This window comes from Micropterus salmoides, unplaced genomic scaffold, assembly GCF_014851395.1.
Source record: "Micropterus salmoides isolate LMB-PRFRI ecotype aquatic unplaced genomic scaffold, ASM1485139v1 Ms_hic_scaffold_5, whole genome shotgun sequence".
NCBI lineage: Eukaryota > Metazoa > Chordata > Actinopteri > Centrarchiformes > Centrarchidae > Micropterus > Micropterus salmoides.
The window spans coordinates 11,627,084-11,764,872 of NW_024044237.1; the positions used below are offsets into that span (position 1 = coordinate 11,627,084).

At 40.7% G+C, this 137,789-nt stretch overlaps 1 protein-coding gene across 1 annotated transcript; it reads right to left on the reverse strand.

Annotated features, from left to right (window-relative positions):
* Positions 1 to 19,523: 19,523 nt before the first annotated feature.
* Positions 19,524 to 91,958, reverse strand: LOC119889342 (teneurin-2). The gene is made up of 4 exons (XM_038700271.1): positions 91,533 to 91,958; positions 40,818 to 41,167; positions 19,736 to 20,029; positions 19,524 to 19,585 (listed from the first exon to the last, which is right to left on the reverse strand). The coding sequence occupies exons 2-4, from the start codon at positions 41,041 to 41,043 to the stop codon at positions 19,524 to 19,526; spliced, it is 582 nt and encodes a 193-aa protein (XP_038556199.1). The 5' UTR covers positions 41,044 to 41,167; positions 91,533 to 91,958.
* Positions 91,959 to 137,789: the final 45,831 nt, after the last annotated feature.

Genomic DNA, 137,789 nt, shown 5'->3' on the forward strand with positions numbered 1-137,789 from the left:
AATTAATTGCATGTGACAACGCACGGGAGACCACGAAACTTGTGAGAGGAGAATCAGCCATGAAGGGGGGAGCAGTGTAAATGGTGTGTGTGTGTGTGTGTGTGTGTGTGTGTGAGAGAGAGAGAGAGAGAGAGAGAGAGAGAGCTCATTGTCTGAGTGAACTGTGCATGCTTCAAACAGTCATTGTTAGTCAATAAGCAATTTCTATGTGAGAGACTTGCAGAATGTACAGCCTATTAATTCATTTGCAGTTTCTAAATTCAAAAAAAGAAATCTAGTAGAGAGGTACATCATCTGCACCAGAGAGGTAGACAAAAGAGGAGGAGAGGAGGAAAAGGGGAAAACAAGTGGGTTTGGGGGTTTCTGTCATTATGATGGATAGATCGAGAGAATAGGAGCTCCCAGAAGGAGAAGTGTAAAAATAGGAGAGCACCTCTCCCTTGACACCTCTCCACCCTGCCCATTTATCCAATCACGAGCCTCCTCTCCCTCTCGTTCCCTCCTCCCGCGCTCTCCTTTCACCTATGCTCTTCCTCTCCCCTTCTTGGCGCTGTTGTTCTCCGCTGTTTTCTAAAAAATCATCTCCCAGCATCCTTCCTCCCTCCTCTTCCTCCTCTGTGTCCATTTACTCATCCGCCTACACCTACACCCAACACAGACAAAAGACAAAAACCTCTCCATCCCACTGGGTTTCCTCTTCATCACACTCCAGCTGTAGAGGCTTTAACATTTTTCACTGCGCCGATCCCAGATGACACACTTATACAGTAAACTTTGACTTTTTATAGAAAAGCTATATTTTCACCCAGGGATTGCTTACAGAGCCCCATGTCCTTTTATCTCAGCTGCCTCGCCCTGCTTTGCATTCATGCTGCTACACAGATTCAACACATTCAAACTAGTGGTCTATGAGGGATACTAATGGAAGCCATTCAGAGCACCACTTATTGTCCTGTGTGTCTCCAATGCTCAACAAGCCAAACAGCACTGAGACCACTACAACGGGAATAGAAACAGTCCTCCACCACTTCGCCCAGGTTTTTGCCCAAGTCTCACTCCCATTCTTCTTCTGTCCTCTCCGATATCTATCACTTTCTCACTCATTAACCAACCCGCCCCGCCCCACCCCAACCCCCTCGCCATCCCTCTATTGCTCGTCCTCTCTCCGGAGAGGAAAAACAAACAGCTGTCAGGGTCAGGTTTGCAGATGAATTCCAAATGCCTTTGAAGGGCAGAGGGGCCGACCAACTTTCTCCAGAGGAGAGGCTGGTTACAACCATGCGTGCATGTGCATGAAAACAAGCACACAAACACTATCAAATAAATATGGCTGACTCCTCGACCCCCCCACACACAAACGCACAAACACACACACACACACATACACAAACAAACGTGGGGTGCAGCTACTATTTGAATCAATACTGCATCTTAAGTCAGCCTACTGTCAAGGTGAAGGCGGTTTATGTGTGTTAAGTGGATCTCTAGGCCGTTACACACACATCACGCACACATGGAAGTGCGTGAGTGAGTGTGTGTGTGTGGGTGTGCATGTAGATGTGGCTAAAGCTTGCTCCCGTGTGATGACACAAAGCTCAATATATAGAAATGGATCTTTGCACAGGTTTGCTCGTCTCCTCTGGTTCAGATTTACTTCACCAGACTCAAGTCCTCCTCTAAACTTTCTAAAGACACAAGAAGTCAATTTCACCTTTGCCAGCTCGCCACCCATGGTGTGGTCGATAAATCATTTTTCATCGTATCAATCATATCTATGTGATATCTCTCCATCTTGTCTGTTGCCTGAGTCCACTCTCTATCACTGTCTGTTACCATTCATTCATCATGAGGAGACCTTTACATTATTCAGTGGAGCTAAGCAAAGGTTTAATCAAGATGTTTGCATCGCTCTTAATTCATTTGTGCTGTTTTCTTTCTAATGGAGTCGATACCAAAGTCTAATTTGATTAACCAGTAAAACTTTGGATTTATAAACTAGTCAATCTTGACTGAAATAGCGATACAGAGGAACTGAATGTACAGATGGGTGCAAAAAGTAAAGAAAACACAAAGTTAATGCTTTTTAGCTCAAAGCTTTTACAGTTCTTGTCCATTACACTGACTTATTACAAACACACCAACAGGAGTAAACGTGGTTCTATGGACTGGCAGGTAACTCATTTATTGGACAGTTGTGGCAACTGTCATCCTGCATCACGCATCAACATTATGTGGACCCTGAAGTCAAATTCCGGTTGTACAGATTTACTGCACTTTTGTGTGTTTATTTATCTTCTTTGGTGTCACAAATAGAGCATGAAGAAATAGCTGATTATGGGCATTATTAGTCACGACTGCAGCTGGATCTCATGTCTTCACTGATGATGGACATGTAGATAAGGGATGGAAACAAGTTGTCCTGTAATATTTCTAGGGGATAGCTATTGTGGCTGCAATATTTCACTAGCTTAAATGGATTGCTTAAACAAAATTGCTTCCTTGACAGTACACGTGATATGTAAATTAATTCAATAGTAGCAGATGAAATGCACCAATTTCAGTCTAATTAGAACAGCACCAATTTGGATTTGTTTAGATCAAGTTCCACTGACAGCTTTCATGCAAGCCTAAAAGAACTGAAGCAAACGGGCAAATACAAAAGTTTGTGTGAACTGTACCAGACAGGTTAGGTGTGAACACACCCTTAGTAAGGTGTTTGGATTATACAAACCAAGAGAAGAGCTTCAGTGTTCCATAGATTGAAGTAGATTTTTCAAGTCTCTGGATCTCTACTGGAGGGATGAACACCGTTCTTATAAAGCATACTCCCCCATTTGATGTTTTTAATGACAGTGATGGAGAGTGGCAATAAAAAATAAAAGTGTTTGAGATCTAGAGACTATGAGGGACACAGCATCTGATTACTTCAATACTCCCTCGTGCCCTGTATAATCACATCTGTATTGGTTATGTTGCCCTGCTCATTTATTGATGTTTTTACTTTAATTTCACCCATCTGTCTATATAAGAAGAGCTCCTTTGATTTATGCGATGTATGTGTTTTTAACACAGTGTATGTTTCCTGCACGTTTGTGTGCCTGTGACTGTAGATGAGATCATGATGCTTGACTGGATTCAGTCTTAAGGATTTAAGGGAAAATATATAAATATTCTGAATTCATTTTCAAGCCACACCTGAAACTTGCACTCATGTCTCAGACTAGGTTTCAACAAAGGCTGACGAAATTTAATTCACTTTTTAGAGCCTGGGTATATGTCGTTGTGTATGTGCCTGCACGTCTATGTGTGTGTTAGTCCTTCTAAGTCTTTGAGTTTTGGCAGCAAGATCAGAGGAAATGTGCGTTGTTGTGTTTGTGTGTGTGCATGTGTATGTGACAGAGAGAGAGAGAGAGAGGGCATGAAAGTGAGATTCTGCTCTGAGACGTTTGATGTCGAAGAACAGCGTCTGCTGTCTGTCTGCCAACTGCCAACCCTCTATCACCATCCCAACACATGGCCTCCGCAAAGTGTGTGCATGTGTGTTTGCGTGCGCATATGTGTGTGTGTGTAAGTGGCCTGATTAGGCAGGGACTTGGCTATGTGACACCGCTACAGAGCTAGTTAGACTCATAACATGCACCTCACTGTGTCACAGTGTAAACGTGTGGGCCTAAGAACGCAAAATAGGATTTTGTTTTTAATCACATGACAGAAACAGGGCAAGAGACGAGGGAAAGAGGTGTGTGTGTGCACGAGCGTGTGCGCGTGGGCATATTGGAATGGGTGAGTAATCTCTCACTTTTTATACCTCTCATCCCACACCAGCAATCTTTGGATGGGTCCTTAGCATACAGAGTCAAGCATACTTAGGGCTAATTGTTAACTGATGCATGTGTGGTTCTGTGCACACATATGTGAATAGTTCTGTGTGTGTTTGTTCATGTATAGGTTGTTTGAAATGCTGTGTGTGCCAGAACACACACACACACACACACACACACACACACACACACACACACACACACACACACACACACACACATGCTACTCCTGTTTTCATGTGCAACTGCAACTTTGTGAAATAAATAAGTACGGTATACTGTACCTAAAAAAAATAAAAGGAATAATGAACTAAAAAAGCAAATGAAAGACACTGCTTTCTATATTTGGCCTCAGAGGGCCATGAGATGCTTTCATGAGGAATTTTTGTTAGGTTAAAAAACTGAAAAGATCCAGCAGACGTGTGAAGAACTGAAAGACAGGGGGAACAAAAGCAATGAAAGAGCGAATGGAGAAGAAACGGTGAAACGAAATCTGTTCAAAACTCAAATACTTGTCTTTGACTCACACTCGCAGACACGCACACCTATGCAAACCTGGGCACGAACAAACAAAACAAAAACAGTGATTGAGGTAGTAGCATCCACACGCAAAAAAAACATACTGAGATATTGGCAGAGCAAAAGGCTGAAAGATCAGGTGAATCTACAGAGCAAAGACACACAGATCTTTCTTTTGCACGCTTCTTGACATTTTCACTCTGATAGGGCCAGATATAGCTTTTCTGCCTCCTCACAGCTCACAAGAACACACGCGAACACACAAACTGTGAGAATGAATAGTTGAAGACCGAGGGGGGAAGGAGTTATTTTAGAGGAAAGAACAGAATGGAATATGGTAAGAAAGCAAACAGTCGCCAGGCGCTGGAAATGTCCTGTGGCAGCAGACAAATAAGTGCTGCTACTGGAGTGATCTCAGCACCTCGGGTCAGCTACATGCTGTTCAACCCTGAAAGGCTTAAGAGATGGAAGAAGTAAAAGAAGAAAGAGAGGAGGCCTGGATTCAAAATTAAGTAAAATCAATATATAGACTTGTGACAAGATACAAAAAGGACTTGAGAATGAAAATTAGATTACACTGAATAGATAAAGACATGCTGTGAGAATTTCATAGTGTTTCTTTTTGCAAATTTCCCAGTGATTTTGGCCTACAGTGTGCCTCTGTCTTTGAAAAGAAATAGAGAGGCTATAGCTGTCTACTGATCTGCGATTGGTCAATTCATTTTTAATAGGTTCAGAGGGCTGGGCTGCATTAATTATCCCCAGAGGTGACTGGAGCATACTAATATTGATCTGGGTGGATGGTTCTTATTTAGTCCATTGCTGAGGTGTGCAGTGAAAAATGACTTGATGACTGTGGCAGAAAGACAGAAAGTGTCAATATCATCAAAACTGACCAGTGCAATTAGACAGATATGTTAGCTGCATAGTGGCCACTTCAGTGTTCAGCTTATTTCAATACTTATTTATTTTTATAGCAGCATATTTTGCTCCATAGTCATATACTTGTAATTGTCTGCATAAAGGTACAGGTTACAATGTTTCAGTCATGGTGCTTTATTGCCTGGTGGTGTGGCATGCCTTGCCTGATCTCAGAGATCAGCGTGGGACTTATGTACTGTATACACTGTTATTGATTACAATAACTTGCTGCTGTCTGCCCTAAAATAAACAGTTATGACTTTGCAAAGGGACCACTGGGGACAGAGGCTGTGTAGGCTGACCCATTGATTAGGTATAAAGGTGACCGGGGTGTCCTATTGATTGTAACTGGTGGGACAGTTATGCTTTTGCATAAAGTGGACTCTTTCAGTGCGACAACATGGGAAGGGAGGGTAGTGGGGACAGACTGAACCATTTCTCATGTGCCTATTTGCAAAGTCAAGACAGTAGACAAATGGCAAAACTAAAACAGCCGATCCAAAAAGTCGTATTCCTCTGTTTCCTGGGCTTGAGCTTCATTGTCTTTACAACTGATACTTGGCTTGGCCTTTGAAATGGTTCAGAAAGATTTGAGACCAACTGAGATGCCAGGCTGTCTCCATGCTCGGTTATGGAGATGGAAGATGAAGTCAGATACTTGTCTGATGATTAGCCAGCTCCGGGTATTAAGTGTCAAAACAAGAGGACTTGCACAATCAGAGGTTAGAGACTCTAATATAGATTTATTCATCTGTTCTCTTTCCTCCCATTTGACTCCTTGCAAAACAAAGCCAACCTATTAAAGCAAGTATTGAGCGGAGAAGAAACGGTTTTAACAGAAATATTGACATCAGTGCTGCCGCTTTTTCCTGCTGAACAGTGTGGTTTTAATCAGGTTCTGTGTCTTTGCTTGTTATATATATATATATATATATATATATATATATATATATATATATATATATATATATATACATACATATATATGTACAGTGACTGAGCAAAGGGGTTAGGTTCATGAATACACACAACTGCAATGCAATAAATACATAACATGAGGTTCTGTATGTCACAAGCTAAGGGGTTTGATAGATATATGCTGGTAGGAAGTTGATGATTGAGAATTATATACAGTAATACTTTACAGTTTCATTTGTCCTCTAAGATACAAAATAAAGGCAAACTCCACCAATATTACTTATTAAGGCCAATTTACCTGACATGAGGAGTACTATTCAGCATTTGAAAATAGTTCTATAAATAGTTTCTGTGGATCTGGAAGGAGCTCTCCAAAGTTTGAGAAAAGAAGCCTGATTTGGGCTTGGTGACTATACTTCTTTTTAAATAGAATGCCCATATTATGAACTGGGGGCATGGGGTCTGAAAGACATGGACATACCAGGTAAAGAGGGTCTAACCAAAGATGCTACTGAATTGCACTAATGGAAGCAATTTTGAAGCTTGACCTACCGCTGCACCATTTTGACGGTTGTTAGACAGAACGTGTCCAGCTAATAACACGTTTTCATTCCTTCAGGAAACACAAGTTTAGCTTTTTCCTCCTCCAACTTCGCTTTGTATAAGCACTTCAAACTAAATGTGGGCACGGTAGTTTCTTGCGATCAACGAACAGTGTGTGCTAAAACATTGAGAAATTAATATATGTTGTTGATCACCTGTGTAGCATTAAGGTGAGAAAATAACTACCCAATCAGAACTAATTATGTACATTTTCCACTTAATGCTTTCCACACCTGCCAGCTTCAGGCTCATGTGAGGCACGAGAGAGAGCATGCTTTTCTATGTGTGAACATGCCATTAATAGCAGGAGTACCCCTTTAATCACTAACAATGACGTTTCCATAGGTATGAGCACATGTGCTGCATGTGCTTATGTAGACCTGACCATTAGTGAAAATGTGGCACTTTGCTATTAGACTGTGCCTACTCTCTCTCTCTCTTTCTCTTTCACACATAAACAAACACTGGCCAACAGACACTTGCAAGGTAATGCCATGCCATGCCTTACCACGCTGTGTGGTACCCTGCAGCACTGCACTCCATTCGATGAGGCAGCATGAAGCACAAATCAATATGGATTAAAACTCTGTAAGGAGCTATCAGCTGACTCCTCCTCACTGCATAGGCAAGGAAAATGTGTGCACTTATTATGCTGGATTGCAGATGTTTCCCCCTTTCAATCATAGAGGAAAAGGAAAGAGTGGAAGATAAACTAGCTCTAGGCTATGGGCCATCATGACACTGAAGAAAATCGTCTGTGCCATGCCTGCCTCTTGCCACGCCTGCCTCTTGCCACCCGTGGGGCACATCCATCAAGCTGCTTGGAGGGTTGCATGTGGTGAGCTGGAATCTGCAATCTGCACCTCATACCACCTGCTACACCTAGACTGAGAGTCACATATGAGCGCATACACACATGCACACACGCTCATACACACAGAACACACACACACACACACACACACACACACACACACACTGATAGGCCTGGTGGTAGGCCTCAACCCCTCATGGCAGTGGTGGGCTTCCCACAGTGCTCTGCAGGACACCAGAGATTATCCCGGTGCTCTCAGACAGTCACAGAATGTTAATCCCTAGCCATCTCTTCTACTGTACTGTTAATTCTCCTCCTCCTTAACTCCCCTCTTTATCCATCACTCTCCATCCTCTCTTGGACCCCCCACCCCCACATTCCTAGCCCCATCCTCTTTCTATCATCTGCTTTTAACTCCATCCTTTCCTCCCCTAAAATCTCTTGATCCCCGTTTCCTACTCGAAAGCGACAAGGCCTCATCCGAATTCGTTCTTATCCTTTATCTCCGCTCCTGGCCCAGCCCTCGCTGTCAGCCCCGCATTGATGTTCTCATCCCCAAGAAAACAAAACACCAATCAGCCTGTCATAATCACTCCGCTGGAGGAGGAATCGCTGAACACCAAGCACAGCTGCTACATGTTGATGTAGAGACAGTGGAAAAGCTAACAGGGCAGCAAAGGGTAGTGTTTTTTTTTTTTCCGATGACTGCGTGCTGGATGTGGTCTATTTTTAAAATATGTTTAAAAAAAAAAGAGGGTATGAAAGTTTATTAACTACACTGATGATTCCATTCTGTTAATGATGATACTGATTTTAAATTTTTTTATTTGTATGCTGGAACAATAAAGTGACAGCTGCTGGAGTCGTTCCTTCTAAAAATGACAAAAAACAACCTCTGAATGATATCTGGTCTCCCACAGCTTCCCTCTTCTATTCACTCTGATTTACTCTCATAAAAATTGCCCTCTACTGCTCATACTTTTTTTTACTACTTGTCCCACAGGATTTTATACTTCGGGACACTATGGCTGCTAACTTCCAAACAATAAATGCAGTTTGTGATCTGTCAGCAGTCTCCAGACTGTCACCCCTGTCATACAGTGCTTTGTTGTCATGCAAAACACATGGATTGCAAACTTTACCTCAGCATCTTTCCACCACAGGCGATCTGGCAGATCCAATAAATCTCCAGCTGAAATGTTTACTGTGGTGCATTTAGGCCTTACATTAACCACTTGAACTGTAAGTTTTCCGCTTAAATAGCTTGAAAGTTAGATAAATCACTTTTCAAATTTAGAGAAATACTCAACTCCAAGATGCCAGTATTTGCGCTGCTTCATCACATCAATTGGAAACTTTTTGGACTAGACAGCAATGATGGACATGCCAAAAATCTGCAGGGACGAAAAGGTTCAGACTCATTAATTACTATGAATTTATTTAACTGACTCACACTGCAGTAAAATTCTCCTCCCTTACTGGTTTTTACACACTATTAAACACCAAATATAAGCTAGACACTATAAAAAGAAGAAAAAAAAGCCAAACAGCATTATAAAACTCAGATCATCTTCTCCAGAAAATATTTATAAAGATCAATGAGGTTATCCATTACAGCTCAAGGTGCCTTTTATCATCAATATGTAATGATTTATGTGAAATTTTCAGAATATGTCTGAAAAATCAGTTCTATAAAGTGTATGTATTGCTGGTGCTTTATTATCCTCGCAAGGCTCTTTATGTATTATGAAACTACAAACAAAACTGTTACGTGATACCGTGATGTCTCAGAGCAGAAACATTCTTTTGTGAATGATTACAATATCTTGAATACTATGATGTGGTTTGAGCTGTCAGCTTTCTCTGTCCCTGGAATTACCACTCTGAAACCATTTAGTACATGCCAAGCATGTGGTCGTGACTTGACTGAATTGTCTGGTGTGTGCGTTCTTACAATTAAAATATACAATCAGTTAAGTTGTAATGTTTGTGTTATACCACATTTTTAAATTGCTATTCTAGTCTACCAACCACTCAAAGCGCTTTTACACTATGTCACATTCACCAATCCACACACATTTATACAGTGAGTCTAACTAGCCAATTTACTGAGCCTAGGTCAGAACAGAAACTACCGTTCATGCAACGACAGAACAACAATTTTAAGACAACGACTGACAGATAACACGGAAAATGTAAGCCTAAAACTGCATTCTCTCTAACGGCCAGCAGGGGGCGAGTTTGCTGGTTTCAAATTACAAATAATGGTGAAATGTTGCTACTTCTCAGCTGAATTATTAGGTTGCTACCATGGCGACCTGTCAATCAGGATAGAGGCGACTTGTATCCACTGCTCTGTGTAGAGTTTTTTATGAAATGACTGTCAGCGGGAGAGAGAGCACGTCATGTTTGAGTCTGTTGGTAGGCTATATTTTGTTTTAAAAGTAAATTGTTTTGTTAACCTTTTTATTTTTTATAATTTTAATTGTGATATTTAAATTATTATTTTTTTATATCTAGGATGTATTTAATAACCAATTAAACATGTTAACAGTATAATATAACTAACAAGTCTTTGGTTTTGTTGTAACACTGATAAATAACTTTTGGAAGGGCCAGTAAAAATTGTCTTCGGCCACTAAGTTTTAAACCAAATGGCCCCAGTCATGACAGCAACAGTTACTCATATAATCACTTCCTCTTTAGTGATTTTGCCTACAAAATAAAAGCGCAAGAAGCTTGTTTACTGTAATGTTGTATTGGGAGTTAAACTGAGCTTTTACTTCAACATTATCAACATCATCATACAACATCAAAAAAGTCTGTAGCCTGCTTGACACACCTCTGAAAGAGGACGTGATTCCTCTAAATGTCTTCTGCCTGGAGATACTAGGGAATTCAAAAAGCATCTGAAACACAAACAATGCAGCACATGCCATGATCTGAAAAACATTCGCTGCAGAATCCATTTGTTAAAGAGAGAAAAAAAAAGCTCTCCCGAGGTGGGATCAAACACTCGGGTTGTGAGTCCTGCGCTTACCTGACTGAGTGAACCTAAGAACATGTCAATGAAAGTCAATTTTATGTCTTATATTCTAATCCACCATCAAAATATTGCTCTGATGCTAAACTTATTTGCCAATCCCTGCTGTATATTATTACTACTTCTTCTTCTTTGAATGTACGTATTCAACATAGTGGTGAGTGTCTACACTGCCTGAATTCTACCAGTAGTAGAACAAGAAGAACGTACTGTAGAAACATGACGACGCAAAGTGGCGACGTCCATGGAAGGGAGTACCCGCAGTTATGTAGATATAAATGGTAAGAAAAATATAACAGTTTATTATATAAGGTCTTTATACACCACTGAAAAGATAGTAAGGGATATTATATTAAATTTCTGTGAATAGATCCTCAGAAATATTACACAATGGACCTTTAAACCCCTTAATGAGTCTTTCAAACAATCTTGTTTTTTATGCTTAAATTGTGCAGGCAAACCTGATGCAATGTGTAAGAATAGTGGGATAGGCTTCACTTAGTCAGAAACATAATGGTCAGTACATGTACCAGTAATGGCGGTTGTTTGCACCTTTGTATATCGAACACTATTGCCTATCTGCCACTTCAGAAGATTGATGATGGTGTAGCCTGGGTGGGTTGTATATCATTCTTTGGAAAGACATGTGACTTGGACTTCTTCATTAGGTTAGTTTGTTTGTTAGTTGGTAAGAAGAATGTATTTGTCCCTAATATTGAATTCATTTAGATAAGAAAGCTACATGACAATAACAATCCTTTGTGTATGCTGGACCTTACTTTTTGCAAGATCTTTGCATTCCTTATTTAAATTTTGGGATAAAACTTAGAAATAAATTTAGAAATCCTATGGTGTCAGCCAGGGTAGGTCTTGTTGGGAATTGAATGCTGCTGAAGAGCTAAAAACTTAAAATGTAGCAAAATGAAATACTGCTTTAATAATTGCAGAAGTGGTGGTAAGAGTATGGGAGTTTTTGATTTGTACAGTCATGAGGATTTGGCTTTTGATAGCTGTGTCTTTTATATCAGTCTCAGTAATGAACTGTCAGTTCCGTTGTCATGACTCATCTTATGTAAAATCATTTTTCTGGATAGAGAAAAAAAGATCTAACATGACTTTATATTGACTCTTAAAGGAATGTAGTATGTAGCGTCTAGTATGGCGTCAAGATGTTTCCCTTCCCAGTCACTGTATACTGTTAAATATATTTCGTGACTTCCATTTCCAAGGCAGTCGAGAATATTTACTCACGAGAAACCAAGGAGACTGCACAGCAGTATAAAGTATATTTTTGACGCGTTTCCACAGACAGAAAGTAATAAAATAAGGCATAGAGGGAAATTAACCTCAGTAAATATCAGCTGTGATAACTTTCTCTCATATAAGTATTCTAACTAAATAACCAGAAGAGAAACACCTGCAAACTGCAATTTCACTCAAAAGTGTCAGTGTCATTAAGCTGCATTATTCATACAATGCACATGTGTTGTTCAGAACAAATTAAGCCGTTTTTAAGCTACATATTTATCTGTAACACTATGATCTGCTGAATGTATGTATATACTGTGTGTGTGTGTGTGTGTGTAAGTTCACCTATTCTAAATGCATGACCCTGCGATTGTGTGCTGTAATACGTGAATTCCCCTCTTTCTATCAGTTCAAAGGCGCTTCATCAAGATGAAGCTTTACATGATCCCAGGCAGACAGCCAGTGCTTCATTACAGTGTCTCCTCAGCTTTTTGTTGCCATGTGCATGAATGTCTTACTTCCTTTGCTATGCGCTTAAAGGTTGTGATCTTAAGCACAAAGTCTAACATGAACGTAATGTGTACAAAAAATATCACTTTTTCTACTTCACACTCTACTCCAACCCACTCCTACCTCTCTGGTCCTACTAATGAAAACAGATGAAAACACCACAGCCCAATAACACAAACATTAACACTAATTCACGCTCATAGTGACAAACTATCTCAGAGACACGGGTAAATACGGCTGGCTTTCCGAAGGAAAAAATAAGCACCCTCTGGGAAATTTTCTCTGATCAAGTGCAAAGAGATTAACCAGTTGGACGTGTGCTAATGAACAGGAGATCATAATGAAAGGAGCTCGTAAATGTAGATGAGGCATGTGAAAAAGAACAATGGCCTTGCCTTGTATCAGATGAAACACAAGAGTAAAGAAGCCAATTTATTTTACTGTCCCTTTTTCCACTTAACGCCAACATCCTGACAACTTTTAACAATGGACTGAAGAAGATTTAATGATTTGATTGTAACAATTAATAATACAACAATTATAGTAATATGTACAATCTTACTTTCAAAAAAGAGGGATAGTGTTCTCTCTCCCAGCTCAGAAACTATTGCATTGTGTGCAACAGCCTCTTTCATAAAAAACATCAGCATCAGACAAAACAGTAAATCACGCACTGACAAATACAGCAAATGGCACAAGAGTACATCAAAACACAATCACATACAAGCATATAGGCCTAAGGTGGGCCAGGTAATCTAAGAAAGGCTACAGTCAGACATGACTTACTGATTACATAGTCCCCAAATGGATCCTCATCCTCCTCATCATCTAGGTAAGCTGGAGGAGAAGGAATTTAGGAAAGAAAGAACAAGCAGGAGAAAAGAAACAAAAAACAGATTATGACAAATCAAGAAAGACAGCATGAGTTTGAGAGTAAAAACAAGCCAAAAACAAAACTGAACAAGGACAAGGAAGCACAGCAATGCTTTAACAAAAGTAAAACTAATACAAAGTGGATAAAAGATACGGTTGAAAAATAAAAAGTGAATGCGGCCTTCCGCCCTCTCATCATCTACCTTTTTTTCCCCCTCATTCTGATACCCCCAGCCTTCATTAGGAAGCAAAGCTCTGACCATTAATGTGTGAAAAGTAGTTTCAGCACCATGCAGAGGAAAATATGATCACTCATAATTGGCTGGAGAATTCTCAATTTGCTCTCAGTGCTCCTACTCTCCCTCCCTCACTCTCTTTCCTTTCTCTTTCTCTGGCAGGTCTGAAGATGGCATGAGAAGCCATTACGGCTAACTAAATTCCCTATTAGGGCAGCAGCATAGTCATCAGCAAGCTACAAGTCCGACGGCAATGATTTCTTACTGTTTCGGTGACTTCAGTGTTTCTCCCTTTTTTGTTATTGGGTTCATCTTCTTGGACAGTCGTCGTTTCCATGTGTGTTCTACCTCTGCCTGGCTTATTGGACTTTCAGATTATTTTCCTTTGCCTTTTGGATTTATTTGCCTTTGTACTGTGCTTTCCTGGCTGTCACTCCTAAGAATGTATGTGTTCTGCCAAGTATCCAGAGTTTGTTTCCTATCCCTAGTTTTCCTGGGTCTACACTTGGTCAAACAGTATGACAGTATGAGTAAGCCCTAACTGTACATGCACCACACCAAGAACACACAATAACAAATACGTTAAATGCCTTCATTGACAACTCCATGTGAAAATCCCTCCCTGATCTCTCTCTTACCATTTATTCATCATTTATGTTTTCCCTCTTCTTCTCTTCTCTCTATCACTCCGGGCTCCCTCCCTTTAATGTGAGTTAGCATCCATCCACTGTGATCAATATCCCAGGGCTTTTATTAAACACTGCTCTTATGCATCCGTGTGTGTATGCACGCTACTGCCATCCTGTGTGTGTCTGTCTTTGTGTGTATTATTGACCTTCACTTCAATATCAACTCTGGTCTAACAATGTCTTTATTCAGTCATTGTGAATGTTTATTTTTTTAATTTATCACTGTGCGAGTGTGTGAGCATGTACGAGCACTGTGTTCAGTATGCTGAATAGTCCAATCTTTATTGATTCTGACTGCAGGGCATTTTTCAAACCCTATGCTTAACCCAAAGACAGACATGTACCAATACACGCTATGTCTGTGTGCGTGTGTGTGTGCCCACTACTTTGCTCACTCCAGCATGCGTAGCTTGCGCTGCATGGACAAAAAGTCCTTGAACCAGTGGGTGAAGAATGGAGGCGTACATTTACGCACACACACATGCACGCACTCACAGTCGTGTGTGTTTGTGAAAGCGAGCTGTCAGTGCTGCTCTCACACACCATTCATCACAAGCTACTAATTCTGTTAGACCATTGTCGAGCCTTTCGCACCCCACGTTGCTCTCTGAAAACTCAATCAGAGGCTAATGCCCCCAACCCTCCAAACACACATACACACACACAAGCTCTCACTTTCAGTTTCTTACTTGCTCACACACTCACAGCGACCCTGAGGGGACAGAAGTGGTCTTGGGGGACCCCACCAGTCCAACTCTATAAGCGTTGCTTGAATGTGATAGACAGGAGTTGCATGGACCAAGTTTGTGGTGTTAAGAGTGGCTGCGGTGGGGGAAAAACAGGATCTCCCAATCACTGTGTGACATATAATTATAATCTGTATTCCAAAGTATAGAGCACTTTTTATTCAAAATCAAAATGATGATAATTTAACATTATCTTAATTTACATTGATTACAAGACAATTCTTTCAGCGCTCCACTTCCAAATATTCTCTAAAGTAACAACACATAATCTGACTTGAACGTGATTGATTTGGTTTGAGTTGTGGTAGAATTTGTGCGGTACAAAAGAATAAAGAGGATAGCGCGGGTGCAGGCACTTTGCCACCTGTGATAGTAAATTTGATTAGTTAATCAGGAATCACTTTGCCCAATGTGGCTTTTGTACAGCATAATTGCAGCTCCAGCTATCGCTCCCAAAAAACAAAAAACTTTTGACTGCAGATATTTTAAGGGGCATTTTGAAAGTTATTCTGCTTTGTTTAATGAGAATTAACATAAAGTTTAAGCAACATAAACATAATACCACAGACCAGCAAAGGGTAAACCCCCACCCCTCGAATAACGAAGGAGCCAGTGAGGGAAACCAGGCAACTGAGCATGCCCAGACGTGGGGCAGGGTTCGGCAGAAAGGCCAGACTAAATTTAGCGCCACCTTTTCATTCTCTAATTATGAGATTAATACATCCTGTCACATATGTCACAATACTACCCTATGATTTATTATCCAGTCGACCAGATGGAGAGATTGGGCAAGAGAAGGACGGAGGAGAGGGAGATTGTCTGAAAGCAGTTAATCAGCATGCATGTCTGAGTGGGCCTCTACTGTGGGGTATGCGGCCAGTGTGTTTCTGTGTTCATAAAGAGGGCTGTATGAGTAAACCCAAGATTTATTGATGGAAAAAAATGTTGAAGTTGAATTAGATTCTGCCTGTGTCCTCAACAGGCCGCTATTTAACGAGAAGGAAATACAGAGGCATATGGACCCCCCCCTACACACAAGCATGTGTAGAGCACAGGACTATGGATTGTGGCCATAAGGTCTGCCCAGGGCTTCAGGTTTAAATCAATGTCAAAGCCTGATCTTATTTCATCTAATGCATGTTTTAATCATTCTCTCCCCTGATCAATGCAGTTTGGATGCGGCCATCAGGCACTGCTGTGGGAATTTACAAGAGCTCCTATTCTCCTGCCTGTGTTTCCAGACGGATGTTTTACGAGGCAGTGCACAGTGTGACAGTAAATCTCTTCCTCCACTTTGCCAAAATGAAATCTCTCAATGCTGCTCTCTATGCCCATATTTGTTTGTCTCACTGTATTGCTTGTGCAAACGAAACTTGTATTGGCTCTGCCAAGTCAACATTCAAGTCTCTTTATTTTAATAGTGTCTGGAAGGGGCAATAAAAGCGAAGTGTCTTTATTCAATACTCGACAATAAAGCTGGATGTAGGGAAACTTTGAAATCCCTGAGTTGCATTTAAGAAACTAATTTAAAAGGCTTTACATACTTGTCGGTAATTGGAATTTAGCAGTAAATTAAAAAAACAAACAGAAAAATAATTTGAGAGAGTTTTTGTCTAGAAACTGATTTAAAAGGTGCCAGAGGTCTGCAGAGGAAACTACAACACAAGTGAACCACATTCCTGAAAACACCGCTGCGTTGTTAAGCAGTTGAAAGTTGTTTTCTGGGTGTTTTGTTCAATGCTTTTACTGGCTCTGTATGTCAGTCTGTGTGTTTGCACGCATGTCTATGTGCATATCAGGACAGGATAATAATTATAAATAAAAGAGTTATTTTTTTAATCAACTTTCAGTGGAATGATATTGTTATTATGATTTCAATAAACTCAGTTGTCTAAATGAATAATTCAAACCAGCTTGTAAAAAGCAGCATGTAAAAGAAACTGAAAATAACTGCTAAAGATAATATTTATATATATATATATATATATATATATATATATATATATATATATAATTATTATTTTTTTTACATTGATTTCAGCCATGTTACCCAGCCCCAGTGCATATGTGTTTGTTAAAATGTAAAAATGTACAATTTTTGATTTTATTGCAAAATGCTTTGGCAGTAAACATACTGTACACGCCAATAAAGCACATTGAACTGAACTGAAATAAAAAGCCTAATCCAACAGAAGAAATGTATATTCCTCAGTGTGTTTGTTGTTTCTCTTTCCAACACATGCACACTTATTCACAGATACACACTTACATATACTGTATGTGCCTGGCCTTTGTGTGTGTGTGTGTGTGTGTGTGTGTGTGTGTGTAGGAGTTTTACTTACAAAGTTCTCTATACCAGTTATGTGAGTGTTAGTTGTTTACATTAGCCGCATACTGTATGTGGTGCTCATTGTGTTAAGACCAGCAAAGGCACCAGGCACTGTGACTGACGACTGACATCTATCCAAAGGGTCACACTCTTTAATTTATCGACTCTTTCTTTTTGTTTGTTTGTTTTTCAGTGATGGGAAGTTTGTCTTCCTAAGTCATTACCATTAACAAACATTGAGTAATGAAGATAAAATATATGAGGCAAAAAAAAAGTTGTGTATGTATCCATCAATATTTCTGCAGCCAGTTGCCCTGCTGGCACAAAAACTAGCACACACTCTCACACAAACACAAATTTCCCAGAGGTTTATGATATCTGTCAACATTTCTCAAGGCTTTCTATTTTCGTAGTGGAATCTGCAATAGGGCACACGTGCACATTCATCCACATGTACGCTCCTGCCCTGAAGGGGAACCCTAGACCCTTAAACTGACACCTGTCAGTCACACTGGCAAGCTGTACTGACGGGAGCAGAACGAGGGATGGTGAGAGGTGCAGCATGAGCGAAGAGAAAACAGAAGATGAAGCTTGAAAGATGAAGAAGAAAGGTGGGAGAGGAGGGAGATGAAGAGGAGGAGGAGAAGCAAGTGGAGGTGAGACTTCTGAAGCTTGTTAGAGACGCAGCGAGATGAGAGTGGTGCAGCGTGCTGTTTGGTGTTTTAGCACGTCACCGTCTTTTTGATTTGTTAGCATGTGTTTATGATGTTGTTTCTCTGTCTGCCTCTGTCAATCTCTATTATTAGACCCTCAGATCCTCCTCCTGCTGTTTTGACACTCCCGTTGCTCCTGTTTCACACTTCTATACACACACGCAGGGTTTGGGCTCATGCACGTTCTCACGCCCGTAGACAGACAAAATAGCATATAGAACGACAATGACAGACACAGTAACATACACATACACACTTGCAAATTCAGCACCCACACTGCTCGGGGCACACGTGTCGGCTAGGTCTGATGGGAGTGAAATTTTTCCTCTGGGTGCTTTGAGGTGTGACGTGCATTCAGTATCAGATGTTCCGTTTGGAGGGAGATGCAGGAGTGAAGGGTGAGATTTCCTCATTCAGAGCAACTAAGTAACTAACGAATTGACTTGAGCAGACACACGCACACACCTGGTCCTTTTATCAGGCTGCCGCACTGCCTCTGATCTCTTCATGCTGGCAGACACAGCAATGCAGACGCCTGATCTCAATCTCTGGTCTGTGAATCCATGAGACGAGCCTAAAGGCATGAGCCGGTAGTTCCCCTGAATGCTTCTATAGAAGCCAAACTTTTGAAGTCTTGCATTTAATTGAACTGACTTTGATTTGACATGCTCTGCATAATCATCAACATGAATTTCTCCAACAAACAAGTGAATGTTTAGACCCTGTAGGAGCACAAAAATGCCCAAGAAAAACAAGTTTCTTTTTGGAAACTGAAAAAAAAAAAAAAAACTTTTCATCTTCTCAACAATCAACACTCAGTGACATCACACTGCAGGCAAATGATTATCACAATATAGTGCTGGATTAAGAAGCTAATTTTACAGGGTCTGGAAATGCCAGCGAGAGAGTGCTCAATAGCATTCTGGCCCTGAGACAGAGTGAGAGCAGCGTCTGCGGCTGATATCTGCGGCTGCAAGATTAGCTTGGTAATTAACCACAAAGCAATTACCGGGTGACGGGATGAGAGGCACATCTCAAGGAAGGTGTTTCTTGATGTGTTTAATAGGTGTTGAGTAGTTTGATCAGTCAACAGAAGTTGTCGGTGATTCTGAGGCCCGCAGTCTAACAGAGGTTGATCCACAGCTGATACTTGCGACTACCGAGAATTCAATTAATTAGACTGTTGCTTTTCCTTCCATCCACTTTTCATTAACCTCCATTGACACCTCAGCAAAGCTTATGCACAGGTTTACGACTGCGTCAGGATTAACAAGGAAATGGGAAGTCGGCAATAAACAAAGTTGCCAAAGGATGTAGATTCCCTCTGGGAACATCACACTCTCACACTCGTGTGGAGATGCAAAGGATGGAATTGGAAAAAAAAGTAAAGAAAAGCTTCTCTCTGACTTCTCTCTGACTTTAAAATGTTCCAGTGTTGCCGTTTACAAAAAATCTGATGATCTTTTTTGAAAGACTGACAGACCAGTAGTGAAATCTCAGCAGATAAGTGGTATAAGAGGGTAGAGTTAGAAGGCTTTGGCTAAGTGCTATTGATGAGAATAAGGATGGCTCTCTGGGGGGTGGGGGGTTCCAACCACTGTTCTTCAGATCAGAAACAGACTCAATCAATAAATCGAACTCACAAGCAATTCATATGATGGCTGTCTGTTTGAGAGGTTATTTTAACAATATCGACAAAAAGATATACTTTCTCACTCATGATACCATATTGACCATGGTCCGTGGTCCTACCTGACTCGTCGTCAGACTTGTTCTCATTCTCTGAGTCGGTGAGGGTGAGGGCCGAGTTCTCGTGACTGGACACACCTGAGCTGCGGCGAGACTTCACCCTTCCTCGTCCGGCCCACAACTGGATGGCTCGCTCTGGAGACAGCGGCCCCTCGGGGTCTGAGTCGGCATCAGAGCCAGCGCTGAGGGAGTACCCCCTCTGGAGGAGGCCCAGGTCGGGACAGTAGGGAACGGCAGCAGGGTGCGGAGGGGAAGTTGGCTCACAAACTCCCAGCTCGGCCAGGGTGAAGTTACCCCCTGCGAGAGAGAGGGTGGAGTTACCAAGTTGGGGTCTAGTACAAAGAGAAGCAGTAAATGGAGACACTCAGTTAAACAAATGCTCGCACAAGCAAACGCACACGCATATCTAGCAAACAAACCCACAATCACACGCAGAGAAGCACGCTAATTATGAAACTATGGAGGCGGAGGCTGAAAATTGGGTTTTGTTGTGGCAGGCAGGAGGGGGAGAGATGACGCAGCATGAATCAGGCACAAACTACAAACTAGCTGCTGGAAGGAATAAGTACTGGCCTGCAGGCCTGTTAAGGCTGGCTTAGAAGGCCTGCCTCCCTCGCTTTACTGCTGCGCATTGGCATTCATGAGGTGTTGATGTGAGATCAAAGAGCTGTTCACTTGAGGCCTCTCAGACTGTAGTGGAGCTCCTTTGCTGCCTTCTGGGTTTGATCACCTCCCCACCTAGTTGTCATCACACGCTGGACCCCAGGCTCACTGAACATACTGCAGTCTGCTGCAGTACCGGCCCTGCTGCCTAACCCTCTCCCCCTCAAGACAAACCGACTCGTCACGTCCAAAATAAATATATAAAATTATCCAAATTAAAGCACATCAAAGGAGATCAATAAACAGTGCTGCAGCCCAATTAAATCCAAGCTGAGGAAAAAGCAATTAAGGAAAAAGGCATGCTCAACCAATTTATTCTCTATACTAATTAAAAGAGTATTGTGGATGCAATCGCTCACCATCAGCTGTTGGGGTAAAGGGATCGGGGGAAAAACAGTTGTGATTCACTTCATTAGCAGTTTGTGAGGGAAGGGAAAGGAAGAGGCGAATGAGGAGAGGTTTGCATTGTGGTGGCACACTGTATGAATCAGCGCGCTGGGAATCACACAGCTGTGTGACTGGGTTAACTGTGACTCATCAGGCGTACAGACGCAATCAGAGAGAGATAGGAATTAAACAGATGAAAATCGTCTGCTGGATCTTTACAGCTCCTCTTCACAGCCTCGCCAAAACTCGAGAGTTGCGCTGAAAATAATAAAGGGAGGAAGGGCCTGAAAAAAAACTTAGCCAGGGAAGTGGTGAAAGGCTCTTTACTTCTACTCAGACAAACAGATGGACTGGACTACAGAGCAGAGGAAAGCGAATAACTCCACAGGTGGTATCAGCTTCTAGGCTACAGCTTGCCAAGCATCCAACCAACTACAAAGGCACCCAATCATTGCAAGACATCAGGGAATATTACCACTCCTTGTCTTCTTGTCTTCTCTGTCTTTTCCACCCACTTATCATAAAGGATGACAAAAGAAACCGTATTTGTGACACTAGGGACTTACAATCTATTGGTAATTTACACTATAGTGCTACTGTATATGCACAGGGATCTAACTCTAGTCGCTGAACCCATACCTGAGATGAAGTATCGTAGGAGGACGGGAGAGAACTCCAGGAGGCCTGGGAGAGTAGAGCACATGGGTTCTTAAACATCAGTCAGCAAATCATCCTGAACTGAACTGCTCGCTAGAAAGTGTCTATTCCACAATCACAGTTAGGATTAGTCTTTATGCAAATCATCCCATCCAACTACAATGACAATAATTGGGCCACAAACACATCTTCTAGTCTAAACAAACGCTACGTGGAAGCAGTTTCACAACATGAAAGTCACTGTGTGTGTATCTGTGTGTGCATGTATGCGTGTGTGCTTGCCACACAAATCTAATGTCACATCCCAGAGGCCACCATTCTGTACAATTAACATCCCATAACCAGTGATTACACATGCAAAATCCAATCACTCCTCATCACCATCAGCGGTGGACACAGCCCAATGCCGTAGCAATCTACATGTCCTCAAAGAAAGATGGATTGGTGCGACGGGTTGAAGCAGACATGAAAATCCATCACATTTATCCCACAAATAGAAAACCAATCGCATGTTTGTTACATGGTATTATGACAGATGTGGGGGAAAATGTGGTGCTGCATTCTAATCAGATCAATGCATTTCTCTTGTCACTGTCACTGTTGCACTTACAATGCACATTACAGTGTTCTTTGAGCCTTGAGCAGCTTCGGCAGCTGCCTTGGGTTGCGAGACATCTGCGTCTGCTCATTGTTTATATGCCGGCATGTACACTTGTCTGTCTGCTGATCTGTGCATTTAACATGAATGTGTTGAATATCAGAATTAGACTGCTATAGGGCAAAAGCAGCATGACCTACAATGCTATCCTGAATGGTTTTCACTAAAAGAGGGGAAAAGAGTGAAGAGCAGTGTGGAGGGAAGGGAGAGAAACACATTGATTTGAAAAGAAACCCATGCGATTATGTGTCTGTATGTGAGAAAGCAAAAGATAAAAAGAGAATCCAGGGTTATTAAGTTCAGTGCGTGGAAATAGAATATAAGATGTAGAAGAAGGGCCTAACTCAATATATGCTGAATCAAATTCAAATGAAAATACATTAAGATTAATAGGAATAAATAGAAACACAAAAACAGGCACACCATGACCTAGCATTAACTGAAAAAGAGGTTAACAATGTGTATGTATGTGTGCGCTGACATCTGCATTAGGCTTTTCATTAATAAAGCAAAGGGCAAAACGGAAGGAAGGGAGAGACACAAAGACTGTAAAACAGTGTGAAATGTGTGCAAGTATGTGTGAAAAACAAAGAGAGAATAGGGGGTTACTGAGTCACTAGGTGACACAGTCTATATGATAGAATGCAAGCCTGTTTTCAGGGTGCATTAAAAAGGAATATGAGACGGTACAAGATAGGACTCAATCAGTATCAATCAAACTGAAATTGAAATCAAATGGAAATTGAACTATATTAAGTGAAACAGGAATAACAAGAAAAAGCAGGACTCACAACTTGTTTCTTTGCTTAGGAGGGACTTAACTTTCCTGCACCTGAGACACATCACCATTTGGGGTATTCATGCACTGCACATTGTGCCTCCCAAAAAAATAAATGACACAGGGGGAAAAGAAGCATCTTGTTGGATCTCAAATACAATAGTGTGAGTGGGAATGGCATTTGCAGTGATCCATTAAACCGCGTGTACTACCCTTGATAAAACTCCTTATGGATGTGTGTGGGAGCGAATGTGTGCAATGTGCGGTGTGTGTGTGTGTGTATGAGTGTTTGTGAGTAGACAGCTTAGTGGGATAGAGGGGCCTATCATTAAAAAATCATTTGTGCTTGTTAGCAGTTTGACAGGCAAAGTATAGGCAGCAGGACTCTGCATTATGCTGGTTGACTTTCCCTCACCCCACCGTGTAATTCTGGAAAGGATGTAAAACAGTGGGCTTCAGTGCCTGCAATTATGTTGCTTTTCCCAGATCCAATAGTTTGCAGTGCAGGCCACCCTCGGACAAGCCATTTTGAGCTTTGGAGGGAGCGCCAGTTCAGAACAAGTTCTGATTTGCCCTAAAGTGCTGAACTAGTGAACTGATTTGCTCCTGGGTGGAGGATGCGTCAAAATCAGGAAGCAAATGCAACTGTGCACGGTAGGTTCCCCAACAATCCCCTGGAATAGCTGAAAGTACTGTTAATAACAGTAAAAGCCTTATTTTCTTTGTCACAGCTAAGAAAATGCTAGAATTTGTGGCTAATAACAGCCAAAATGTGTCATTGCCTAATATTTTCCATTTTCATTTGCATCCAATTCAAAATTCATCTGCACAGCACTTTAGTATCCTGAAAAAAGGATGTTCTCCTTTGTGTTTTCTTTTCTGTGAATTTTGAAGCAATAAAATATATATATCTTCTTTAATAACAGAGAGCTTAAGTGAAGAAATGTTTCAATAGAAACAGCAGGAAGAATGAGAGGCAAGGAAATGACAAAGTAGAGACAATACAGTAGTTAGGACCCAACTATCAGGGGTCACATATTTCTGCTCTCCTGGATCAAATCCCACCTGAAGCTGCTCTCCTGTGTCTCCCATATTCTGTCACGCTGTCCCTCCTGCTAGTCGCTCACAACAAGACAAAATGCATTTTAAAAAATCATTGAGCTGCTCAGTGTGCTATTAAAAAGTAAAGGACAGCTACAGAGAGCTGGATTGTGAAACCAAAGATGGGGAATATCACAGTTCTTTTAATTAGTTACACACATTTATCTGTGTTGACTTCACTATTTCTAAAAACATTCTACGGTCTGTTATTTCTGAAAAACAGGCCATTGCTATGGATGCAATTAGACATATAGAAATATGATGTAGACTCTGGAGTCTAATCATAGCAGAAACAAATAAAAATCAGAATTAGTTTGGAGTAATGGAAAGCTTTTTTTTTGCCACAGATATGATACTTCTGGTAATGCTACTCGTTATTAGTGTTATTAATATTATTATGCATCTCTCTCAATTGTCTATTTACACTATTAGATTTTTATGTATTTCATTCAAATTTGTTGTCTTACCTTACGTTGCTGTGCTGCTGTAACATATGAATTTAATTTAATGCATTACTAGTAAAATTTCGGTAGTTTCGATCCTGTTACAATGTCAGTAACACATTACAACACACTTTAACCTGAAAATAAGTCTTTTTTTAAATAATTCACTGACACTGCAACACGTTTCGGCAACAGAAAAAAAATCTGGATCAATCTGGATCATGGATCATGCGAAAATAGAATTCTATATGTGTTTTCTTTGATGATTTACTTTCATGATTAGAGAGGCTGCTGTCAATGCATCCTGACCGGTCCTGCCGGAGTGTCGGGAGATTCAAATACTCAATGAAGTTATGCTGCTGTACTTTGTGCGTAAAAGCACACAGTGTCTTTCTTAATGGGGAGACGATTCATCCTATTTCACCCATCCACAACAGACCCGCTATTAATCACAAATGTTCATTTTTATGACAAATACCCACCTAATCCGCCGATATAACTGCGATCTGCGCTTCACTAGAACCCACCTATCTTACTGTCTGAATAATGCGCTCATTAAATAGCAGTGAAAGTAACTCAAAAGTAATGCAAAAGTAGTCTAAAGCATTACAATTCAGAGACAGAAATATTGTAATATAACTAATTACTCTCAAATGACAGTAACTAGTAATCTATAATGTATTACATTTTGGAAGTAACTTGGCCAACACTGTTGGAGAATATAGTACAGATAGTCTTTCTATCTGTCGTCTCATCTCCCACCACACACACATACATCCTCTCATTCGCACGGCTATGGTTCATCCTCTATCAGACACTTATCTATCTCTGCCCATGTTTATGTAGATCAGCTCCTCCAAAGAGTTCCCCTCTTTGTATAGATAGTAATGAACTTAGCAAAAGAAAATGAGTATGTAAACATATGCAAAATGGGCTGTAGATACAGACAAGAGACAATTGCTGGAGTTTGAGGGAGAGGATTCATGAATTCATGAATTTTAAAAGATGTGGCCATTGAATTTGTTTAGTTCACACAGGCGGCCGCTGTGCTATATAGTGGGAAGAGGGGAAAAATGTACTTCCTCTAAAGTTGATAGGAGGAAAAAGTGAGGCGTGCTGATGACAATAAAGGGGATCATAAGATGAGGTAGTGAAGGATGATGAAATTCTTGGTCATGGTGAACAGTTTCTGCAGACAGAGACAGACAGAGGGCAGACAGAAAGAGGAGTGCTATGTTTGCCTGAATTAAAGGCCAACATAGTGGATTTAATGAAAGCACCTAAGCAGAGAGATGGAGAGGGAGAAAGAGTTCTCCGGCTTTGACTTCTGCACACATTACACAAAGGTCAAGGTTCAAGGTCACTGTTGTTTATGTGAGTGAGGATGGAGTTTGTGGGATTGTTATGATTGTCGCCCATATTATTACTCTCACACACGCACTTGGCACACAAACACATGGCGCAGCAGTAGAGAATAATAATAAACATCTTCACAAATAAGTGTTTCCATGGTGATGAGGTGAAGTAGTGGATAAAAGTGAATGTTGCATACGTACACACATCAGAGGTGAGGATGCTAATGAACAAAACCTCTCCAGATGTTGTTAAAGAGATTACACACAAAATGCTTATTTCTCATCTATAAGAAAAACTCTTCAATTACACATGGAAAATGCCCTATCTTTATTTTCATATTGGATCATTCTGAGCTCATGATTTACATCAAATACTACTAGTTTGTGTTAAGTGCAGGAACGTGTTCTTTATAGCAAGACAGAAATGAAGCGTGTGGAGATCAGGGTGGTGGATATGTAGCACATCTGACTTTGTTGTGGGAGATGGGAGATAGGAATTTGTGTCATCTCACAGGACTGCAATTAATTTTCTCTTTTCTTCTTCGTATTCCCCAACAACAGCACTCCCCTCAGCTCTGTGGAGCTATTTAATGTCTTTCAGCTCACTGTTTTGATTTTACCACCCACAACTTTACTGTTTTAGTTTACTCTCACCACCCTCATCAACCTTATTTGTAGACGCAGCAGGCTGCTGTTTTCAACGATAAACCTCTAATAAACCCACTGTATGCTACCCACTCAGCACCAAACAGCACACAGTCAAAGTTATTGACTAGCTGGTGAAAATACTGGAACATTTAGCAGCTAAAGAGCCAGAACTTTCCCTCAGGAGCTGGTGACGACCAAAACGGAGCTGAAGATGACCTGACGGCTTAAAACAACAACAAAAAAATAAATAAATACAGATTTAACTTTGTTTTGTAGTTGCTTAAGCTTAACCATACTAATTATACATAACTTGCTATAACCATTTTTCAAGTTGATTAATCTAACAGTTATTTTTTCGATTAATCGTTTTAACTAATTTTGTGTATTCTAAAGAAAAAAAAGTTGCCTATTACTCGATTAACATAACAATTTATCCAAAATTAAACAAAATGTCTATCAGTACTATTTTATTCAATCATCCTGATGAAGCACATTAGAATAATGACAATAGCAGCACATCCTAAAATGAATCAATTTTCCACATCACTGATGTGTTGTGATGATAACAATAACAGACATTAATTGAGCTACTTTACTTAAAACTTGTTTCTGACATGGATTTATTTCAATATTGAGTAATGCAGTATAATAAAATGTATTTCTGCATCAGTGTGGGACAAAGAAAACAACTAAACCATTCACAGACTGTACAGACAGTCACAGATTGTCTGTAATCTTAGATTCAGCTGTTCTCTTTCATGTGTGACCGTTAAATAAACAGAAAATATAAATGGACGGACATTAGATGACAAAGGGTGTAACGTTACAATACCATGACAGCAGTGGGGCAGAAATAGTAGAAAATACATTTTAACAGACCAAGTGTCCTCGTGCTGATAATGTGCCATGCTTGTGTGGAGACAGAAAGTAAACAGGATTTGCGGGGTTGCCATCAGTGCTCCGGGATACTTTCGCTTCACGTGTTCATGCTGCTTCACATATTCGTGGACAGCAGTTGTGCTGCAGTGCAATTCACAGAGCTCACAAAGTAGCGATGCTTCGACGCACGTAATGCAAGTCGATGTATTTACATAATCGATTACGTCGACTACATCGCCCAGCCTTATCTTAGTTATTAACTAAACAACACCAACAATAACAACAACCTTAATAAAAATATGAAGATATGAAGAGAAGATATCTGACCCCCTCATCTGCTCTCTATTCAATCTCAAAGCCCTTATCTGGAGTTTTGTACTGTAGTCTTTGCTCTTAGGCTAAATATCTTATCTCGGTCATCACCCTCATGACCATCAGATAAAATGTGTCATCCCTCAAGAAGGAGATTATTCTTTGACTCTTATTTGCGGGGATTAAAAACAAAGCAGTTTGAGGCAGATGATAGTGTCAAGATCTTGACATCTGGAAACTAAACGTTTTCATTTTCCTCTAATAAGTAAACAAAACATTAGCACACATGCTATTACTTCAAAGATTGGCACATTTATTCATCTTGATTGTCAGGAAGAAAGGTAATGTTTCATGTTGCTTTGGGAAACAATGAAACAGAAATTATTCTTTTATCAAAGTTGAATGTAGATGTAAATATATTTATTGTTTCATTAAATGCCTCAATGTCTACCTTTTCAAATTTTGTTGCCTCCCAAAGTGCTCCTTGCTGCTCATAGTGAGTGAGTGGCAGCAGCTGAGATGTGTTACAACATTACCTTCCCTGTGTGACTGACATGTCGTGACAGGATGACAGGACATACTGACAGTCAACCTCGTAGGGTTTGGTGTTAATTATCAAAAGTTCATTTCACACACACACGTTTTCAAACACACATACATATCCCATAGCATGTGGCATGTCATTGACGCCACCATTAGCAGCGCAGTAACAACTTAACAGATATGCCCAAATAGGAGTGTCATGGTCAAACACTTCCCACACCTCCCAGATGACATCCGTTCTTTTGGCTCCTGCCTGAGCCACAGGGGCCCTTGCACCTCCTAATGAGGAGACCAAAATAGGTGTGACAAATGTCATCTGTCCCTGGGCTAGTTCCACTCCTGCCCAGAGGACAGCAGTCTGGGTTGGACAGGACATGACAGGACATGACACAACACCATGCACTCTGGAGGAGTTCTTGTCACTGAGAGGTGTAGTGCTAAGCAGTGAAACATCTCTCATCCATGAATAAGAGGCCAAAGTTGCCTAGACATGAAAGGCATGCCTCACTGTTGCTTATAACACTGGAATACTTAAGTTACATCTACTAAGAAATCAGTTTTAAAAAGAAAGAATTCTCAGGAATGTTGAAAACTTGATGTGACATGCATTACCCCAGACACACTTTAAAAAAGGGATGTTTTTAATAAGTCTGGAGAATTGAACAGGGAATGGTAAAGACCTCAACCTATGAATAAATACAGAGACGGTAGTATAGCCAATTGACTAAAATAAGTATGCTAGTATGCACTGCTAAGCTAAACATATATGGATCTTTTGCAGTATTTGTTTAGGAATACTGATTTAATACATATATGAACAAGGATTTACTGGGGCTGAAAACCAGCCCGGAACTTTGAGATGGAGAGGCCTTTTATGCGAGCAGAAAGAAACATTTTTCAGAATCAGAATCACAATCAGCTTTATTTGCCAGGTATGTGTACACATCTGAGGAATTTGATTCAGGATTGTACAATGCTTACGATGTGCTTACTTACAATACAATAATACAATAAATTCACACACAGGGTACAGTGTAGTGAACACATACCTGTATCTACACACTATAAACAAAAACAATATAGACAGATTGAGACAATAGTGCAATGAGCAGAGTGCAAATGATGCAGGTGAAAAATTATTATCGTTATTTTGTTATGTATATGAGGTAGGTGGATTTGATACAGTATATACAATATGACAATATGAACATCTCTGAAATAGAGAATGATGAAGTAGTAAGTGATAACCAGTAAACAGGTGGCTGATTAGAGACAGAGTTACTGGGTTATTGCACAGGAATTGTTCCTGACTGTGAGTCAGAAGTCAGCTGTTCATCAGAGTGATGGCTTGCGGGAAGAAACTGTTCCTGAGTCTGTTGGTTTTGGCGTACAGTGCTCTGTAGCGCCTACCAGAGGGGAGAAGCTGGAACAGGTTGTGTCCAGGGTGAGATGGATCTGCAGTTATGTTTCCTGCCCGTTTCCTGACTCTGGAAATGTATAAGTCCTGAATGGAGGGCAGGTTGGCACCGATGATCTTTTCTGCCATCCCGACTGTCCGTTGTAGTCTGCTGCTGTCCTTTTTGGTGGCAGATCCAAACCAGAAAGTGATGGACGTGCAGAGGACAGATGGTTGATGGCTGTGTAGAAGTGGATCAGCAGCTCCTTAGGCAGGTTGAGCTTCCTTAGCTGGCGCAGGTATAGTCGATCCCAGAAACCTGAAGGATTCCACAGCAGACACAGGGCTGTTGAGTTTGACAGATGGATCTCCTGAGGTACTGAGGATGATGATGTCGAACGACGAGTTGAGGTCCACGAACAGGATCCTTGCATATGTCCCTGTCCCTGTTTGCAGTTATTTTAATACTAATAGTGTTTTTGTGGTGTGAAGAGAACCGGATTATGCTGAACACATTCAAGAACCTTTACGATGACACCTGCCTCCTCAGTTTAAGCAAGCCACCACTGCACTGAGAAGGCCCGGTCCGGTATGCCTGAGATGGAACACTTAAGTCACAGTATACTGCTAACTACCAACATGTCATATGTACAGTCAGTCAGAGTGCGTAAAATAGTTAAAAATACTCACACATACATACACACTCACATACTGAATGTTTTTAAAAATATAATGAAAAACCAGAGGTGGGGGATTCGAGTCACATGACTTGACTAGAGTCGCAAATTTGAAGACTTGAGACTTGACTTAGACTTGATTTTCAAGTCATCTGTCTCAATGACTTGATTTTTCAAATAAATACTTGCATTCGCTCATTCCAACATTTGCAGATAATCCTGCAACCATGTGTGCTTTGCATAATGTTAATAGTCCCGATCTCAGTAACAGCGGCGTAGAAAAAGACCATCACGTGTAGTACAATACAGACATTCAAGGATTATGTTGTCAATGATGGTAGGAAGAAATAAACAGCGGTGTGCAAGGTCTGCAGCTCAAAAATCAGTGACACGACACTAGGGTGACCAGCCGTCCCGAAAAACCCGATACAGTCCTGAATTATGACCATGTCCCGACCCCTATCCAGTTTGTCCCGAAAATTAGACCTAACATGCGTTTTGATTATAGCCCAATTAAACATTAAATACTCATCGTTGTATAGTTATCTTGATCCAGCAGGGGCTGCAGGTTATCTGTACACTGTGTCAACAGCGTTGTTATAGCCTCAAAGTAACACTTGTGGACGTTACAGTCGCGACGACAGGGAAAGTGCACGGCAGAGAGATGTGACACGCGCGTTGCGCAAACAGATGTGACACTACACTGATGACATGAATAAAATAAATATAAAAATTAAGTAAAAGACACGCCCCCCCCCCCCCCCCCCCGGTCCCGAATTTAACCCTTTCTCATCTGGTCACCCTACATGACACCCACAACATCCAACTTCATCCGTCAATATAGACGCTATAAAGAAAGGTACGTTACGTTACGTAACTGTGGCTTTTTGGCTAATTTATAGGCTGGACGAACGCATAAGCTAGCGTTAAATTTAAGCTACACCGAGTTATTGGGCTGCAATTTGGTGCTGTTGTAACATTAACTTTATATGAAAACCTCTAAACATTCCTGGTGGTAATTTCAAGATATCAATACAGCGGGTACAATCAGCACCTCTGCCAGACCAAGCAGTACAATCAAAATTGAGGTGACTCACCTTAGAAGCCTCATAGTAACTTAATCCATCGATTGATTATATTCCACCTAAAATGGTCTTGTTGTCAAAGGTCCAGACGGTCCAATCCAGTAAAAAGATTTAGTCCAAAACACATTATTTCATCAAGAAATCCCCAGAGACTGCTGCTGCATCATTTCATATTTACCGGCAAAGGTGGTTAATATGTCATTATAACTGTAATAACTCCGATTTGGATGTAAACCACAGACTGTATATAAAAAATTTAAACATAGATGTAAACAAATGCAATATCTTGTATTCAAATTAGCTGCTAAACTCTGACCTTTCGACTGATAGCTATTTTGACCCAATAGTAGCTCACATGTCCCTTTCACAGCCTACAACAGCCAACGAGAGCTTGCGCTGTAAGAAAGGGCCAGCCCCTATTATTTCATGGTTAGGCCGAGCCAATTGTAACCAATTGTGCCGATGACTGGCACTTCGTGTAGCCAATAAAATTCTGAAAATAACGATATCCAGCTTTAAGTAGCAAGTTCATGATCTACAAGCAAAAAAACACATCTGTGTCAAGCTACAGCGTGATGCAGTAGCAGCCCCTTGCTGTTTTTGAAAAAAAATATATGCTAAGACATATTCTTCTATATTCTTATTTTTTCATGGTATTGATATAAAATTTAACATTGGACTATGTAAGGCTTTATGCTGCCCTACAGTGTTTTCCAGCTAGTAATCCCAGCTGTAGTTGTCTTCATGGAAAAGAAAAATATATTACTTTTAGTGTGTTTAAACTTGTATTAATCAATTCCAGTAGCACTTACAGTGATTCTGACTTTTGACACTTCAGAGTTTTATTTTTAAGAGAAGCCCCAAAACCATGCATTTACTCCAAATGGTTCAAGAACTGCATTCAATTAACTTTGGATATACCTTGAATAAGAGCTTTCCGTTACTGACACATGTTTCTATTACTCTATTTTTCTGTCCCATTTTAGTAGACTAAATAATAGAAACACCTATAGTTCAATATAGTTATAACAGAAACCCTCACTACATTTTCCAAAATGATGATACAGTTGAATTGCCACCTCTGTTAAAACTGTTTAAACAAACTGAATTCCTAAGAATTTCATATGACTTGACTTGTGACTTGCTTGACCCAAGCAATGACTCGAATTGACTTTCATCACAGTAACTTGGGACTCGCTTGAGACTTGAAGGTTAAAACTTGAGACTTGCTTGTGACTTAGACATGTGTGACTTACTCCCACCTCTGTCAAAAGCTACACATGCATGAGAAGAATATCAGTAATAAATATGACTAACTTATTCTATTCATGCATAATATGATTTTGGATGGAAAGCAAACTCATTGGGGCCATTGAGCCAATCAGATTTCAGCAAAAATGAGAATCACTCCATGTTGGGAGTGGCCGCTCGTACCCTCACCCATTAAAACCCACTTTATAACTGGGAGATTTCTGACTTTGGCAACTCCTAGTGATTTTATCCAAAAAGACACTGACAGACGGCAATGCATGCTGCTACACTCCTCCACCCATAGATCTGACCGGGGAACACTGAAACATCATTCTGGGATGATGGGAAGATAAAAGATATTTCTGAGATTGTGAAAATTCCTTTGAAGACGCAACCTGCTGCTGGTTTAAAAAAGCCTTAAGATTTGCATAGGAAATAATACGTGACCAAATCATGGAATAATGTATGGTCTGTTATTTCTGTACATCAGTACACCATCACCTATTACGACTTACATATATAGAATATTCCACCTTCTCATGTCTACCATTTCTGAACCACTTTTCCCTGAATCTATAGCATCATCTGTTATGTGTCTTCATCTGCATGGTGATTGAAGTTTATCTGGAAATGCAGAAACATCATTGAGAAAGCAAGTCATTTGGATTGACATCAGTTTTGTCATGAAAGCAACAGAACTGGCATCAAAACAGACGTACCAAGTAAATAAGAAACGTGGCATATATCCGCACACGCAAACACATACACACAGATTTAAATTGTGTGGCTGGGGAACATGTTTAATCACAGCCTGGGAAGCAAGTGACTCGGTGGAGAATGGAAAAAAAACACTTGATAACACTGACATTTACAATCTGCCTCATTTATCAAAAGCTGCCAAAGCAGAGTCAAATAGGGTCATTACATAGTAAGCATAGATTAACTCAATTCTCACAAAGCCGACACAACATTGTCTAATAAATGATTTTTAGTTTAAGAAAATTACAGATGTCAGCATGTATTTCACCAGACTCTGTCAATGACTTGTCTTATTTGTTACCCAATATTTGTGTGTGTGAAGAGCCAGCATCGGTGCTAAATAGCTGGCACATTCAGCATGCATTTCCCTGGCCTCATCCTATTATTTGTCTCATTTTTTACCCAGTGTTTGCATGTGTGTCTGTGTGTGCATGCACCTGTGCCAACATCAGTGCTAATAGCTAGCACTTTTACTTATATCACTGACAGGATTTGACAGTCTAGGCTGAGGTGTAACTTGGTTTTGTGTGGATAATGTTATAGAGTGAATCTCAAGGGCACATCAGGTTCTCATACTTAGTACCAGTCATTCTATTTAGTCCCAAAACAACAAATCACTCTCACTCATTCACAAACGCACACCGTTTTTACAGGCACATCCAAGATGCAGGGAAAAGAGCTAATGTGAGTCTGTAAACAGGGTGCTTTTGACATATACAGTAGCCTGAGTGTGTGCATACGAACACCAAATGCTGGACCAGATGTTATCTTGAGTTAAGTTCCCCCTTTGCTCGTGTTGGGGCCACACATACAAACTCACACGAGCAATTTCCAGTCTATAAAAGAGTGAATATGGGTATGGGCTGAGTGGGTTGTGGTTTGGAGTAGTGGAGTAGAGTCAGCCCCAGGATATTCTTCAGCGACTCGTCTGCTTTGCTGCTGCAACTATGGGATGCTTTTGAGTGTCAGCAGCTGGCAGAGGCGCAGAATGCCAGGGAGAAGACAAAGATAAAGCGGGATCGGAGGAAGAGGAGAGGGATTGCATTTAATTGCACCACCATTTATTTTTAATAGCATGCAGCTGCTTTGTTCTCTCTTTGATCATAAGCAGGCCAGGTTGACTGTAACGCAACGGAATGCATGGACACATACAGGCACATGGGCATGCATAGATATTGGTTGAATATATGATTTTTGCTATCCTTTGCTCACATTTTTTGAATGTCCAAATCCCTATGCACCGCTGTCCTTGTCACTGTCTGTGGAGGGCTGCAGACAGACATATGCTACTTCTGTGACACATGGTGTCATCAGGCGCTGCAAGAGATAGGCTTCACCAGGAGGCGTAACACGTGGTAGGCACACACTAGCCCCCCAATTCAACCCACCAATGTGCAGAAACCCTGACTAAGCAGAAGACAATGCTAGTGATGTGACAAGGACAAGAACCCTCACCGGCTTCCCTCCGGCGAACACAGCAGTTGTGCTCATTGGAAGCCATCCAAATGCACCACTACCAGGAATCAAACCCTGGTTCTCTGCTGTGATGGGAGAGAACTTTACTCCTGTACCACCTGTGTACCAACGCAAGTCTGTCGCAAAGGAATGAAGTCTGCAAAGGTAGCTTGTATCCAATCTGCTGTTCATGCAGATACTTGGAAGAACGGAGAGGACCAGATGAAGCAGAGGATGCCTCTCTAGGCTAAAGCCTCCTCCCACATTTTCCTTGCCATACAGTCTTGAATACAGGCAGTTGAGGTAATCATGCCAGGATGCGAGTGGCAGAGTTTGGCAGAGTTTTTGGACAAAACAATCCTTGGCTACTGTAATCATTTCTCACATCAAAGTTGATGGGGAAAAGGGAATGCAGAATGAGTAAGCATGGCCATTATATAGTATCTGTATTGCTGGCCCTTATAGCTGTGAATGGGCACATTCTGATTATATTTGCACATATGCATATTTCAGTGCATCTATGAAGATGAGAAGTCAAACCGATAAAACTCAGATAGCAGGCAAAGCCTTGTGTGAATCAAACAAAGACACACGCGCGCACACACACATACACACACACACACACACACAGCATGCTCATTCTCAAAGAAAGGGCCTCAACAAAAAAATTGTGATTTGATCACTAAAGCAACAATATAGAAAGAGCAAGGTTGAGAGGAGGGGAGGTCAGACAGAGAAAGCATGAAAGATGTGACTGAAGAGCAAAAGAGGACATAAAAGAAAGTGAGAATAAAAGTCAAAGATGGAAAGACAGACCCTCAGAGAGAGACAGAGACAGAATGATTAGGGATAGTAGATGATGTTGAGTCCAGGCAGTAAGGCAGGCAGGTGGGTGGGTGGTGGATTCTCTGTGTGGTTTCCATCCCTGGGGGCAAAGCAGCAGAGGAGAATGTAGAGGGGCTCATTTAGATCCTTCTACAGGGAAAGGCCAAAGCTTCTGGAGACTGCAGTGGCTGTGATAATGCCTGCTGTCTAGAGGTGGACGACACACCCCTGGGATGTGCTGAATAGGAGCTACAGAGAAGGACTGGGCGAGAGACAAGGAGACGTACAGCATGAGGTGAAGGACCAGAAAGACAGAGAGGTGAGAGACTGCAGACAAACAAAGAGAGACTGCATTGGGAGAGTAGAGGTGTAGTGTGCTTCTGTTCAGCAGTGATCCATTCATATTCAACCCAAACTAACCTGCTGAAAAAATGACTGGAACTTAGACTAGATCAACTTTTATATGTATGATAGGGCAAACATGTAAGCAAAGTGCTCTATGTGAACAAGGCTTGTATTATTGGAATCACTGATGGTTTCGAAAATGTTGTTTTGTGGTGTTAAATAGTGAACACTTGTAATGAGCTTTCCAGGCTGCTGCATGTTATGGGGAAAGTGTGTTATTTGGCTGCGCTTATTCAAGCAGAGTAGGTAATAAGTGTGTAATGGGGAAACAGTGGAGTTGAGATCCAATGAAAGCGGGGGGTCTGTTGGAATACACAACCAAGCCTGCTTTATCAAAATCGGCAAGGAGCCGTTTGGGGCTGCTAGTGTTCAAACACAGATAATAAACTGAAAAGAAAAAAAAATTATTCAAAATGGTCAGAAATAAGAAATGCAGTCTGGTTAGTTTTAGTATTGTTGTATCATTTCAAATAGGGATTTCAACATTATACAACAATATAATGTACAACAGCACTTTCTTATCAACTTTTATCAGTGGTAGCTGGATAATCCGACCAAATTGCTATTCATTAATTCAGCCTGACATTAGATTAAAGTAGGGCTGACCCTCAATAGTCGAAGAATCGATGCTTCGATGGGCGGAGCATGTGTAGGCGCAGCGTGTGTGCGTGTGTGTGGTGGCGGAAGAGGAACACTTGCTGAAGAGACTGTGCCCCGGCTTCACACAGTCGACTATAGGCAGGACTTCATGATTCTGATTCGACTATGTAAATTGGGGACAGCCCTACATTAAAGTATGACTTGTAATATGTAATTTAATGATTACTTATCGTAAGGAAGGGATCATTTTCTTTTGTTTTTCCCAGACCAATCAGTAGCCAGTGATGTATCAGTTATGTTGATGTCATTTTCAGTTGACAGGGAAGCTGAGGTAGCGGTTGCTAGGAGCACTTAACTTAAGGGTTTTTACATCAGACATGATCATTAACAGATCTCATCTATGTTTGCCACAATTTCCTGTTGTTATTTTTAATGAACGTGGATAGGTAGCTTGTTAGCTACATGGGCAGATGATGGCCCTTTCATAATCCCACCTACTAAGCTCTGATTGGTCGACTGTCTCTCCAATGGGGGAGACAGCTGTCAATGGACACAACACTAGACTTATTTGAATAGGTGAAGAAATGTGAGACGTGGCTGGTGATTCAGGGGTGCAGAACATGGCTAACTAACTAAAATGTTGATGTGAATAACATTTGAGAACTTCAACCCTAAGGTGTACATGCATAAATCGGAGACAAAGTTTGTAGTGTTATGTCTGTTGTCAGTCTTTCATGCAGATGTACAGTCAGCAAAATACTAAAAATTTAGAAAGTTAAGCACATAAGACATTTAAAACGTGTAAGCAAGCACAAACTTTATTGGAGCAGGAAGAATGTTGGATGTAGGAGGAATACATTATGAGCATGTAGACCTGGGGCGGGCCTAAATAAAGGTCATTGACATCAGCTCCTCTAACCACCTTTTAAAGCAGCAAACAGTTTCCTAATGGGCTGGGAGGTAAGTCCACAGTAAATATTTCTTGCCCGGGAGGCACAGAGGAGCAAAACACAAACATATACACCATCCCAAAAAGACTCCAAACACACTCTAAATGTGGTTCCGAAGGGAGACGATGTTCCTTTTTAAGTTGAATTTATGCTTCAGGAAACACTGAAATTCCAGTCAAGCTTTTTATGCATAATGATGTGCACTAAGTAAGTTGTTTTAGAAGGCAACGATATCAACGGAGTAAGACTAAAACTACAGTAAGCTGTAGCAGAACTATTGTTCACATCTAGAAATATATGAGAAAAACAACAATTTCTTTAAGCTGTGTAGATGATAGCAAAAATGGAAATATGCTTATCATAAACGGAGTTGTACAACAGAAAAGATTATTTTGATTATAGAAGAAACCTGCTAGTGTTGCTTCAAGAATCACATCTTAAGATCTTAAGATTTGATTTGGCTCAGGACACATCCGGAGGACATCTGCTATACTCCTAAAACTTTGCACAGCATAACTTAATGCAAATGATCTTTTAGAATTACCGAAGCCACCCACAAAGATTAACCCGTGCATTGCGCCTGCATTTGAGCCTAAGTGGCATTTGCATGGGCATGATAATTAAGCCAAGACACAAAAACAGTGATCATCCCATCAAGTTGTCAGTGCAGTATGAACTGGTCTCCGACTACAGGTGAGTCAATAAGCTACTCAATATGGAATTCAGCAACAGTGAGTGCGTGCACACGCTCACTGAGTGCTCCAGCCCCACCTGTGCATGACTCACACCTTTTTTGTCTCACACATGAATCTAATGACAGCTGTAAGGGCAAGTCAATATGCATTAACACACCATAGAACTGTAAATTGGTTGTGCTACACATAAGCATTAAAGGAAAATTGCAGTCTGAGAATAGCTTCAGATGACCTCAAAACAAGAAGATGAAACGCCACGATGGCTCGCCCAACCAAAAGAAAAACATCATTATAATTTAATCAAAGTTAATCATATTTTCTAGTGTGGCTCCATCAGCGCATAAATTACTAATGTTGCAGGTCAGTTCAGATATCAAACCTCCCTTTCAAACCATTTGTTGGATATTCAATAAAACAACAAGGACATTATCTGAATTCAGTCTCCCTATTTCCAATTTAAGTAGTTACTGTTGTAGAAAATAAAGTTTTTGTTTACTCTTACCATCTTGGCACTAAACTACAAGCTGTTCAAAAGAACACATTGTTTCAATCCCTCACTCTGTCATGTAGTAGTTACAAAATTATAAAAATATTTGCTTGAAAGATGAAGAAATCTCTATCAGCCGCTTCTCTCGCTCTGTCTTTCTCACTCTAACTCCCTTTCTTTCTCCCTCCTTCCAGCACTACTCCTCGTCCCGTGGTGTCACAGTCCATATGGTGCTGCAACACTGTTGGTCTCCCGTGGCCACACTTCCCACGATGCATCTGTGGGTCTGGGCTTTCAAGGGAGCTGATAGGCTGAGAGGACTGTGGTATCGACCAGCTATCGCCTAGTGTGAGGTCAGCTCTGTGCAGCAGTGGAGTGTGTCCGAACAGCACACACCACTGACTTCCAGTCTTTTATCCATCCCGCCAATCAATCTTCCATTTTCTATCGTTACCTTTGCCTCCACAGAACGAAGTATGCTCTTCAGTTGTATTCTTTTTCTTTTCTGTGTGTGTGCCATTAAACATTTTCTTCTTAAACTACAATCAGATAGATCAAATTATCTTATTTCTTGAAACCACGCACAGTCAGACATGAAACCTTGACAGTATGTCAACCTTTTCAAGCGATAATGTAGATGTTCCATTAGGAAAATACCATCAAGGACTCTTCAACAAACATTTATTTACTTTTAAAGGGGATTTTACTCTGTTTTGAATTGTTGTGCTGTCTTGCTCTGAGCTCTCTTCCTCTCCTGTCTGTGTCCACGCAGAGAAAACAGAGCTTAGTACAGATCAATCCCATTGAGTCTGACTCCTTTCACAAGCCAGGGATCAATACTGCCTGTTTCATGTCCCTCTGCAATATACACATGTGCACACACAGCTACACACAACACACACACACACACACACACACACACACATACAGACATGCCTATGAGAGCAGGCCCACCCCTTTAGAGATGACCTATCGGCCTATCGGCTAACTTGCTCACCAGGGGATACAGAAGTTCATTATGACAGGCTTGCCAGTGCTAAAGGTCTGCTTTGGTCCTCTGTTGCAAAATGCAGCATTTACACCATATGATTACATTAACAGCTTGTCGCAGAGGCCTCGTAAGAAACACACAGTGGCTAAAAGTAGTATACAGCAAGAAAACCTTTATATGGGCAACAATGTGACTGTTAAATGTGTGATAGCAGGTGTTTAAGCAATGTAAGAATCACATAACAGGACTGGACGGGCTCTAAAAGGGTTTAGCTATGGTTGGCTCAACCATACGCGCTGGACAGGAAAATGACTTGCTTACTGAAGCTACACTGAGAGCAGAAAATGCTCAAATTTGACAGGAAATTGCTACTTCCTTGAGTTTCTAGTTTTGCATTTTTTTCTGTTATAACTAGAAAGAGATATAACCCTGGAACCATATTACATCTCAAGAACTCCTTTTTTGATGGAGCCTGCAAAAACATCACTTTGATGCTTAATAACAGTATGCCTAACCGTTTATGCAAATTAACTTTTTGGGAACTAAGTTTATTTGCTTTCTTGCTGAAAGTGAGATGAAAAGATCTATAAGGTAAATATGAAGCTAGTGACAGCAGCCTGTTAGCTTAGCTTAGCACAAAGATGGAAAGCATGGCAAAACAGCTAGCCTAGCTCAGTCCGAAGTAAAAAAAAAAATGCACCCATATTGCTCTTTAATTAACACTACATTTGTTTAAATCAAAAAAGGTGTTAAAAGGCACATGGTTCCATATAGAACAACCCTTAAAACCACAACATGTCATTTTTAAATGTTGGCTTTCATTTGGACATTGCAAGGCTTGCTCCAGCCCCCTATTTTCAGTCTTTATGCTAACCTAAGCAAACCAGCAACTGGCTGTAGCTACATAGTTACTTACAGACATAAGAGTGCTAACAACATTCAAGAAAAAAAAGTGTATTTCTCAAGATGTTTAACTATACCTTCAGTCACTGTCTTGATTTTCCATCTAATGTCTCCAGTCCAGCACTGTATGGATGAAGCCCAAAACTGTACAGTTTAATAAATGCTTTTCTCCAAAAACCCACCTTGCCTGGAGTACTCATCAGCCTCGTGGTGAACCAGGTCAGTCACACACCCACCATAGTGCAGTCTCTGCTCATGGTCGAAGGCCTTGAGTGTCTCACTGGAGCTGTAGGACTTCTGAGTTGGTACACGGCACTCATCTGCATCCAGGGAGGAGGTGTTGTACTGGGAGTCTTTGGAGCAGCGACCCCTCGTCAGGGAGCGGTGCCTACGATCCTTCAGATCCATGCTGAGGTTGGGTGGGGGAGGGATGCAGGGGAAGAGATGGAAGTAGAGGAGAAGGAGATGGGGATGAGGGGCGATGGAGGGGCCTCCTAGCGGGCCTCCTTATGTCAATCTCCACTTCAGTCACCTGGAAAACAGAGATAGGGAGAGGGAGAGAGTGGAAAAGACAGCAAAAGGTTGGTATAAAATTAATGGATGCACTGCTGTGACTCACTCTTGCTTTGCACTCTCCGGAGAATCTACAGGGAAAGTTAGGTAAGAGGGAGTGCGGCGAATGGACATTCGAGCAACCAAGCACATATACAACACATTGGAGTATTGATGTGGGATAAGTAAGGCTCTTGTGGGGAGAAACAGAGCTGCCAGCACTGTGGTCCACAGAGATAGTCAACCATCGACCGCGCTGATGAAAAATGGTCAGCCAGCATTTAAATCTACGACATAAAAACAGAGATTGACTCAAACATGGTCCAGTCATCCTAAACTGATGTCAGCAACCCATGAACACAGACACGCAAAGGGAATACAATGATGACAAGAAGGGGGCAGAGAATAAAGAAACCAAAAGATGGGTGGAAAGCCGAGAGGAAAGACAGACAAAATGATGGGACAAGGGACACAAATTATTCACACTGGAAAAAGGTAAAGGGCGAGAAAGAAAGTAAAGCAGCCGGATGCAACAGGAAGCAAGCAAGACGAGGAGAAATGAGTTGAGGGCATTGCTAGTCTCTCCCTCATTATCAGAGTGACAATGAATCCCGCTCCCTTAGAGGCTGTAAGGGATAATCACACACACACACACACACACACACACTACAGCACAAACACCCAGAAACAAACACCATCAAATGCACATATACAGTATGGAGGTACCTATGCAGAGAGAGAGACTGTATTACCTGGCTCTGACAAAGCTTGTAACACAACTTAACATGTACATCAAGACATCACCTTCTCTGTGTTAGAGGCCGATCTGTCTAGTGATATCACATCACAACTGGTCCACTTTTAATCTATTACAATCTTATACTTGTGGATGCAGATTATACATGATTATGATGCTAATACAGCATGATACTAGTTCAGCGGCCTTGAGCAATGCATTACATTAGCAGCTAAAGATCAAAGTACAACAATACGACAACCAGCAGTAATTGACAGGAACGCTTCCAGCAGCTGCCTGTATGGGATATTTATGGTAATAAATAGGTCATCCATGTTTCTATTGCTTCAGGCCAAGGAAATTCTGGTCCACCCACTGACTTACAGCGTAGCTTTGCATTTTCATCAAAATATCTCTCAGTTTGGGCAGAATGTATTGATATCAGAGCGGGCAAGGCCATTTCTAAAGAGCAGGCATCATTTGATTCAGAATATGTGATGTAACTAATTGTATGCTGGGGCGGAGGATGAATGAGAAGGAAGAAAGAGAGAGAGAAAGATACAGAATGTGAGTCAATCTATTCAATGAGGGCTCATTTTAAAATGCTTAGAAGGTAGTATTGAAAAGTGCCCTGCTATGTCCATTGATTAACAGTAGGTATTAAGTCTCATAAAGAGCTCATTATGCTCCAGCATCCATCACACAGGCTATTAGGAGTTCAACCTTAATGTGTCGGTACCTTGAATGGAGAGTAGGGAAACAGAGAGGGATATTGGCTCAGGAAATGTGGGGACATTCTGATTGGCATTATGCAAACGATGGGCAAACAAGCCTTTGTAAGTGTACGCGGTTGTGTGTATGTCTGTTGAATAGTGGTCAGAGCTATGATTAAGAGATTATGATATTGGATATTTTAGGAAATGCACTTATTTGCTTACTTTTTAAAAGTTAGATGCAGAGTTTGACACCACTCATTGTATACATGTTAAACACAGAGCTCAAGGCTCAAGGCTATTTGCCTAGATTAGCATAAAGAGAGGAGGCAAGGTGAAACAGCTAGCCTGACTCCTCCAAAGTTAAAAAAAACATATGCCTACCAGCCAGGGGCGTAGGTATAAACAGTGTAGACATTACACTAGGGCCCACACAGTCAGTGACGGGAGCATCAATTGTCAATTATATGGTAAAATGCATCTAAATTCATAATGTAACATTAGATTACATTAGATGCTCTCCTCCTACCATTGAACTACCATTGTAATCACGTGGTATATACCCCTTTACCGTGGTGTCAGTCAGTAGTTTTACCCACAAAAGTGTGTAGCAAGCAGTAAAACAAACAACCGAATAAATATTATTTACTTATTTTCTTTGGTATTCGTGTCACATAGCTACACATGCAATGATGATTGCTGGGTGTGACGGAAAGGTAAGAGCAGTCACCCCACCTGGATTCAAACCTGGTTCTACAGGGTACCAAACATGCAACTTGACCGCAACGCCAAAGAGCCAGTCTCGTTGGTATGGCAGTCACAGTGCATACTCAACCGTAGTGATGGTGGTCTGTCACACTGGGTAATACTTGTACGGCTGTCCAGTCTTAAGTTTCTATTTGATCATTTGACAAGACGACAAGACTTTAGCAAGGTGAAACTGGGTGAAACGCAAAATTGAACAAGTACAATAGCAGAGCACATGTGCAAGCTAGCAGTCATGCTATTTAAACATAAAAGTTGTTTCAAGAAGAGACAGGAGAGAAAAGAACAGGAGGAGAGGGTCGCCAAGCTCCCAAATAAGACTGTTTTGTCGTTGTTGTGATTTTGCTCAATGCAGGGCTCGTCAGACGCCTTTCAAATAGGTGAGTAAACATTACAAGTGCTTTTTCAAGGGATTTGGTGGGGCTGCTGTGCTCCTGTTTGAAAGGCTGTTATCATTTCAGGGTCAGGTCGCCGCTGTGCACCAGTTTGTGTGGATGTGAATGTGCTTGTGGGTATTAAACCATGTGTGCGCCATAGCTGGCCTGTGTTCAGGACATGGTGTTGTTTTTACGTAGGCAGCTTTTCTTGCTCATTAACATGATCTCTCTGTTGAAAAGGAATGGTGGTTGTCGTGCACTCAGCTGTTTATAGTGACATTTCAGGATTTTGACAATGACAGCACTGGCAATTTGTTAATATGAAAAGAAATTGATTTAAGAAGGTTATGTATTTACTGCATATAATCTTATCAGTTGTTAAACTGTACACAATGAGGAAACAAGGCACACAAATTTGCAATATAGGGTTCTGTTCTAGACATGAACAGAGTGTGTGTGCGTGTGCTTTGTAACTGAGGAGCCCAAGGGCCCATTATAACCGCCTGCACTGGGGCCCGTTGTTACTACCTTACACTACTGCTACCAGTATCTTTAAAGTCCACAAAAAAATATGTTGTATCATGTTTAATCTCTATACAAACTAAAAGGGAAAACAAACAACAACCTGGGGTTTTCAGGTAAGGTAAGTTCTGTAAGTTTTTCTTGACAAACATCACTTTATCCCTCCACATAGTGCTGTAGTACAGCTCCTACGCCAACATGTATGTAACAACAAGAATCCAGGAACAACAAGAATCCAGGAAGTCTCACGGCCTGGCTGTTAGGCTATCGAGATGTCAGATCACACTGACATTTATAATGACAGAATGCTGTGCCGGTCCCCACCATATGTCTAGGTAAGGACAGTGTAGTGGTTTATTTAAAGTTTCTGTTTTTAGCGACCTTCAAAGAACAACATTTCAAAACAAGGAGAGCATAGAGGAGATGCCATTTTTACAACATGTAGACATTTTAGACAGCAGTGACAGTGGATTTTATGGATATCATGGAAATCAAGTTACAATAATGTAAGTACCCGCACTGCTGTGCTTGTATGGTACCTGTAGTTTTGTATGCTAACAATTTTAATTATGCTAGAAAAATATGCTAACACACAATTTGTAATGAACATTTCTAACTTTCTAATCTAAAAGTGCTGTAGTAGATGCTCATTAACTTCAGAATATGGATAGTAAACCCCAGGAACAATTTGTACTTTTTAAGATGCAAGAATTGCTGAATAAGAGATTGCATTGAGTTACAGAAGCTAGTGGAAAAGCAACTAGCTTGGAGGTGACATCAGGACTTTGGCTCTTTATTTGATACAAAGTAGTAACAGCACTTAACCCTAAAACCTTAAACCAACCGCTTCCAGTATTTATATTAAGCTAGGCTAATCACCTCTTGGCTCTAGCTCTGTCTTCTCCTCTAAATCTTGTAAAGAAAGTAAATGAGCTGAATTCAAAAATGTTGAACTATTCCTTTTAAAGCTGTGACATATTTTGCAAGGCAGTGCATATAGCTGGGTTTACAGATATAGTAACAAATAAATTAACTTAATATCCCCCATTGTACAGTTAAAATTTGTGTGTAGCGATCACACTTGAAGAACTTGGTAGTAGTTTGTAGGTGTAATGGTAGTTGAGGAGGAGGAGAAAGAAGGCAAAATGAGAGATAGATGGATAAAGTGAAGAAAGCCCAGGGGTCCAATCACAAGATCTGGAATGCATATCAATCACAATCCCCCCACGCAGGTCTATTGCTCAAGGTCGCTAAAGCACACACCTTTGCACGCACGCACACACACACACACACACACACACACACACACACACACACACACACACACACACACACACACACAGCAAACTTTTTCTTGTTAATTACTCTGGTGACAGCAGTCCAACCTTCGCTGATGATTACACTGAGGCGTATTATATCATTTATTAGAAGTATAATGACTTATTGTCATTTGAACCATGAAATTGTGGTATGCAACCAGTCAGACACACAGATACATGCATATTCATATACAAAGACCCAGAAAGACAGACACACAAATGCAACACTGTGCAAGTAGCTGTGTTTCCTTGACAGGCAAGAAAGGGTGGTTAGATGAAAGAGAAAGAGACATGCGTACGACCGCGAAGTGACCATGAAATCCAGGCAGAATGAGAAAAGTAATTGGAAGACGACAGGGAGGGTGGATAATTCATTTTCGAAATTACAGAGGTGAAGTTTGGTACATATAATGGCCTTTTCTCTGAAAATAGGAGCTTGGGAAGAAAAATATGGAAAATGACACAATGTAAATCAACTGTAACTAGAAATCACACCCAGTTAATAGGAAGCTAATGACATCAATGGATTAGTCAGCATCAAAGAAGATAGTTTCCAATTCAACCTGAACAACCTCTGAAAGTCTCCACATATCAAAGAAAAGAAGGCAGCAACATAAACTGTGTTAAAAGAGACAAGGCCTTAATCACAGATGCAGCTATTTAAAGAAACTGTTTTTTTTTACCCTCCTAAATGTGTCTTATGTGTTATCACATTATTCAACAGTGTTTCTCCTACATGGAAAATGAGAATGTAGTTTTCTTAACCTGTCAAAATCTAATTATACCCGACGCATTCTTTCACAATAAGTTTTATACAGATTAATATTGTAAACATTTCAAATTCTTGTGGAGGTGGCTAATTCAGGCATTGTAAATGTATATGTAAAAGTAAAAAAATCAGTAAGGCAATGTTTCAGCAGTTGGTGCATTAGTGCATTTATGGTTTGAAATTGCCTCAGGTATTGTTGCATCATGCCTCATATCTGCCTGAAGAAAGTGCTGCAGAGACAACCAGCTCTGAGAACACGCTGATCACAATCGACCCTGCTCGGCTGTGCATATTATTTCACTGCATTTGTAATGGTTACATGTACATTGGCTGGATACCCAAAGACAATTAGCTGCAAAGATTCCATCCAGCTCCCATTTATCAAACAAATGAGCACCGCGGCGGTGTGTGAGTGCTGGTATAGATGCTGCTGAGGGCCATCAGGCTGTGGGAGGCTTCCTGTCCAGATGACTCCTACTGCAGCTATCTAGAAGAAAGCTCAAGAAGGGCATGTTCACTTTCAGTATAAGCTACAAACTATTGTGGCAATTAGTGAGTTAGTATATTCTTTTAGTATAGACAAAACTACACAATGCCAGTTTACAGATTTTTGTAAATTTCAGTATGTATATATGTGAAATACAGTATATATATTTAGGGTTGCAATTAACATCATTGTCCATTAATCTGTAGATTATTTTCTTAAAGAATCCATTAATCCTCTGTTCTATAAAACATCAATTGTGAAAAATATATGAGCTGTTTAAAGCCTAAGGTGCCATCTTCAAATGTCTTGTTTTGTCCAACTAACGGTCCAAACCAACTACCGTTTATGATCACATAAGACAAAGAGAAGCAGCACATCCTCACAATTAACAAGCTTGAGAATGTCTATCATTTTTGTTAATTTTTTTCTCTTTACATACATATACTTTATACATTTGCACATAGATACAGGTAATTATTTGTAATTTTATCATTTTTATTGCTTAGTTTTTCATACACAAAGAAAATGTCATTACAGTTTTTTGACCACTCTCTCCAAAATTCATGAACTCTTTTCTCATTACTACTTCAATACCTGCAAAACACTATATATCTGCAGCACATTTTTCAGATGCTAACACACGTTGTCCAATACTATTAAAAACACATTCAAAACAAAATGATTGCAAATATCCTGCATTTTTGCAGTAGCTGGACAGATATACCCCCAAACATCAGTAAGTGACATCACCAACGACGTCCACAGTGCAGGGATGAAGGTATCACAATCCACTGTTCGAAGAAGACTCAGAGAGCAGAAATATAGAGGCCACAGCACAAGATGCAAACCACTCATCAGCAGTAAGAATCTGAAGGCCAGATTGAAATTTGCAAAGAAGTACAAAGCTGAGACGCAAAAGTTCTGGGGTTTATTTTGAGGCTTTTTTGAAGTGTTTTGGTGGTTTGACTGACTTTTGGAGGTGAGATTAACTGTTGTGTGAAGAGTTCTGAAAAAGTGGCTTCAGTTTTGACCATTGCATCTTAGCAATTGAAAAAAACTGTATTAAATTTCTACCAGTTTTTACTCCCACATCTACTATGGTTTTTGCATAAACCTATAATGCTGTGATATATCGTTTTTTATTTCATGAACATGAAATAAAAATATGATTTTTTTTCATATCATGAAACATTAAAATGTTTTTTTCTTTCATTTTATCTGTTCATTTTCTTAACAGTATTTAAGAAAAAAAGTATACTCTTCTGTATCCCTTATCTTATCTTTTTTTTTTTTTTATCTTAGAGTTAGATTAGAAGAGCCTGTAAAGCAGTCATTATCTGGCTCATTGAATTCAATTGTAACCAAACCAAAAGCAACAATCAGCCAACAAGACTGGTGGCTAAAAGCCTGATAAAACACAGCATGGAGTAGTCTTTCCATCAGAAAATTCATCCAGTCTTCCAGCACTCTTTGTCAACAGGAGATGAAGTTGATCATTTGGTGTCTTTTTCTTTCTCTCTCTCTCTCTCTCTCTCTTTTAATTTGAAAGGCATTTAAATAGCAAAAGAAGGCCTATTGAAAACACGAGGCCTGTTATCACAAACGACAAAATTGTGACTATAAAGCATTTTGCTTCAGTTTCTGCTGTTTTTGTGCTGCTGCTCAAATTAAGTTGTTTACACAGCTTGTTCACAAAGACAAAGAGAGGAAGACACCCAGTGACTTGAGAGAAACAAAAGAGGAGACGGGCAGAGCGTGGAGTACAGAGAGGTTGCATGAGAATAAAGTGGAAAAACAAATTTTATGTGACTTGTACTCAATTACACATCACCAAAAAAACTGCAGTTGATTTTAGGAGGAGCATCCTCCTCCGTCCAAAAAGTACTACACACACAGTTCATCAAAGCCATGTTTAGATTTCCCTTATGAGCTCCTTATACTTGACATCATATCTTTAAGTGTAAATCCTTATTATCCTTGTGATTAATTTGTTCTTTTCACAAGTAAAATCTTTTCTGAGGGTGCATACTGGAATGTAATTAGTTTGAACAGTGTACAGTAATTAATAGCTTTTTCAGCAAATATCTCATTATATACAATATACTTCTAATTTCACTGCATGCATAACAAATTTAAGCTGTATAAATGTGTAAAAAATGTGTGTGTGTGTGTGTGTGTGTGTGTGTGTGTGTGTGTGTGTGTGTGTGTGTGTGAGTGTGTGTCTACAGAGAAGGCCCATGCAAGCTTCACTGTCATGGCAAGGCCTGGGCATCCTGATTACATCCTGGACTGAGATAGAAGTATGTGTATATAGAGTCATATTCACAACGTATTAACAAATTTAAATATTCCTGTATGTATCCACATCTTTAAACACATGACCTCTATTATTATCACACACACACACACACACACACACACCTGCCTTGTATGAGCTTTGGACTGGGTTCTAACTGGGAGGCTCCTCGCCATCACCGTCGTCATTAATCATGTCTTCGATCTTGGGTGGCATTGAAAGTGCACGCAAAGACACACGCACGCACACACCCGAATATATGTACCTATTTACACACACATATAGACACGCAAGGCAAAGGGATGGCTGGGGCTGGTTGCATGGCTCCAGTTCAACTGGAAACCGTAGCCCATTTTGGATCCAAGAGGATCTGTGAGCCAACAGCTGAGGGGCGTGCAGGACAGGAAACATTTCATCACTCTCTCTCCCACACACCTCGCCCCATTACCTCCAACACCTCTTTTAGCCAAATGCAAAAAAAAAATCACTTGCTTATTAAGTGTGACCAGTCGTGGTATTCAGTAGCTGTGCCAATATTTGTATAAGATGATTTTTTGCCACTGACGTTGTTGTGATATTGATCCACTAAAGCCATGTTTATACAATGCACTTTCATAATAGCACAATGTAACAAGAATACAGAAGACAGAAAAGAAAAGACACTTTTTGTGAGGTCAGTGTTTGTGATTGTTGTGCATCTTCTGTCTTTAAATGTCCTACAACTTAGCTTCTGAATGCATTGACGTTGTTGTGCATACGCTCATATCTCAGGTTTTGGAGCCCCTCATTGGCAAGTAAGTGCACAAGAAGTCAGCTGTAGACTTTACAAATCAGGCCACCTTTCATCTGCATCTCCCACACAACAGTAAGGTCGCTTACAAAAATAAAACAAGACATATTGTCTGTAATTGAAACTAGTTCTCTTAGGTTTCAAGGATCTGCCAGTTGATTTTTATATTGTGCTGAAATAGAATGGAAACAAACAACTCATTTAGCCATCTACAATGTTACTGTATGCATTAGAAAAGATTGTGCAGCAATGTAGCATTCTTTTAATAATGAATACTTGTTCTGTGCATTATTTGAGTATTGTATTTGAAGGTGGGAAAATCCCCTGTGATCAGTCAGGCTGAATGCAGCAATTATGAAGTATTGTTGAGGTCATATAAGAGTATGACATAAGAGTTACATATCCCGAGGTCTGCATATGTGACTCAGAGCTGTGGTCCCTGCAGGGAAGGAGAGGGATAGAAGTTGCCACACTGATCAGGAACTGTGAAGAGACCTCATCCATTCTTCCATTTTCTCCTCTACATCTCTTCTCCTCTCATCCTGTCATTTGTCAAGATAGAAATGAAGGGGGGAAACAACCCACCCCTCTCTCTTCCTAGCTCTCGGAGCCTGCGTAATCTCCACACTGGGCTGCAGAGTGCCACAGAGCCTCTGTTTATTAGACTAATCCTTAAATCCACATTCTGCAGGCCTCGCAAACGCCTCGCAAAGCTCTAATCTGACTCAAAACAAAGGGATTAGAGACGACAAGGTCCCTCTCTCTGTCTCTCCATGTCTGCCAGAGTGGGCTCGGGTTGACGCACACATGTGCCGAGAAACAGACTAGCACTGTTGCATACTCTTGCCTGTCACACCCATATTTGCTAAAGACTGATTGGTGCATGCAAACCCTCGCATGTGCACACACACACACGCTTCGTGTGAACACAAGCTGGCTGTGACAAGACAGGCAGTTAGAGCCAAGGCGCCAACAAACTGGGTAATTACACACAGCTCAAAAACTCATGGGAGAAATGACGGACAAGATGAGAATTAGCTGTGGGAATGAGACACTGCGACAGCGAGGAGGATATAACTGGAATAACTAAACAAACCTGGCTTATATTGTAGACTCACGCTGTTGCAAAAACAACAGAGGAGAAGAGTTTTTTACACAGTAGCAGTGGATGCCAGGAGTCCACTTTGGGGGCTACAGGCCTGTTACAGTATACACACAAAATAAAGCACAAACAAATCGATATTTGTCCAGTATTTATCTGCATTAAAGGGCCTTCACATCCACAACAGACACTGAAACAACATGAAAATATGCTCCAAATTCACAGAGACTCACCAGAACACCCGCGGCCATTTTAGACAGATGCCACAGCTGTGACAGGCATACTAGAAACTTCTTTTCATTCCCTCTGTGTTTGTCACACAATTTGAATCAAAGTTTCATTCCCGTTTTCCTCAATATGGCAAATGAATTATGCAAAAATGCAACTTGCGTCCACTCAGTTGTTAATGCTAATTTTACACTGCAATCTTTAAGTAACAGTGAGTCTGTTTAGCAAATGTAGCGTGCAATAATGTTGACAAGTGGGCTCAGTTTATTTTCTGGCTACTTTTGCACACTTACCAGATTTACTGGGTTGTCTCTTCACAGGAAACTTACAACCAAATAGAAGTAGAGCCACATAGTTCTGGAGTAGGCATTTTAACATTGCTTGTCCTGAATGACATCTACATATAACCTAAAACACAGTTTAATATGTAGACCATACAGAAATTTTACTTCCTCTTATGCACCTTTGTGTAAATCTTCTGCAACATGGATTGTTGCCACAGCTTCTGCCACACAATCTGCTATTGTTTGATCATCAGCTAATAAGGATCCAACTAAGCACCTGCCAGCAGAACTTCATTTAAGCAGGTTTCCCTGCCCTTGTTGCTACGAGTATGCAGCATGCCAACAAGGCCAAATAAATCATAGACCATTTTTTCTTCACCAGAATACAAATGTCAAGTCTGCCTGCTCAGTAGCCTGTCTCAAGGTGAAATGCAATCCAGACACTACGGTTTGTCAGTTAGCATGTGGATATACTTTTACAGAGGCAAACATTGTGCAGGCCAGACAACAACATCTAAGTCTGGATGTTCACAATGCAATGAATCCACTGTCCAGTATGCCAGAGTGAGCGAGAAGGATTTGACCATAAAGTGACACTGTGCTATCATATTGTAAGGTTACGGACCATGCTGTGCTGTGCATCTGACAAGAGGGTCATGTGTGATATAGAAACACATGGCAGTCTGCAGATGGATAATGTCAGTAGATGGGTCACAGAGGCCTGCAACCTGATCTTTTATTCAGTGGGGGAATCCCTGCTCATCCTCATTCAGCAAAATAGTGCCCATGCAGGTATGTTAGTTGTGCTGTCAGGTGCAAGGGCGTGCGTGTGGGTGCTTTCACCTATGCCCTAGGAACTAGCTGCAGCACAGAGAGTCAGGGCAAACTTTGCTGCAGTACTGCCAGTGAGTTATTAAAACAATCGAGTGCTGACAAGCCCTGCATTCTGTCGCCAAGGGAGAGGACTAGGGCTTAATAACTCAGTGTCACGCCTTGACATTCTTACCATCTGTCTGGGTAAAATATTCAAATGTGCAATAAATGTCACTGGGGACAGACGGTGACACTGTCTAATTAACACTATGACAGAGGTGACACACTGAGGGCTTTGGCTGGCTTTTACTGTACAACATCTCCAGTGTGTGTTTATGTATGTACGTGTGTGTGCATGTGTACATGCCATAACTCTATGCAAAGGTGAAATGCTAAAGGGGCACTGTAGCCATTTTTACTGCCATTCTGTCTCTTTGGAGGAAAGTCAGCTATTGTTTAAGTAAACAGAAAAGTGTAACACTACCATGCACAAAAATCGAGTAAATGACAACAGCTATATGGCTCTTCAACCCCGGAGCAGTGAATAAATGCCAGAGAAGAGTCATTTCCTCAGGCTGAAATGTCAAATGGGGGAGAGCGTGTAGGAGACCAGATTGCCATTTATGGGTGTCTTACTTCAACCCAGGTAAATACATGTAGTTCAAAAGTAACCTCCAGTGTATTATTATTACTTAACTTCAGTATAACTGGTGCGGGGTGCCTCATCTGTGCATGTGGGGGTAACAATCTCCAAAGATGGGGAATGTGAAATTGTTCATGATCACATATTAGGCAGGAAAGAAAGCTGAGCGGATTTTAAGTAAGCAGACTTGAAACATATTAGGCCGAATGAATAACAAAACATGTCCTCCATTTTACGTTTTCAGTTTTTTGCAAATCACCGAACCAGACCTTAAACATGGATTTTAACCATGAAGCCTGAATGGAATTTAATGTGAGCAGTTTTGACAAAATATAAAAATAGCAGGCCAAAAGCACTTAAAGGTTTGTGTAATAAAAGGATAAATACAGGTATTTAAACACCATGGCAACGTGTGGACAGCAGGGATGTCTCCAGGATGCAGTGCTTTTGTGTCTATGTGTCCTATATATATCCTGTCAAGTATGTGAAATAAGTCCAAGGCAAGGACATGCAAATAAAAAGCACAGACAACAAGACATGCTTTAGATTTCTGTAAGTGCGTGGCCGTAGCTAAATGGGTAAACTTTCTAGAGAATAATTCATAGGGGAGGGATAATTCCCTTTTTTACATGTATATGTGTAACATCTTGTAAAAAACATAACTGGTTGGGGATAATAGCCATTTGGAAAGATTGTCTGAAGCTACGTAAGACTTTAAGAGCTTAAGTATTTACTATGGAAAAGTCATTTGTATAAGAAAATTTGATCAAAAAGAGTGTACAGCCATGCATCATCCTGAGGGGGACATAAATGTGTGTACTAAAAGCCATGCCAATCCACCCTGTAAATATAACTGAATTGAGACATTCCACTATAAACCAAAAATGTCAAACCACTGGTGGTAGAGTAAAGCTTTAATGTCCCCTACAGTGTCCACTGACAGCAGTCATTGATAACAAGTATACACAAGTACACTGTTTACCACCAGCGTCACTGTTGTCATTGTCACTTTTCGACAAAACCATCCATCAAAAGCAAAGATTGCTGACGCGAGATGAATCCTTCGAGTCGATGTCAAGCTACAGTGTTTCGCTGAATAGGTGAAAATTTGACTGGCCGGAGGTGCTACAGGAGAAGTCAACATGTCACCCAAGCCTGTAAGCTTGTGCCGGGGAGCATTTGTTACAACAAAATTTTACATGACATTGCCATTCCAAGAGTCACGCCACAAGCATGGTTAAAAATGAATGTTTGACACTTTTTATCACTATCAGTGATTCTGGTATATCTGCATTCACTGAAGTCAAAATAACATCAATATATGTGTGTCTTGTTTGTCTGACCTTGCTCATATTCACTATAACACACCCTCTCGTGTGACATCATTTAAAAACATGCGGGATGGCTGTTGCTGTGCAAGGTAGTAGTGGCACTGGTTCATTTTCAGCTAGAGACTATGAGCATAGCAGTGATAGAACGTATTTATACTGTAATCCTCTACAAATGGCACAGACACTTCACAAGTTCAAAATTGTATATTTTCAAATAACTAAATAATCAAAAAAGTGTTACTGCTGTATGTTTTAATATCTAAAATAGCATAAAAATACATCTGGATGTAAAACATACACTTTCATCCGCCAGAATGTGTTTGAGAACTTTGAGCACTTCACAAATACATGGCTCTCCTACTCTCTGTGTTTCTCTCTCAGTCTGTGCGGCTCTCACTTCCCTCTCTCTGTATTCTGTAAGAGGCTGTTGTATGAAGCACCTTTAATGGGTTTGTGAGGGATATATTGGACTTCAGTAGGAGATTTGACACAGTGTGTGTGTGTGTGTGTATGTGTATGTGTGTACCTATAAGTGTGTGTGCTTTTTGGATTGTCATGTAGGGTCCTGTATTACGGTGCTTTTCCACTTGTGTTATTGTGTGCACTCACACTCCAAAGCCATTAGATTCTATATGAAATCCTGAAGCTGAGAACTTTGAAGCTGAGAGTGGCTGCAATTGACAGGCTGGTATCCTGCAGAGGACGTCTCTCCACTCTTGATCTTTGGTACAGTACCGATCACGACAGCAGCTACAGTTGCACTTTCACATGCACATTTGGACTCTGTTACTTTATCTGTTCTCTCCAGCCCACACAGGGGTGCCTCTGTCTTTGGATGCACGCATGGCACCAACATTTCAGAGGGTTTGGTCTACATTGTTTGTGCCTGCTGTACTGTGAATGCTTCTACTGCCACAGACTCATCGTCTTGGAGTGGTGTCTGTGCCTTCAGGGCCAATAAAAGACAGCTATGGCCTCTCCAGCACCAATGACATAGCTGACTGGTCCCATTTAGCATGCTAGATTTAGCTTCATTAGAGATGATGTGGCTGGGAAGGCACACAGAAGAAGTGAAATGAGGGGTAAGAGGGGGAGACGGGAGAACAACAGCTAGGCTTTAGCGGGGGCCACTTTGCAGTAGAGCTGGACAAAAAGCCAAAGCAGTCTCATAAAAAATACTTTATAAATCAGCCATATCCATAATGGCTACCCAAAAGAGAGAGATGGATCAATGCAGCATTTGGAGTTAAATTTAAAGCACACCACACTGGCTGTAGAATATGGCACACATGGCCATCAGCAAGAAGCTTTATACAGGTCGCCATGCTGCTGGAGTACAGAACATAACGATGCAAAATAAAGTATGTGAAAATACATTGTACAATAAAGAAGAAATTATGAAAACTAAGACTTAAAATACTATTCATCCAAAAATAATTACCTCTAATTTTGAATTCAGTCTCCCAGAAAATGTATTCGTCACAAATAAGTACAATCAACTCAATTGGGGGAGATATGTTTACACATATTACATAATCCCTCATGCAACAAGTGTCCTGATGGGTGATCCTTTAAAACCGTGTCTTAATTCAAGAAATGTCCCACTTTGGCAAGACAGAAACAAATGAGCTATCACATCCAATTGGCAGAATTGTTTCACTTCAGTCAGTAAAATTGAAACTAAGAATAAATGGTTTGTCAAGATGGATTCTGTTTGCGGTGATGAGACAGGGTTGTGGTAATTAGAGAGGTTATCAAGGATTGGTGGCAGCAGCGGGACTGTAGCTGGGTTAATATCTGGAGATCTGAGCTGCACAAAGAGGGACGGCTGGGACAGACCACCCCAAGGTCATACATCAGGAAAGGCACACGTTACGCTTTAACCATGTCCCTGATGTCTCAAGGGAAGTACACACAAAAAAAGCTGCAGATAATGTTTGTATGTGTTTGTGTGCTCATGCCTGTGTGTGGTCTCATGGAGCACATATACTCCAGAAACAGAAGCACGCTACGTAGGTCATTGAAAGGCACCCTGCAGCAAATGGTGTGAGGCCATCACCACACCCTGACTTTTGCTCTGGGTCAATACCTGCCGATGATTAGGGGGATTTCAGCAAATCAGAGAGGAGAAAGGTGTCCTCTTGGTGTGCATGTCTCGCAGCACCCAGACCCCTGGTGATTTATCCCTCATAGCCCCTGTACCACACTAACGCATTAGGACACAGTAATAAGAGATAAACAGTCTAGGACAGAGTTGGCGGGGGATATAGGAGAGAACACAGCTTGCTCAGTACCATGTGAAATCCCATATATAGTGGTCATGCTGGGAGCTGATTTTTTTTTCTCAGAATGGCTTGACTACGATGTCCAACATTATAATTTTGAGCTGTTAAGCTGCCAGTGCAACTACACTAGCAATCACTGATTTTGTGGTGGCCATTGTGATTGCAATAGACATCATGATATGTAAAGGCAAACAGTGTAAAAAGGTGCCTTTTTTGGTCGTACGCCTACACCGGCACTTTAGAAACCCTGTTTATGAGAAATGTTCTGTAGGCTGCCACTAAAGCAAGGCCAAAACGCTGCTATAAAATACAACCCTGTAGGAGTGGATGAAATGTTTGAAATCAACAGTATCCGAGGACATTTTTAAGATCCATCCAAGACCTGAAGACATTTTTAAGAACCACCTATGTACCTTGCTCTGATTAGCTGGAGAGATTGATTACAGCTCCGTAGGGATCTCCTGTAACCAAAGAACCCTTGCAGAATAGTCCCCCTTTTCTGTGTAGTAAAAGAAGCAGCAGCGGTAGCAACAGAGGAAGTAGTATCAGATGTGGCATGGAGTGGTCAAAATAATAGTGGTCGTATTTTGGTGGAAGCAGCCGCACCAGTCTTGTATAGTGCTATATTGATTGGATTGGAGTGTTCTCCCTCCTCCTCACATAGAGGCCTATATTGGATTTCACGCTTGCTGCCCATTCACCAGACACTGCAGTGCATTCCTAACCAAGGGCCTGAAGGAAATACAGAGGCTTTATTTGTTTATAATGTTTAGGCTTCCCGCAAATGGCTTGCGCTGCAGTCCAGATAACTATGCATAGTTACATTTAGGCAATCGACTGGGCTCGTTTCGACATGAGCGCCACAGCTCAATTCATTTGGAATGGACTAAAAATCCAATAGAGTTGTCTTAGAGGGAGGAGGGAGAGGGGATGGATATAGGGAAATGGAGAAAGAAGGAGCAAAGTGAGGGTGAGTGGGGTGTTGCTGATGCTGTAATTTAAATGGGATAACATGCCCTGATATACCTCTGTAAAGACAGCAGTTCACTGAAAGATACAAAGAGGGCAGGATGCCTCTCCCATCTTTCCCCTGACTCAAATATGAATAGTAGATAAAATAAGCATGTCCTTCCACTGCTCTCACTAAACACCCCCACTCCCCAACATACACACATGTGTACATGTGCACAGACCCCCGAAAGTAACTGTGTGTATCCCTAAAAAAAAATCTGTAAAGAGTCATTGGACAACTTTCGCATCTTCAGTTGCTTTAAGAGATATGATTAAGTCAAAGTCAAATTCCCTGGAAACACTTGCCGGAGCGAAACTCTAATTTACTGAACTGATGACAGACGATGACACTCGAGTGACAACGCAGGAGAAATTAAGTTAGCGGTGGTACAGTAGGTTGTCTCGGAGATGACACGCAAATGACAGCGTCTGGTAAGTGAACTGGTGTGAGTCATGTCACCGAATGTGTGCACCACTAGCCTGAGTCATTGTTGCTTGTGTGTGTGTGTGTGTGTGTGTGTGTGTGTGTGCACGTGGGCTTGTGAATCTCCCATCTTCTTCACTAGCCTACTCCTTGTCCTCCGCCAGCTGCTCAGCTTCGCACTCCATTTGCTCCAGACTTCATACACATCTGCCCACAAAATCCATCCATCTCGTTCACTCACACACACACACAAACATACACACACAGACGCTATCTCTGCAGTCATAATACGACACATAAGCCATTGCAAAGCAGAGCGTTCCCTGAGGTGCATCACGTAGCTCCCAAACACTTATTGCTGGCTTGTGACATCAACAAACTTAACAACAGTGGCCTGCACTAACCAAGGTTAGCTGGGGAAAAAATCTACCTTTTCTCCCTAATTACTTTTGCCTTTTCTCCAACACGCTCTTTCTGCGTGTGAAATGGAATGTCCTTGCAAACTTTAGACGATGTCTAAGAAATCCCTTTTCTACGTGGTTGTAGCAAATAAAAAATCTGAAGCCTCCCAAAGGCTCCTGTGAGGTGAAGGATGAAAGCCAGTGAGCGGGAGAGTGGGTAGAAAGCGGGAGTGAGGGGTTTGATGCAGTTCTCCTGAGTGTGGGGAAGGGAGGGAGAGAGGGAGAGAGAGAGAGGGAGAGAGAGAAAATGTAAGGGGAAAAAGTGTCCTCTGAAAAAAAAAATAGCTTATTGATGCAACCATTTCCTCTTAACCTCAAATGGGAAGCTTCAGAGCTAAGATGTGCGGAAAGCAGGGAGTTTTCTTGAAAAAGAAAAAGGAGAAAAAGGCATTTGTCCTCTGCCTTTCCTCTTCCTCCACCCTTCTTCCTCCCCCTTTCTTTAGGCTCTTTGAGCAGGAGCATCTCTCAGAGAAATGACAGTTCTTATACAGGAATTTGGTTCTGTAATTAACCTGCTCATTTGCTAATTTGACTGTAATCAAGCCTCTCATCTTTCCCAGCGGGGTGCCAGAGCTCTTTGAGCAGACAAGGCAGGAGACAGTAGCAGTGCAGCTCAGTGATGAGTTGCATCAAGAGCCTCCTCTCCTTTACTTCACCTTCTGAAAAAACTGTGCGCTCACAGGAATGAGCAAACAAGCTCAGGTAAAATGCATAGTGGAGGCTGACACATATGGTGCGCTGTTAAAAAAAATTGGGCAGTGAAGGACGAGGCTTTCCTCGGGGCTGCTCATGTCTGCTGTAGCTCTGCTGTGTGTCTCAGCCCCCGTAGCCTCTGTTAAGCACACACACAATTTAAGAAAAAAGGGAGACACAGGCATAGGTTCCATTCAAACCTAGCTTTCCAGCTGACATTTACATCTGTCAGGACCCACCATGTCCTTTTTCTTCTCTCTGAATGATCAGAATCCACTATATCTCTTTTGATTCCCTCTTCATAATGCTCTTTTATTCTCTGAGTCTACCTCCTCCCTCGCTCACGCTCAAACACGGCGACAGACTCTCTACACAGAGCAGGACTCCATCGGTTGCCATTGGCAACAGAAACGCCGGGTAATGGCATCAGAGGGTCTATTAGTTTTGATGTGAACTTCATAGTTAACAATTACAAGAGCATGAGAGAGACTGGGCCACTGGGGCAACATTTACATGCTGCCCGTTAATCCATTAATGGGACTGATTGAGCCGCACTCCAAACGCAACACTTGAGCTGGAGTAACCTGCTCAGCCTCAAGTCGAGCTCTGATTGGGTGGTAGCTCGGCTGCCTTAGCCCACGGAAAATCTGTTCATTGGATGAATTTTAGTGTAATAGCTCCAAGGAAGTATCGATTGCATCAGACAGCTCAGATGCAATAATTTCATCTATAAAAAAGATTCTCTGTTATAAAAAGAACAATACACATAGGCACTGCATTTTCAAAGGCCTGTTTGTATCATAATTAAAGATCCAGAGTGAGATTTTAATTTGTGATTGTATTTTATGATGAAAATCATCCTCTGATAATGCAGGTGGTTGTACTACCCATATGATACTTCTTAATCTCCCATTTAGTGTGTCAGACCGATTGTGATAAAAAGCTGTTTAATCCAATTAGGTGATCTTGTGCTACACAGGCTTTAAGAACCAACATGTATACTTGTTTAAATATAACACTTTGATCAAATTTTTCTTTGGCAGTCTGCGTTTAATTGGCAGAAGCATAGTCAGAGGGAGAGAAACGGAGGGAGGCAGACAGAGATGAGGAAGAAGATATTTAAGAACAGAGGGGATCTGACTGAGAAACTGGCTGCCTAACAGTCGGAAAAAACTGCAACAGAAAAAAATCTTTGACGCACCGAGTGTGACTGAAGAAGTTCTGCTCATCCCAGCCTTTCCTCTGTCATTCTCTTTATGGTGAATAATTTTTATATATATCATTCATAACCCTTCTGCTACCCCAACTCTGTCTTAGTTGCTTCTTTTCTCTTTCCCCTCTCTTTCTTTTCTCAGCACTGATCTGTGGCGATTCCTGCTCTGCAGATGACACCACAGCAGGTGTTGTGATTGGAGGGGTCAGCTTGTCTCAGTCCAATCAGATGCACGGAGAGGTGTCCAGGAAGAGGAACAATCCCTTAATGAGACTAGCACACTGACATACTTGTAGCACACACACGCACACACACATACACACGCACGCACACACACACGCGCACGCACACACACACACACACATGTCAGATAGCGCATGTGCCACTAACACGTTTACCAAGACTCAGCAACCTACATTAGACGGGTGCCAAGCTACTGTAACAAAGAAACAGTGTTTGCCAAAGGATACAAAAGAATCCCCCCAAAAGGGACTCAAGGTAAGGATGCAGCCTGTGGACTAATGACGGGTGCTTTTTGCTGTGTTGTGTGAGGCATCTCCATGCAGTTGCCATCTCTACACAAAATGGGAACGGCACAAAAGGAAAGTGGTCGGTTGGCATGACGACAGTGCCGAGTCAAAGTCTAAAAAGCTACTGGGCCCAATTATGAATGTTTGGTCAAATGTGCATGTAAGCACACAGTCACACACACACACACACACACACACACTCTGATCTGACATGCACATGGGTGACATTCCCAGCAGATGCACAAGTCATAAAGGTGAGCAAAAGAGGTGTCTCTCCAAAAAGATCTCTTTTTTAGAAATCTAACAGGTACGCCCTCAGCATCCTCCACAGTCCCACAATGCAGCTCACCTGACGACCACCATCTGGTGTTCCAGTCTGAAAATGACCCCTAGACCCCTCCCCTTACCTGGCACTGAGCTCAAAAAAAGTGTGTTTATGCAAGTTTTTCCTCTAATAACTGCAAACAGCTATCTCAGTGAAATTAAGGTTGCTGTCTCCAACAAAAAAGGGGGTAAAAAAATGATTAAACTAAAACTTGTGCTACTTTTAGTTTCACTTAAATCTTTAGTAGTTTCCAGCAGAAGCTGCTTGTGGGCCCCTGGATTTACTGTTCTCTTTCTGCTTCACTATACAGAGACATAACTCGCCTACTCTTCAAAAGGCTGAGCTGCATCAGGGCCGCATAAAAAATTCCCTGATGAAGCAAGATCCAAATGAGCAGCGTGTTGCAGTGGAGAAGAAGTCAATAAAAGTGGATGGATCTTCAACCAGGGAACAATTATGTGTTTTTGTGGTGGGCTGATGTTTACCTCAGTACTTTGTGCAGTTGTGTACAGTTGTATATGTGTATCTTTTTGAATATGTACCTGTGTGTATCAACATGTTTCCTCTTATTTTCATCGAGAAAGGTCTAACTCTCCAATCAGCAACAACAAGGTACGTCTATACATAGTGAGCCTACTATGGTCCTGAATGCTTATGTGTGTGTATACATGCAGGTGAAACACTTTCTTGAACCGTTCAGCGTCTGCCCAGCAGCCCTCAACCTCCAACCCCTTCAGGCGTGGCCAGAGGGTAGAGAGGATGGAAGACAGAACACAAACTCCTGTGGGATTAGGACTATTTTTAGATAAGCACCCCCTGGCCGTGCTGGAGTGCAGACATGTACCTGTGACTAATCCATAACACAAGCATGCAAACAAGCACCACACACCCACAAACTATGCGTGAATGCATGCGCACAGGTTTGCCCATGCATGGAAATGAAAAGGGTAACACTCGATGCATGTGTTTTCACATGGCACGTGTCACGACATTCCACATTTAAAGTGCAGAAAAGTGAGGCCATCGCAGAAAAAATAATTTAAATGGAGTATTTCTCATTTAAAAACACATTTGACACACACACACACGGCCTGTGACCCCCTCACCCCGAGACAAACCACAGTTGCCACAGCAGCAGTGTTACCACCTAACCCTTCCCCTCCACTCTCACCTCTACAGATAGAGAGGTCCCATCTAAATTTCAAACCCTGTAAAATATTCATCAGCACCAAAAAAAGAAAACTTTTAATACACATGTAATAAGAACCTGCTGCCTTTGTTGTTGCTCCCTCTCTATTCTCCCTTCCTCCCTCTCGCCTGGTCCCTCTCTGTGGTTCTCATGAATAATGAAGGCCTATAGAATCTAGTGGCTCAGATTGTCCCTGCAGTCGGATACAGCTCTCCTGTATTGATCAAATAAGGCTCCTTAAATAATTAACCAAGCCTTTGTCATGCAAATGAGTGGCCGCAGCAGTGAGTGGGTGTCTGTGCGCGCGTGTGGCTGCGAGTTCACAACATTAGAAGTTGGTGAAGGTTCATGTTGGGGCCTGCAAACAAGTTGCACCTTACTAACAAACTTGTGTAACCACATTCTGGGGTAAACATGCATATGCAGCCACACACATGCATGCTCAGATCAAGCAAACAAACAATCATAACATCTGCTCACACCCAATAAACCATTACTTCCCTTCACTGTACCTCACCCTTTTTTCATAAACCTCCTCTCTCTCCATAACTCTCTCACTTTCTGGTAATGGAGATGATAAACGTTGGCACTGATGAAGCTGGAGATAAAGCAACAAGGGCAGACAGAACAGAAAGACAAAAAACCTAATTTATACCGGCATCTATGCTGAGCCTCCAGTTTACAGAGAGTTTACAAACAGTGAGAGGAAGGAGATGAGATAACTTTCACTCATTGTGTTTCTCATTTATCCCCACTCTTCAACAGTTCTGGCAACATGCAGGTGCTTGCAAAGAGAACCTGCCATACGACTTTGTCTCTTTCTTCCAAGGACAGGCTCTTTTGTGATGCAACAGTACTTTGCGACAAACAGCTCATTTTCAGTCAACATCCATTTTTTTCCATTCTGTTTGATTTGTCGTTTTCTTTAGTCTGTGACCTTTAGATTTTAGTGCAAAAGCGGCAAAGTTGCTTCCATCATATATGGCATTTGATAGTCTATACTGTTACGGGCCTGCATGCGTCGTGATATATCGTTGGGAGTTTGGGAGTTCGGTGCATCTCAATGCACATGTTCTCTAAGTCTCAGCAAAAACAGAAGTATGCCAACTTTCATCACACCCATGCAGAGAGAATTATTTGATTCTATAATTGAGCTAATTTGGAGATGCTGTGACAGAAGAAGTAGGTACTAGGTAGTTCCAGGTCCTTCATCTGCAAGCAAGTGCCACCTTTAATGTATTTGATGATTTGTTTTAGATATTTACTGATAAAAAAACAAGATCTCTGAATATTGAATTTTTGTGCAGAATTGGCTCAGAACCACTTGAACTAAATACATTGCCTTTCTGAGGTGTACAATCTGTGTTTCCACAGGGACCCGACAAGGGGTCACAGGTCTAATCTAAGGGGCAACAAGATGATTGCAGGGACAGCAAAACAAAAGATTTCCCATCAACCTCAGCTTTACTTTACAAACATGGTCAACATCAAACCTGTTAAACATAAACATATTGCACATTGTCACTGTGAGCACGTTAGCATCCTAACTTAAGCATTTAACTGAAAGTAAACTCAAAGTACAGCCTCACAGAGCCACTAGTGTGGCTGTAGTTTTACGCCATGTCGGCATTTCAGCCGGATGTGGCGGAACAAATATGCTTGTACTTTAATCAATCCAGTTGTCCACATAGGCCAGGTTTTACTTGCGCTATACATGGGTGAATACAACCCGAAGCGTATTTTTGCATTTCAAGTTTATGTACTTCCGTTTTATATGCATAACTACAGGAATTGTGTGTTGGTCTCTGGAAGCTGTCAAAAACGCAGGTGACCTACAACTCAAATCTGTGCCTTAGTATTACTATCTTAGAACTTGTAACAGTAAGATAATGGAAAATCACTCTTCTATTGAACTGCCCACACCTCAGAGCCATGCACCCTGTGATGTGGGATTGCAAGTACACATTGCATTGTATTAAGAGATCACATGCAAGAAAGGTTAGAAACCAATGGCATAGAAGAATTTCCTTCACTTGTCTTCCCTAAACCTTAGACATGGCTAAATGACAATCAGTGACCCAACTTTGACTGCTCTCTCTTCAACTTATTTTTCATTTCCATGGCAACTGGCAGTATGTACTCTGTTCTCTTTTAATCCTTTCTTTTCCTCATTATGCTAATTAAGACCAACTCCGAAGGATCACACCAATAAGTGCTCTTTTCTCTATTTTCTTCTCTCAAGCTCATCTTCCCCTCTGTGCTTTACTCTACTCATTTAATCACGATGGCTCAGAGAGTTAGGAGCATAAAAACACAGTTTTAACCCTGCTGCCATTGATGTACTGTTCACATTGAATGGTGTTAAAAGCTGATTTCATAGCAAATTAAATGTTAATTTTACCCTGCAAAGCTGAGCACTAATTTGCTTTTTTGTGAATGGGGCTGAATGTGTGTGTATGGTACCTGTGTGTGTGTGTATGTGTGTGAGTGAGTGAGTGTGCATGCCTGTGTTCTAATGTCAATGTTTGTTTCAGGGGATATTAAGCAAACTCCCCATGAACTCTTCCAAATTCTCGCAGAGCAACTTTGGAGCAACAAAAGTGTTGCTTCAGCACTAAGCTTTGTTCAGTAGATGGTAGACATTGTTTTATCGCTCCATCACCTTTTGTCATGTGTTGTTGGGGATGTTGCCAACTTAAGATGGTTCTTAATCTCCACAAGCACCTCAACTTAAAGTAGTTTTGGTCATGCAAATCTGTAATCAAAAATCACTGAGTCTGTCTCTAGGCCTAGCAAGCCTCCTGTGGCTATTTCTCTTTCTCTTTTTCTCTCTCCCCAAAAGAGGGAGGAGAAAACAGAAATTGCCACTTTAAAGCAACATTATGTGTGGTTTGTTTTGCGACTTGGCATCCCAAATTACAGCAAAATTACTTATTAGTCCAACTGTGTACACAGAAAGAATGTCTGCTCGGCATCTGCCTATCACCAATGTAGGTAGGTCACTCTCGCCTTCTCTTCTTCCACTGTCCTCTTCTGTCTTTTAACCTCTGCAATTAGCTAACGTTATGTCCATCGAGGCTGCTGAGCCTGGTTACGCTGTACACTAGCAGCACAATGTTGCTTGAAACTTGGGTGGCAAGCTAGCCAACACAGCAACTGACGCAAGGGCACTTACAGTAAAGTTACCGATGTCTGAGTGTGTTATCTAGAAAGTTTTCAACAACTTGGAGATTTATAGCTAACGGCTAAACCTCTGTGGCTGATTTTGCTAACTTTGCTAACATAGCCACTCATAAAGAAGGCGCAACAACACAAGACACAACGAGCCAGCTAATAAGTTACTAGTCCAACAGAAAGAAGGCCAGCTCGGCATCTGTCCTGCATCCTTTCAGCTCTTATAGATCACACCACCGACTAAAAGCCAGTCCAATATTTACTCGTCTGGTCATAACTCTCTTTTTCTCTTCCTCGCTTCCTCCAAAACTTCTGCGGTCTCTTTGCAGCCTCTGCCATTATATTCATACTGAGAATATGGAGCTAGTGTCTTCCAAAGAACTTACATTGTACATTATATGCCCTTTGCTGCAAAGCATTATGCCGTTGTCACAAAAGCGCAGTTTCCAGCCTGGAGTGGCAATGGCAGTGACTCCATTCACCCTATTACAAGTCAGTGTAGCATCAAAATAATTTTAAAGTTGTTATTTTAAAAATACTACATAATGTTGCTTTAAAGGAGTGATGGCAGACAGGAAGGTGTCCTCACTTTTCTTTATCCCTTTTATGCCAAAATGCCTGTGTTTCTCAGTGACTCTTTATTTAGCTTTTAGCTTGACAATATTGGTAAATTACATAAAATTTGAAGGGAAAGGGGCAGTTGACATTTGCGTACATTTTTGTCAGTAAGCATTGTCACCCTTGGACGCCCCATGTTTAATAGCAGCAGACCTTGATTGAATTACTACTGTTGATCAACATCTACCCACTGTCACTCACACACCGTAATACAAATGCCGAAGAGGCATGGAAAGCACGGTGGTGGGGGAGGGTTGAAAATGCCATCTTTCATGTCTTTTTCAGAATTACAGAACACCAGACCAAATTGTGAAATACAACATTTTTCATGAAAAGGTAACATGATGACATGAGATTGCAAAAACTCAACTATGAAAAACTACGCAAAATAAATAATTATGCAAAATTCACCAGGAACCTAATAATTAAAAATGTCAATGAATTGCCAACCTCAAATGCCAGGTTATTCCGCCCCTGTTGCTTTTTTATTAAAGTGTTTGCTTTCATACAGTTCATATTAACACCGGGTACTAATAATACCTTGTTTTTTCATTTTCATTTTCTATTTGCTAGGGCTCTGGTTACAGTTCTCTAATTTCTATATTTAACATTGAAGTCCTCAATCAGTACTCACTGAATCAGCTCTGCTCTCCTCTCTGTTTGCAACTCACGCATGCCTACAGGGACCAAAAGCATTCATTCCCCCACAGCTATTCTTAACATGCTCACTTGCTGGCTTTAGTACACAAACACACACACACACACACAGAGGAAAACTTTCCCCCAGCGCTGTGACATCACCCCAGGACAGAAAAGTAAATGAACAAGAATGATTTGTGTGTAAGTGTGGAACCGAACACACAATGTATTTTGCTGTAAAGCTTTTCTGTCAGGTCTGAAGGCTCTGAGTGCACATGGCCCATACAAATAGGCTGCCCCAGGGCCTGCTTCCTCTAATACCCCACAACTATCAGCAACAGATGACAGAGTGGGGAGGGGGGGTGACACGGAGAACGAAGCAAAAGCTAGATCACCTCAAACAGAAGGAGACGGCTGGCTGGGGGTAGAGAGAGAATGACACAAGGAGGACCAGCAGACAGACACACAGAGAAAACGTGTGATGCAGAGATGAAAAAAGGACGTGAGAAATGTATTAAATAAGTTAAAGACACTGCAAATGTACGTACAAATGAGGAGGTGAAAAGCAGCACTGCATGTTTACTGTGATAGGTCACATGTAATGAGTCTGTGCATTATAGGTTGCTGAGAAGAGCAGCGTGGGTGTTTTTAATAATGAAGCTGTATGTTATGAGAGCGACATAGAAGGGAGAAAGACAGAAAGGCAGAGATGGAGCCACTAAGAGAGAAACTGAGGCAAAAGAGATGCAAACAAAATGATTGACAGCGCGAGACAGAGATAGATAAAGAAAAGAAGAGATGGGGGGTGGGAATTGCTGGAGACTTTGCTATGACAACCTTTACAGAACTCAGCATGCTCCCAAATGTACAGCTGAAATGTCACCAACAGTAAGCGAGAGAATGCTCTGCACACCCACACACACACACACACACACACCAACATATCCACACCACACAGGTGATACAGCTGACAAAACCAAATTGTCTTTACACCAGAATGACAACAATGTGGTCAGTTCTGTGGCCAAATAACATCCATATCTCGACAATGTAAAAGACATCTCATCCTCTGTTTTGACAAAGCAAATGTCTTGCTTTATTCAATTTGTCCTTTTCTTTTCAGCCTCTTCTATTTGATACATTCTCTTTCAGGACAGCTGCTGAGTAATGAGCAACATTAAGTCTTATTTAACACTGATAGTGTGTCATTTCTATCCAGGATCTCTATCAAAAGTCTCTGAAACACTCTAAAAGCGCCTAATGAAATAAACACCATGAATCTAATTTCACAGGAAATGAAAAATATTCTAAAACGAGCCTTGTATGACTCATGAAGGGCTTGTTTCAACTCTGTGTGTGTGTGTGTGTGTGTGTGTGTTTTGTGCTGCTTGTGACGAAGGTAAGAAGTGCCCCACCTGCTTGAGCACCTTTTAATGATTATTGATGAAGTTGCTCAGTTAAAGAGAAAAACAATTAGGACTCTGCCAGTATGGAGTCCACACTGCTAATGGGCGGGAGCGTGCCTGGGCCTGCTCGCCGTACTGCTGACTAGTGTGTAAAACCTAACGGTAGCGACACTTGTTTTAATCGCACCTGAATCCTAAAGGCTCGAGGTAGCTGTCACTGTCAATGTCTTTACAGGACTTTAGCTTGTGGGGCTAAAGCAACAGCAGATGGGCGAGGGTTTCAGGAGCAGCAACACATGACGAGTCCTTGTGCAGCTCGCTGGAGGCCGGGGTGTGCAGCCGGCTTTTCACATCTGCTGTTTACACATGGGCAACCTGACCCTTCCCCTCTCCCGCAGGCCCCTAAAGAACCCAATAAAACCATCAGCCTCTGCTCGAGATGACTGCCTTTGCCTCCTTCTCTTTTCTGTGCTGCCTTCTTCCCTGTCATCTCCTCTCAGCTCTCGTTTCCACTCTGACTAGTCTCCTGTCCTTAACACCTTTTCTTCCTTCCTTATGCTGTCTCCTTTCTCAACACCTCTTGGTCCCCTTGTTCCTTATTCCACCACGAGCTGAATCTAAGCATCCAACAGTAGTTTTATAATTTATAGCAGGACCACTGGCTGGGTGACCTTTTCGACCTCCAGCTGTTTCCTTCTCCCTCTGACTTCTCTCCTCTCATCTTCCTTCTCTAGCATGCAGTCCATCTACCTCCAGAAAATAGGACCAGACAGTGTCATTGTATTGCACCATGTGTGTGTATTTGCCAAAAAAAAGAGGAGTATGTGAAATAGAGCTACAGTAGAGGGACAAGCAAGAGAGAACAAATAATATCGTCCTCCAAAGAGCTGCATCAAGAGCAAGAAACATTAGCTCTGTGTATGTGTGGGTAAGTATGTGTCACAGACAGCACCAGGCCTGACTGGAGGATTAACAGGGCCCATATGTGGGATTCACCATCCCCACAAACACACACAGACACAAGCAAAATCCTCAGCTGGATTTGTGTGCATCATTCTGTCTTTCTTACTGTCCCTCGTTCTGAACCCCAATCTCATCTAGGAGAGGATTTATGAGGGGGCGCACCTCATCCTTCCACCGCAACACAATCTCAATTGGACTGAGTGCAGCCTTATTCCAAACCAGACATCCATTAAACCAAGGTATTACTGTAATACAACTATCGGACAACTCTATCTCTTTCTATCTCCCTCTGTCGCTCTCATTCACGCTGAGCATCAGCGAGAGAGGAGTGATGTTATTAATATAGATTCCGCTATAGTGTACAGATATTTCATTTCTATGTACATCAGATTAAAATGCCTTACAGCAAAGACCTTATATATTTAAATAGAAAAAGCTCTTTTTGCCACAAGAGGATCTAGGTTAGTGGTTGGATGATGATTAGGTTTGGGTCTTGTTTAGACTCTGTGTTGAATTCTATCAACTAAATCCGTGTGTAACATAGTCCATAGATAGCTCCTCTTGGCTGATAGGCTCAGGAGACAGGGATTTTAGCAATCTAGAGTCCTCACCCCCCCCCCCCCCATCAAGTGTCTATTCTCCTCCCCAAAGACTCTCCGATCCAATTACCAGCCTGGCACTGCTCGGCTCAGCACCGACTCTGCCAACCTGGGTGAACCATGTCTCTTCTACTCTGTCTCTCCCTTACATTTCCTTCACTCAGTCACTCTACCTTTATCTTTGGTTCGCTCTTCGTTTACCCCGCTATGTGACGCCGTCACACTCTGTCAGCCTGCAGCGGGCTTTTTTTTCTCCTTTTTCTTTTTTTTGCATTGTAACGTTGTGTGTCTGTGTATGTGTGTTTGTCAGCTGTGCGCTGAGAGGGAGTTTCAGGCTGATTAAAGAGATGATTTATAGGAGCATGATGTTGGGAGGAATTCCCTGATCGCTCTTCAAATCGCGTCTTCTCAAATGAGCTCTATCCACTCGACCACAGTCAACCGCAGAAGAAAACCGGCATACACATACATGTATACACGCACACATAAATGTATTTTCACACATATCACCCTACATCCATGCAGCTGAGAAGCCGCTCAGCTTTCGCCTATGAATCAATGCTCTTATTTTTCTGAGTAACTGAGTGGAAATGTCAATTCCACACAAAACTTCTGACACAAAACTTTGATATTTTTGGACTTGGCCCACATATTCTATTCACTTTACATGTACCTCTAAAATCTTTAGTTCTACACTGACTTCTGAAGTTTGAATCTGAAATAAAATTACCCTTCACATAATGTCTTTCACAAATCAGAGACCCAAGATCTAACCAATATGCTAAAGGCCCTGAAAATCTATTTCCTCAACCAGCTTCAGATTATCAGTAATCTGGTTCTACGTGAACACAACATTTTCGGCCAGTTTGAACAGCTTTTCTCACTATTTTGAAGTGGCCAGGGCTCAACTGGAAGAATGTGATGTCACTTGTTTCTGTGAACCAATCAGAATACAACAAAATTTTAATCCAAACCCGGTGACAGTTGTGTGGTTTGTCACTGTCAGTCAAGCAGGAATCACACCTAGCCTGATGAAGCAAAATGAAATTAGCTGTTAAACTATTAATAAATAATACCTAAAAATTCTTCTTTTTTACTTTGTGGTTCATTAAGTTGTCAATATTTAATGTTATAGAGAAATTCCTCACATTTTCAGTTATACTCCACTGAGGGGAACGTAACCTGTGAATGTGAAATCATTTCTAAGTAATAAATATTTGCAATTTCATCATCATCCAAATGTATGGGTGAGCAAGGAGCAGGCCCACCACCGAAGTTCATAATTGGAAAGACTGAAAGCCGTTGGTCCCAGATTGATTATCTACAGTATGTTGAATTTATTTATTGTACTCTATGTTGGAGTTCTTCAAGAAAACACAGCAAATATGACTTTTTGCACCACAATTGTGACATAAACACCATAATACATAATGCATTTTAATAGACATGGTATTTGACTAATATGGGTCATTACATATTTGTCTGTACTTGTCTCAATGCTTACTGGTATTTCTTTACTTCTTACATCACAATAATGTTGGAATTTGGTTCAGAATTATTATTTGCTGAGCAAAAACAATTCAGCTTCGTCTTCATTACAGCATGACAAAACAATGCCCTTAATTGGGGTAGCAGAATAAGCTGAACTCAACACTGCAATACCGTTAAGTGAGGGCACCAGAGCAGTAAACAAGTAAATGAAACAGACAGAATTACTAAAAAGGACAAATTAAATAAATGATATTCCTCAGCTACTTTTATCATTCTGTGATGTTCAGCATTCAACAAGTTATTTTGTGATTAAATGTGGCAATTTGCCACAAAAATTCTCAATCGGCTTTTGCGTCAGTTAGTGATTTCCTATATTTCCCAGAAAGCCTTTCGACATACTCACGAAAACGTGCTTGGGTTGGTCATATTCAACTGGATTATATGTGAAGCCAGAGAAAGCAACGCCAAAAGCAGTATTGATAACATTAAGTTTGTATGAGCAAGAAAGACAATTTTCAGTCATGAAAAACAAATCTGCCTTCATTCAAAATGCATCATCTCATTGCACCATAGCTGCATTATAATAGGCACTATGCATTATATTCAATATTACTGACATAAAATTTTGATTACAGAAACAAATGGTTCTTATAATTCTGAGGATGTGATATTGATAATAAACCTTCCTGTATTTTTTCTAATTAAATATAAAGCTTGTTGCAGCACTGTCAATATATCTACTTCCCAATAAATGTGTTATCCAAGAGGAATACAAACCACACACACCAGCAAACAAATAAATCCAAACTACTACTGTGTCTGTTTCCCTTTTATAATGATGCACATGCCAGAAACCTTAATTCAGTCTACCCTCACAGGAGAACACAGGGAGACTGTTTAACAGTCCACTGCAGGCCTTACATAGACAGACCATAGAGACAGACAAACATGTTTCAATCCAAATCTAAGGGGAGTTCACCTAATTGGCATGTCTTTGGAATACAGAAGAAAAATAATGGACAGTAAGGAAACCTACCCCACCAATACAGCATGTAAACTCTATAGTCTTTCCTTGTCATTCATCGCCAAATATCAGTCTAAAATCCATTGAGCTTTGCTGTAGGGCTAATTTTCTAGTTATATGCGATCAATAGCCACTGTCTTGTTATGTTGTATAACCACTACAAGAAAATGATGTGTATGATGGGAAATAGATGGGGTGTGTGTGTTTCTTAAACATCCCAAGTCGCTTCAGGTAATTTTTGTTCTATCGGGAGAGCAGTTCGATTTCTGACACATTGGGAGTGTTTATTTTTTTCTGTTTTCTTTTCCAGCCTGTTTCTCTGGCCTGCAGACAGGGGATGAGGCCTTGAATAGTGATGAGTATGTTCTGTAATGCAACTTCTGTTCAGCTGAGAGATTCATTAACAAAGTCTGATTTCTTTTCGCTACACCACTCTCAGCACGGGAAGGGGGGGGGCTGATGTTAAAAAATGTTATCCTCTCTCAAGGTTACACTTTCTCTCATTTCCCCTGATTCCTCTGTTTCTTCTTGAAAGTAATTGTTCCACGCTATGGCTGTATTCAGGCTATGTGAGTTATTAGCGGAATCCTCCGGCAGGAGTGTGGGCTAAATGGAACGGTGTCAAGAGGCTGGCTGCTCTGCTGCTGTGCGTGTGTGGGAGGATGACTGGAAGTTAAGTAACAATGGACACAAGTGAACGCAGTGCGATTTTTAGTGTGTGTGCGTCTGTATATGTGTCTATCACAGGTACTTTCAAATGCAGCATCTCCCAAGCCCAACAGTTCAACCAGTATGTCAAATTCTCATATACTGCATAACTGTGTGTGCCGCTACACAAATCGCAATGTATTTTTGTGAAAGCATGCTGTTTTGAGATAAATGTCTCTGTATGTATGTGTGTGGGATGGCAGGGGTATGATCTGCAGTGACAGCAGGAATACCTGGAGGGAAGAAGAGGGAAAAACGAGAGGTGTATATTTGAAGTATTTCGCCTGAGACGAAGGAACATAAGCACACTGTAGGGACGACCACAAACACACACGAACGGATGTAAATAAAGAACATGAACACATGCTGTCGATAACTTATATTTCTTGACATTATACTAATAACCCAGTCCCAACCCAGAGACAAACATGTAACGAATCATATGGCGAACCTGTAGGAACGGACAGCCCCTTAATCACACCATATGCTGTTACTTTGGTATTTGAAGTTAGTAGTTAGATGGGAGAGACAAGCACTCGCTTAGAGGATAACTTTTTTTCTGTCTACACAGAAAGCGAGAGCAGTTCAAAAACAACCTTACTTGTAAAAAAGACGTCTGTGGTGTGGAAATACTTTGGCTACTTAAAGCCTGTTTAGTTACGCAGTGTATGAGACAGTCCCAAATGGGGCTAGGCTAATATTACTTATAGTCAGAGATTAGACAGACAGGTCATACTGCCAACAAATAACACAAACTAAGTTAACCACTTGAACCATCACCATAATTTACAGAGTGCTTGCACTCTCACCCATAATTAGACCCATCCCCACTAACACTCTACACACGCTTGTGCTGATTGGAAGTGCTGAAAATTTGTGATATTAACTGCTGAGCATAACTGACCCTAGATATGTTCCCAAACTTTAAACTTTTCAACATAATTATAAGGACTGACAGGACTGAAGATTTATGTTTTTTTTGTATACTTAATAAATATTACTAAACTATAACAATATATAAATATTGTGACTGTAGCTCACACTATTACTGGACATTTTCAGGTTCTGAATCATATACTGGGAAATTTTAAGCCCAAAAGAGTACTATAGCACTTTAGCGCTTCTATAACACTGCTATTCATCAGACAGGTTTTAAAAAGCGTCAATGCAGCATAAACGAGAGATATTGTCATTCATGCATTCTTCTTTGTCATCAAAACCTGGCTCCTATATTACCCACAATGCTTGACCACCAACTTTATTACAGTTGGAGATTCAAAAGTGTTATAGCAGGTAATGTAGCCTTGAGCCTCTAGCCTTAAGGAGAAATGAGCTGCGGGCTACAGAGGTTTGGTAAGTTTACTTCTTTCTAACTCCATACTCCCAGATTTTTTTTCATTTTCAAGTTTTAAGTGACATCACTTGAGGCAATTGATCAGACTCATTTGCAGTACTCCCCAAGACCTGTGAATAGACTTTGATGGGTAAAATCTGAGCAGTTCCCCTTTAGGGCAATGTTGTGCTCGACAGAAATAGTGACTTTATATTTTGATAAATATTGATATTGACTGATTATATATATATATATATATATACACACACACACACACACACACACACACACACACACACACACACACACCTATACATATAGTGGTAAAATGTGTTGCCAGGCTATACAACCAGCACCAGGTTTCTGTGATCTTTGAAGCCCCTTACTTCTACTGTCGTGCGACCTGCTGGTGATTCCCTTCAAGTCACAAAAAAACACAAAGTCCCATTGATGCACTCTACACTCCTCCTCTTCTCTTTCTTCTCTCTCTGATTCACTCACACACACACACGTACACACACACACTGACGAGCTGCCCTATTAAAAGCTGCAGGAAAAAAAGCAGGCTGCCTTTGTCCTATTACTGTGGAGTGGAGCTGATGTTAGTGAAGTTGGCAGCCATGGATGACTGGGAGCCACTAAGGCCTTGGTCAGCTGACATTATCCTGCCCCTCAAATGCTACCCAGCCCGCAGCGGTGTCTGACTGTGTGTGTGCCTGTTGTACTATTTGTCCTTGTCCAAATGTAACTTCTGGATGGAGTAGCCATTCATTGCTTGGTGGACAGGAAAGAAAAAGAGAGAGAGAGAGAGGGAGAGAGAGAGAGAGTGACAAATAAGGTGGTAATCTGAGTGGATCTGAGTGCTGATCCTCTTTGGCTCTCGCAATGTGTGTAGGAGGTCACATCAAGCTTGAGCTCCGGGATAAGATGGGCAGAAAAACAGAGGAGATACGATATTTGGACAGGAGGTAAAGTCACCAACAACAGATTGAAAAGGATCAGCGTTATAGCAGCATAGAGAAATATGGAAAAATGATTTGAGTTATCCGTCTGTTTTCTATATCTGTCTGTGTGTTGATATGACTGAGCTGAGAACCACATCTGCCAGAGGATTACAGTCACATACACATCGAGTCCCGCAAAATCTTCAGAGGTATAATGGGTCAATGGCCATTTAAATTTTGTGACAGCTGTATTGGCAAAGGTCTGAATTGAGCAAAGGCAGTGGATATGAGCTTCCAGAGCTCCAACTGTAGTCCAGGGATGAGGCTGAAACCCGGCAAACAGTCCAGATGGGTCAGCAGCACAGAGCCAAAGCCCTCCTTAACCTGCTGGATCAGGGAATCAGCCGCACTTCACAGCTACGGCAGGGACCTCACACAATCTCCCTCACATACAAACACACATGCAGACCTTACCTGCACACACCCACATTCAGACCAGGTGTAGCCAGTCGGATCAGTTTAAAAGGTCTGTCCACAATGCTGAAATGTAAGGCAATAAAACTTGGCTCACTAGTTTGTTTATGGTAACTGCTGTAAAATAGCTACCGCCTTGCTTTATAGACTGAATGTCATAAAAAGATCAATTTGTTTCTTTGGGAATAAACAATAATACAGTGCATTTAATATTCCTTTTTACAGACTTGTTTATTTTCATGTAGACTGGAGCATTAGAGATGCCATTATAAAGCCGGATAAATTGGTCCACTGTGGCTTGGCCAAGCCCATAAGAAGCACTGCGATTCTAAAACATTTATGCAACATCACCCAACATTACTGCTTTTAGTATTTGTAATGGAGACTTGTTTGGTCCCTAGAGATGATCAAGAATTGTAATTGCGCGGAGCAGTTGTATGCCAGTTACTTTTTCCTTCTCGTCATGGGGAACTGCATGAAGAAAACCCATTTTGCACTCCACGAAAACAGCCATTAACTTGTTTTGCCTTGTCATAGTTTATCACTAATTAGCGGGCTGATTGTCCTGAAAACTTCCAAAATTGTTCCGAGTTGTCAGGAAGACATTTTGAAAATAGCTCTCTCTCACCCATCTCTAAACATGCGATTATGTCTATCAGCTGCCGAAGACGAGCCAGAGCGGCGGTAAAGGGAAGGGAATGTGTGCTCGAACATTGTTAGCAATTACTTCTCCTCAGAATAATCGTCAGGCAACTGTGGGGCACGCTGAATAAATAAGAACGTAAGTCGGGTTTAGGGCACATTGTTATCACAGCTGTGCCAGTGCTGTGACTGTGAAATGGAGAATATGGTTTTGCTACTCTCAAAAATCACTCTCACCCACTGGGCTAGTGTTCCTCAAGTTCAGCTTACCCGGTGTGATATCCACTTGCCAGTGGTGAGTGCAGGGTCCTGAAATTCCATCCTACACTGCATTTCAGTCATTACCATATACATTCTACTGTGTCTTGGCTTGAGCTGGGTAACACCAGCAGAGCACATGCCAGAGTTTTTTTAGCACTACCACTCCAAACAAGCTTCTGTTCTGGAGTAAAACAAAACTGAGACAAAAGTGATGAATATAGGAAGGAGGGAAAGATAAATTCCCAATCCTATCTCTTTTTGGGGGAGAAACATAAAATAACCAATCCATTATCCAAACACCACCCCTGCTGTGTTCCCCTGATTCCCTCTAGCTATTAGCAGCTTAGGACACAAATAGATCACACAAGATATTAAAAAGCAGCGGGAATCTAACAGTTTAAAAGCCCTGCCGTAATCCTTGCAGTGGAACAAAAACATGTCTTGAATGCAGTCAAATAATTTTTCCACTGATTCTTCTTTTTTACGGTTATTGTTTAGTATTCATATTTTATAGTGCATGTTTTGATTAGAGATGAAATTAACAGATGAGACAGAAAGGAGAGGCAAGGCAACACAGGTCATAAGCCAGAGTTAAACTCATCAGCAACAACATCGCACAAGAAGACTGACACTGCCTTATCCTCTTTGTTCACATATTTTTGATTAATTTTATTTTTCTTCCTTCCCCACATACATTTGACTCAGATGAATTGATAAAACTGTTTCGCTCTGGCAGGCTGCTTTGGTGACAAAAATATTGATTTGGTTATAGCAGTATAGAAGCAGATTCAATATTGAAAACTCAGGAGACAAATGTAATGTTGTTCATAACGATGAAAATGTACAGGCATATCACTATACTGGATTTACCCTCAAAACAGATGTGTGCATGACAGTAAATAAAACATTTTGTCTGATAAAAAAATCAAGTAGTGAGTGATATTAACAGTTTTTGACATCATCTATCTGACAGCACGTGGGTGTGCTACAGAAATCATAGAATGTGTGCATACTGTCCACAGTGTGATATTGGTACACACTGACAGAAACATTTTTAGGAATTGATGTTCAGCACGATCAAGGCGCTTGTTTCAATTATGTAGATAAAAATGTGATTTTTGCAATACAAATATTGATGCTTTCTTATGTGACATTTTCAGATTCCCCTTAATAATATTCATTACAGCCACAGACAAACATCCAAAATGCCACTTGAGAAGATTATTATATTATGTACTTTTGGAGATACATTGATAGAAAGAGGAGAATGTTGGGAACAGACTGATGTGACTTCAGGTATCTAGAAAGGAGAGCTCTTTGATGGATGTTATTATCTTCTTTGTCCAGTGAATCCACATGATCCCACCATCCATGCTACTCCTGATTTAATGTCTATTCCAATTCTGCTTCAAACTCTCTCTGGATTTAGCTTTTTTTTTTGGGTTATAAAATCCATGTTGAGGAAAATGAAATACCGGCAGACATAATAAACATGAAGGCAGTTTAAGTGATTATGTCGTTGCACCTTCCCAAACTAAATCCATGAAAATAGCACAGGATGTGAATGTTTGCTCTAAGATGTAGTCTGAGTAGTTAGAGGCAAAGGCCTGATTTTTATACCAAAATTGCACTTAAGCCTTTTCACATATCTTATGCTCACCTTACACCAGATGATATTTGAAGTGACTTCAGTTTTAGGCAAATTTCTAATTTCCAATTTAGTAAATCATCTAGCTGTGGTCTGCTGTCAAAGCAGTTGAGTGGTAGGACTCAGTCAGAACTAACGTAATGCAGTCTATTTCTCATTTTGAACGTTGATATTAAAATAATATATAATGCAATAATATATAATAATGTTTTTTCTCAAAATATGCCAATAGGTGTGCTTGTATTGGCTAAATTCAGCAGACTTGTACTAAAAAAGAAGCTGTTGTAAGCATGGTAAGGTTAAGGGGTGGTTACACTGGTATAAACCTATGGAATTTCATTTTTCACACCATATTAGTTGGAATCTAAAAATTTAAACCAATCATTTCTGGTTTCAAACCAATTTTGCTCTTATTATTACAAAGCTTTTAAATTGAGTTAGCTGTGACATGTGACTTCATGCATCCAAACCTGTTTGGATTTACAATAAAAATAACATTGAGGATTTGATTATATGAGAGGGCTAACATTACCATGTTTATGTTTCCGGATTCTAAATTAGTTGAGAAAAGGAATAGGTTTCCACTGCTGTCTTGCAGGTAACAGCAGGACTTATAATTGTTTATTAAGCATCTGATTTGGCTGCAACATAGCTGGTTTCAAGTCAATTGACATAATCAATTGATACTGCAAAAAGTTAACAACATCATTATTCCAACTGCTGTGACAGATTGCCCAATCAGTCACTTTTTGAACATATGAATTACATTTGTTTATATATGTTGATGATATTTAAATAAAACTATGGGATATGCAAACTATCCTGCATCACTTTAAAAGGAGTATAGCAGTAAATCAGTTTGTTTCATGTTTTATTCCAATTGGTGTCCTTAAGGATGCTAATTCAATCCTTGATCAGTATCTTTAGGGTCATCTGAAACACATATTAATTAAATCAGCGTGGTGTCTTAAGTCAAAGTCAAACAAGCTATAAAAATGTCTATGAATAAATCTTTAATCAAACAAAAGGTAAATCCTCAATGTGAATATGAAATGCATCATGCTTCAAAATGAACAATTCAAACATGAACGATCCCGATAACTTCACAGTATGAATCAAATATATAGTTCCCCAAACCGTCCTCAGTCCTTATCAGACCTCCCTCCTCAATTACAGACACATTCTTAAATCAATGTGGAGTGATAGCAGTGCAAAGAAGATAGTGGAGTGGACTAGAAGACATCTAGTGTCTGGACCACTCTGGCTAGATAAACACACACATCCACACACACACACACACACACACACACACACAGTGATGTGACATGGCCTTATTTTCCACGACGTCACATCACACTAGGGGCCCTTCCCCAGGGGTCCACTTGCACAAACAGAAAGAAATCTTAAGGCGGGACTACACCTGGTCACAATTAGAAGCTGAGGAATTAACCTTAAGTAGGGATGTTCTGACTAGACGTTGTAAATATAACTCGAGTAAATTCGCACACACAACAACACAAATTAACACACACACACACACACACACACACACACACACACACATCTCAGAGGGCATGTTCAAGCACAATCACATTGCGACATCCGCTCATGTTATTATTATTCACCATCTCTTTGTAAACATCAAATATGAATGGAGTAAACAAGTCACTTTCTGTGTGTGCTTTTGTGTATGTGTCTACATGTGTGTATAATGTGTGTGCATGTGTGTGTGTGTGTGTGTGCGCGTGTGTGTGTGATGAGATTAGAATCGTCCAGGACATTCATCTATTCTGTAGCTAGTGAGGAGATTGAGTGGGGTTGGGTGATATGATGGCACTTTCACAAAGGATTACATTACTCTCTCTCCCATTCTCTCTCCCCCATACAGTATTCTTTTTCTCTCCCCAATCCTCACATTTGATAATGGACATTGCCTATGTTATGAATTGGCAGATAAAGAATTCGCACCCAAAGAGATGGAGCTACATGCACACAAGCATGTGTATGTTTAAGTTAGATATGACTTACTGAGCTTTCCTTTTCTTTCGCCAACTGGTATTCATCATCCACTGCTATCTCTTTGTCATGAGCTATGTGAGAGAGAAGTATAGTACTTAAAAGCCAATTATTCCGTTTAGTCAGACAATTAATTATCTAATATATCTAAACAGGAAGTAATATAATATTTTCTCATATTAAAGCAAAAGTCCCCTGTGGGAATTGTAGGAATAGAGGCAGGGCGTAACGTAGGGCTGGGCGATGTGGCCAAAAATTTTATCATGATGGAAACATTTCATATCATTCGATATCAATAATTATCACAATAAATGTCAAATCATTAAACTTTCCTTTATTAAAATTATATTGTGATAATTATTATTATTGTTTTATTGCCCAGCCCTAGTGTAACGTGTACTTTTTGTGTCATTATAGTAGAGATGATTAAATGTATGTTTAAATGCTTGGTATTTTAAACATATGGATAAGGATAACCATTAGTTAATGAAATCGGTTGCAATCTAGTGGCAGCTGGTGGCCATTCAATTGCAGTATGCAACAGTAGGGATAGATGCATGTACACTTCGTTCTGTTCCTGTAAATATTGTGTGTGGTTTTAAGTGTATTAATGACTTCATGTGATTTTCCCATCAGGGACTGATTGTGAATACGTTCCTGAAACGAATTTAGATTATTTTTTGTTATAATCCTTAAGATTTGTGTTTGGCATTTTTTCAGCAATAATTGAATGTATTTCATTCTGTAATAATTAGTTGTTTTGCGTAGTGGTGGCGGGGTCCGCCATTTCCGGATTTGATTCAGATCACCTTTCCATGCACAAGAGATTCACAGAAAATGATGCATGAATGTAATCCAACATTACAGTTTGTTTTTTATCTCGATAATATCAGCTCAGCTGTTCACCGTTCCACACCCTTATCAGAGCTGTATTAAGTTACTGCTAATACAAACCCAACATTTCCTACTGGTGCTATGTCAAATTAAAAACATCCAATTGTGGTGGCTTTGATTGCAGCCACAGGAAACACAACGTATTTGTGACTGAAGTTAGTGCTGACAGCAATCTTTTGTAAAAATATGTAATCAAAATGTCTGCATTTTCTGACCACAGATCTGTTTAAAATATTGCAGGAAGGAATGGACTTTAACTGATTTCTTTATTAAAATGTGTTTGTTTGGCTGCACTGTAAAGAGACACACCTGTTGCTCTCTCTTTGTATTGCTGTCAAAGTGACTGCTCAAGCAGTGTATAAACATAAACATTCTAAATGAGGTGTTCATGGTGATGTAGCCTAGGCTGCAAATGTTATCATAAGCATGTATCTCAAACAAAGTTGACTGACTCATAAAATTACATATTTAAAAACAAACTTACTTACTGTTTTTAAAGGTATTATACCTGGTTATAATGTATGTCATCTATCATGTTATCTTTTGTGGTTACTAGATATTTCTTTCTTTTTTCTCTCACTGATGAATCATACTTTATATGACAGAGGATATGAGAAAAAAACATTTAATTGCACCATGTTACCATAATAACACCATGTTTATAAAAAAGTTGCAATCACTGCAATTCCTATTCCTATAACAAAAATCCTACTCTCAAGAGAGAGAAGGTCACTGTGTCCACAGGCTACAGCTGGTCACTAGAGATGGAGAGAAATGCTAAGAAAGAGAGAGCGGAGGCGCAGTAAAGAGACAGGGGAAGTGGTAATGACAAAAGAGTAGGATTCTAAGCTACAGTTGACTGTAAATGCTCTCCATTACAATAAATGACTTCATTACAATAAAGATGAGTTCAACCACCCCCTGTGTTTCAATGACTACAACTGTGGAATGATTCGTTGAAGTGCGCTCAAGTAATAGAGATTCAGATGCAGCCTGTGGTATTTACACTTATCCTCTCAATGTGCTGGCCCAGTACTGCCAAAGAGTAGACCTGTGGAGAGCACCTGAATATGCACACTTATGAGCACACACAGAGACACACAGCTGTCTCACACTGATATGGCCAGTCCCTGTCTTTCTCTGTGCTTATTAAGACATTGAAGCTTTTAGCACCTAGCAGCACTAATCCTATAGCCTTATGCTCACTGGTACTGGAGCCAAATGGCCTTATACAGAGGCTCTCTCACTCTTTCTCTCCCTCCCTTTCTCAGTGTGTGAGTGTGGGCATCTGTGACTGTTTGTGATGAATGTATGAGGCGTAAGAGGAGAGGGGTGAATGTGAGAGACTGCACCACTGAGGTCAGTGAGGAGAGCGAAAAGAGAGAGAATGAACAAAAGAGGCAGAGACGAAAAGAGGGGATGGATCTATGTTGGGGTGGGGTTGTGCAAGTGTGGGTGTGTTTGGGGGATGGGGGGGTAGTTGCACATGAATTGCATACAAAAGCACCTAGATGCACTCTGCCCCTGCGTTTATGTCCTGCTTGTCAGGCATGCAGAGTGCGCGTGTGCTTACGAGTGTGTGTGTTTGTGTTTTTGTGTTCGCCCTGGCGTGTGCGTGCATGCGTGTGCAAGGCCGAGGTAGGTTAAACTTGTACTCGTGAAGTGTTCCCAGAAGAGATTAATCATCCTGTGCTGGAATGCAGCATCGCGGTCATAAATCATCACCTGACCTCTCTCTCTCTCTCTCTCTCTCTCTCTCTCTCTTTCTCTCTCTGCCACACTTACTGGTGGAGTCAGGGTAAAAGAAGTGTCATTGCATATCTGCAGTAAACAAACAGCCAACAGCCTTGACAGAAGCATGAAAGGTAGGAAACAGAGCTAATTATGAAATACCAGAGTCCAGTCGAATTAAATGTATGGAAGCCTGTTAATGACAAAACCACTGACAGAATTAAATAAAAGACAAATACTTTGACAGAAAAAAAAACAATTAATGGGGATTATTCTGTAAATCAAGATTTGAGAGGAAACCAGGACAAAACTGTAGGTGTAATGGATGTTTTGAGCTCATAAGTATAATTCTGCCACTAGATTAGAGCAAGAAGTGATTGCTAGGCATTGTACAAATTGCTTGGTCACACTGTCCTAAAAGTTTGTATCCCTGGCATGTAAACTGAATATTGTAAAATTCAACAATTTTAACAGACATGACATTGACATTGGATGATTTTGCAAAACTCAGGTTAAGTACAGTTAAGGTTAGATCACTAATTATTGGTCTATTACAGGACACCAGTCTCTTGTATAAAGGCAGGTGCTCTACATGTCTCACACACCCTTACATTCCAACTTGCAAATTAAAGGACAAAGTAAATTGGCATTTAATGTTGGCACTGTATGTAAATTTCATGTTGTAAAATTGTCCAACATGAAGATTTTATCCATTTGATTTGGCCTAAACATATTGGAGGATGAAATTCAATATTACTGTTTATTGAGAATCATGATATGTTCCTCTCGTCAGAATATGGTGGTACAAATTTATGTTTTCGGTAAATAAAACCTAAATAAAGCATATCAATGGAACACACACTGCTTAGAAAAGCAATGATTTGATTGTTATATACATTTTAATTATTGTGACAAATACTGATATAATCAAAAATCCTTATCAATCGTAATAACTGTAATGGATATTTCTTAGGTGGCTTAATTGATGTAACAGGGAAAGGTAAGACAGGTTTTGCTTGGAGTCATTAGTTGACCCCACAAGTGTGTGTTCACTGACCTTCCAGCTCTAGCTGTGTCCCTCATGCATAGACTGATAAGGTAGGGCCAGTAGCTCAGGCATCAGGCTAGCAGATATCGGTGTTTTCTGGTTGAGTCTGACAAGAATGTTTACAACTTACAATAGTAAGTTGGACTTGGATAGTAATAGGATGGATAGTAATAGATTCCAATATGATGTAGCATTGGAATCTAAACATTAGATAGATTTGTAGTTTTAGGCTAAGGCTAGCTAAAGATGACCTAATAGGAAAACTACAGGAAGTAGGGGGAAGACAGAAACGTAAAACAGACCAAACAATGTTATCCTTCAGATTTGGTGTGGCATTCGATGTGTTCACATGTTGTATGCTGGCACTGTATCTCCTTGGCCGGGCTCAAGAAATCATTCTATGTTAAGTCTACATCAGTCTCCGAAAGTTCTTCATTACACCTGAACCTTGCTCACAATAATGAACCTGCCTAAGTGTCATCTCAACCTCATCCAAACGTGGTCAGTTTTGTCTTTGTGTGGCTGAAGATATCATTTTTAAATAAAAGCCAGATAAAGTGTCTTTTTGTAAGCATGCTTGCCAGAACCTGTAGCTCCAAATATGCCAGAACATCTGGAGAGCACAGTTTGAAGTGCACATGAAAGTACAATTTTACACCCAAATGATTCTGCACTCATAAATCTGTATCTTCACCCTCTCAAATCTTGATTTGCACATTCAATTCAGCCTGACTGTAAATTGTCTTCATAGTTTTATTAATGTACAAGGGCATACATCTATTCTTCTGAAGTAGCAACCATTCCACTTTCTAAGCAGAGCCTTTGGTCAACCTATATTCCCAGGTGCTACTCAAATGTTCAAGGGTCGCAGGGAGCCAAGAGATGCTGTTGAACAAATGTTTAGATCAGACCTTTAGACCTCCCCACTCGGATTTCAGTGGGAAAAAGAAGCTAGCCGGAAGTCAATGCTATATTGTGCATTTTGCAACTCAGGTAGTAGAGAAAGAGTCTTCCTTGGTTATGTTCAAGTACAGGAAATTGATTCTGTAATATTAAAAATTCAACAGCCTAGTGTCATTACATTTCTGAGCCTATTCCCCTTCCCTTGTGCAGTAGGAAAATATCACAGTTTATTAAATTACTTCTCTGAAAAGTCTCTAGGGATGCCATCTTAACTCCCGTCCTCCTTCACAAGGCCATTTTAGACTGTAACTCGGCATGTCTGCTTAGAAAGAAAGACAGACAGAAAGAGAGTGGATAAGCAATAGAGAGGTGGAAGGTACACTACATTTTCTGAATTCATTGGCTGCTGCAGAGAGTTTGGGGTTTTGCCATTGGCTGTTAAAGGCATGGAAGTGAATGATCCTACAAATCAAGAGTAGGGGAGTTCGAGTACAGCAAATGGAGAAACCACAGTAATTCCTAAGTGAAATTGCTAGTGTGTCTGTGTGTGCGCGTATTACGCACGTGTGCTTGGATGTGTTTCTTAACTTATATGCCCTAGACTTTTTAGGAGTACAGCAGAGTACTTAGAAAAGCAAAAGGCCGGGGCAGTTCACTGGCACAAAAGATCCATAAGCATCATCAGTGATGTTGCCCTAACTACACTTCCTGTACGAAGCAGCAAAGGGGTCAGGTCTTGACTGGGTCTGTAGGTCTAAGCAATGACTAGGCAGTCTGTTTGACCATAACTCAACTGGCCACAACTTCCTCTTAAGGGAGAAGAGGACATGTCCACTTTTCACTGCATTTCCTAAAACACAGACAGAGAGAAGAAGCAGCAGGAGAATTTGTAATTTGTATTGGAGGCTACGCGCCTCTGCACACTGATGGAAAGTTTAAAAAGAAAACCTTGCACTGCAGGGCCAACTGATCTTGGTTTTCTTTCTGTAGCTTTAGCTCTGCAAAGTCAGCCAGAGCATTTAGTTTGATTCATTGAGGCCTGAATAGGCTCAACGGGCATTTTGTTTGCTTTTGCATCTTCAATAAAATGACTTTCAAATGGGGTCAACGATGTTTTCATATACTGTGCAGCAGGTGTCATTTTAACTGACTAACTTAATGATCAATTTCACCTAAATTATCCACTGAAAAGTTACATATGGCCTTACATAGAGTTTTCTATGCTAAATGTCTTAGTACTAGCCGTTATCCACGACTGCATGTGCAAGTAGGCACATGAGTTAGAGGCTTCACTTTTGCTCAACTTAAATTTAACCGGGACGCTCTCAACAGAGCTCCCTGAGCATGTGAGGAAGATGAGTTAAAACCAGTCGGTCAGCTGTCAGACAGATGTAGTGAATATCATCCTACTCTGCCATCTCTTCCAACACAAAAACCCACAGGATCCATGGGCATGGTAATCCAAGATGAAGGCTGTTCTCTACAAGCGTCACTTTCTCTAAAGCACAGCTAATGCCGGGTGTCACACGCCACACACATGCATACACACAGTGCTCCGTGGTCTGAGCTTGCTACAGCCCCTTGAAAGAAAAATACAGACTATTAAGGTCACAAAGAGTATGTAAAGGTGGATAAAATTAGCTTATGATATTCAGATTCACGCTAGTCTAAGAATTATTGCAGATAACCACACAACATGAATTGGCTGGAGCCAAATTTAGGAACGCATTAGGACACACAACCAGTAACTTCACAAAATGTCAGACTATAATGTATCCAAAATTGTTTTCACATTAAGTTAGGGTCTCTCCGGCTAATGTCACTTCTAATATCAGTCTTTGAGACAATTTTGATAATCAATGTTCCAATAAAAAGATCCTTGATATCTTTTTATTGGAACAGCTCTATTTTAGTTACAGAGCGTTACACTTTAGATCCTTGATGTACAACCTATAAGCTGCCACAAAGTAACCACATCAACTTCTCTATACTTACAAAAACACAATATTTCAGGGGGGCAGCCATGTCCATTTCCCCAAACGGCCAAAGTGAAATCTGATTTTTAATTCTTAATGTATTATAATTGTGATAAGATATGATACAGCACAATTATGACTCTGACTAATTGTGTTGGTTAAATTTAATGGGGTGAATCTCAGAGTCAGCCCGGCGATGGAGTGGCGAACTGTCCAGGGTGCTGGATTGGCTCCAGCCCCCCGCAACCCTGTATGCAGGATAAGCAGTTGACGATGGATGGATGGATTCTCAAAGTCATGTAAACACGATTATAATGGAGGGTAGCTGATGCTATCATAAAAGAAAATGTTGTTCATTTACAGTTTTGGAAACTGTGGATGCGATATGTCGCAGGTAAACTAAAACTGAATCAATTCAACCTTGTAATCACTTAATAAAAAAGGTTAAATTTTGCTTTAGTTTTACTTTTAGCATAACCCAAGCCTTAAAATATTTCTTCGGGGAGCTGAGGGAGATGTCAACCCTTTTTTTAGACTCTGTGGTTTCCAATCATCTACCCACCAATTAATCAATTACTGCAATTAATTTGCTCCTTCATCAGCAAGTCTTTATAATTTTAGCCTCTCAAAAAACCACAGCATGCTATTCCTACATATACTGATCCCCGAAGGAATACAACTAATATTGAAAGTTAAAATGTTGAATTATGAAGCAGTGAGAGCAAAGGAACATGAATGGATCAAATTGGGGACTAGACAGCCAGAGCAGGGAAATGTGGAGGGCAGCGCACAACTGGTTAGATGCAGTAGAAATGATGGGGGAATCCGAGTTGGGCCTTTTCTATTAAAGCCTTTCTGACAATGTTGTATCTCATGCCACCCAAGAAATGCTCTCCAGGTGGCCAAACCAGTGCGGCATAATAGGAATGAAACCATTCCTGCAGCAGTTTTTTTTCTGGATCTGGATTTATGACACTGAGTTGATTGTATTTCTGGCTCAAAAAAGCCATGAGCTTGTGAAATAGCTGAGAGGGTGGTAGGACGGACAGAGCAGCCTATAATAGAGCTTAGCTAGTATTTTCTATTTGCCTGCACATGCTGACAATTACAACAACAATATCACACCCTCTCCATATTCTGTCACAAAGACCGTCATTTTCTCCCACCTCTCCTCTCTCTAAAGGTCAGTGTTCTTAGTTAATCATTAGTGACAAGAGGTTGTTTCTGCTTCCATTACCACCTATCCTGTTCTGTCCCAAATGATAAGATTCTAGGGTCTAATGTGCCGTACAACAGCAGTGTTTGCTATATTTCAAAAATGACTTCACCTGATTAAATAACAATCATGCTCTCACCTCTATTTAGCTCTGAACCATTCATAGACCTGCTTGTGAAAATGGCTTAAAAACAAACGAAAAGGGGTTTTCAACCGCAGGTGTGTGGATCTGCTGGGGATAATTGCTTGCTTCTCTCCTCTCTAGCATCTTTGTGGAAAAATAAAAATCTAAACTTGAAACCTGATGGATTTAAGGTATTTAAAACTACCTAATGTTGTTACAGTTGTCACTGTCAGTGGCAACAGTGTGTTTCAAACCCTGTTAAAATGTCCAGCTAAATGAAACATTTTACCACCGTGCAGCAAATAGTGTTTCCAAAACCAAACCAGTCAACACAAAGCCTTGTAATAAGGGCCACTTTACAGCCTCTCAGGTAATTATACTTGAGAGACATACTGTACATGCAGCGTTTTGTTGTGACATCAGTTAACATGCTGCAATGTAGGTATCATTGACAGAATTTAAAACAATGAACACAATGGTGCCTATTTTGTGTTTGAAAGGGACTTTTGGCTCTAAATGGGTAACAAAATTACATTGGCCTAGTCACAAACATTCAGCCCACTATGCTGGTTCATTATCTAACAGTGAGCGGGTACTGAATTGGTTGGGAAGGACAAAATGTACCAACTGGGCTCTCTATACCAATACAAATCGCGCCTGTAGTGTGAAAATGGCATTAGCTAAATTGAACTCTGGAGGGTTTCTAATGCTGTTTCCATATGTTTGTATGTGTGAATGTGGACAGTCCTATCTACACAACGCATGGCAACACACGGCAGAGGGGTCACAATGGATATCACTGACCTCTGAACAGTCCCACAGCCCCAAAAGCACGTGTTTGTTTTATGCGCGTGTTGTGTGTCGGTTGGCAACTGTGCGCACGCATTAGGGTTATTGTGTGAAGCCTCCAGTCTTTAATCCACTAATCTGCTGAACCCTGGAAATCACTGCAGTCATCTGTCAGCTGGGTCAGAGCGGGCTACAGGGTTCAACAGAAGCCCTCATGCACGCGCATGCACACAGTCAAACACACACACACACACACACACACACACACACGCACACACACACATAAACACTCAATGATGGTCATTTATTCAACAGGGCCAGCCTTGTTTCAGTCTAATGAAGATTGATGCTCCTATTTCCATGCCTCACAGGTGTTGCAGTAAAATGTATGTATGAATACGTAACCTATATAGAGGAAGGGAGGGAAAGAGATGGATTAACAGAAAGAGAGTTTCTCATTATATTCACATGTGAATTGACGAAATATACAGCATGCACATAAGTAAGTTGAGTAAAAGTCAGTCTACGTGTATCTCCATGGTTACATGCACAGAGTTAATCTTGTTGAATAGTTGTGAAGGTCCAACAAGGACATGGACTCAGAGAACCCCTAGTGCTCAGACCTCTGAGTGAAGCCTAAACCTCTCAGGCCTGTTTGTGTTGTCTGTATGTCTGTGTAGCCATGCCAAATGGGACACCCTGAGGGCTTGTCTGGAGATTGTGGTTGACACGGCCTGCTGCCGTCCAGTGTGAGCTCCTATTAGCACTTAAGACTGTGACTTGCCACACATATGCACGCACACAAACCGAACACACCGGTCATAATGATTATGCCTGGCAGGTTAAGGACTGAAGATGGATGGCAGTTGAGTGTATGTACTTGTGTCCGTGTGAGTAAAACAGACCGAGCTAAAGTACACACTGTGCACTTGTTTCCACATGCATGTGCTTGAATGTGTGTCAGGAATGATCACACGCCAATCTGAGGGCTTTGCTTTTTCATTTTGATTATATGCCCCTGTCAAAAGCTCAAGACGGAGGAGTGGAAAGTGGGAGAGGGATCAAAGAGTGTGAGAGATCACACAGATGCAGGCAGGCTTGAAGAGAGCTAAAGGTGGAGGAGGAGATAGAAGGGCCACAGAGAGAAACTGTACCAGTTAGATTGAAGTGTGAATCGCAGCAGGGCACCTCATCATCAAGATCTGTGTGGCATCTGTGTATCTGTGTTTTTATGTCATAAGGTGCTGATGATTGGCAGGTTCTGGGCTCAACAGCTGGTGTGTGGGCCTTATCCCTTGACACCCTTACTTGATACACAACTGACTCCAAAAGTTTTTCTAATGCAACCTTACAGTGATCACACGCATTAAACCCTTAACTAAGAGTCACACTCATGCCCAATGAATATTCGTTCCTGAGTGAATCCTGCAGTGTTATGGTCCTCTCTGCAGCCGGAGGGGAGCCAGCTGGGCTGTGGCTTTCAGCCCCTCTGTGTCACCAAAAAACACAGTGCATGGCAGCAGAGGCAAGATATTAAAATTCAGCACAACACACATGCACCTACACTGCCTGGACCTCTGATTTAGCCCTCCACAAAGCATAATGCCATGCATTATATTGAATCCAATATATGGCAGCATGTAAGCAAGTGGGTGAAATATTAATGAAAACAAAGAATGAAAAAACATATATAGGCTAAAGTGTTAACTCCTGACATCCAAGCCACAGCAGCTCTGACAGTCCAGAGGAGAGGAGGCACGCAGTAATGACAGGTCAAGCAGCCAATTAAAGCCCACTAGCAACTCCATCTTTGTCATGATGTGGTGAAAGCATCTTTTACGAAGGACAAACTCACTTTATCACGCATAGGGAGAGCGATGAGCTGAGGACGCTGCGCTGCGGTAAACGCGTCTGACAGGAACTAAAGGTCGGCTGTGCTCCTGCCCCTCATCACTACAGGTCTAACCCCCGCCACCTTGACACGTTAAAGAAAAGAAGCCAGGATACGTGTGTGTTTTTGTATCATGAGCTATCATGACGTTTGTATCGGCATGCCGTGCAGATGTGCTGTGCGCAAACCTCTCACACCACAAACTCCATTGCCATTCGTATAAGGTCATCGCTTCCCAGGAAGTAATAACCAGACTGCTGGACAAAATGACACATAAACGACACCGCAGAGAGACACTCGAGGTGAGCCCTGTGTGACCAATGCCTGTCAAGTGCATTCTCACCCAAGAACCACTAATGTTATTCCGACAAAAGGCACCTCAATGTCATCGCTCTGCGCTGCCCTCCCCGTCCTACTTGTCACAAGAACTGATTGCGTACACACACATGTGCAGTTTCTGGTCACAGAAGCTGGTGCGTAAACAACATGAGCGCGCATGCATAGGGATACATTTTAATATCACGTACCTGTTTCCTGCTATGCGCGGCACTCACTGCATAATCCTCCTCCTTCAACTTGAACTTTTCCTTCCCTCCAATCGAACAGCCCGAAGCTACTTGACACTTGTTTATTGCATACTTTTCTTTGCCCCGTCTATCCCGACAAGCGGCAACATACAGCGTGAGATGAGAGCACTGAGGTCGGGTGGGCTAATGTAGAGGACAGGCTATATGCCCAAATCAGGGAATCAAACGGAGCAATCCATTCCGCGGTGATGGTCGTTATGGGGAACAGTGCTGACTGGAGAAGATGGACCGAAACCGGACGAACGCAGCTGTGCGCAAACGGCGCGTCTTCTGTGGATTCTCTTCAGACCTCAGGAGCAGCGGGCATGCTCTGAACGTGAGCGACGGCCGATCGGTTAAAGCTGCGCGCGGCAGCACCAAGGGAGCGACCATCCACACATAGTATGAAGGAATGACCGAGGCTCGCGGAGCGCGCGTTCACGGCTAAGCCAAGTCAATGGTCATTATCAGCGCATGTGGAGAGTAATCCACTGTGCGCTGTTTGCTGCAGCTGCATCCCTACAAGATGACATGAAGGGATCAGCAGTGAAAGGCGTTAAACAATTAAAATCCCGAATGGAATATATGCCGAGAGCAATCTTTACAGAGCGTGTCCTTAACTGGAAATCATTATATAAGAAACAAAATATGTCCCGTTGTATGATCATAATACGTTGTTAAATATTATAAAGCCTAGCCTAACGTTTCATCATCCTGTGAAACCCTTCTAAATACTATTCTGATAACGTACACGTAGTAAAGGAATAAAAGGTCAAATTCATTATGCCAAATGGGCTACAACAACATTGCCATATATATTTACAGCCTAACAGGCAACGTTGACACTATATTTTTCCAAGCTTGAACATGCCTTCCTTAGGTGTAAGTACTTTTCTTCTGCCGGCCTAGTGCTCATTACAGTGGTCCTCATGCATCTCCTTTTAAACAGTGCACCCACTGCACTGCAGGCTACCGTTCACATTAGCACACTGCCTAATGGGCTTTCTCTGTATTAGCAGCAATAGAAAGGTGCAATAACAGAAGCATGCAATTATGCACCATAACTAGGGAAAACATTGTTAACAGTTACCCTATTGCCTCTCACTCTCCAAGCTGTAAATGCATATTTCCCAATGGAGGTATGATAATAACGCCCGCTTATTTGAAAACACCTTGTAAGGAGAACCTTGTGGCTCTTTTGATAAAGATTTCATTTCAGAGGCATTTTTATGCATAACTGGGGATTGGCAGGGGACATAAACCTCCCACTTTTGGCTTTATTTATTTATTTATTTATTTATTTGAGTCTTTTATTTCCTGTTTTGGTCGAGCAATAAGTTATCCTGTCTGCCATTGATATATTGATTAAGACAAATAATGATGTCCTCTTATAGGATAACTAAAATCTCTAAACCTTGACTTGATTTGAATTCACACATGGTTAAATCCAGAGAGAAGGGTGAAAGGAAAGAGGAGGGCATCATTGGATCTCTTGTGGGTAACACAGGTGCAGTATGAGATGAAAAATGCAGATGAGGGTAGGATGGCGAACTGAACCATTTTTAAGTTCCCAAGTGATAACCTGAAAAAAAAAATACAGCTTTGACATGGACCTACAATACCCATTTTTAATCATGCAGGTGCAACTTGTCCAGAGCTTTACAGTTTCCCCATACTGCCCATTGTGGAGTATTGTTTTTTGTTTGTTTGTTTGTTTTTACAGATAATGAGTTGAGTAAAGTTCCTTTAAGATTCAGCAACATAAGCTGTTGACAAAAATGTATTGTTGCTTACAGTAGTTTTAGTACTCATGTCAAGTGATACTCCATGAACCAAGAAACAATCATAATAAAAATTATTTAAAAAAATATGATAGATAGATTGGCAACCCCCCACCTCCTCTCATTTCCTAGGGTGTTAGTGGGGATTTAAAAGTAATGGTGTCAGCAGTATTAAATCAGTCCTCTCCATCCGTCTGCACTTAAGTCCTTGCATATGGACACACCTAGAGATTAGCCCTAATATGTCATATAACAAGCCAACACTTAGCCAGTGAGCATACATGTGGAGACCGGCCAGTGAACAAAACCAGATTAGATCGTCCAGAAGCTGCAGCCACGGGTGGCTGACTAGCGTTTTGCTCATCAGTTTAATATCGACCTCCTAGTAGACAGCCGCCAGCTTCTGCCTACAGGCTGCCCATGGGCCTCGTACTGCTATAATGCAGGATCAGTTGTGAAAATCCTTCACCCTCTTTTACCATATTAGGGCAAACCAAGGGCCTCTAGTGTAATTTAAAGTACCACTGGCATACAGCTTTCTACCCTGTCCCTTTGCCTGGTGGCATAATTAGAAACCGACATCTTGAAAAGTGATGGATCATCATAAAATCTGGCCCCTAAATGAATCTGCTGCCCGAGACTTGCTCGAATGAGGGAAAAATAATCCTGAGGCGACTTGTCAGATGCTATATGGGTAGATGAGTTAGCTGACCTTTCTCTATCACGAGCCAATATTAGCACAAGCCATTAAAACCTATCAAACACTAATGCTTAGAGCCAGTGCTCAGGGGTCCTCTAGTTGTGAATTGTGTTGCCTGCACTATCTCCACCATTACAGACTGCACAGTGTCAGGGCCTCTATTTAACCTTGTGCAATGCGTTCTGTCCGATACATCTATTTCTACCAACCATATCCACATCCTACAGGGTTAACCCTCCCTACAGTGTGTAGCTGTCGGTGTTCGGTGGGTGTATATGTGTGCCTTGCTAACGCTGAGAAGAAGATGCATTGTGTGTTAATTATATAATCAATTTGATTAATTATCAAAATGCAAATTAGCTAATTAAAGGACCTGAACTTATAGAATTACCACTGATTGGCTGGCTAAGCATTATCACTGCCCCCTGGGCACACCCATATTAAGCTATATTAACTGTAAATCATCCCACTGGTAATTCTTAAAACTGGTTATTCACAATAGTATGAAATTAATAAAAAGAAAATCTGACATATAGTGGGCTTTCAGTCACCCATGATGAGAAAAATAACAGTTACATGCCCTAAATGAAGCTGGTTATTTAATGCCATATTAACAGGCTTTCAGGCGTTTTCTTCTAGTTTTTCTCTGTCTGTCTGCTTGTTTGTCTCTTTAGTGAATAAAGCTTTGACTTTGTATTCTGTTCCCCTCATTCCTCTCATTTCTCCCTCAGAGCTGTAAGTGCGCCCCCTCCATAGTGGGAGCTGGCTGATGTGAGGCAGTAACAGGTACATCAGGGACTAGGAGAGAGTGGTGGAAGAAGAGGGAGTTGGCTTGGTTTGGCACACAAGTCTGCCGAAATTACATCAAGCAGTGGGGGGCAAATGAGCATTTACAGTATACTTGAGAGGTAGGCAATATGTGTGTGTGCGATCATTCACATGTGTGCAGTGTGTTTTCGGGGGGGAGGCATTAGATCCATCGGCATGAGTCTAGAAGCTTACAGGCAGCTTAGAGAGCAGCAGGGGGTTTGTGGCACGGGGTAGTGGAGAAGGAGGGGATGGGAGGGGGTAAGACATGAGAGGAGGGGGTTATGGAATGCTGGAGGGCTTACAGAGGAATAGGGCACAGCTGGTTTTTAATTGAGTCTCCCCCCCTACTGCACTGTGTGTACGTGTGCGCACACACACACACACACACTTATTTTTACTCAGCAATTTCCCAGCTGATGGCTCAGAGGAACTAAACACTTCGGTATGGCAGCAGCCTTCATACGAAACCCTCCACAAGGGCTCTGTTTTGGTCTTGTGACTGATAAAGCCCTTCACCAATCAAGTCCTCTGACAGCTGTGCGCTCCCATGAATTTTAGCGCTCAGTCTCAACATGAGCCGAAACAGCCTGCCTGCTGCCTTACCTCAGCTTGTGATCTCAGCTGGGAGGACCAGAGCGGTACCACACAAAACTCTTAACTGCACCTCTGTATGTTTATGTTTATTTTATTTAGTTAGGGGACAATGCACGTTAATAAACACGTGCACTTAAGTCCATCATGTAAATGTGCCAGATTTCCTTCCGCAGTCTTATATGAAAAACATTAAAAGAAAACACACATGCACATAAGACAAATAGTAAAACAATGGCATAACCACTAAGACAGATTATGGCAGCATGCTTGATTGTCTAGTAACCAATGTTTTATTCTAAAAATTATGAATGTTATGGCTAGTTATGAGATATGTCCCAGCATAACACAGAGGCAATAATTTGATCATTCATTTTGTCTTGATTTAACATTTTTCTAATTATTCATACAGTTTAGAGCTTAGTTGTTCACGCCAACACCAACCAACCAAAAGAATGGGCTAATATTCTGATTTGCATTATTTTGACCAAATACTTTTGAGCTATACTGCCCCAAAGCCAAAAGTAACTATACATTTGGTTAAAACAGATTCTTATTCTGGCATATGTTTTACCATATAAAGATTGTTATGCCACAGAAATGCTTAATTTCCATGACAAGAGCGTGTATCTACACAACGGAGCGCACTCTGGTCTCTGTGAGCCCTAGAAGCTTCTGTCACACTTTTTTGCACTGTCTCACAGAGATACAGCCAACTCGACTGATAAAGCATGAGAGCTGGTGAGATAGCCACGGCTAGCTTGAATTAAAGGAGGAAAAATGAAACTAGCTAAATAACTCCTGCTAAAAGCTTTGCAGAGTAGCAGTAGCTTTTCTATCTTTATGTCACACATTTAAATCTATTAAATTTAAATACAAGTGTTTATTGATTTCAACATAAATATGAACAGTAGACAGAAATACACATGACAGCACCTAAAAACATGAAGTATGTATTCTATATAATGAGTTACTTACAAAAAGGCTGAAAGAAGATATTTTGTACATCTTGTGTTTTCCCCTTGAAGGTTATTCAAAGACAGATTGCATATCTGCATTTTTATGTATCTATTATGGAGGAAAAATAATCACCCTAATAAAGCATAAAATAAAACACTGAAATTTTTATATTGCTATTGCTGTTTCCTGGCAAGCCTAAAACACAGTTTTCTCACCCTCACTGCCTCTGGAGTTAGTGCCCTGGTTCTGCCTTTTTGGGCAGCATTATATACTGTATATTTAAAAAATCAGCATTTTATGTTACCAAGTCATCAAAATCAAAACTGCAATATATAGGCATATTTTCCCACTTTGTTCACTAACATTACTGATGGAAACAAGCTGATGGCGTATAAGCATCAGAAAACATTTATTGCTTAGATTTAGTTGATCCATGTGATAACAAGACATGTCAATCCATATGAAGCGATGACTACTTTTATGTTTACATTAACATATTGCACATTTAACACTTAATTAGCAAGATATGATGGTACTTGCACTATTCCGCCACCATCTTTGTTCTGTATTAAACGAGAAAATGTGTTATTAGGACACATACTGTGCATAGCAGTTGGTACTGTAAATGTGTCACAGTGTGATAACAAGGTCCACGGTTCAAATCCTTGGTACAGCTACTATAGAAGCTGTGAAAGAGTCGGGAAATTGTAGTAAATGTTGCCCCACAAAATAAAAGACTTTTCTGTTCTCAGTGCAAACAGCTCAAGTTCTTATTTCCATGATGCAACACAAGAACAAACAGGCAAACAAACAACAAGAATGTTTCTTTGTTTTAATGAGTTGTGAGAAAATGTGTAATGTACATCTTGAGAAGAATGTGCAGAGGGATTGGAGCACTAACTAGAACGATACTTTTTCCTAGATTGTTTCAAGAAAGCGGTAACATATTTCCTGTTCCAAGGCCGAAAAACAGAAGTATAAAATAAACTAAATGATAAATCCTCAGCAACTCACTGTAGGTTAAAACACACTGTGTGTGTTTTTTGGATCTGTACGCCTGATATAATGATCTAGACAATTATCTTTGCTTCCAGTAACTACACATTTCATTTTTTTTCACTTGGCTGCACACAGTAATTGTTGCTTCCTATAAAAATAACTCCAATGTTATGGTTTTTAGTTTATAGGTGTCACTGTGAAGTAATCTATGCTAATGATATTTGCAGTGTATGGGTAAACATGATTGGTGTATTAACTGACTAATATGCTCTTTGTCCATGGCGTGCTACTTGGTTATTCATGACCACATCTGAATGCTGTCAGGAGCCCCTTTCGAGCTCTGCCTATGATATGCCAATTTGTGTATACACACACAAAAGCATACATGCTCAAGCTCACACACGGACCCACACACGAGCCCATTCCGCTTCATCTACACTGCTCTTTCATGGAGGAGCTGACACCACATGACTGCTACCTCATTAGAGGATTTAGCCCGTGAGCTAACAGGCCACAGAGACAGTGGGCCATGCCACATTTGCTAATTATAATAATAACAATAACACTGCCTTAGGATGCTACTTACTTTTCTTTTCAATTAATTTTATCAGATGCACTTGAGGGAAAAGAAATGGAAGAGGCAGAGGGAGGGGGCAGCTGCCATACTCTGGCTCTATAGGAGGGAAATGATGTGTTTAGTCTACATACTTGGCCAGATGACAGGCTGTATAATTGCTGCCAAACTGCAACGGTTAACCTGCTTTTAAGTAAAAGTCATTAACGTATGACAATATTGTTGAGGTGCCTGCTATTATTTACTGTACCAGTTGCAGATAACTGCTGCAAACATGCTGTGATTTTCCAATAAAATTCTTGTAGCCCCTTGAGAGGGCGGATGTTTGCCTGAGATGGTGAGGTCTTCTTGAGGTATGCTGAAGTGACTCTGCAAGCGAAGGGGACCCATAAACAGATGTTTCTGAATGGAAGCTGGAGCCATCTGTGAGATATTGCTTTTGATATTCCTCAATTTTGCCCCGTTACAGAGCTCAGCCTCTGCTTATTTCATGTCATTATGTTTGGAATACATAGCAGTCATCCACAGGTGCTTCTTAAACACAGATGCTATGCAGATCCTAAATCTGTACATCAGCATAAAAATACACACCTACTCATAGCCGGATTGCTTTGTGATAATGAATTCAGGTATGATATGTATTTCTTGGAGAAATGTATAATTTATTTTGACACTTTTGTCAGCAGTATTACCATTCCCCACAACATACTGTAACAAATGGGGTAAAACACTATTCCCACTCTGGTGGGGTGGGATTTCAAAACAACAGCAGCAACTCCAGGAGCATATGCTGCCTACATTGTCTTATTAAGTAGAACTTGGTTTAAAGAAAACTCAGAAAACAGCAAAGTTGATTGGTACAAGGTTAAAGATTGCAAGGACAGAAGTCAACTAATTGCAATTAGACCCATGTCTTTTTGTATTGACTGGGTGGCACACACTGCTCCTGAAGCGTGAAGCTCCTGTAGTGTGGCTGTTGGATTTAAACACCCTACAACTTTGAGCAAAACCAGCGGATTCCTGAGGCTAAACAGCCAGCAATGACCCCACATTATATAATTAAGACAACTTTAGAGTTAGGTTTTTGATTAAGCCAAAGCTAACCGCTTCCACTCCCACCTCCATCAACAAGTACCCGACCAGTCGCTCATATGAACGCACAGAGACTGGTTAGAATGTATAAATGCAATTACCTTATTGGGTGCCAGGTTGAGAGCTTACATTAATGAGAATGATTGATTTAGGTTGTGTACACCCTCTACCAACATTTAAGCAAGTAATCAGGGTATATAATTGCATGATTGCAGTCTTATTGTAAAGTATTGGATTATAAGAAGACATCGGTCAGGATGATCTGCAGCCAGCTTCTTGAAAGCAGAGCGCAAAACCCATCATCCAGCTATATAAGCAGGGGATGTAAAGGTTTAATTGGCTGACACTTGATTAAGTCTTCAGCAAAGGCATCACAAAAACATTAGTGACAACTTATATACCCTTTATAAATACCTCTTATTGTGAGGTGGTCATTTGAAATTGTACAAGGTCAATCATGCAGTTTGAAGCAATTAACAATTCAAAAATATATTCAGTATCACAGTGCAAGTATGGTATTTATATAGGTGGCTGTGGGGAAAAGTTTATCAATGCTTAGCCACGGGTCTCTGTTATACTGTTCCGTCACATTAAACGTCCAGCCAAGAGGGCCAGTAAAGGATGTCTATCAAAGGTAAATTATTGTAGCTTTCTGTTTTAACATCCACTCTTCTTACTTTATCTCTGCTCCTCACAAACAGGGAGAAGCTACGACTGTTACAAATGGGAAACATGCCAAAAGTTTTCAGTCCGTTCCATGTAGCAACAAAAGCAAAATAAAAACCATCATCAAAAACAAACGAATAAAAGCACACTCAAAGAGGATGCTCTTTAATGGACAGAAAAGATGACACATCCATCTGACTGAACTATGAAACATAGAGACAGATGAAGAAATAGTGTAAGGGGGGGAAAATCTATAATTAAGTAAATTAAGCCCTGTCTTATTTGCATGATCTCAATTAATGTGCAGTCCATGTTGCTGCGACAGGCACACACCAGAAATCAAATTAGCAGAGATGAGACGGCATCTGTCTTTGGCTCCCATGTCCCTCTGGACTGGCAAGGATGGCAGGGCTGGCTCCAAACAGCCCATTGTTTTCACAAGGGCTTGATGAATGGGGGGATGACAGCACGCTGTATGTCAGTCAGAGACAAACTTACTTTGTTCGAATACAGGACAGCAGACATATTAGAGAACGAGATGGTGATTCAATTACTGCCACACTGTCAGTTATTGTGCATGTGCCAATGCAAGCTGAGCCTTTTTGATTTATAACACCCTGACATTACATTTGCCGTATAAGACACTTTAGATCCTGTGGGTTATGATATTTCCATCAGTAGAGACCTCATTTGAGTGTACGATAATTTATTGGCATGTGTACAATGAATATGAGAAATGTGAATAGTCTTTGGCAATTAGACCCCATCATGATGATATGGTGTTAAAGGGGCGGTGAAGCCATAGCGGTATAGAAGGAAGTAGTGAATGGGGTGGCGGAGGGCTGCAGTGATTTTGTACGGAAAAGACAGCAGAGAGAAGACCCAATTTTAAAGGTTGACAGCGATCGACATGATCGGTAAACTAAAGTTGAGTGATGAGTGAACACCCATACACAGATGTTTGGGTTTAGGTTATCTTTACAGATCGGCCACTGATGAGCATTTGTCATTCAATTGTATATTGCCATTCAATTTGGTATTGTTCATTTTTTTAAGTCTGCACAAGAGTAATATTGATATGAATTTGAGATAAATCATGTTAGTCTGATATGGCAAAATTTGATATGCTAGAAAATGATTCTGACTTTGAACTTCTACAAAGAAAACATAACAATTCAAATGTAAAAATCTGAACGCTTACGAGCTTTCTTAGCAACTTTTGACTGACAGGCATTGCCAACACATTTATTTGAAGAGTTGTAAATGGAGACAGATGGAATAACAAGGTGTTTGTGCTCATGGTTGTGTATGTGTGACTGTGCTTGCAGCTCAGCAAGTATCCTACAGCTAGTCATTGCAAACTGTATTGTAAGCACAAAGAAATACCCATTTGTGTACCTCAGCACGTGTGCGACCCTGTGTTTGTTCTGATTTACTGTCCATGTGTGTGCGCATAGGTATGTTGGTACGCATGTGTAAACAACTGTGCTTGTTTGTAGGTCTGTGTGATTGGCACCGAATTTAGCAGATCTTCTCCCCCAAGGCCAATTTTCTCTGTGAAGCGTCTTGTGACTGCTTTGAAAGAGAAGATGGAGATTCCGTCTAGTTCCAGCTTGGCCAGTAAATGGCGCATGTCTCCTGCCATCAATCACAGAGCTGCACTAACAGACAGCTGGCTGCCTAATATACACCTCCATTAGGAGTCTCTGCTCCTCACTGAAAATCATTGGAATCTCAATATATACTCCAGGTTTATGGAGAACTTATCCCGAGGCAGATTTTCCAACCTCTTCTAGCTGGAGGATTTCAGTTAACAGCTTCTCAACCCCAAACACAGGCAGCAGTGAATAACCTTGCTTCTACTGACAAATTTAAATGTACTTTCATATCAAACTTTGATTCAAAATTATTGGTGGCAAGTCATTTAAATAATTTAAGGGAAGTAATACAAATATACATTATATATATATATACACACACACAAACACACACACACACACACACATATACGCATATATATATATATCAGAATCAGAATCAGCTTTATTGCCAGGTATGTGTACACATATCAGGAATTTAACTCAGGATTGTACATTGATCATGATGGGCTTACTCATACAAAAATACCATAACACAATAAAAAATAATAATAACCACATATATATATACATATATATATATATACAAACACACACACACACACACACACACACACACACACACACACACAAGCTGCTGCACGCCATGTACCACAGACAAATAGAAGAAGTGGGTGATATCAAGAAATCCTACCAGTGGCTGGAAAAGGCTGGACTAAAGGACACCACAGAAGCACTAATCATGGCGGCACAAGAACAGGCACTCAGTACAAGATCAATAGAGTCTGGGGTCTACCACACCAGGCAGGACCCCAGGGGCAGACTGTGCAAGGATGCACCTGAGACAGTACAGCACATAACAGCAGGGTGTAAGATGCAGGCAGGAAGTGCGTACATGGAACGCCATAACCAGTTAGCTGGCATAGTGTACAGGAACATCTGCCATGAGTAAGGGCTGGAAGTCCCAAGGTCAACATGGAAGACACTTCCTAAGGTAGTTGAGAATGACCAAGCTAAGATCCTGTGGGACTTCAAGATCCAGACTGACAAACTGGTGATGGCTAACCAACCAGACATCGATTTGATCAACAGCAGAAGGCCGCAGTGACTGTGTGGCAATCCCAAGCGAAAGCAACATCAAGAAGAAGGAACATGAGAAGCTTGAGAAATACCAAGGGCTGAAAGAGGAGCCTGAAAAGATGTGGAAAGTAAGAGCAACAGTGGTGCCAGTTGTAATCGGAGCACTGGGGGCTGTGACCCCCAAACTGGGAGAGTGGCTACAGCAGATTCCAGATAAAACATCAGAGTCTGAGTCGCGATAGCCTATCCGTGCTGAGATTATCTGGACCTCAATGATGGCTTCAGAGCGTTGTGGAGAGGGCCAGGCAGAACGGGGGATTGAAATGCCACTGGCTGGCAGAGAGCTGCAGCACTAAAGCTTTTGAAGAAATAAACACCCATAGTTGGACTGGATTATGCTCAACAACTACTCTGTTTACTTGCTGGAGGAGCTCGGAGTAAAGTACTTTTATTAAATTATTACTTTAGTTTTTGAGATTACAACTTTGATTTATCTTCACTCGAGCTTCTCAGCAGCTAGTTTCCGTGCACATCCGGTTCCACTATTGTCATTAGCGTCGGTTGGCACCCAGAGTTGGACTAGTACTTCATATTTATATAAAAAACCTGGTTCAGAAAATACCTGTCTGTAACTTTATTCCAGCTGTCATTGTACTTTATTCTGAGCAAGTTAGCATAGCATAGTCCAGATCGATCCGAACTCCATTCAGAAAACAAACATTTTAGAAGCTGTTGTGATGCGGTCTTGCTGACAGACCTGACAAAGCATGAATTCATATGTTTAACAAATCTGCATCATATTGTTAAACAGTATGCCATACTAATATTATACTATCGCTGAATACTCAGTATGTTTGACAATGTTTGGCTGAAGTGCAGTTTAGAAAACAGTCAATTACAAACCATATATATTATATACTTTTTTTCAAGAGAAGCTGCAGGCATTCAAAAGTATACTACAGGAAAGTAGACTATGCTATCTACTTAACTGTTGTGTTTGAGCGGAAATTATATCAGAAACAGCACTTGAGTAGAAACAGTCGCAATTTTCCTGCAGTATAAGTCCAATATTAATAATAACAAATCAGAAATGTCCTCCTTATGAGGTATTGTATTATTGTATTTTCGAAGTATTGCATGGCATCAACAATAAAGCAGTACCTCTCTTTTAAGAATCGGAGGTTAGTGGGTCAAGACAAAGCAAGACAAGACGTGTGGAACAGAAGGAGAGATAGATGTGTATTGACTGTCGCACCTCACCCACGTCAAACAACTATCATTACTCTTTCAGAAAAAATAAAGACAGAAGAAAAGGGAAACAAACAGCAATTTCATCACTGTTCTTATGAAGTGTGCAATCTGTGAGAAGACACAATGAACACTCCAATCAATACTTCCCCTTTCTTCCTGCTGTCTCTCAGTAATATATTGGAAATGGAGTTAGAAAGATTGATTCTGTACACAGCGCTACAGGCCAAAGGAAAATTAAATGAAAATGTAAATGAAGCCGGCTGTGTTTGGTGTGTTTTCTCCCTCAACTTGTTACTCTGCTGGGAGGCCTTTGCCATAGCCATTTGGAATTTGGTTAATTTGCTATTTCCCTTCATGAATATATTCACACAGAGAGGCAGAAAGACAGAGAGACAAGCTGAAGGAAAGAAGGTAGGGGGTGGGATGGTTAGATTGAGATTGTAATCATTATTGAACATTATTAATGCATAACGTCAGCCATGTGCTGCTGTTAGGACGAGAGCACAAGTAACAGCCATCCATTTAGGAGAGGAGGATATGGCTGACAGCACAAAAGCGGAGAAAAACTTCAGGGAAAGGTCAGAGCGCTATTTCAGAAACTGACGGGAAAAAAAAGCATGCATCTGCCACGCAAACTTGCACAGAACACACACACAAGTTCAAGGCATAGACACACACAAACACACAGAGGCAACCAAATACAATCACCCTTCCTCAGGGTTAAGAGAAACTGTACTTCAACTCTGTACAGCCACTCAAGTCCTCAGATACAGCTTTGGGCTAGAAATGAAAAACTTGAAATCCAAGGAACCTTTTTGCTGTAGGACGAGTGTCCAAGGAGATTAATGCCTGATCCATACAAACATAGACACACAATACACTAAATGTTCTTTTGAATGAATGGGTAAATTGTTTATTCTCAAGAAATTTCTCTCTACATAAACAAGATAAAATATTAGTTCTAAGTTCCAAGACATGAGTGATGATGTTTTTATCAGTGAAATATATTTTATTTTTCCTTGAAGATTTTTCATGCCCCCAGATTCTCCAAGAGGGCCACCCAATTTAAAATAGGTTCCTGTGCCCCTAAAGCAATAAAGCATATTCAAGGGAGGACATTTTCTATATCTTGATGACATATAGGATTTTTTTTTATTCAGTTCTGTTATTAAATTACATGTATTCCAAACTAAGTGCAATATTGTTTTTGCCCATTGAAAGTGAGGTTTTTGTTACCTGTCCTGGAGGTTTTTACACAACAGCCATGCTAGGGGCTCTGTGCTGTAGTTTAAAGTAATTGTACTGCTCACAATTTTAACATGTCGATATTTGCATTATCATGTGCATAATGTTCACCATGTTCATCATCTTAGTCTTGTGTGTTATTATATTAATACTTGCTAATTAGTACTAAACACAATGGGCACTTAGACAAATTAACATTTTTACCTGATGATGGCACTAGATAAAAAGTAAAGGGATCACCAAAGTTATTATTATGAATGTCTGTACCAAATTTCATGACAGTCCATTCAGTGGCTGTCCATATACTTCACTCAAATCCAGGCACGAGAGGAAAAGTCAACGGATCATTAGGTCATTAGGATACATCCCCTGGGAAGTATGATCGTCTGTACCAAAGTTTGTCTGGATAAGTACGAACTTTAACCTACTGATGGCATAAGATGAAAACTCAGTGGATCACATAAGTATTTAGGATGAATCCTCTGGACACAATGGATATTTCTACAACATTCATGACAATCTATACAGTAGTTCATTTCAGTCTGGGACTAAGTAGTGGACAGATCATGATGGCCATCCCTAGAGCCATGCCGCTATCAGGGCTAAAAATTATAACTGGGACATAGTAAGGACTGGAACAGTACTTTAAAAGTCACAAAAAAGCAATGCAATCTTTAGCAGAAAATCTGTGCTCTAATACTATGACATTTCACAAGTAACCTTCCCAACCCTGGCAAAACATAATTCTTGTTTCAGGCTCAGGGAGTTTAATCTAGTTTAGCACATTAACATTTTCCAGGTAGATTCACTCTGACTAATCCTCTTCATGTGGTCTGTGGCAGGCCTTCAACAAGCACCCCTACATCCTGTTCTACGAGAAGTGAGATCTGCGGATGACAGTCTGCTATAATACCTCATCTGAAGGTGTTGTTTGTCTAGATTAAAACTTCAGCATTGTATTGTAAGGAGCTGTTCTCCCATTTAAAACCTGCATAATCCCTGGGGGAAGGTGACAGGCCTATAATAGTGGAGCACAGATCCCTGGCGTTGATGTATACAATAGTCTTAACCTCACACATCTCTATTAGTGTGTCCACTGACACGGGCGTTATGATCCCCCGTGGGAAGTCAACTAAGATAAACAGTGGAGAGAAGCAGACCCGATGCACATGCTTCAAATATAGCCACTCATTTTTCAAAACACGGCCGGTGGTGATACTTCAAATATGATATGGCATCTGTCTGGTTATGAGTTAGTTCCATTTAATGTCACGGTTATTTTGCAGAAACTAAAAAACAAAAAAAAAATCACAAAAAGAAAAAAGAGAACATTGCATGCTAAAATACAATGTGCATCAAGTGTGTCTGTGAAAGAGAGACAGAGAGTGTTTCTTTGTAGTGATAAGTAAGGAGTCTGTGGGGATGCATAGAGACTTTGATATGCAGCTGTGACACACATTAGTTATGTGTACGCGTATCTGCATGTAATACGTGTCTATGAGCGTGGATGTGGTGCCTTTGACTGTGGCACAAACCTGTGTGTGGGGCCTTGAGTGTTGGAAAATTGGCCTAACATCTGTGAGGATGTAAGACGACTTTTATCCACGGCGGGGACATGGAGGGGATCACAGAGGCCCAGAGGGAGGCCGAGGGTTTCTGGTTAAGTCCAGACCCCCTGCTGGCTGGACCAATGAAGGAAAGGAGGGGAGGATCAGAGAAAAGTTCCACTTGGGGGCTATTTTTTTAGGGCTGTGGACCGCCGATGAGCAGGGTGGAGCATAGGGAAACGGGGATCTAGCTTTTTGGAACACAGAAATACTTCCCTCCCACATCCTCCAACTCTGATCTCCCCTGGCTGGTCCCCAATAGTATTTCAGCTGAGAAAATGGGTGTATGTGTGCATTGGAGCCGGGAGGGGATGGGTTCTGCTTTATTTGCTACCACGGTCCAGTCCAACAGAAGGCAAATCGCATTCTGCGGGGGTGTCTGTCCTGTTCCCATGGCAGAATTTGTTCGCTTTGTGCCACTCGACAATAAATCATGCCACCCCCCCCGAAGGTTTGGACATGCCACCACTGGCAAATAAAACAAGCATTTCACTCACTCTGATTTATTCCTCCTATTTCAAGGAGAAGAGGAGGTGTTAACAGGGTCCCTGGGAATGGTGAGAAGAAGGTGCTCGCTTGCTTGCGTGTGTGTGTGTGTGTGTGTATGTGTCTGTGTGTGTGCTCATGTATGCCTCCTTAAATTGAGCATGCTTGGGAGAGAAGAGAAACAGAGGAAAAGAGGACAAACAGACAGCTCTATTATTCTAAGTTTAGACCACCATGATGTGTTTTTGCAGCCCCACAAGGTAGCTGCTTGGCACACAAGTCTGAGCCTGGCTCTGCAGCGGACTCGCCCTGGCACCTGTGGGGGCTGGAACAAGACTTCCTCCAAACCCAAAATTAAGAGCCACGCACAAAGGCATGACTGCATGTGCGCATACACACGCAGAGACACATGCACCGGAATGGGCATGACTGAGTTGATGTGTCTGAGAAAAGGCTTCCTCCAGATACCAAATTAATCAGCAGTCTGGAAGATGCAAATGACTGGCCTACATGGAACCAGCAGCACGGAGCCAGAACCCACACAGCACCATAGACAGATGGCCTGCAGGACCACACCAGCAGTCAAATACCTCTCTCTCCTGCTATGTCTCTTCTGCTCTATCTGTGCCATCCCTCTCTTCACCACCTCATTCTATCTCTATGCCCCAGTCTGTCTTTTTCTTTAAGTCACTCTATCTGTGGCTCTAGTTCACTTTCTGTCTCTTTCTTCTGCTCTGTCGTGTCTCTTTCCTTCTGTCTGTCTTTCCTCACTCTCGCTGTAACTGAATCATTACATGTCCACAACTTCCAGGCCCCTTTGGCGCACCTGTTGAGCATCACAACAAACATTAGCGCTACACCAAAACTCAATCAATTAAAATCTACTAAGACAGTCAGACCTGTAGTTTAAATAAGGCGATGTAAAGTCAAGTAGATTGTTTTTCTTTGCTTGCCCTTTCTGACTCTTTCTAGCAGGCTGCAGCACAGCTAGCACACTGCAGAAGGCAGAGAGCAGAGTCTCTGACCTATTTAGGAAACTGGCAAGAGAGCAGCCAGGGAACATCAAAATACTTCAAAGGCTCCCTTTGAATCCATCGTTACGCCCAACTTAGTGTGAGCGTGTGCACACATGCACATAAGCGCGTGCAAGCACTCCGCCTCTGTGCACACACAAACTTCATCAGCCAGCCTGCACACTCTCTCATACACACAATCACACACACACGTACACACAGCTCCCCCAATATATTCTGTCTGAGCTCTTCGTTTGAACTGTGTCCCACATTGCTAAGTACGGAGAAGTCAGAGAAATCACATTAAACGGTGGGTCTGCCACTAGCATCATGACTCAGGCTGTGCCATGGAATTTCTGTCCCTGACCCAGCTGTATAGCATCTTCTTGCCCATAATATATATATATATATATATGTATATACACATTATAACTTTGCTTCTTGAACTGGTTAAAAAAAACTCCATTTAAGACAACTGATATAGCAACTAAACTTGAAGACACAATGCACAGTGGGCTATAGAGAGAATTCCATAATTGATTTTAAAATTGTAGCTATTAAAAAGCCACAAGCACTTTTATATAGTGCACTCAATTCATTACCAGTATTATTTTTAGACTGAAGCAAGCCTGCTGCTTGCCACAACACAGCATGTGGAAGCCGAAGCACATTTCAGAACTGTGGACAGCTCCTGTGCAACATCCGCTGGTCAGGACCTTGGACAGCAGCACCATGCGGGTCTCTTCTCTGGATAGCAGACACCACAACCTTGGAAAGCTGCAGCAGCCTGTTGTGTGCGTGTGTGTGCGTGTGCTCACATGCAGGCGCTTATCCTTTTGTGACATTCCTAACACAAAAGCGCATTTATCGCTTAGAATTAGACAGCTGAAGGCTGTGTGTGCTTGCACTGCCATTGCCCCTGTGTAACTTTCACTTCTGACACTTTCACCTTAGATAGCAGATCGATAGAAATGAGATGAAGAGGGGCATCCAACACATGATAAATGGAGAGGCTGAAGAAAAAGGGGACATAAATATAGGAAGTCTGAGCTATTTTGTTCCATTTAGGTGTGCTTGGGTAAACTGTTTTATCCAAGGGGCACACTTCCATCTGTTTATTTCTGAGTATTTGTGTGTGTGTGTGTGTGTGTGTGTGTGTGTGTGAGGGCATGCACAAATAATGAGACAAACCAGAGGCTTTCTTCTAGTTTACATCACGTTTTCCTCTTTGGAGCTTGAAAAGGCTTGTGTGTGTCAAATGACTACTTTCTCATTTTTCAGTGTTAAGGTCAATATGTCTGTTTATGAAAGTTAAGAAAGGAGAAGACCTATGTATATGTCTGCGTCTGTGTAAATGTTTGTGCACTGCATTGTACCGGGGGCATTTCTTTAAGTGGTGTCCCTGTGCCTTGGAGCATAAATAAATGGTAGACAGAGCAGAAAGCATTCACAGGCCTTTTAGTTTACTGAAAATGCCAACAAGACAAAAAAGGCGTAATGCTACTTACTAGTCATGTGGCATGCAGGTCGACCAGGGCAAACTGTCAATCTGTTTCTATGCCGATGAACCTGCATGCATGTGTGGATACATGTGCACATGTCTCTACTGTAAAGAGAAGGTGACGGGGGGAAAAAACAACAACATTCAAGTATATTTGCGTCTGTCTGTGTCCAAGGATCAGAGATATCTGGTGGTAACTGGAGCAAGCCGAAATGGACCCCATGGTTGTTAGGGAGAATGTTGCATCCTGCTGAGAGGGATCTGGGACAAAGGAGGGGGCTACATGTCTTTAGGCGGAGGGACTGAAGGGTGACTCTGGGTAATATGGAAGATAAGTGGGTACTCTGGGGTGAGTGGTTGGGGTCATGAATGTATTCAGGACACTGGGAATAAAGGGAGTGCATGTGGCATGGTATAGCAGCATGGGAGCATTTGATCCGGAGAGGACAAATTCTCAATAGACAGTAAGACAGGACGAATGTTTTTGGCCAGATTGTGCAGCTAGGAATCAAAATGAAGCATGTGTCTGGTAAAAGCTGTGTTTCTGTGTAAGTAATGGAACGCAAATATACATAAACAGTCTACAAAAGACAATAAATGAAATGTGAAGAAGAAACATTACACTTTATCTATGTCACTAAAATCAAGGGAGTATGGTCCACTCTTAAACACTGATGCACAACATTTATATATTTCCACATTTATTTATGTTGACTGTATGTTTGTCTACGTGTAGCACCTTATCACCACAGCAAATTCCTCGTATGTGTAAAACACTACTTGGCAATAAAGCTCCTTCTGATTCTGAAACCTAGTAAATTGGAGATGATTAATGTTTCTTCCCTGAGAAACATTTAATGGACAGAAACTATCTTTGTAAAAAAGAGCAGCGTAAACTTTCTGTAATTGTAGAGGTATATTATTACACTAACTGTTTTATTTAATTTTCATACTCTGTATCAGTTAATATTATTTCCCTTTTGATCACGTAATTTCAAACAACTCAACCTTCGCCACCCCCCACTATTTAATATAAATAAACTACACTCATTCTTAGTGCTTTTGTAAGAACACATTTTATCAAACGACGATAAAGCACTCTCGAAATTAGCATTAGCTCTACGTTAATGTCTGACGGCATGCTTATGTGTATATGTGTGTCTCTGTGTGTGTGCGCCAGCTAGTGCACTTCTGTGTCAGTGTGTTATTTCAAATGTGTGCACGTGGAATTCTGAGCCGAGGTAATGCAAGCTGATGTTCATTATTCAAAATGCATAAATCTAGCCAGTTTAGTTAAATAAAAGCCTAAACTCTCTTTTTAAAGGAAACCTCCCTCTGCTCTCTTACCACTACGTACCCTTGCATGTGTCAGGAGACAGTTTTTAATTTTGCTTCCAGGATAATAAAGTATTATATAATGAAGTTGTGACATTATTTTATAACATTTCTGCTGTGTTAGAGTCTATACAGAAGACATAAAAAAATACAGGAGAGTTTTTCCCACAATGTCACATTAGTACAATTAAAGACCTTCAAATAGTAATTCACCAGGATATTTACCTGGAATTTGACAATACTGGACATTCATTTGCTCAGATCTTATATAATCTAGGTAAGGGAAGTGTATGACTAAAGTCTGGCGATATTCTTTATTCTGTTTTTTTTTATGTCAAAAAAGCCCTTGAAAAAAAAAATTACTTATTAATTGATCGTATTAACAAGTACTATCTGGGCAAATTCCGGATACTGTTCAGCTTATTCCTCTGTGCCATAAATCTCTATTGTTAAAAACACATCAACAATCTCAACCATGCACTCTATGACATGTGCCTTCATTACCATGACTATAAACCCAGTAGTTTATTTAGTCTATCCCACATACACTGACCTTCTGCTTTAACTACTCATTAGAGCACCAAATCCACAGCTTAAATAGTTCTCAGCAAATGTACTACTTACTCCTGTTTGAAAAACATTTGCTAAAAACTACAGTGCCTGGCAATTTTAAGAAATGAGTTAACTTTTAAAATGCAATTAAAAGAGATATACATACTCAGCGTGTGTTGGGTCTGAGAGCCACAAAAAGGCTGGGCAAGTCAGAAAGTATCAGACTAACTCATTGTATTTATTAATGTTTGTCTTTTCAGGAGATTTGTTAAAAAAATATATAAAATATATAATAATACCAACCTTATTCTTTCACTACTTTAACAACTCCAGTGCAGCTACTGCAAGGCCTATACCAGGGGTCTGCAAATAAGTCTGGCATTGGGCCAAATTTTTTTTCAAGCCATGATCCATGCACTACTGCAACTGGGGGCTCTCGGCAGCACCACGCAACTTTCTACATTCTTCCCAGAGGTGTGTCAAGCAAGCCAGAGACTTTTTTGAATGTCCTACTCTTCAAAGTAAAAGCTTTCAATAAACTCAACATAAAGCATTGCTGTAATAAATGTTCTTGTGCTTTTATTTTGCAGCCACAGTCACTTAAGAGGAAGTGATTATGTGAGTAACTGTATTTGTCAAGACTGATATCTATTTCAGCACCAGCTGCAATCAATTTATTTATTTTTTATTTTTCTGCTGTCAAAGCAATCTGGCTGCGGGTCAGATATTATTGCTGGCGGGCCGGTTCTGGCCCGCAGGCCATCTATTGCCGACCACTGGCCTATACTGTAATGTATTGTGGTCATACAAGGCAACACCCAGGTGTAAAAACATGTGACTGTACGAATACAAAGTGGGACTATACCAGAGAAAAGTACTACTGTACTGTGTAAGCTCAGCATACCCACATTACAGCAATAAAAGGCAAGCAAAGATAACAGGGCCATCAGATGTGTATTGCTTCCCTTTGAAAATTAAGAAAAATATTGGCATATCCAAGCAGCCTTCCAGTCAGTATCATAGTGGGAAGGGGAGTGCTTTCTCTTGCAAATCAGTTAGCTAACAGATAAGATGTCTTTAGTGAAATGGACTGGCCTGCTTGTCTCACACTTGAAGAAATTTCTTTTGAATAGCAAAACGGCAGTTTGAACAGTCATCATGGATTCCTCAGACTCTGTTGTTGGCAATATTATGGTTTGGTTGAAGAACTCTCCAAATAAATGAATACTTTATTGGATTTACCAAAAAACAGAAGTGCAAGCCTTGATACAGCTAAATGCTTTGCCATAGTTGATGATTTTTAGCTTGCTCAAGACACAAAGACCCCCCCCACCCCCCACACACACACACACATACATATACACACACACACACACACACACACACTTTTGTCTCTTCACACGCAGAGCTGCCACAGCTGGCTGATGGGATAAGGGCAGACACAGGTAGGCCAGCTAGGCTACGTGCCATGGCTCCCAGCTCCAGGGCAGTAGTGTGTCTCACAACATGGAGGACAGGGGAGGAGACAGGAGTGAGAGCCACTGCTATACTATATCCCCAGGCTGTGTGGCATGGCAATCACTGCCATAGCCGTGACATAAGCCCTGGCCAAGGATGCCCCTGCTGCAGGCCTCTGCCTCAGCCATTCACTTCAGCTGAACACATCCAGAACCTGCTCCATCCATGGCACGGAGCCCTGTATTTAACACTTTTACAATACACTCTCTGCCCTCTGAACAAGACAATAGTCTGGGTGAATAAAACAACATCCAGTGCAAAAGTAATGCAGGTTTTACGGCATCTGTGAGATAATTGGGAAACACTTTAAATTAAATACAGCTGGATGCAGGTTTTCACACCTCGGGCTACAAATCTGCTGTCAGCCTTCCTCCCCATCTTCCAGACACTCACCGTCAATGTATGTTTCAGGCGGACCCTCGCCTCTAGGGTATGGACCCTCTGTATGCATACAGACGAACCTATAAACAGGCCATTTATTCCCATTACACACTACAGGCTCATGTCTGACAGCATGTGGGCAGATTGCTCCAACAATATATCCTTTAGACCATCTTTGAGAAATGTTTGCACTTCCACCACCCACACACTATACTGTATATACTATTTTAGTTACCTATGGTGCACAACAGAAACATATTCAATGTGTGTGATAATGATGATGTATGTGATAACTACACACTCCTTTCCCCCCCTGTCAGTGTTGCATACGGTGCACTTATCATCTGCAGGCCAAAAGTTTAGAGGAAGAAATATAGCCAGTGGCTGCTTCATAACACAATTGCTTTTTTTTTATTATTAGAGTTGACCATTAGCACAGGCCAGTAAAGAGTACTACACACATACTACATACCCAATACTCAACACTGAGCTATGTGAGCTAGATCACAGCTCTGCCACTGAGGGAAGAGTCAGAGTCAGCCAGCATTTGAATTACACTAACACACACTGAGAAAACACATTGAATGTGGTCCTCAGAGCCAATGTTTTCTCCTTTCCGTCAATCTCCTTGAACTGTCGCTATCCAGCCTTACACTGAACCAAGTGACTCTGCTGAGGAAATTACACTTTACTTATCCCCTGCAATACCCACAAGAGTAGCTCTGTCTCTGTGTGCGTGTGGTTGTGTCTCAGAATGATTTGGTAACTGGGTCAGACTGTTGGAAGAGATGCAGGCCCAGCATGCTGCGGCTGATAATGTCCTCCGCATGGCCTAGAGAACATACTAAATCATCTCATCTCTCAGCAATAACAACCTGTTTGTTTTCAATATGAGAAGACACAAGTAATATCGAATATCTGACAGACAGCTAGATATTCCTGTAAGAGTACAGCAGAACTAATGAGAAAGTTCCGTTTTGTTGTGCATATCATGGCCCAGTGTTATGGTACAGCAATACACCAGGCTTGAGGTGAAGCACCTCGGGCAAGGTCCCTATTAGCAGACGCCTGCAGCAAAAAGAAGGGAGTCAAGTACTGAAATGAACTAGAGAATGACAGGGGAGTCTGTGGTAGTATGTTAGTATTAACTTAGATGCTGCTTAGAATACAACACACGCAAGTGCTGTTGAGCTAGCAGCTACATGCTGTTCCCAATTAGGAAAACAGCGTGGGGGGTGGGGGGGTCTCAAAAACGCATCCGCTGACTTTTATAGTGAGGTGTTAAAATATGATGACTAATCTACTCAACCAGATTCCTACCCCTAGGCCTATGACATTTATTTCCTTTTATAGGAGAGCAAAAATAAATGTTAAATAAATAATCATATTCAATATAAAATAAACTGTTAAGTATACAGTAAAACTATATGACAATATTAGTAATGTAGTATAAAAGAACGCAACCCCTGTGGCTCGATTTCTATCAGAGTTTGAGGGATAATAATACCTTAAATAAATTGCCAGGAATACTAAGTGCCCTTGGTGTGATGACATTTTTCATGTTTTGTAAGTTATTACTGATTGTTGAGTAAAATGAAATGTCTTATCATCTACATTTGAACCAAACGTACTGAAAGTATCATAAAAGAGCCTCTGTCAAAAGGTATGAAATACAAATGCTTACAATTCATTTGAAATTACTGAGTCAAAGGAACATTATGCAACTATTTTAACTGAAAAGCTTTAACATCATTTTGACGGTACACTGACTTGTAGAGAGAATGGCACCTCTTTTATTCTCACTCTGCGCCCCCAAACGCCGGTTCTTGAACAATGTGACAGGGTTCAGTGATTGCCCACGACAAGTGTGTAAAGCTTTAGGTGCTATGTCATACACACCACCAACTATGGTTCTTCAGCAAAAAATAGGGTGACCGTATTTTCAAACTCCCAAACAGTGACCCTTAAGTGTACTGCACATCCATGCACTTGCACATGTATGCCATCATGCATGCAGCACACCTTTCAATACCATGGACGCAATAAAAACATAATTTTTGTTGGTGGGTACTTTAAGAAGGAATTAGTCTCCTGGAGCTCTTTAGCAAAGACAGACTTTCTCATCTGCATGACAGCTAACCATCAACATACTGACAGGTTCTGTTAGAAAGACCCACAAGCTATGACGCTTGCCCATGATTCATAGGCTAGCAAGAGACAACAACAACGACACATTGCATTGTTTATGTTTTTTATGGATTAGGTAATAATGAGTGGGACATAACATGATAAACGTCTATGTAAGTGCTGAAAACAAGTGTAATATTGTTATTATTATTATTTTAATTGTGGGACATTTTAGTGTATTATGGATATTTGTGGGGACTCAGGACACCCAGCTCAGAGGTGGAAAGAGTACAAAAATATTCTACTTAAGTAAAAGTACAATTACTTTGATGAACTTTTACTTTTACTTCAGGTGGTAATTTTAATGGGACATCATAAATGTATATAAGTGTATAAGTATAATAGTTACCAGCAAGTTGCTAATGTCATGCAGCGATGTCTCTTTGGCTATTAGGAGCAAAGCATCTTACCAAACTATGAAACTTATTTTTAAGTTTCATAGTTTGGTAAGGGCACAAATCTTTCTAAGCAGACATTAGTCTAATTGCCATTACTGTTTAATATTTTCAACTTTTGCAAAATGAACATTTTTATTTTCTTATATCAGTGTGAACAGACTCCTTAAAAACATGGTAGGCCTAAATCGATAATGATAAATCTACAAAGGCAATTACATAGGCCTACTTAACTACAAAATACTCTCAGACCGCAGCCAAGGAGTTAACTGAGGAGTGATGGTTAAAATCTGTAATTGTAAATGTAACTCTGATTGGCATTAATTAACCGGTTTTGATTTTATTATGCAGCTGCCCGTTATTGTGCATCAGACACCTGTAGTTACTAGTGGTAACAGCAGATGCCTTTTAATACCACAGGGCACAGACGTCTGGGGCAGCTAAACAAACTACTGTCGAGCAGTTACTGGTATTTTCCATAATTCTGTGAGCAGTTGTCCCGAAAATTAGACTTAACATGAGTTTTGATTATAGCCTAATTAATCATTAAATACTGATCGTTGTTGTGTAGTTCTCAGGCTCCAATAGGGGTTGCAGGTTATCTGTAGCCTACATTGTGTCAACAGCAGAGCTGCCAACTTTTCAATTTAGTTTGGAGTGAGATTCGGTATTGGAGGTTGGTTTATTTTAGGCCTTCGGGGTCATCACTCTTTAATCCTCAGGAATTTTGTTTTAAAAGTTTAACAGCCACATGTATGTGTAGATGAAAAGCCAAGTCAATAATCATGGTAAGATCAGTGTGTTTAAGATACTTACCAACCTGACCAAAAATGAATTTTGACCAAACCTAACCTTGAGGAGTCTTCCCCGATAGAATCTATGTGTCGAACCAGAGACTGTATTTCTAGAGAATGTATGGAATTCTAAAGTTCATAATAAGTAAGAGCATAGGGTTTCCTTTAGCAATGGACGAGGCAATTAATTAGGCAGGGGGTGTGGGGGCCTCCCCTAGCAAATTTTTTAGCATTAACCACTTAATTTCCAGCATTATGGTGAAATTTTCTGCACCAATAGTTGCCTTTTCTGCATCAATTTATGACGGAAATGTTTTTAGGCTATGTCAACGGAAACACAAAACTCAGGCAGCAGGTGACAATTTAAAATCTAAAATATACCAGAATATAATTCAGTAGGTGTATGGCTTTCAAGCATTCTGGATTTATTTTTCTTTCATGACTTAGTCTTCCCTCCTCTTTGTTTGGGAAAATTCCTCTTTAAATGTGGCACCTTTTCACCTCAAGGATAAATTAATTAATTTTAATTCAGTCAGAAACTTCTGGACTGAATGTTCAAAACGAGAACAACGTCATCATTTAATCACAATTAACAATATTTTTCAAAATCTTCCCGCCCTATAATCTGCTGTTCACTCCTTGCTCTGCTGATATGATATCCCAGACAGACAGACCCAGAACCAGTTTGGGACTGTATGTTAGATACATGTGCGAAACGAAACTAATTGAAAACACTTCACCACAAATCCACACGTTAACTTCAGCAGCTCTGTGATGCTCACATTTCCAACAGAGCAAGGCTGTGCTTCAGATTATACATTTTTATATTGCAAAACCGTACCAGCTACTACCCGATCACAAGCGGTCTGCCACTCACCGCGCGAGAGCGGGTTCGCTTGATTCCTGTCACAGCGCCTGCCGGTGTCGCCTCAGTTGGATGGAGTGTAATCGCGCCGAGTTAACGCTATCAGTTATACACAGTAAAACGCAGTTTTTTTACTGTGTCCAGTAAAACACAGTTTTTTTACTGTGTAGGCTACATTAGTTTTTCCAATGCGTGAGAAAAATTGATGTATGGCATGAGGGCGTGTGAAAAGTGTAAATTGCGTGAGTCTTACGCTCAGTGCTTGAGAGTTGGCAGCTCTGGTCAACAGCGTTGTTAAAGCCACAAATTAACACTTTGTTTTATTGTGGTAAGTGGAAGTTACAGTGGCGAGGACAGGGAACGTGTAGCTTCAGGCAGCCACGGCGGAGAGACCTGACACGGGCGTTGCATAGACAGATGTGACAGACCGCACTGATGAATGAATAAAATAAAAATAAAAAATAGGTAAAACATCATGACATGTCCACAGTTGTGTTTTTCCTAATGACTGACTTCATGAACAAAAATGATTAATTTTAGTTGTGTTTTGATTTTCACGTGTTAATGTTCATTGACCCCCACCCCGTCCCGAATTTCACCCATTCTCATCTGGTCACCCTTATCTGACTTTATGCTGCACACAACGTGAGTCTGCGAACAGCGAAACTTAAAGGGGTTGGTTACCTGGCTCAGAATGTGGAGGTGTGCAGCCTGTCGCTCCTTATCTAACAGCTCACTGTGTCTGCTGCTCCTGGCTGTTGCATTAGCCTACTCACTGCAATATTTCAAACTGGTACGCAGTCAGAAAACTGTTGAAAATGAAGGTTGTCTTGTCGTCTACACGACAGCGGTCAGCGCTGATGTCACTTACAAACAGATTGCAGTTTCTGTGACTACTTCAAAATAAAAATCTTGTGTTTCGCCAGTTAAATGCTTTTAATGTAAAGCTGCAGCATCAGGAAATGTTCAGTTTGCATGAGCAGGAACTTAATACAGCGTTTTTTCACAGCTTACACATGATGCATGATAAAGCTGTTGATCTCTTGCACTTGAAGCCAAAGTGGTCGCAAGTTTTTCCTTGCACTTTTTTTTTACTCAGTAACGGATGTGATTGAAAATGTAGCGAAGTACAATACTTTAAACAAAACATACTTTACTAAAAGTAAAATTACAGATTTTAAAAAGTACACAGAAAAATCTACTAAATTACAGTAATGTCAGTAATTGTAATTCCTTACTTTCCACCTCTGACCCAGCTTGATCCTGGGACAATCCCGGACAAACCGGACGTCTGGTCACCTAAGCTAAGAAGAAGCTAGCTCAGTCTTTTGACATTTTCCCCTACACAAAATTAGTGCCAAAACTAATTTTGCGTGGCTTCAACTGAGAGGGGTGGGGAGTCATGAGTGACAGCCAAACAAACAAGGCAAAAGACTCCTCAGTCAAGGTCCCTTCAGGTAACGTAGGTACTGCGAGAACTGTGACAGTGCTTTCTATCCACGTTACTGGCAGTAGACAAACTGGTGCCAGTGACAAAGTTCCGTTTGAAAAGCTGTTTTGGACATGTGGCAAGCAGCACTTCTCGCACTTTCACATACAGCTATGAACGCACAGCAGTGTTAACGCGTCATGGTGTCCAGCGCATTCAGGTAAGACGTGAAAGATGTGAGATGTTTTGAAAAGATACTTTGGGACATTATCCCAAAGTGGCAATTTTTTTTTTCATTGGGACACACACAAAGGGAAACGTGTCTTAATAAGTCCCTGTTCATGCAGTGTTACTACAGCCTCATTTCAGCATTTGTCTGAGTTATCTGCAATTTATACTGATAAATTACCAGCGGAGGTGGTTTAATGTCAATATATTCATAAATAAGCAAGCGATTGAAATTACATCCTTGAAACATTCATAAAAACGAAATAATTAATTTCTTTATTTTCTTAACTTTTTTAATGAACTCACAGGTATTGAAATGTTTAAGGGTGGTCATTATCTATATTGGCAGTTGTTTGAGATTGCTATGTTTAATAAAAAAAAAGTTAGCTACTAACTCTGCCTGTAGTGACAGTTGTACTGTGTACTGTGATTTAGTAGTTGATAAAAACTGTAAAACTGTAAAAATGAGCTCATCAATATCCCAACATCCCAAAACTGGGAGAATCGAGGCTTTGCCATGGAGCAATTGAAGATAACAGCGAGAAAACCATCAAATGTTAATAATTAAACTAACTTCACCCCAGTTTCCATACATGACTTTTACTGTTTTTCTTTTTGATGAGTCAATGTGAAGCTGTCGCTGCAGCTGTCATCTTCCACATGTTGCATCCCCAGTACCCACAGTACAAAAGTAAAACGAGTACTGTCATGTCTAAAAAAAGCTGTAAAAATACACAGATGGTTGTTGAAACCTCATCCACTACCAGTGTTTATTGATCAGAGCCAGTCTGCCCGGCTTATCAATAGTTCATTTCATTACATGACTAATAAAAATGAATCAGTCAATTAAGGGCTATAATCTGACAACCACTAACTTGATGTACCGCAGAGCCCACTTAAATTAATCAACCACCAGCAACTGATCAATCCATATGGACACTGCTGCATTTTCTTTACTGACTTTAGGAGGAGAGGTCATACCCCACCTCCTCCCCTCTTCATTGATGGAGTAACTGTGGAGATGGTCTCCACCTTTAAATATCTGGGCCTGTACATCTCCAATGACCTCACATGGGCCACCAACACAACCAGCATTATTAACAAGGCTCACCAACGCCTGTACTTTTTGAGGAGGCTGAAGCGGGCTGGCCTCAACCCTGCAATCCTGACCTGTTTTTACCGGTGTATGGACACACTAACATCCTCCATCACTGTCTGGTATGGAAACTGCTCTGCGGCTGACAATAAGGCATTGCAATGAGTAGTCAAATCTGCTAAAAAAACAACAAATAACAGCCTCCCTCGCTAGATGCCATCTATGTGAGCAGGTGTAGAAGCAGGGCATCAGTTATCATGAAGCACCCCACCCACTCGGCGCACAAACTTTTTACCACCCTCCCCTCTGGCAGAAGGTTGCGCAGCCTAAAAGCAAAAACAACAAAGCTAATGTGCAGCTTCTTTCCAGAGGCTGTGAGGCTTATGAACTCCCTGGCTTAGAGCTCCTGTGCTCTCACATTGCTGCTACTGCACTAGGCACTTTAATGATGCCATATGGTTTTAACTATGGTTGTAAATATTGTGTTTATTATGGTTAAGATTATCTAAATGTTTTTATATAAGGCCTATCTTAATTTGTTATTTATTCTGTATGCTGCTGGGCCTGGGATACGGATTTCATTCCTTCATGTTTTACATGTTTGAATGACAATAAAAAACTGAATCTGAATCTGAGATTCTGTCAAACAATGTTTAAAACACTCTGCTTCCTTAATCGTTGATGTTGCATCAATACTGACTGTTTTATTGAACTCTATTTAAAGAGTCACTTTGCTGAATTTAACTCATTGTTCTAGTTAGAGTCGAGCTCCTATTTGTTTAAGTCTAACCTTAACAGTATTCGGTGTGCTTAAACCAAATGGAAGTCAGCCATAAGTATTTTCAATTTTATCAATATTTTTTTCCTAGGAGGGTGGCAAAAGAGAGGCACTTGTTTTTCACCTTCACCCAACTCTTATGGCAGTAGCGCTCACCAAGCTCCACCTGCCTTTGGTGGCATTTCAAACCTGCTGTCTACAGATTTGTTGTTATATAGTCAAATACACACACACATACACACACACACAGTTGTTTTGAAACAAAAAATAAATCACAACGTAGGACCACATTTTTATTTAATTGCTCTTGCAAGCATGTGCATTTAGCACTACAGGTGCACAAGGGGTAATGTTACACTTTTGCTAGGTTCATAGGCTAATAGCTTTAAAGTAGGCATTACTTTTTTCTGTGCAATACTGCCACAACGTATTTTTAGCAGCTAGGTCACCAACAGAACAAGCAAACAGCTTTAACAAATTTTCAAGCATATACAGTAGTTTACTGCTTACATTTAGCTTATCAACTGCTCTTATGTTCCTGTGGGCAGTCGTTGATCTTTGAAGAACTTAAAGTGGAAAAAATCTCTAATTTGTTAATGCTAGGTACTAAAGCTGGGCGGACAAGTCACACTGTACAAGTAAATAGTCTGCAAAGTGAAGCCAAAGCTCACAACCTGAGTGCTCACACTGTACGTATATAAAATGACAGGTACTGACAATTGTCAATAAAGATTTTAAAAGTTTTTCTGCTAGCAGTAATGCTACCAAGCAGAAACGTCCTGCCTTGATCATCTTTGCCATTCTGTGAATCAAAACATCTAAAAAGAAAAGAGGTACCATTTCATGTGGTTAGGAAGAAGTGGACAGTAGGCTATGTCTTGTCCATTTTACAGAGTATTTGAGGTAAGCTAGCTACATTTTACTGTAAAAATTGTTAATTTGATAGCAAGCGTTGTGTTCCCATGAGACTTTCTGACATGTCAGAAAAAAAGAATTGGCCGTTCAGGAGGAGTTGATCGGTCTTCACTCCGCCCTGTACACTGCATGTCAAACAATACCGGATGAAGCTGAAATTCAGCACAACCTTAACTTGTAAATAATCAAAACCTTTCATGCATAACAATGAGCTCAACTTTTAAAAGTTTACTGTTGCTCCTTTTTTAGGGACACGCCCCATCCAGGCTGAGATTGGTTGGTTCACAAAAAGTGCCATTGATAAGCCCATTGACTTTATGAAAAGTTGAACATGTTTCAGCCAAAGGAACCAATAAGCACAGACAGACTGGCCATCTTTAGTGGCAAATTGGCCTATTTGGGCCGCTCTTTCAAAAAGTTATTTAATGCATGCAACCCTAACATTTGAGATCAGCCCAAGCGTACCTTTTAATAAACACAATCATGATCCCCTTACAGACCTATGTAGTCAGTTGAAAGGTCACATGAGGGCGTGAACCAGAAATTGAGCATGATCTATAGGAAACAAAGTTATCACTGACCAAGTTAAAAGAAAATGAATCGGGGCACCAAATAACCAAAGAGGGGAGCCAAGAAAAAAGAGAAAAAACAAAGAAAGCTCTGTTGGCTGAGGGTGAAAAATGTGCAAAATTACCTGATTTATGTTCAAAACTGGTAGAGAGTGCTGCTTTAGCTGACGTTAACAGTTGCTGTGACAGTCTGATAAAGTCTCATCTCAGTGAATACACAGTCAGACTGTCACAACCTGTTGCCTCAGAGATGCTGAAAGATTAAACTGATCTGGTGAGCAACAACTGTGTAACTTGCAAGAACTGTGCACTGATCCTGCAGCAGCTGAACTTGTTCATTCCTGCCTATCACAAAATAGGCCTACAAATTTTGTTGACCCTCTCCTACACACAAGTGACATGGGAAAGAAATTTCTCCATATTGACGTTTATCAAGCATCGCTTGAGGAGCAGAATGTCACAGGACAAATTGGATGCCCTCATGCAGATGGAGACAGAGAAAGAGATCCTAATGAACCTGGAATGTGATGGTGTGACTGACAGAGTTGCGGTGAAAAGCAAACTCTTTTGTAGCTTGTTAAATAGGCCTACATGATGACAGTGATGATGCAGTGCTCTTTTCATATTCTGGTTATAATATGCATAACATCTTTATGTTTTGGTGAAGGTGTTGTATTATTATATACTGTGCTTAAACATCAAGCCTTTGTAATTTTGCTGAATGTGCCTCTAGTGGAATGTATCATGACGTAGCACATTTAAAAAATCTTTATTGACTGCAGCCACTGTAACAATAGTGTGTGTTGTTTGAGTTTATGTTCTGTGCTTTTTATGTAAACATTTGGGTGGGGTTTCTGTTGCGTGTTGCAAATGCTGGGGCTGTTTTTTGATCCCAGCCTGTCACTGCCGATAAGGTCTTTAGTGTCACACAAATGATCAGCAACTAAAGGGTAGGATTTTATTTTCGAAGCTCTGTTGTGTGTTTTTGCTCTCTTTGTGCCCTTTTGAAGCCATGCTTTGTAATGTTCTTGTAATGTCACTTGGACTAGCTGCCACAGAGATAAGCAGGCAGGCAAGTACAGTGCCCCCTGGGAAATGCAGTTTATTTAGGGCCCAGAGAACCTGATATGGCAAGGGCAGAAAGGAGTACCGGCAGCTTATGAGAAGTGCAGTGCGCAAGAAATAGTTATGGTACAGCAAAACCATAAGTAAAATGTAGAAGTCCTGGTGCTGCGTACCTGTGAGTACCAGCCCACTTCAAGCACTGCTTTGAAGTTCTCTTGTTGGTCACAAAATTTTGACAAAAAGTGAATACGCATCTTTACAAGAACCCAATAAAAGTGTTGAGATTTGTCATGATGAAATTCTATTTGCTGCCAACAGCAGTCTGAGCTTAACTATATTTTGTGAGCTGTGAGTTTAAGTGTACTAGATCTCTATTCTGTTCTGGAACCAGCTAACTGCACAGAAGACTAGACTTAGCCCGTGCTGCTTGCTCACTTAAGGAAACAAATACTGATGACAACAGGAGGAAGAAAGCAAAATCAATAACTGTGTCTGTAACTGTGACGCCCTGTAGGGCCATGTGTGGGTGTGGCCTATTTCTCTCTCCCTTGTAGGTGAAGCGCTTATTGTAACTTGGGGCGCCTGGGCCATTGCCCTGTATTGTAGGCTATTTGTAACTCTTTCTTCTCATTCTCCAGGAAGCTACTGCTGGGCTGAGGGCACAGACTCCCCTCTGGTTCTTTCCCCAGGTTCCACCTTTGGTTTGGTTTTCTTTGGTTTCTCAAACTGTTGTTTTTGTTGCATTTATCTTGTTTCTTACATACTACAACACCCTCACACACACCCATCCATGCATCCGTCATCCTGCGCAGACACTACTGAAACCACAGATGTTCATACTTTAATATTTAATAACTTTAATTTAGCACAATTCTTTATTTGGCTTAGTTTGGTTTAAATGGTTTGGTTGTGGTGTGTCTTGCTTTTGTTGTGGCCACTTGAGCCAGGTCATAACAGTAACCGTATGTGGTGTACTTTACTGTATAAGTGTCAGACAAACACAGCTTTGACACAAGTGTCAGACATATTAGCCACAACTGTAATGTTACACACTAGCTAAAGCAGACCCTGGGAGGAAGGCCCAAGTTTGTCCAACTGATTATATCATGGCAACAATCTTGTGGATTGGCTACCTTTGTAATACAGACAATGTCAACAGACAGATGCATATATTGACCATTATACTTCATTAAATACACAGTGATTCAGAAACAGTGTATTTTATTTAAAAAACAACATGTAATCATCTCAGTTGCAAATGGAGATAGACATGTGGGAAAAGGGGGGCAGTGACAAGCATGCCAAAAAAATGCACGCACCCACATTGAATCTTCTTTCAGATATGAAGGTTAGCTGCAGCTACTGTATTGCAAGATCCTTTTAAGTGGATGGACTTGGTCATGATTCACTGACATCCTATACCATTGCAATATTTTCTGAAAAGCCCAGCGGTACATCAAGTGCAATTGAAATGAGGATGATGGAGAATCTATCATGATGAAGTCACTTTGAATACTGATACAGATTTATAGTCCTGCAAATTTGTAAAATAACAACCATGCATACTCCCATCCAAATTACATCCATCAATGTATCATGGTTCATTGTACATCATCTGCATTCTAATGTGATGTAAAATACATTGATAATAAAAACTGCATAGATGTTAGAGGTGAAAGTATCTCTTTCAATTTCTATTTCTTTCAGATGAGAACATGAAGGTGGTAGACATATCTGTTCAGCACATTAATCTGTACTGTTTCTCTCCAAGGTTCATTCATTTGTAAAAAGTTAACTGTAGATTGCCCGAGAACCTTATGTTTTGTGCATAAGCGTAGTTAATTATCACCTAGGCAAATAATATCCCCTGCACAGACAGTACATCGCAGCTGTTCAATTAGTATCTCCTGGACAAATGACATGTATGCATGAAACATTACTGCAAACAAAAACACTCTTGGACACACTTACAAAGTTGGATAATACACTTATTATACACAGTACAACTTACATTTCCAATAACATTTCAACCTTGTAAAAGTGTTTTACGGTGGATTTACAGTCATTCGAATGGATGATTCAGCCACTATTATCGATGTCCAACCACACATTCCCACCATTTTAAATAAGCACTATTCGTAGATTATCAAACAATAGTGGATCTGGTACACTGAAAGTAAACCAATTTAGCCAGTGCAGTCATATCTCAACACTACTTCACCTCCCCTGCCCTTTCCCATTTATTTAACCCCCCCCTAACTGTCTTTAAGGCCCCTATCAACCTCTGCCCCTCCACCTCACCCTCACATACACATCACAAATCCAGAGGAGGCAAGTTGTCCTTCCTCTCTCTGGTGAACTATGGGGGTATTATTGTGGCAATATTATTTGCAAATGTGAGTGGAAAGTTATAAAACTGCATGTTAATGTGCGATTTCTGAATGAATGCAAGAATATCTAAACACATACTCAGATTGGAGGATGTGGATACATAAATCTGTAAATGCGTACACTGATTTGTGAATTTGTAGTACATATTTTCAGATTATTTTACACATGTACAATTCTAATTCACATTTAAGAGATTAGGGTTCCACATTCCTCTACACATTCCTAAATATTAGTACACACATATGGATTGCAATACATTTTCAAATAATATTGCTTCAATAATACACACACACACACACACACACACACACACACACACACACACACACACACACACACACACACACACATCAGTCTTCATCACCCACTGGAGCAAAAAGACAGAAAGACAAGATGTCACTCAACTCTGACCTCGCACCTAGGTGGACAAGCAGGTTCATAACTGTTGTCAGTGCAGTACTGCGGGGTGTCTTATAGGTGACACTTGTGATAGAGCAGGTAACCTCCCCTCCCACATGACTGTATCACTGAATATGGATTGTTCCGTGTGGTTACGCTCCCACTGCTCGTGGTGCCCTCCTTTCACCAATCATGCTCGAGTGACAGAAACAGGCTGCGGGTCGCTTGTTTGGTGGTTGAGGTGATCGACAACTTCTCCTACCTGGGAAATATCTGCCTCAACAAGTTTGATCGACTTCATGAGGACAATAAGCAGAGAGAGTCAAAGGCCCTGGAGTCGTCAGGCCTGGAGACCTTTTGCAGAATGACAACAGTCCTGCTGAAGCTGCTTCTCTTGTCTTATCTATTGGCAGCAATTACATATGCATCTGCCTGCTTCTCAGTGAGCCAGCCAGCAAGACAGACAGCTTGGAGAATGAGGGCTGATAAACGCCCCATTAGACAGGTAATTGCCAGAGTATTCTTTAAATCTTAATTACATTACAAGTCAACAGTGATGCCATCTTGTGATAAAGAGACAGATGTTCAACAAATACATTTGTTATCCTTTTGTGTTCTTAAAATACTGTATACAGTATTTAGAGGGAGAGAGAATAATGAGTTATAATAATGAGTTAAAATAATAATTGGCATAATCAGGCATCTATCTACCACATAGAATAGCCTACCATTACCAAACTACTCACTATGAAATAAAGATAATTTACCATTGTTACAGTGGCTACAGTAGGCCATTTGTGATAACGGGACAAGAAATAAAAAATCTTCCCCTTCTGTTTTGTTGAAGGAATAAACACAGGTTGGTGCAAGAAAAAGAACATTCATCATGCCCTTTTCATACCTGACAGGTTCTCCATTTGCAGTAGCCTGCCAGAATACATATTGAGTGCTAATGAATAAACTCCACTTCATGCTACTGCAGTTTACTGAAATAGATGTTCTGGGACAAGGAACAAAGAACCACATGGCATTCAAATTCCATGTAGCAGTATAAAAGGGTCAGAGGTTTATTCGGCTGTCAACAATTTTACTCTATAGTTGAAACTAAACTAATGACCACCTAATAACCTTCCCTGGGGACTGCTGCAGACAGCGCAGTGTGGATGAGTAAATATTTACTGAAGGGATAGGTTTAAAACAAGAGGAATGTACTGAGCTTAGAGTTGCTTTTCATTTTCTGCATTGTGGTTTCAACCATTTCCTGAAATTAGTGAACTGAATAGAATCAAGTAAAAGCCACCATGTGAAAATTGAATGCTGTGAATGTGAGGAGAGTGGCTGCTTTGTTTTGGAGTGCATACCTTACTCATGGGAGCACCCTGTGCGATGAAGGTGTAATGCGGTGAAGCCCATCTTCATTTTGACAGCTTCCCCTCTGGTGGTAATGACATTAAGTGATGTGAGTCAATCTAGCGTGGTTCTATTTCCTGGTCTCTACATGAAGAAGCTTCCTGATTGGCCTCATGCAGTAACAAAGACCTTTTAAAGTTTGTTGGCGTAATTGATGGTGAAATTGATTGAGCTAATGGAACAATAAACCACTATGTGTCCAAATTTTTAGAGGGAACAAAAAACTATTTTCTTTCCAAAGTACACGTATCAGGATTGAAGACAGACCCACAGGACATTTGCCTAGTCAACTTTGTGGATTCCTCCTGTCATTTCCCTAATCCTGATGTTCACACTCCAATGGCGAGACTTGAGGGACAAGGAGACGGGTGATGAGAGGATGGGAGACAAAGAGAGACTGAGGTGGTGATGGCTGTCTGTGGACGGTCCCAGGAGTGTGTGGAGGGTTGGGGCTGGCTAGACCAGGCTGGCCGGAAGCCAGGGCATGCCTGACAAGCCGCATCGGAGCCACTGACACATCTCTGAGTCTGAGCACTGACCGAAGTGGACACTACAGGACGCAGCACAGCTAGAATCTCAAACACAGTCACCCAGGCAGGGCCATTTGAATGACATCACTATCTATTCTGCAGAGTGTCATAAATAGATTCAAAAGATATCTTATCAAAAAAATAAGTCTTTATATAACTTACGTGTTAGGATAAGAAAAAATGCAGTGGCTTCCCTAACTTGAAAATAGTATTGTGTTCAATTTGTACCTTACTTTTTTATATATAAAAATTCTGACCCTTTTGTCGTGATTGTTATAAGTCATATTTATATGTCATAATCCATATGTAACCAAGTAAAAAAGTGAGTTCCATAAACTAAATCCACATTAACACCGTAATGTACGAAAGGATGAACATGAACATGTCAATATGAGTATGTCTTTTCACCAACAAATGACCAAAACAAGAATTCAAAATCTATAAGTCTCTGAATCATTAACTTAATTTCACTTTACTTCATCTCCATTGCATTCAGAGCGGCGGGCTAACAAGGGGTGGTGCGATGCTAATCTCTTGCTCGGTACACTCTGCATAAGATCATTTAGAGATCTCTTCGTTTGATCAGAGTAAGGCACACACGAGTTATATGCAGTTACTTCTCACTATGAGTATATTGAGACATATTTGAGATGAGATACTGTGAAAAGCTGAGTTTCATTTCAGCTCTTCCTCAGATCTCAAGGCCCCATGTTCAGGAGATTTAAATTAGACATATTTAAGATCATTTAAAGATCTCTTGTTTTGATCAGAGTAAGACATAAATGAGATTACACTTAGTTGTTTTTCATGAGTTGAATTTGAGAAGTATAGGAGAAAAAGCCTTTGGTCTCGCCTAAGTATTAAAAGTAGCTCATTTGTGTCTAGGAGAAATGAAAGAAACAACAATGAGATCTTCTTGGATTTTGCTTTTCATTTCTATGGTGATCCTGGAGTAATCTAAAACCATGAAAAAAATCATGATATAAAGTCACCAACGACACTGCAAGTAATGTAATTAACGTTAGCTAAGTTGTGGGTTAGCACAGGAGTTTAAATCAATAGGGACATGTCCCTACCAATATCCAGCTACTACGGAATTGTCCCTAACATTAATTTTGATTAAATCAATTAAATATAACCACTGTTGTCCGTCAGTGTCTAGTCAATGTATTTGGTAAAAAAACAGTTAACAGGTCTAGGGTTTTAAGTTTTGAGAGATGTCCTCCCTCGTCATATACTTCACAGTGGTTTGGTCGGCTGCCATCCTTGTTTAGACCCTCCTTGTTGTCCCCGCCAACAAACGTACTCGTTTAAAAGTACTGGTTTGGCAGAATAGCCCATTCTAGAATAATACACATTATTGTATTAAAATTCACTTTAACTTTAATGTTGCAGATGGTAAATGTGGGGCTAACTGTAATTACTTTTTATACTGCTGGGAAGCTTATGAATGCCCCCAGAGAGCAACAGCATTATCTTAACAGATAATAATAGATCATAGTTTATTTGTTGATTATGTTTTATATGATTAATCGTCTTCAAAGTAACTAATGGTATATAATAAATGTGGTGAAGTACAAATAATTTTTTTTATTTGCCTCTGAATTGCAATAGAGTAGAAGTATAAAGTAGCAAAAAAAGGACCTCAAATTTTTGTATCGTGCATGCTACTGCATGTTATTCTATTAATTTAAATGCTTTCATAGTAGCAATTTGTGTGTTTTGATATGATCATTTTCTACAACCAAGGACAAATAGCATTTGGTGACTGTATTCAGCAATAGCCATATTGTTAAATAAGTCTCTGAGTCCGACTGAAGATAAGGTCATGGATTCTGAGTTTGAACTTCTTCACGTATTACATGTACTACTAAAACAACAAAACACATTAACTGATATTTACTGGAAAAGATTCTGAGAGTATTATATTGTGAGGTTTATGCTTTGTTTTTTGTTTGTTTTTTACATGTAAACAATTCAAAAAATTCTTGTGAGGCTCCGTCAGGTACAGATCAGACAATATAGTTTTTTATCCTATGCAGCAAGAAAAAAAAGAAAAAAAAGTCTTTGAGATCACTTTTTTCCCCTTCTTGCTGATTCAAGTTTATTTTCTTATATATCAGAGAAAGTTTGGTTTAACCTGCAGAGTGCAAATTGCTCACTCACTTTGCACCACTACGCTTCCACCTGGTATCCCTGTGCTTCAATCTCTGCAAACATCTTTTCTGAGATGGGCTTGCGCTGGGTGATTCATTTGGGCCTGGAATTGCACACATCGCCGCAATATTGAATCTAACCAAGCCAGACTGCAGCAAAAGGACATTTGGACTGGGTAAAATTGGATATTCTAGTAGTTCAATAAGTTAGAATCTGGGACTGGATGGCGGCAAAGGCAATTATTGATGGTCAACAGTGAAGTTGGCTAATGTCTGGAAAGCTTTTAAATAAAACAACACATCTGAATGGTATCGTAACATCCTTCAGTAGAGCTGATTAAGCCTCTTGAATGAGTGCTGAAATGCCCTCAAGAACAGACTCAGTATTTCTACATATGACCTGGATAATTTAGAATATTACACATTATTGCTATCCCACTGTTTTACTACTGGGGCCTGGCTTTACTTCCTCCCATGGGTGAGGATCAGCTCTCCTTAGTAGCATTTCTAAATAGAGAAATTGTTTGTTAGAAAAGGTCAGTGCTGTTAATTATACACCTCGCAAGGATGAATGTCCCTGAGATGGAAGATGGTGTTCATAAACTGTCTCCTAACAGAATGGACAGGTGTGAATCTTTAATGTGTCATTGTTGTTCTTTGAAGCATGCTCTCTGAAACATAATGATTTGAGCATGATCATTTCCAACTTACACAGGGAGAAATTTCAAGTCTATTAGGCGTGAAAGTACAAGGCCTCTTAGACAGTGGCGCTTTCAGAGAAATGAGAATGTGAAGAGTGTAATTTTGACCACATTTCACAGTTCTTTTGCCTTTGTTTAAATAGCATTGGTTCAGTAGACTTAAATAATTCAAGCTTTGAACTCAGCTTCATATCTCTGACAGACAGGCCCATTATAATTACAGGCCATATATTTTATTGTGATTACAAATTCAAGCGAGAGAGAGAGAAAAAAAGGAAACTTTCTCAGCATCAGTGATGATTTTCAAAATGGGTGAACTTTCTTATTTACATGAAGTCTTGATGTTGTCATTTGCTTCAGGACCACCACATAAGGCTCCTTTTGAACATGTGAGCAAAGAGAAAAACATTACACATTACTAATGAGATCCCAGATCATTAGCATTACTGAAAAGAGCAAAATCACTATGTTCACTTTGATGAGATATTTAAAAAGTCCTGATTGTGATCATTTTTGAGAAAATTGGATCTCTTTTTCCAAATGCCAGATTGCATTAACATCATCTCTGGTGTTGTCCACGGTTCTGGCGCATAATGACGACTGATTTATGGGTGATGCATCAGGATAATAGCCAGAGATTTGTTCCATTTTTTCCCCTGCATGTTACGCAAGCACATAATGTAATCTATATGATTTAATGGAACGCAAGATAAAACACTGAATCAAAAAGATGCATTGCACTGTGCACTAATGGAATATGTAAGTGAATCCTGAAATGTCGAACAGTATCTTTAGTGGACTTACCAGGAGCTGAGTGTGCTGGCTGATATTATTTGTTTGCTCTCAGAGTGATCTGAGGCTGCACTGTGTGTGTGGCGGGGTGCAGCTTGATGGACGTTGAGAGGTGCTTGGCTGTGGCCTACTGTAGAGGCTGATCTGTCTGGGATCAATAGCAGCTAATTACAGCCCACATTGATCCAGAAGGCTCGCTAATTTAGAGCCGAGCCCAGGTCCTCTCCATACAGAGCCACTGAAGCAACTCCAATCCCAGCCCTCTGGCCCTGCAAACATCTCACTCGGCAGCTCATTATCTCTGAGGAGCAACTGGTGGGGCATTTGTCTGTCTGCCGGAACCAGCTTCAATACTCTAAGACTGGATACCCGAATGGGACATAGATTCTCAGATGTAATCTTCATCTGCTTTATCTACCCTTTCAGCTACTTCTGACAAGGGGCACCAAATGGGGGGTAAGATACAGATTTATATATATACATAAATTTAATATATATTTATTTTTTACCTTACATGGATCATGTACTCCTTTTTGTCACATACTGTATATCGAGAAATGTTTCAACCTGCCTCAGGCCTTCATATGAGCAAAAGCCAGACACACCAAACAAAAGTAATATGTACAGATGTAAAGGTGAGCTGATTACCTAGTCACATGACTTCTTTGTCAGGTAACCTTTTTTTTTCTTCGAAGAAGATATTTGCACGTCCAACTATCTCAGATGCAGGTGCATTGGAAAGTATCGCTTCAGTCTTGAGAAAGAAGATCCCACATACTGCACAGTCAAATCAAAATTTATTCATCATGCTAACATTCTGGTCCCTCGGAACATTTCAATAGTGTTTTTAAAAATTCTTACAACATAGAGCTTAAATAGTGTTTCTCAATAACTGACTGACTGAATGAATTACAATAGTTTCAACAAGAGTTCTCAGTGAAAAAATCCTAGTTCACCAAATAATATACTTTCTGGACATGTGGGCTGAGAAAACGTCTGTTACATTATGCACCACTTTATACAGAAAAGAAACAGATCAAAACACCGAATTGCTTGCAAATAGCTATTATCCCTAAAATGAGTTCTACCAAGAAGTCAGTTTTTGAGACTCAGATGAATGTGTCATACCACAGAGGATTTTACTGACAAATCGGTAAATATGAAACAAAGGTTTATAGAATGGGGTTATACAAGTGATTGTGTGGAGGAAGCCTACCATATGGCTTGACAGAAATCAAGAAATTAATGTTCCAAAAGATTTCCCATAGATACACCAATACACCATGATGTTTGATTAATAAAAACACTGGCATATATTATCATCAGACCCAGCAGTATCCATGGATTTGAAATCCATTCTTGGTCGAAGAGGAAGTAATCTCAGAGACATTCTGTTTATGCTAATGTGAAATCAGTAAAGAAAAGTGCAAAGTGCAAAGTGCATGTGGGCTATCACATGCTGCTAAGATATCACATTCATTAAAGCAGAGAACTATAATGAGAAAAGATTTCAACTACAATGACTTCAAACATGACATCTCATCATTTAGGTTCCAGGACACTGAAAAGGTGACTCTGCCAGAGGGAGGGGGTAACATTGAACTCAAGTACTGGATATTTAATTTGCAAAGGATTCAACAAAGAGATACAATGGCAATGTCATGCTCTAAGGAGTTTGGTTATTTTATAGACCTACACTCATGACACAGGTAGTCCATATGATAAAACAACTTTGAATGACTTATGTAAGCCGCAAGGCTGACTCATTCATCAGATGTGCAATTTCTGTAAATATTCTTGTAAAGAGACTTAGTTAGGTGTTGCAGTGGTTAACTTGTTCCTGTCTCTCTTTTCATTTTCTTTTTCTTATATATGGAATATAATGAGACAGATTGTACATATGACCCTGTCAATTATTGAGAGACACTCCTGTGATTTAATATATATATAATTCTCTGTGTGACCGAGTAAATATTTGATTATATCTTTTCATGTGACAACACTGAATAAATGACACTTTTTTAAAATGTAAAGTAGTGTGTACATCTTGTATAACAGAGTATTTGTACATTTGTTTTACATACATATATCTATATATCTATATATCTATATAGATACATATATATATATGGAAGTGTGGAAGTGTTTATTGTTTTCCTTTCTTGCTGTTCCTCTCCTCAAATGTTTATTCAGTGCTGGGGGAGGATCTCTGTTCCCCAAAACATAGAAACCTGGACTGTCTAAATGATCATGCATGGCTTTGCTCCAAGCCAGACGCTCAAAGCCGCCCTAGGTGGCAGGTCTCTGGACCAGCTGATGATTGTTTTAGTACTTCCTTCTTATTTTCTCCTTTAATAAATACTAAAAGACGGTGATTGTTGTAATTCTTTTATTTGCTCAACACACCACCGGGAAATGTACAATTTCCATGACAACTCCCACAGGAGAATAATTGTCCTACACCTGGACACAAAGAATATTTTTGATGAAATGTTAGTACGATCAGTAAATTGTGATGCTGAGCAAGAGCTGTGTGCAGGAGTTTTCATGAAACTTATAAATCAATATTTTAAAATAAAATGCTGTATTTTATACAGTGAAAACAAAAACAAAATTTAACCACTTTCCCACAATAATATTCTTAGCCTAGTACATAAATAAAACTGACTTTAATTTACTTTGATACAGCTGACTGCCTGCATTACCCATACCTATGTATAGCTATCTAAAAAATCAGTTTCCCCACATCTTTTCTTGCGTCCTTCAGAATTGTTAAGCTGGACTCAAACCATCTGGATGAACAGTATGGAGGTAATATATCCGTTTGGCTTCCAATGTATGTGCATGTGTTTTGGCTTACGTGTCTCAAAGATCAAGGCCACAATCTTTTCATCCTCTGCCCTCCTGCAAGCTTTGATCTGACATTTGAATGTTGCACCTTCTGTTCTCCCATCGTTGTGTGCTCACAAACCTAAAACTATGCTGCAACTGCCTTTGGGTTGTTGTTGGGTTCTTGTGGTGGTAAAGGCGACTCATGGTCGCTGACCCATCCTGACACCACCTGAGGAGCACAAATACAGAAGGACGAAATAGTGGGAGATAGCTCACACAGAGCAGACGTGAGCAGTCTGAGGATGTGTGACCTCTGCTTTCCAGTAGCATTCCGCTCAGACTAAGCTCTGTTTTTACCATTCTATCTTAGCACTTTCAACAATATTCAACTCTCCAAGATTGCCTCGCTCTGCAGCCATTATAGCACATCGCCACTCTTCCAGATTGAGCGCTTTCACTCACATACCTATCCCTTTCCTCTCCTGTTTTTCATCCTTCTCACCCCATTTCCGTCTCGTGCTCCAATTGCCGGATCACCCTAGGCTCTCTTAAAAGTCCACATTCACTGCAGCTGAATTCAGCTGAGGGGGAGCTGGGGATGTAATTGCTTTTTGTACTGTGGTGTGGTCATCTAATTGCATTGGTAAGCACATGCATGCACACAGACACACACATTAACAGGCCTAAATTTGGTCTCTCAGATATACACACTGAGATCAACATAGGTGTACACACAAAAAACCATTATAGAGAAAGGTCTGTCATTATTTTGGTAAAGGCCTGAGTGTTTCTCACCCTGCTGTGCCAGACGTAAGCAGGAATGGGAGTCTGTGCTAATAACATGTGATGAATGGGGCATAAAAAGATATTTTAATTTCTTGTGGATTTTTCAATATGCAATTTACCTCAAGTGGCCATCAGTAGCCTAAAGGTTGTCAAATTGGTATTGGAAAGTTAGAAGGGTTACCATTGTGTATTCTCTGATTTTGAATTGTTCCTAAAAATTGCAAGCATGTTGTTTTACTTTGGAAACAAACTTTAGAGTTCCAATTAGCGCAGTAAGTCAAAATATATTATACAAGGCTATTGGAGTGTCTCAGGAGAGGCGGGGTGAGAAAAAGGTCAAGTGATTCCAACTAAATCCTCCAGAGCTGTGCATAGTCAGGGACAATTGTAAAGTTTCAAATGTACCTCTCACACACAGTGAAAGCTGCACACACACACACACACACAATTGAAATCCGTTAATTCCAAACAATTACAGTGTAACAGGAAGCATATTCTGTAAAATTAGAAGAGGTATTTAAGCAAACTTTTACAGTGATGTCCAGGAATCAAAGCAAATCTTCTGTGTGGCCAAGAATCTTATGACTGAGCTATAACGTCTACATAGATTTCACGAGGACAAGCTTTCCTCTACTGTACTGTTCTTTGTCATTAATATGATATGTTTCCCTCACTGATAAAATAATCTACTATGAGCGTTGAAAATAATACTACTAGATTTGTTTTAGTAATTATTTTTCCGAACTATTAGAAATAAAATGTGTTAAATTAATGCAAGAGTTTATGTTTCAGGGAGCAGCTTTCTTTTTTTAACTTAAAACATTAAGACAATAAAATGCTAATATAAAGAACAATTACTCATTATGTAACACTCTCAACATATGTTCCTGACCTTTTGAAATAACTTTAACACAAGTGAAAATTCTCCACACATGCGAGTGAACTTTTTGGTGCGTGTGTGGTTTCACTAATGCATTCCTCTAAATTCACTTGTGTATGTGGTATGAGGTTTCACAAGGGTTATTGAGAGATGAGAGAGTTGAGAGAAAGTTTGAATTATGTCCCCCAGGGCACTTCATAAGAATCCGCTCCATAATGTTAAGTCCTTTGTTTCCAAAACAGTAAACTGTACAATGTCAGCAAACAATGTGAGGCATTGTTTGCAGTGAAATCATGGGGGGAAATTTGCAGTATGTTTGATATGTGGACTCCTTTTTAAACTGTGCTTTATTGCTTTTCCTGGATTTTTTGTCTGTACTTTCATGACAAAATATATTTGTTTGCAATTTGTATTTAAACTTGCATACAAAAAACACTTTAAAAAAATCTTTTATACAGGCAAATGTAGACCAATGCAGCACTCATTTTATGCACATATATATAATATAACTATTCAGGACAAGAAAAAAAGAGCATTTCCAAAAATAGCCCCTTTCTCTATGATTACACTATTGTTGACATATGCATTATGATGCACACTTGAATGATACATTTGTCAACAGCAGATTAATTAAAAAATCCTTGTATACAGGATATGCATAACGTGACAAACTATAATTACACAGAATTAGATTATTTAAAATCAATACACTACATTAAGTTAAGTCTCCGTTCAGTTTCTCTCTTGGTAGATCTCTCAATGATCCATCAAAAGCAAGCAGGCTGCTTTCCAAAGCCAGGCTGTGTCCGACCTGTGTTCAACCCAAGTTGGACGACACACATTGACCCTTTCTAATTGACCACAGGAGTGAGTTTAACCTGCATTGCTGTGTCTAAAAATTTGTATAAATAACCTGTGACTCACATATGTTTTGGTTCCAAAAGCCATCTATTTTCCAGGCAGGTCTTATATGCCAGGTTTGATGACACAGTCATGCTAATGGAGCTGTCTCATTTTGATGCATGTGCTAATGTATTTCTGAATCATTACTTTCCTCTTCTGCCCAGTACATTTTACAACTTCTTAAAAGCATGTTAAATTAGTAAACAAAGTCCTCTTCTGAGCCGATCTTTCCATCATCTCATCGCAAATTTTATTTCTGGTGCTCTTCGAGTACTGTTTTTCCCCTACTCATACTACTCCTCTAGAAAACACCTCCTTCCACGAATGAGGACGCCATTTCCCTGGGAAGCCATTTCTGCTGGAGGAGCTCAGGACAA

Coding starts and splice junctions, on each gene's coding strand:
- LOC119889342 (XM_038700271.1), bottom strand. CDS start 41,043: ATGGATCTGAAGGATCGTAGGCACCGCTCCCTGACGAGGGGTCGCTGC. Junction 20,030..40,817: donor TGATGAGTACTCCAGGCAAG/GTGGGTTTTTGG, acceptor TCTCTCTCGCAG/GGGGTAACTTCACCCTGGCC. Junction 19,586..19,735: donor CAAGTCTGACGACGAGTCAG/GTAGGACCACGG, acceptor TCTGATCTGAAG/AACAGTGGTTGGAACCCCCC.